The sequence below is a fragment of the Pteronotus mesoamericanus genome, unplaced genomic scaffold (genome assembly GCF_021234165.1).
Source record: "Pteronotus mesoamericanus isolate MK-2021 breed Mesoamerican mustached bat unplaced genomic scaffold, CSHL_Meso_final contig_1018, whole genome shotgun sequence".
NCBI lineage: Eukaryota > Metazoa > Chordata > Mammalia > Chiroptera > Mormoopidae > Pteronotus > Pteronotus mesoamericanus.
The window spans coordinates 4,899,142-5,041,569 of record NW_026555002.1 but is presented as its reverse complement, the minus strand read 5'-3'; the positions used below and the strand labels follow the sequence as shown (position 1 = coordinate 5,041,569).

Genomic DNA, 142,428 nt, shown 5'->3' with positions numbered 1-142,428 from the left:
GAGTCTCCCTCATCTTTTCATCTGACCATCTCCAAACAGGGAAAAATGAAGAGACCAGGCCAACAGTCACCCACGGACGCTCCATCCAGATTCCACAATGGTTAACGTTTTGCCTTGTCCTCTATCCCCCTAATGGGGGAAATCTGAAAGTGAGCCTAGACATCATGATGCATCAGGCTTCAGCTGCATCCCCCAAAAACGATCTCTTCTCCTATACACCAGCTTTAATGGGTATTTGAAGTTAACAAACAAACAAACAAAAAAGTTGTACCTAATATATTTTTCTAAATAAAGGAGCTTTGCGAGAGACGAGAAAAATAAGGGAGGGTCGAGGGTTACAGAGGGCGGCCGTACCAAACCAAGCATAGATTTGTTCTGAAAAACTTCTAAACTGGGTTCTCATCACAGAAAAACAACAGGGCTTTTCAGCTCTGCCAAACCCCTACCTGGGAAGCCTCTAGGAATTTATTAAACAACAAGTCTCCAAGTCTTGTATCTATACTTCCCAAAAACGATGTCTTGTGTAGCTGGAGCCGTTCTATAAATGTATGCTTAGCACATAGTAGGTGCTTCGTAAATCCAAGTGCAACCTGCCATGGGGCAGTAGAAAGTCCTCAGAGCCCAGGGCCTGGGCCTGCACAGGGCTCAGGGGTTAGGGCCCTCCCTTGGGAGCCCGAGAACGGCCGTTACTTAATCACCGGCGGCCCCTCTGGTCCCACCGCCACCAGCTACAGCTGTTCAGAGACCAGACCTCCTTAGCCAGCCAAGTCCTCCCAGCTTTTCTTCTTATATAAATCCCTCGTATATTTGTGGTCAGTGTCCCAGTTTGGCTCTCCATTTGTCCTCTGTCTTCTCTCCCTGGGTGAGTCTTATTTCTCAGCCAGAGCCCAAGACCCTCCCCCTCCTTACCCTGCAGCTCAGAGCCCAAGGCTGCAGGGGGTTGTTTCAGATGGGGCCAGATCCGCCGCAGATTCCCTGCCTCCGGCCTGGTGGGGAACGGAGCTAAACCCCTGCAGACTCCGTCTCACCCAACCTTCCCAAAACCCTATGGTGGGAATGCTAGTATAATCCCTGATTTATAGATAAGGGCCTTGAGGTTCGGAGAGATTAACAAAAGTAGCACAACTAATAAGTGAAGCAGAGGCAGGATCTGAAAGGGTCACTCAAGAACCAAGGCCCAGGTTTTTGACCATTAAAAGCCAAAGACGGGCAAGGGGGCTGCGTGGGGTCTCACGCACCATGGGGAGGGTGGTGGGTGGAGTCTCCGTGTCATTGAGGAGATTCCACGCCAGGGGCCAGCTTTGCATCCTCCTTCACAGGGCATCCACGGAGCGAGGGACTCACTTGTCCCCTCTAGGCTTCTCCTTGGATGTCACACAGCAGGAGCTCCAGAAATACTCAGCGAACACAGCAGGTATGAGGAGCTGTGCCTTGTTTCTCCTGTACCATCCCCCCAACCAAATGCCCAGATGGCAGCGCGCAGGGGCGGATGGAGACCCACCCACCTGTGTGCCCTTGACAACAGCAGGGAGCGGGCGCCCCGCTGTTCAGGCTGCGTCTGAGATCCCGGCATCGCCTTCCGGGGGAACGGCTTTGCACAGCAGCCGGCGGGCGGTAAATACCCCACATTCTTCTGTACTATGTAGGGCATCCGTGTGGGCTACAAGGAGGCCAGAAATGGAACGGGGGTCATGGAACTTGGGATAAGAGAACAAAGGGCTGCCCCCAACAGATTCCTCCATTGTCTGACTCATTCATTATCCAGAAATATGAAGAAGGAAACAAAGAAGAGGGCTCAGTTCTTGTTCTTCCTCAAACAGCCAAACAAAACTTTTTTTTTTTTTTAGAGCAAGAACTTTGTGCGTGAGGAATGGATGAGTAGAAAAGTGTGCAGTGAGTTTGAAAAATATTAATGAGACCTTGAGTTTCCACCTTAGTGTGCGCTCCATTTATCTGCCTGGGGACATTTTAGGATTTGTTACAGAAGTTAAATTAAGAAGGAAAAAAAAAAGCAAGGGGTTATTCAACTCGTATAGAGAGAAAAAAAATAGCCTTGCAAGTCAGGCTAGTACCTTAAAAAAGATATTCTAAATTACTCTTTCTCCCCCTTCCAAGTTAACTTTTAACAAAATGTTCTCTCCCCATCCTTTTGGAAGCAAAGGGAGAGCTGGCCCCTCCAGCCAAGGGAACAGTGAGCATAGGCGGGAGGGGGGGCAGGGGGGTGCAGCACAGGGCCACGGGGCGGGGGGTGGGGGGAATGTAAAGGTGTCCAGAGTCATCCCAATTAGTGGGGGATGGATAAGATACATGCAAGACCAGACGGAGAGTAGAGGGACCCCTTCTCCTCCTCTCCCCACCTTACCTCACCCCTACTCCCTACCCAGGCCTCTGGGGAGAGGCTCTCTGCACCTGCCTGAGCTCCTGGCACACCTGCACCAACCTGAGGGGGTATCTTGGTGAGGCAAGGCCACCCCGCATATCAGCTCTACCTGAGCCACCCTTGGTTCCTGGGATCACGGGCTGGACTTGGAAGGAACTGTGAGTCTGGATTGAGAGCTTCCCAGAAAAAGGTGGGTGGGTGTTGGGGGGAGGGGTTGTAAGGCAGACACTAAGGGTAAACCGAGTGCAGCTCCAGGCTGACCTCAGAGGGGCCTCCAGCCCGCGTGGGAGGGGGGTGGGGCAAGGCAGCAGTGTGACGCTGCATTGGTCTCCTAGGATGCAGTGGCCCCTGTGTTCAAGGTCACTGCCCTGTCCTCTGGCTCCACTGAGCTGGTCCGGGGCAGGTGGGTGCATGTGAAAAGGTTTTGTTCTGGGGTCAAGGAGCCTCCCAGAGCAAAAGCAACCCACACCCTGGCCCCAGGTCTTGCCCTTCAGCATCATAAGAGCATCTCTGATGACATGAGACTGGCCCAAATGAGGACTGGTGGCGGGAGGCCAGGAACTCACCCTTGAGAGCAGGTAGAGAGGGGACTCGGGGCCCAGGTTCAGCAGGAAGGCTCCGGGGGTGGGGCTCAGGCTGCGGACTGACCCAGCTTCTCCCAGAGCGGCTTTCAGAGGCTGCGGCTGAGCAAGACTGTAAAGTGAGCATTCAGAGCTCGGGAGGCCCAGGGCGGGGCCCCGCTGAGAACAAGGGGACCTTCTTCTGTGTGGGGCCCTTTCCCAGCAGCCATGGCAGCCAAAGCGAAGAGTCTGATGGAAGTCTCTACCCATCCACTGTGCCCCTGACACTGGGAATCCTGGGCCAGCTGGGGTGTTTGTCAGCGGGGCCTAGTCCCTTCCATCCTTCTGCTGACCAAGATCCTAAGCCTCTCACCTGTCCGAACATGTCCCCACCCACAGGGTCCAGTGCAAGTGACTGCAGAGAGGGTTGGGTGTTCCGATCCTGGGAGAGGCCATCAAATACCATGGCCCCCGGCTTGGTCCTAGTCTGCGTCCCAACACAGGGACACATGGAACTTCAGCTCTGTTTTCCCCTGCCTAGGACCTGTCTGCCTGGGCCCCACCCACAGCCACACAGCTGTACCTGCACCCAGAAGCCTTTGTGCACCGAGGGCAGCCAGGCCAAGCAGAAGACAGGCTGGTCCTTCCTCTTGAGCCTTTCCTCTTCCTACCCGGGGCCATCCGGCTGATGCTTATATAAATCCCTACTTCTAATGTGGACTAGAGACTTCTCCAGCACCCTGCACAAACTTGATCCTAGCATTTCATCCATTCCTTCAACAGACACTTAGGTACCTAGTGTGCCCCTCTTCTAGGTCCTGAGGGTGCAGCAAGGAACAAAAGAAACAAAAACAGCCTCTGCCCTTATGGAACCTGAATTCTAGACGTATGGGGGGGAGAGAGAAAATAATAAAATAAAACTACGTGGCATGTCAGGTTTGAAGTTCTACGAAGATAAACAAGGCAGCAAAGGCACAGACAAGGCATGGGGAGATCATTTACGTGCGTGTCTCTTTCGCTGCGTGCTCCCAGAAGACAGGTGTTGGGCTGTTTCTCTTTGGGCCCCAGGACTCGCTGGGTGCCCTGCTGAGGGAGCCTCTCCACCACTGCTGCCACGTGCACAGCCCCTTGTCCCTTGAGAGCCCAGAGACCCCTTGGGTGTCTGAACGCATGCCTCTCCCTCCCCAGATCACCCAACCAGTCTCCGAGGAGTGAGGGCCCAAGAAAGTCAAGGCAGGACTTCCACGGGATGCCAGGACCGCTCAAGCAGCCCTGCCCGCTTAGGCCTTCTTGAAACCGATCTGGCTGGGGATCGAGCCAATGTGGTGTCTGCGAGCCCTTAAAGATGGGGACTTGGGGCAGAGAATTAATGAACACAAGGCTGATTTTCGGTGAACCTGCGAATCCCAATGCAACACTAGCAGTCAGATGTACTGACAGACAACCCTGCCCTGCTAGCCTCGTCAGAACCGCAATCCCCTCAGAGAGGCTGGCTCTGGGCATGAGAGAGAGGCCAGCTTCAGAGCTGTTTTTCTAGAAGTTTCTTTTCATGAATTACTTTTTTAAATGCGTTATACTAGAGGTGAGTGTCATTTCCTTGCAAGCCACAGCTCAGATAGGAACCCTGTGTTTCAGGAGATCCCTCCCCTACCCCCACCCCAATTTGCTCAGGGATCATCTCTGGTCCAAAGTGGCCCAGTCACTTTCTCCTGGGGAAGTAGAATGAGTCTCAGGGTCCCAAAGGTGCTGCTTCTGCTTGAAAACTGGCTCACAAGCACAGCAGCTGGGAGACGACGAGGAGCCGGAGTCCGTGCCCCGGGCAAAGCAAGCTCCCCTGGCTGCCAAAGGAGGGTGGAGGAAGAGGGCAAAAGACAGGGGGTGGAGGCTGCAAGAGGTCGAGACAGAGAGATGGAGAGGTGGAAGTGGGGGGCAGGGGGAGGCTGGCTAGGTCTGGCCATTTGAGACAACGTGCTAAGATGCATGCGGTGGCAGAGGCATACCTGGGATGGGGACACGTGGCGCTGCCTGAGGACGAGGACAGCAGGCAGGTATAGCTTCCCAGCAAAGGGAGAAGATGCCTAAGGTGAGCACCAAAGATGAGTAAGATGAAGCTGAGAGGCAAGGAGGGGAAGGGAATTCCAGGCTGCTTGTGTCACAAGACAGAGAGGCGTGAGGCATCGTGGCATGCCCTGGGAAGCCCTGAGAGGCTGGGACGACGAGGCGGGGAGGAAGGCTGAGGGAAGAGCAGGAGCCAAGACCGGAGGGCGCATGTGTCATCCTGACGAACTTGGATTTGGTGGCTGGCCAGCGATGCGGCGATGTTCGCGAAGCAGCCAAAGATGCAATCCATTAATGATATCTTAAACCTTAGATGCAGTGTCAGGGCTGAAGGCGTATATCAGAACATTGGCAGCATGGAGGTGATAGAAATGCTGACATGGATGGCGAATGAGGCAGAGGGTGACAGAGAAGGGCTCTGTGCTGAACACTGAACCCAGGGAACAGGACCGGGACCGCAGGAGCCCGAGCCGCCCTCAAGGAATCTCGGGAGAATCGGTTGATGAGTAAAAGGCACGCCAAGGCAGGAGGCTGTCTTGGGCACCAGGGAAGTGGAAAGTCTGAAGAAAGAGAGTGTGGGCATGGGGAAAGATCAACAAAGAGCTCCAAAAAAATAAGGACTGAAGGTGTCGAGTCTACCTGGTAAGCCAAAAGTCACAGAAACTTCTTTCACAGTCACCGTGGGACAGTAGGGACAGAACGCCGTGGGGTGGGGCGCGAGTCAGTGGTGATGGGGAGAATTGCCCCGTGAAGGTGGCTGGCCCCTTTACTAAGCTCCGGACCAGGGAAAGGGAAGAGAGAGTGGCAAGGGGGGGGGGGGGGCGGGAGTACAGGGTCCAAGGATGGTGCTTTGGAGGAGGGGGAAGCTTGAGCACGTTGCTAGGAGAAGGGTAAGGGGGAGCAGCTGAAGACCTCAGAGGGAGACAGGGGTGGGTAGGTAGAGCAAGACATGGGGGCACCAGAGGGAACCTAATCGAGTGCCCTTGGGAGGGGTGCCTCGACCCCAGGGAGGGGTGCCTCACGCTGGAGAACAGAGAAGGTGGGAAGGTCTGGGTGACACACAGGACAGCAGGGTGACAGGAGCTACAGCAGTGCTCAACCCAGGATGAACAGTGGAGAGAAACACTAACAAGAGCTTCCCCGTGGATCCTGACCGTTTCCAAGGGAGCCCAGCGTGACTTTCCAGTTCTAAATGAATGGCCCTCTTTCCGTCAACCCAGGAATAAGGGAGGACCTGAGTTTGGGTCAGAAAACTAGCAGTTTTGTCAGATATTTCAGGTGTGGAATAGTTCAAGGTGGCAACAAGGTCTAAGATTGGAATGTGATATGGTGTGGAAATGGAGAAGAGGTAAGGGTCACCAGAACGGAGGAAAACAAAGAAATCTGAGGCTAGGCTCCTGGATAGCTGTATCCGGTCAGAGTGACATTCAGCTGCAAGGGAAAGAAAAAGAAAACGAACAAGAGATATACACAAAAAGAAGTCCAGAAGTAGACAGATGTTGATAATAGTTCACTAGCCTTTTAAAGACAGGATGGCCACTGTCATCTATGTCCTCGTGGTACAAAGAGCTGCCCCTGCTCCAGCCATCACATCTATACTCAAGGAGGGAAGGTGTTACCGGCCATGAATGTCCACTGATATCAGGAAAGGAAAAGATTTTCTAGAAAACGTTCTCTCACCCTCCACAGATTCTCACTTAGGTCCCCCTGAGGGCACAAAAACATGTGGCCCTTCCTGACTGCAAGAGAACTGCGGTCAAGGCTGCCATGGCAGATTTAAACCCTGTGCTCGGGCTCCCTGCTGCACGGAGCCAAGTTCAGGGAAGAAAGGGGAACTGAGCATGAATCAGGCAAAGACAAGATCTGCCGCAATGGGTCCTCTGTGCCGTGAAAGCCATCGTGTCCTGCCCCAAGGGACTGAGACTCGGGCCCCACTGGGGGATGGGGTAGTTGTTCGGTCCAGCTAAGGGCAGGATTGGGGAGGGAAACAATGGGAAGGTAGTCAGAGACCAGCGCTTAGGGGTCCTTGGACTCTAGACCTGAGCTTCCTTTGTGCTCAAACGGGAGCCATTAACAGGGTTTTGAGCAGGTTGTGTGACAGGTACAGCTGTGACAGGGAGATGGCAGGGACAGCCCTGGTCAGACAAGGTGGAGCAGGGGAGGACACCGGCACCAGTGTGAGCGGGGGCGGGGCTGCCGTGCCCCCACCCCCACCCCCGCTGGGCCTCTGGGGTGCCCTGGAAGCATGAACTGGGCAGCCCAGCCTGCTGCGTGACACAGCCTCATTCGCCAGAGGACGGCGTGGGCCGGTGGCACCTCCTGGAGGGGGGCTCCGCAGGCCTCCGCGCGCCCACCCCCGCCCTCGCCCGCCTGCTGTCCTCGCCCTGCTCCTCTCACGGCTGGTCCTCTGGCCCAGCTGCCCTCAGGCTCCTCTCACGGCGCCCTGCTTCCGTCCCCCGCGAGGCCGGTAACAGCTTCCCAGGACTCCTGCCCTGACCCCTCCCCGGGGCCCCTCGTCCTACGAGCACAATAGACAGGACAACACAGAGGAGCGGACCATGGGCAAGACACTGCCCAGGTAGCTACCAACCGGCTGTGAGGGGTCGGGGGCAGGGGCAAAGTTGACCCCATTTCGCGCCTAGGTCACCCAGCCTGCAGCCCATGGCAGCCCAGAGGACTTGGCAGCGTGTGGCCCGGACGTCAGGCTTCGTCTCAGACCAGCCAGACAGCGGGTGACTGAGCTCTGCCTGCCCTGTCCTTTGCCCATTCCACCAAACACCCTCTAACCGCAGGGCCTTTGCACAGGCTGTCGGCCTGTCTAGAATGCCCCGCCCCACACTGTTCTCCAGGTTAACTCCTGCTCTTCCTCAGAATGCCAACCTAAACACCACTTGTCTAAGGATGAGGATGCCTTTCCTGGCCCTTTGCCTGGTCATTCCTTTCCCTGTTTTCCCTCATAAGAGGCAATTCTGCATTAGCCAAGGGAATTAGCAGCAGCTACCAAGCCAAGCCTGGGGCCTCAGTGAGTAAGCATGACAGGTTTGTCTCCCCTGACTGTGAGGTTCAATGTGGGTTCAGTGGCCGCCCTTCTCATAGCTATGGCATCTGTGTGGTGCCCAAGGTCATCAAAGCAGAGCAGAGCGGGTTGAAAGAGACGCAGCAGCTCTTCAAGTCTTTCCCTGGAAGTGACCCACATCACGTCCACTCAAGGTCCTTAGCCAAAATTACTCACATGGCCCCCGCCCAAGCTGGGAGGGGGCGTGGGAAATGTAGGAAAGCACACAGAACATTTGGTGAGCGCTGCCTTGTGCTACCGCAGCTCTTCCTGAGAACTTCTTATCCCGATTGTCGTTTTATGTTTATTTACAAGCTTCTTTGATGACGTCTGTCCTTCTCCCGAGGCTCTGAACCCCAGGAGGGCAGAAACTGTGCCTGCGTTGGTTTGGCGGTCACCTTCAGAATACCTGTGTGTGGCAGGTGTTCCCTAGATGTTGACTGAATCACTGACTGAATGAACTGAGTCAGCGGGCAGGTGGGCTCAGTCACTGGAAGATCACCTCCGGAAACAGAGAACGTCAATTCAGAGAGGACAAAACTCTGAAGTCTCAGGCACAAAGCAGAGTCAGCGGTCGGAAGGGCAGCTCATTTGACAGAGAAGAGCAAGAAGATCTGCTAGGAGAGGGTGTTTAGGCAGATCTTCCCAGAAGCTTCTGGCTCCCTGAATCAGCTTTTATTTATTTTAATATTTAATTTATTTATTTTTAGAGAGAGGGCAAGGGAGGGAGAACAAGAGGGAGAGAAACCTCGAAGTGAGAGAGAAACATGTATAAGCCACCTTCTCTGGTATGCACCCTGACCAGGGACCGAACCGGCAACCCAGGGATGTGCCGTGACCAGGAGTAGAACTGGTGACCCTTCGCCCTGTGGAATGGCTCCCAACCCACTGAGCGGCTCTGGTCAGGGCTCCCCAGATCAGCTTTTATTCATTCACTTGCACGCCCTGTGGCCCTCCCTCAGCTGCTATGGTGCAGGACACAGGGAAGCAGGAGCTGCGGGAGAAGGGAAAGGAGGTACAGCCATCACCAAACACACCATCACCACCCCCCGCCCCCTCTGACCCTACCACGGCCAAAAATAATGCGGCCACAGCCGAAGGCACAGTCTCTATAATTAGGCGCCCTGGCGAGGGGGAGCAGTCTCAGACAGGCAGTTGTTTGAGCTCTGTTAGCTGACCGGGAACCGAAGGGGGAGGACCTGTTTTCCAGGACAGAGGGCTTAGAAACTGGTTCCTGAGAACAGGCAGGCAACGAAAAAGAAGCCACTCAGGACAAAACAGGCTTCAAACCTCCAGGAGGCAGGGGACTCTGGACGCCGCTGACACCCAGCTCTGCCTCTCGCTAGCCCTACAGCCTGGCCACAGCCCCTGCGTCTCTGAGCCTCAGCCTCCTCCTCTGCAAAAGTGATTCTTCATCATCAAGCCTAAGAGGCCCTTTTTTCCCCCTCACTTTTAACATCTCTGAAATGAGGATGTCATTTGTAATCCATGGCAGTACAATATAGTTAACAAGGTTTGATCGTTTTTTTTTTCTTAATGTCACAACATGTAATGTTAAGATAGAATCAAGGTATCTTACAGTCACTGAAAAACAGTGTTCTCCTTTTGTTTTAGGAGCAGCTGTTAATGGAGGAAAAGCCTCTGGCACAGGACCTGCGCTTGCAGAGTCTCAAAAAAATTGCTATTTTAAATGTATTCCTTCATGATATAAAAAACAATCTTCAAAATCTTTGTGAATTGTTTGATTCCCATCCCCAGACTCTGTGTAATTGTCATTATGGGCTTCAGGAAGGGCCCTTGCAAGACTTGCTGGGTACAGTGTGCTTATTTTGCTGGTGGGACTGGAATAAAGGCCAGGTGAGGGAGCACAGAGGGGTGGGGAGAAGAGAGAACGCAGAGAGAAGGAAGATGGAAGGCACCATATTAATCGATGACCTCACTGCAACTGCACAGTTGCAAGCGAACTGTAGGAGATGCTGGCTCTAAGCCGGAGAGAGGCAGAGCCCAAATGACTCAGCAAGGAGCAAAGAACATCCAGGAGAACAAATAATCCTTAGACTCAGAGAACCAGAGACCTGGAAGAGTTGAGAAGCCATGAACTTTGATTTTTGTATAGTTGGAATTGTAAAGTTGGAAGTTGGAAATATAAAACTTTTTTTTTCATTGGAAAGAGAGAGACCTTGGTTTAGTGCAAAGCTCCCCATTGATTGTTTAAGGAAATGAAGGAACACTGTTAGGTGCATGGGAGCAAATCTAGAAAGAATGCTGAAATATACCCCTGGTTTCATTTCTTATATTATTATTTATTTTAATTGATTTTAGAGACAGAGAGAGGGGAACACAATTTATTGTTCCACCCATTCATGCACTCATTGGTTGATTCCTGTATGTGCCCTGATCAGGGATCGAACCCACAACCTTGGTGTTTCGGGATGATGCTCTGCCAGACCAAGCTACCTGGCCAGGACGAAGTTTACCCCCCTTTTAGAATCCAGCTCCTTCCCCCTCACTGTCCACCCTCACCTCCCCCCAGCCACCACAAGTGATGTGTTCCATTTAAATTGTATCAGTTTTGTTAGAACTGTCCTGGTGCATGACCACCTCTGTAGTTATACGATACTTGAGTTTAACACTTGAAATTTTAGTTTGGTTTTGGAAAAGCTTTTTATAAAAGGATTTCATTTCTTAATGGAGTGGGGTAATGTTTAAAGTAAAATCAGGGTTTGATCTGTATTGAGCTGGCGAAGTTCTGCAAGATAGCAAGCATTTATGGCTCTGCAGGTCGCGATGATAAGAATCAGGGAAGGGCATTAAAAAGTAAGCGTCCAAAGAAACTTGGGTAAGTGACTCAGGACATTCATTACTTGCAGGGAAGGGAATTATCAATGAAATGCTTTATGGGTAGAATTGCTTATTGTTATGTTACCTCTATGGCAGAAGAGAGCAAATGGGAAAACACTCAGTGTTGTATATAATTCTGTACACGGTGGGCTAAGTGTGGCCAGTTATGCCAAGTAAAGGTCTAAAGTTGCATAGCAGACTTACTTTCAAAAACTAGAGGTCATACAAAAATGCAGAACTGAGGTGTGTTTTTTTTTTTATCATAAGATAGCTTGGCAAATAGCAACATGTTTTTAAATATTTTCCATGACGTAATTTGTCCCTTAATTTAATCAAGATGACTTCTTTAGAGATAATTTGTGTTAAAGCGGTCAGTGATGGAGCTTACATTTGAAACGCTGAGATAGAAATTGGGCTAGTTGTAATGCAATTTTAATTAAAAACATCCCATAGTGTTAGGATGAATTTGTTTGGTAGTTTTAATCGGGAACATGCCGTAATTATTGGCGAACGCATGGGATTTTGTTTTTAGAGGTACCTCACCTCCCCATAAGCTAGCCTGTGCTCTGGGGTGGTTTGAGGTGTAATGACCTAAAATAGGCTTGGGCCACTGAGCACCTGTGATCGGCTCAGATCTACAGACTATGGATGAACATTTGTAACAAAAGCATTACTTTGTTTGCATTTCATACATTTTAAAAGTAACTATGATCCCGTTTCATTTGAAACTTTGTTTACAGCATGGTCAGTGCCTATCCTTGGGCTGGTGGAGAAGCAGCTAGAAGTTTTCTTGAATGGCCCAGGAGGGGGCTAGTAGAGCGTGCTGTGGATGCAGAACCAGCGTGGCTGAAGGCACTGGGGTGTGCAGGCTCTGCCCTGAAATTGTGACAATACGCGTGGGTCTTCAGCCTGAAAGAAGTCAAGTTCCAGTTGATGGATTCGACCTGGGTCGTGTCCAGCACACTTTGTAAACCTCATGTACTATTCCTCAGACAGTGTGGCAATACAAATAAGATCTTCCCATCGATCCTAAGATACCCAGACGCACTGCAGCTCCTGCTCGGAGGCCCTGCTGGCAAGGGGCAGCCAGGTGCCAAGTCCGTCACCTACATCTGCCTGTACCAGTCCAGGCATGTGCCATGGCAGGCCGTGCCCTGGACCACGCCCGGACTCACTAGAGGCCATCTTCTGTCCCATCTAGGTCTGAACAGTCCTTTCTGGAAGCAGTGGAGGCAGCTTCCCAGGGCTCTCTTTCACTGTAGCTGATGCTGAGAAGCCTGGAGTCCAGCCAAGGCCACTGCTTGAGGGTAGTCCTGGTGCCTCATCCCATCCCCTGGATGGTCCTGACCCCGAAATTCTTCTTCTTCCAGAAGGTAAGCAAGTGCTTACCCTGCCCAAGGTCACGGGTCGCCCTTCAGTAAGAGGTCAGGTATGCCTGGATCGAAGCCCGTCCCACCTGGCAGGCTCAACCTAATTTGGGGGGTTATGGGACAGGAATGAACTGGCCAGAAGGTGCCAGATTAACAGAGCTCTGTGTCCGCTTGCCTTCCTGACCAGTCCGGCATGCACACACTCTCTGGGGTGGGGCAGGGGGCTTTCTAAATAAGTGTTATAGAAGTAGAACCTAATCAACAAAACAAACAAACAAAATATAACCGGAGACATTGAGATAAAGAACAAACGGACAGTAACCTGAAGGGAGAGGGGGGAGGGATAATGGGGGAAACAGGAGAAGGGCCGTCAAGGAACATGTATGAAGGACCCAGGGACAAAACCAAAGGGGAGAGGTTCAAGGGTGGGTGGCGGGGATGGGCTGGGGGGCGGGGAGTAGTGGGGAAGAAATGGAAACGACGGTGCTGGAACGACAATTTTAATAAATAAATAAATAAGTGTTATAGGCGGACTCCCGCTGCACCTCCCTCACTTTTACACACATTCGTGCTCACTCTCGCACACGCTCACTCACCTGTATGCAATGCGCGCGCGCGCGCACACACACACACACACACACACACACACACACACACTCCCACCCGCCGAGGGCCTAACCAAGAGAACCATGGCACATCCCGCAGCCTGATCTATGCTCCTTTCTAGCTCTTCCCTCCCAGCCCCTGAGAATAACATCACTCACCGGGAACAAGATCCAACCCTCCCCCCTAATGGCAGAAAGGATCTAGCTGCCTGTAGAATGGCAGGCGAATATGATCTTTGTCATGGCAGATTATAGGGTGGCAAAGAGCCTTCTGAGCTCTGGCCCACACCCCATATGGACAGAGAAGGGATAGCACAGAGGAAGCCCTGCTCTTGGGGGTCCCACTGCCCCAGGAGCACACCCACAAGCCCCTCGCCTGCTCTCTGCAACCCCCGCCGGGAGCCCTCTACTCCTGGCCCTGTCAAACTGCAAACCGTCGGTCCCAGACTCACTTGGATACCTGGACATAGAGCCTTATCTAATTCACCCAACAAACACTCTCGATATCGGTGTCCTCCACCAGATCATGCCAGAAGCATAGCTCGATGGGTATATGCATCTTTAGAAGCTCAGGTTTCCCGTCCAAGACAATCTAGAAGAAACTGACTCTAGGGAGTTAGCAAATTTTTGACAACACCCACCAGGACTGCTGTCCTTGTAATGCAGGAAAAGGGGGAGCTCCAGCTAAAACAGAATGTCCCAGAATCAAGACTGAGGCCACTGAGACAGGAGATGCCAGCTGGGAAGGGAAAGCCGCATCTAACTATGCTGCATATTCACACAAACCCACAGGACAGTCCTGGGTGACTTGCTGGCTGCCATCCAAGGGAGGTCCTCCCTGGAGCTGTGACAGACAAATTTCACCAGATAATTAAGGAGATGGTTTTATTCAGGCTATTACAATAAGGAGAACATCGCAAATGAGGAACATCGCAAAGAAAATGAAGGAAACCTGGGGTTTCACAGAGGCAGGTAAACAAGGGAGTCACCTTAGAGTCTTGTGGGCGCCATGAGGAAGGATGGAGAGGACACTTCTTGCGGAAACTCTGAGGACAGTGTGGTCCTTTGTGGTTGGCTGGTTTGTCGTTTTTGAAGCACAGAAGGGTGGGGAGACTTCTTAACCATCACTCTGAAGATTTCCGGGGTTCCCATCAAGTTCAACCTCGTCCGTCCGCCCGTTTGTTTAGGGCGGATATTATTTGTCACCGAACAACTCAGAGGTGAGCAGAAACCTCCCCGCAGGATGGAGCAGGGCCCAAGAAACAGTCCCTCCCGGATTCTTGCCCGTGTCGTTCCTATAAAGCTAGTTCAACCACCTGTTGAGACGGGGTGGCAAAGGTCAGCTGTTTTAGTGCTGTGGAGATGAGACATCTGAAAGAGGGATGCCTGAAATAGGGAAATAATAGTCCAAAAGTTGTATTAAAGTAAAGAGCCAGGCGTGGAACCTTGAAATTAACCAGTCCAGTGGCTACTAGAGTTGAGCAGTAGAAAACTGTGTTGCACCACTTCATGAGTTCCTTGTCTTGTGCTTGTTTCTTGTGGAATCAAGTCTTCGCAGCTCAGTGTAATTTACACTTAGAGAACTTCCGTGAGTTCCTCAAAGACGTCCGTGTTCTTGGTGATGTGGTGCATAGTCTTGGCTACCTCCCACCCAAGGGCATGCGTGACCCATCTTGTTGGACTTCCTTAGCGGCGCAGCAGCAGCTTTTCCAGGGAGATTTCCAACCCTGTGCATTGTCTGCTGCGGCGCTGGTTCCTTCAAGGGCAAGGCCAAGTCCCCAGGCTTCGGCTCACAGGGCTTCTTCGTGTTCTGGGGGGAAGGCCACCTGCAAAGCAACCCAGAGTCTGATGAGGATCTGAGCAGTCAAGTTTGAGTTTGTGGTGATGCTGAGTGAGGTGAGTGGCAGAAAAACCTGAACCATTAGATTAAAGGAGTGTGGTCAGATAGAAGAAAACTGGAAGACTTGAAAATTTGGTAAGGATCGACCATTGGACAAGGCAACAGACGCAGTCCAGTTTAAAGGTAGGTAACAAAACTGGTTTTCACACCCAGGTGGCAGAAGGAAGTCAATGAAATCTCATCAGACTGGACAGTTTGCAAAGTCATAGGTTACCTGCAATTTACAAAGAGATGCAAGAAAACTCAAAGGCAATGAACAGGACAAGAGTCTGACAACCCAGAAGGACAGGCAGCATATTGAAACACAAAATTTCTTTTTTTAATCACCCTCCATTTGACAAAGATAATCTCAAAGGAGGATTCTTCTTGATCACAGATCAAGGCTGGTCTCATTAAATTTGGCCTGTTTGCATAAATGTAGCAAGAATAACTACCACATGGGCCTTAACTCTGTTTTGCTGGGAGCTTTAATAAGGAATCTAAGATTAGACTTTTGAAAGCATCTTGAGACTAGGAAGTCAAGCCATCAAATGTACCTGCCGTAATTATAAATTTGAATAAACCCCTTTCTCCTCAAGGTCTCTCAAATACCCCAAGGCTAATAGTTCTGGCAGGAAGTGACCTTTTATTCACCTGCAAGGTTGCGAACTTTGCAAGCCTGGTACCAGGCCAGTTCTCCCAGCAGGGCTGGTACCTGTTTCCCACTGGCTCCAGAAAGTCAACCTTAGTTCCTTAAAAGAATGTGGTCATTTCTGATTAAATGAGCATCATTCCCAAATATGGTATTTCAGGCAAAGCCTTGGGTTTGTAACCAATTATGCTTTATTAACAAGGAAGACAGATTTTTGTTGAACCTATGCAAATAATTATATTGTCATGAAATTAAAAACACTCATAAGGGTTTCTGAATTTTGGAGGGATTAAGGAAGGAGACTAAGATATTCACAAGTGATTTGTTTCTGGTCTACCAAATTGTTATGAATTATAGATAGCTTAAGAGAAAAAAGAATGTGCTTTCTTGTACATTCAGAAAACAGAACAGAATTAAAACAACATTAACAACATTCCAAACAAAACTCATCATCATCCCTCATCCATTCATGACTCAGTCTACTGGTATGGTCTCAGCATTGTTTAAATGAGGCCGCGAGAAGCCTGAACCCCAAAGAACCTAACCTGCTCCTTTTCCCCAGGGCTCCGAGACAGCCTTTCTTTGTCAAAGAAAAGCGCTCTAGTCTGTAGCTGATTGCAAGGACTTTCAAGCCATCATCAGAGAAAAACAAAAAACTATCTGTAGATGACAACACAAAATGCCTGTGAATAACCTAGTCCTGACAAGCTTCCAAAGTGAAAGATCTGCTGAGGATTCATAACAATAATAGTGCAACTGACAAGGAAATAGACTTGTTTATGTGGCTTGTAAGCCAAAATAATAAAGCCACTTCAGAAAACATTTTAGGCAACTATTAACATAATGAGTAAGAGTAGGTTAAATCTGATTTATAAAAATGGAGGAACACAGTCTTCAGAGAGAAAAAGCTTCAAATATAACACAGAACCACCCTGAGATAATATTCCATGAATTTACAAAAACATAGTTATAATACACTAAAAAATATTAAGTAAAAAGACTATATAAATGTGGAATTGTTTCTAAACATTTGCATATTAATATAACTCAAGAGTTAAATGATGTGAGTTTCCAACTGAAACCAGCCATCCTAGTACATGCTAGGTTCAAATTTAAAAAGCTGCCTATGCTCTATACCTGAAACTAGTATGAAATAATAGTGAACATAAACTGTAATCGAAAAAATAAAATTTAATGTTCTTTTCAAAAAAAAAAGGGGGAGCGTTATAAAGTTGTTTTTTTAAATTTTAAAAGTTGTGATCAAGTTACCATTTTAAGAAATAGCTGGGCCCTGGTTGGATAGCTCAGTTAGTTAGAGCATCATCCTGATACGCCAAGGTTGTGAGTTCGATCCTCTGGTCCAGGCACACACAAGAAGCAACCAGTGAATGCACAAATAACTGCAACAACAAATCGATGTTTCTCTCTCTCTCTCTCTCTCTCTCACTCTACCCTTCTCCCTCCTCTGTCTCTCTAAACATCAATAAATTATAAAAATGTTAAAGAAATAGCTGACAAAACTCATAGCAACAGTGTGGTGATTACCGGAGGGAAAAGAGGGTGGCGGGATGTCCACATGGTGATGGACAGAGACTTGGCTTTGGGTGGTGAACACACAACACAATATAGAGATGATGTGTCATAGAATTGTACACCTGAAACTTATATAATTTTATTAACCAGTGTCGACCCAATAAATTCAATAAAACATTTTAAAAGAAGAAATAGTGGAAATTATGGCTGACGACACCTCCTGGGATTGTCTACTCTCAGGCGCAGCAGCGCCGAGGAACGCAGGGACCGGTCGGGCCACTCACGGAAATCTAGGCATTTCCACACGGCGAACTTCCTGAAACTGCATTCAGTCTTGTTGTATTGCACCTATTTAACCCGAGGAAAGCTAAGCAGCGTGTTGCTTTATTTAGTAACTCTTCCCTTGCAACTCTTCTATAACAATCATCCAATAAACCACATTACTTTCCGGTCTTTCTCTTTTCACAAGATGGAAGAACAAATCTTTTGCGGTGTTTCCTTTGGGAAATCTCAAAGACAGTTTAGGTGCACAAGGTATCATTTAGGATCAATTTGGGGAAAGCAAAGTATCAAAAGCTGTCAAGAGATTTGAATACCTGAATAAGGTAGGATCATGAGGCCCTGAAAAACAATACTCAGCTACTTACTTAAAGTGACGATAAAGAATTTTTAAAATAAACAAAGGCAGTAACATGGTTGTAAAGACTCTTTACTCTTTCCTAAGTGAGAAAACTTTGTTCTCTTACATAACTAAGGACCTGATAAAGTCGGCATAAACCAGAGAAGAATCCTTGTTACCGAGGCTACACAGAAGGTAAAGAGTTACCTGTTACAGCCTTGTATTCATTGCCTATTGCTATTCCAACAAATTACCACAAATTTAAGAGCTTAAAACAAATTTATTATCATCCAGCGTAGGAGAGCCAAAATCCAAGATTAGTCTCACCAGGTGCAAGTCAAGGTGTCAGCACAGAAGATGCCTTCTGCAGGCTTTGGAGGAGAAGCCAGGTCCTCATTTTTCCAGCTTTTAGAGGCTCTGTTCATTCCAGGCCTGGCCCCTTCACGGACGACAGGGAACAGATTCCCCTCTCTTTGTTTCCGTTGTCATTCTGAACCACCTGCCTCCCTATTAGAGGGACCTTTGTGATTACGTGGAGCCCAACAGAAGGTCCAGACTAATTTCCCCCATTTCAGGTCCCCAAGTTCCCTTTACCGGGTGAAGTAGCATATTCGAAGTTTCCAGGGGTTGGGCCACGCCCATTGTTAGGGGACTACTCTCTACCACACACTCTTGTGAAGGGCAGGCCCACACTTCTCTCATTTTAACAGAGAGAAAAACAAATCAAAGCCTTGCATCAGTATATTTGATACTAACGCTCTTTTTGAAAATCATATAAATGAATCCATCAAACCTTAGCCAGCTTTGACCAGGACAAACAAAATTCCCTTTTCTAGTACTTATAGCTTTTGAGCGTATGTTTATTACAGGTGGGGACAGCGAAACAAGGGAGGGTTTCGGACAGAAGAGGCAGCAGGAGAGAGCCCAGGCCAGGCCGCTTTGGTTCAGTGAGAAATCGAAGTCACAGTGAGAGGAGTGAGCCAAGGCTGGGCTGCTATTGGCTCACTGGAAAGTCAGACAAAAGGGGGCGTTGGAGACAGGTTCAGGGGGTGAATCCGGGACAAACTGTTGCTGCCCATTTCTCCCCTGGTTGCAACGCTGACGGGGACCCTTGGAGTTCAGGAACTGGGCGCCCGAGAGGGCAGAGAGGCGTGGGCGTGCTCCCGGGAGAGGGAGCAGGCCTGGGCCTCACAACGTTCTGTATCCGCTCCGGTTATGCCCTGTGCCTTCTCTTTTCTCTTGTCACTCTGTAACAAGCAGCCATTATACTTTGGGGAAAAACAGTCCTGTTTTCCTAACATTTCCTTTTTTTCCCTATATACCTCAACTCCTAGGGGGCTCCTCCCCTAGCCCCCACTTCACCCAGCCAAGCAGCTCCCTCGACATTTGTCCTCTCCTTTCTTTGCTACGACAAAGAGGGAGCCCTGTTCCTTCTCCTGTGTCCCCATGACGCCGCCTCCCTCCCTGGAGACCCCCCCGAATCTGAGATCTCTTCTCTTTCCTGTTCATTATTTCTGTTTCCATATCTCTCATTCACATCCTAAACCCACTGCCGTCCTCACGCCCCTTCACCCGCCGTTCCTCTGGGCCCGCTCTCTCCTAGGTCCCCAAGACCCTCCTGTTGCCACATCCCATCAACAACTTCCCACCTCTTATTACTTGGCCTTTACTGCAGCATGAAAATATCCATTCTCTTGAAATATGCCTGTGGGACAGATCCTGCCCCGTTTTCCTCTTACCTGCTTTCTAACTAACCTGCCCTACTCCCCAAAAGCCTGGTTTCCATCCCCTATTCCTCATTCTCCCCTACTGTCTGCCTCCGTCGGATCCCCACACGCTGCCTTCTCAATATCTTTTTTCCTAACCAATTCACTCTTGCCCACGCCCACTGCTACAGTCTAGCTTGGGCCCCATAATCTCTTGCCAGAATGACAATGCCTCCTACTGACCTCACTGCCTCTGATCTGGCCTTCTCCTCACCCACCTGTGCACACAGGATCAGAATGAAGTCTCTAAATCTAAAGTACACATCCAAGCATGTCACTCCATGGCTTAAGTTTTCAATGCCCACTTCATCCAACCTACCTCCATTGTCTTCATTGTTGAAACTCAGTCTTCTTAACATGGATAATAGGACTTTTTTTTTTTTTAATCACTGCATGGTTGTCTCTTGTATGCCCCAACCAGAGACTTGGCCCGCATACTAGGCATGTGTCCCAACTGGGAATCGAACCAGCAACCTTTCAGTTTGCAGGGTGATGCCCAGCCCACTGAGCCACACCAGCCAGGGCTGGATGATACGACTTTTCATTACTGGACCTTTGCTTAGATCTCCTGCCTTATCTATGCCAGCTCCCCTCCTCAACCCTGCTATTTGCGACAACATGGATGGACCCCAAGGGCATTCTGCTAAGTGAAATGTGTTCCACAGAGAAAGTCAAATACTGTATGTTCTCATTTATATGCAGAATCTAAAAGAGCTGAACTCATAGAAATAGAGTAGAATGGTGGTTGCCAGGGGCTACAGGTACAGAAAAATGGGGAGGTGTCTGATCAAGGGGTACCAACTCCCAGCTAGAAGATAAATAAGGTCTGGGGATCTAATGTACAGCATGATGACTATAAATTAATGCTACTGTATTTATATACTGAAAACTATTGAGAGATTTTTAATGACATCACCACACACACATATAGACAAAACTCTAATTACGTCAGGAGACGAAGGTGTTAACTAGCCTCACTGCGGTAATCATTTTGCAATATAAACATGTATCTAATCATCATATGGTACACCTTAAACTTTATATGTTATATGTCAATAATGTCTTGATAAAGCGGGGGAGGGAGAGAAATAGCAATAAAAAATTTGCCTCCTCAAGCTCAAGGTCCAGGTTCTATAGATGGAACTAACTGCTCGTGTGCACTTTCCCAAATTCACCGTGCTTTCCGGCTTTTCATGTTATTTGCATGATTTTCCTTGAGCATCTCCCCCATCCCCAACTGGCTAAACCTTACTCCTGCTCCGTGTCTCGCTCTTCCGTAATTGCATGTGGACTTGTGTGTCCCTCCTGAACTGCAAACTCCTTGAGAGCAGGGACCACACATGGCTCCCAGCCTGTGCTCAGTAGTCATGTGCTCTTGATATTTGTTGAATACACTACACTGTGGGCAGGGTGGGTGGATGGGAGGAGCAGTTAAGCAGGGGAGTTGTAAAGGTCAAGTTTCAGAGGCAGAGTAGTGGTGCCTGAGAGGCCAGGGTGGGGCAGAGCGAGTGGCTGTTGAGGTGGAGGGGAAGTGAAGGTCACAGAGAATGGGAGGGAACTGAGACCCGATATATTAGATGAGCGGCATTTCTGTTGCCCAGAAGTCAGGCAGGCGCGGGGTGGGGTGGGAAGCCAAGCAGTGAGTCAGGCTCCAAAGGCCTTTCACAGCTGGTGCAATTAAGATGGGGCGGTGCCATCCTCCCCTGCCCAAGCTGCAGTGGAGGAGAGGAAGGGAAAAGACAGTGATGGGAGACTGACAAGACCCACAGTGACTCTGGAGAATGGCGGCCGTGCCTTCCAGCCCTGAGATCTCCAGACTCGGCCGGGAGAGCGAGGTGCCTCTGCGAAGGGGGTTTCAAGATGAGAAGGTGGAGGAATTTCTCAGGAAGAGGTTGTGCCTACAAAGAAGTATATTAACAGAATGGGCTTCCCAGAGAGCCCAGGGGAAGGGTGGAGAAGGTGTAAATTCAAGTAGTCAAATAACAGGGCTCCTTCTGCTCTGGCTTCAGAATTCGTTCTTGCTCCAGAAATTTCTGCTTGTCCTGCTGGAATCCTGCTCTGACCCTCACAGCCAAAGAATCAAAACTTGCACATGGGATTATCCACCCCCGTGCCGTCTTTAATGTTGCGGGAAAATGGGTCTTGCCTTGTTTTTGTGGGATGTCAGCACAATCAAAGGCCTCCCTTTGGGACTAAAATAAAAAGAACTCTCAACTTAAAAAAAGGGGTGCGGAAGAACGAAAGCTGTGAGGGTAAAGTTCTTACTGAACAGTTTCAAAATTAGATGAAGCCGGCAATCCGCTCACCCAGGAGGGCCTGGCACCCCCTTCCACGGTTGCTAGAAGAAGCCGGAGCAGCTGCGGAGCCTGCCTGCTCAGGACTTGTCGTCAGCTGACTTCTCTCTGGCATTTCCAACAGCTGCTAATATGCTTGGCGTAAATTGTCCGTCGTTGGGATGGACTTTACCTTTAACTTGCTGCTACTTTAGTTACATTCCAAACTTTTTTTTTTTATTAAGGTTTTTCCTATATGTGCATTAGCAAGATAGTCTCTCTCTCTTTTTTTGTGTGTATGTATGTGGGGGTTGTGTTTGTTGAGGTTTTGATATCAAGACTATAACAAGATTAAGAATAATTGCTACCCTCCCACCCCCTTCCCAGACCAAATGGAGTCACTTATCTGCTTTCAACAAGATCCCCAGGTGATTCCACAGATATTAGAGCTTGAGAAGCTGCTCCAGGCCCTGTCATTTACTGAAAACTACTCCTTCCCTGATCTCTTTGTGAGCAGCCAGGCTCTCCAGCCAGCTCCCCCTTCCTCGAGCTCACTCCCCCTACTGCGCTGGTCCCAACAGTCCTTTCACCCACCGTTCCACGGGCCTTCCGACTCCTGCAGGGTGTCTCCCCCGCCACAGCCTCCCTCTGCCCCCCATTTCCTCACTGCCTCCTCCCTGGCTTGGATTCAGCGGTCCGCCATTATTATTATGACTTCCTTGGGTACACCCTGTGCTTCCTTTGCTATTTCTCTGTGCAACTCCCTAAAAAAAATAACCCTCATTAGATCCAACTTCCCATCTTCCCAGCAACAGGTGGCCGGTGAAAAACACAGAATAAACCTACCGACTGGTCCTGCTCTACTCCTCCTCTTCCCTTCACACTCAGAACTGATGACCTTGCTTCCAGTTTTCCTGGGAAAACAGAAGCCCTCAGAAGGGAATGTCCACCTATTCCAGCACCTCGTCCACCAGCTCCCTTCCCTCTGTCCCTGTGAGTGAAGGTCACTGTACTGGTGTCAAGGCCAGATCCTCCACCATGTGCACGCTTCTTGCTCACTCAAGAACAGCTCTCTAGAAAATGCTCCCTCCGTACCTCCCATCAAATTTTCCTTCACTACTGAATGATCTCCATCAGCACTGAAGCTGTCTGTAACAGCTCCCATGCTAAAAACAAAAACAAACCAAAATAGAATTTAAAAGAAATCTGTTTGACCCCACATTCTCCTCTAGCTACCACCTCATTTCTCTGCTCCTCTTACTTTATGAACAGGTTCTCTGCACTCATGTTCTCTCTTTCGAGAGCCCCATGCTTTCTAGAGCTCTTTCTAGGTCTCATTCTTTCTAGAGACCCCTCCACTGAGGATTTTCCACCCAACTCTGCTGAAGCAGCTCCTACCAAGGCCACTAGTTACTTCGAGGGGGCTGACACCAACACCAACACCAACCTTGCTTGAACTATTGGCCAATATCGGCGGCATTGATCCATCCTCTAACCCTTGGCTTCCAGCACACAAAGCTCTCCTCAGGCTTTTCCTGCCGCCCTGGCTCCTGTGCACAGAAATATTTTGCTGGTTCTTTGTTTTCTCCCTGACTGCTCAAGTGTTGGGGGCTTCCAGCCCATCCTTGCTTGGCTTTGCCCTTTATTTAACACTCATTCCCTAAGTGATCTCATTGAGTCTTAAAATTTTACTTACTCTGGGGACTCTCAAAATTCTCTCTGCAGCCCAGACCCGTCCTCCAAACCCCAGACTTCAATATTCATCCTCTGACGTAAGTGTCTAACATAGGCAGTTCAAAGTTAATGTGCCCCCACGCGCATTCCCGAGTTCCTCTCTTCGTATCTGCTTCTGTTTAAGTCTTCCCCATTTCATCAAATTGTGTTTTCCAGCTGCTTAAGGAAATAAAAACAAAAAAAACCCTTAGAAATCAGCAAAACCCTGTCAGCTTTTTTTTTTAATTTTTAAAAATCGATTTTAGAGAGAAAGGAAGGGGAGAGAGAGAGGAGGAAGGGAGGAAAAGAAGGTAGAGAAGAAGCAGGGCGAGGAGAGAGAAGACATTAATTTGCTGTTCCATTCACTTATGCATTCATTGGTTGACTCTTTTATGTGCCCTGACCAGAGAGGGAACTTGTGACCTTGGCGTGTGGGGGTGATATTCTAACCAACTGAGCTACCTGGCTAGGGCTCAACTCTACCTTTTAAACATGTCTAGAACCCAACCACCTTACTCCTCCCTGCTACCGCCCTGGACCAAGGCTGTCTTCTGTTGACTGAATTATTTCAAAAGTTTTCTAACAGGTCTCCCAGCTGAAAGCCGCATACTCTTCACTCTGGTCTTCAGAGCACAACCTGAGTGATCCTTTTAAAATGTCAGACCACATCCTTTCTCTGCTCAAAACCCTCCAAATATCTTACAACTTCATTCAGAGTGAAAACCAAAGCCTCCTTTCAGCCTACTGGGCCCTGCTCTCTGCCCGTCTCTACCCTCTTCCTTCCCTCAGTGATCTCGCCCTGCTGGGGTCCGTGGCATCCAGCCTCAGGGCCTTGGTCCCTGCTGTTCCTTGTGCCTTTCCATCCACACAGGCCACAGCATGCTCTTTCTTCATGTAGCTGCTACCTGTACAGAAGAGCTATAAATAACAATATCCTGCCTTCTCTCTCTTCCTTGGCCTATGACGGTTTTCTCCATAGCACTGAAAACTATCCAGGGTCACATATGTGCTGGTTTATTGGTTTATTATTTGTCTCAGGAGCAGGGATGGTTTTGTTGACCTCCCCACCACCCAGAACAGTGACTGGCTCACTGTAGATGCTCAAAAATCCCTGTCCAGTTACAAATAAAAAACAAAGCAACAGAAAGAAACAAAAATATACATGTAGGTATTTTTATTTTCCAGGAGGTTCTTCTGTGTGGGCTTTGCGAGGCAGTTTCTCATTCATCCTCACTAGCCTACTGCCCTGTGTTCGCGTGTGTGCAGGAACCCAGGTATAGGGGCAGGAAATAGCCCATGGAGACTAAATGGTGGAGCTGGGGTTTAATCCAGGCCTTTGAATCCTAGTGCTCTGGATCATTCCATCCCTGTCACTCCATCGCGCTCTCTCTGAAGATGCTAAAATGGGAGTGATCTGTCCCGCACAAGAATGACGGATTCCATCTACATGAAGTCGGCTCTTGGTCTTCAGCAGAAATAAAGCTTTGTTAAGAGTTGAGGAAGTGGTCCTGGAAAGTGACCGTAAGATTCCTTCAAGAAGCGTGCTTAGACAGAAGAGGAGAGGTTGAGCACCAATATTTAAGTGACGGATGAAGGAAGAGGAACTCTCCCTGCTCAGCTTCTGCTTTTCTCTGCGTCCCCTCCTTTTTCGGCCTCGGGGGGGACTCCGGCGCCGAGTCCGCCCGGTCGCCAGGAGGCGCCCGAGGCCGAAGGGGGCGTTGCGGCACCACCCGACGTCGCGCCCTCGGCGGCTGCGCAGTGCGCACGTCAAAGCCGGGCTCGGGCCGGGAACGGGGAGCGGCGCGGCCTGGGTGAGACTGAACCTCCGGGAGCCGGGCGAAGGCGAAGGCAAAGGCGGTGCCGGGCCCCGCAGCCGCAGCAGCCGCAGCAGCCGCAGCCCGGACGATCGAGCACAGCAGTACGGCGGCCGCCGCGGGAGCCCCTGGGCCGTCGTCCGCCCGCGCAGCCGCTGCCGCCGCCGCCTCCGGGGTAGCTCGTTGCCGGGAGCAGGAGCAGGCGGAAGACAACGGAGGGGCCGAGCGCCCGAGCCGCGCCGCGGGGACCGAGTGAGCAGCCCGAGGCGGCGGAGGCGGCTGAGGACGGGGACGGCGACGATTCGGAGGCGGAGAGGAAGCCGCCCGGCCCAGCCCCGTGAGTGACCCCCAGCCCTGCCCTGCTCGCGGCGCGGACGCCGGCCCGGCTTCCGCCTGCCCTGCCCCGGCCCGTCACCGGCCCCGGGGCTGCCTCCATTTTCTCGGGCGGCTGCGGCAGTCCGGCCCCCTCGCTGAACCTTCCCCTTTGGCCCTCGCCGGCGCCGCGCCCAGGGGCCTGCGGCGGGGTCGGAGCGCCCCGGGCTCGCCTGCCACCCTTCCGCGGTTCCCTGGCCGGTCTGGCGGAGTGGGGGCGTCCCCGGCCGTAGTCCGGAGGGCAGGGAAGTGCGGCCCTAGCCAGCTGTCACTCCCACCAAACACAGGCCCCCAGTAAACTTTCTGTGATCCGGGGGCAGGTAGCATCTCCGCGATGTCCCTGTCGAGAAAATGCCTAACTGCTTTCTGGTTAGGAATTGCGAGATCGGAGCGTTCCCGAGTTCTCTTGAACCAGCCTGGGAGCTGGCTTCGTGCAGGCGCCCAGGTCGTCCGCACCGGAGGGATTCAGAGGTGAACCCGGGCCCGCGGTCTCCTCCCGCGATGAGCTTGCGCGCTGGCGTGGGTGATAAGACCAGTGCACAGATAACACGATACCAGGAAGGAAGAGATAAAAGTCCTGTGAAAGAACTGCAAGGTGCTAGGAAGGAACCCAGGGAAGACCGGACCGATCCATCACTTCCGCCTGCCCGAAAATCTGGAAGACTTCCTGGGCGAGGCGGTGCCTTAGGGGGGTCTGGAAGGCCTGAAAGGATTTGGGAGTGGAGGGTTGCAGAAGAGGCAGACTGTACTTGGAGGGACAGCAAAGCTAGAGGACAAAGGTAAAAAGGCGTAGTCTAGAAGTAGTGGGCAATCCATTTTGTTCCCTAGAACCTCGGTGGGAAGTGGGGGTGGGCTAAAGAGGTGTTTGGGGGCCAGATCCCTAAATGCTGGAGAAGAGCTGTTTGAGTGGCAATCTAAAGGAAACTTAAGAGCTCATTTCTCAGTGACTCATGAGCCCGGAAATGTAAGCTAGGGGATATTACAGGCGCTTTTGTCAGAGAAAGGCGAGGAGGCCCAGTAAAGAGTTGACATTCTGTACCTTTATTATAATGCAGTTTGAGATCGATTTTGACATCTTTCCAGATATTCAAATAAAAAGGTCCAGGCTAAGCAAAGTATCTTTTGCAAAAAGCTTCATTAGATGTCAGACTCTTAAGAGATAATGGAAATATGTGTTTAAGCTCATCTCCACATAAGGTGTTTCTGTTGGTGCAGTTCACTAAAATGCGTCAGACTTCTTGCATTGTGTGTTAGGCATCTGCACTTTAGAATTACCGAGCTGAATATAATTTCTTTGAGGTGACATTTATGTAAAGCAGTCTAAATTGATTATTTAAAAAAGTCGAAATATTACCTATATTCTGGGGTAGAAAGTTGGACACAGAACCTTTTTATAGGAAGGTAAATTTTTTTTTAATTATGAAAATCTATATAGGAGAGCCAGAAGCAAAAAGCATTAGTTTTACTTTGTGTATTTTTAAAAAATTACCAGCAAGTAATTATCTGCATTTGAAGTCTAGAATCTATAGAAGCCACTTAGAGCCCGTGTTAGTTTTGAAAGCACTTATTTGTTGTTTGTTTATATGACAGGTGAATGTCAACTTTTTTTACTTTAAAAAAGTTGTAAGATGCAAGAAGTACTGGAAAATTTTTAAAAATTATTTTCTGTAATCTTACTATTTACATATGGTTACTGTTAACACTTTAGCACATGCCCTTTTCATCCTTTTATTTTTTCTTTACATAATGAAATAAACTACATATATAACACTTTTATGAAGCTTTTTTGTCATTAAGTGTCTTCATATAAAAATATTTTTACCCAAGTAAAGGACGTCTTCTTAAATGTATTTTTTTCTTCTGACAAGATTGCGTTACTTATGTCTGATAAAATGCAATCGTTATGCATTTTATTTAATAACTGCTCCTGTGGACAGAATTTTTTCCAAAGGTTTCTTGAAGTGTATTTATTAACCTCTCTGCAATTCAGATCCTATTGTTTGTGGAATAAATTTTACTTGGGTTGCATCTGTCGTCAGGTATGGAAGAGATCACACATTTCTGCAATATGAGAAGGTGTGCTTTTTTTAAAGGCATTATAAAAAGATTACTTTCATAGCTGGTATATCTCTTATATAGTGTAATGCACCTCCCATTTCTACCCCTCCCCTCCACACACAAAAATAGGATTTATACTGGGGCCATCCACATAGGCTAACTCGTTTTGATCATGACATTACAAAGGTTCAGGCCGGATGCATTTAGTTTTCTATTGGCATTTCTTTAGTAAATATAGGATTTGACAGGGAATAATTTACTGATAAAAACAAAAGGGACTTGTTTTATTTCACGGCAGACCACTTTAGTTCATTAACATTTAGACTGCAGATTCTTGTTTAAACCAGTTTTTCCCCCATGTGCTTTACATTCTAAAATGTATTACTGAGGTCCCTGTTTCTGTTTCTAAAGGTATATAAAGTGAGATGCTGAGCTAGATCATGTAAATTTTCATAAAGTCAATATAAAAGAATAGCTGAGAAAGTTCAGTTTAAATACGGGGTTTGGTTTTATAATTTGGTTTTATTTGAATCTTTATTTGGATATTGCAAATATGTATGCCACAAGGCATCCTTTATTACTTTGAATATTTACTAAAGTTTTTTTCTTTTGATCCTCTTTTGTAGATTATTGATTTCTGTTAATTACTGCCTTACTTTTCCAAGAGCCTTTTTTCCAGGAGGGGTTGATCTCTGATCATTCAGTTTCACCATCTGCCATAAATCCCCTCACCTGACCTCCACAGTATGCAAAAATAAAATTCAGTATAGGGTAAAATTTCGTTTAAGGTAGTGTGTTCTGGTTACATTTCTGGTGGTGTTTCTATTTTAAAAATCCATTTTCCTCTTTTCTGTGGTTCCTTTTAATTAGGAATTTGATTTTATGAATGTCATCTGGTGTTACAGAAATAGGAGTATGATAGGTGGATTAGCATGGATTATAGCAAAATGTTGGTAGAACTTTGTATGAAAAGGTTGTGGGAAAGACGATCAAATCTCTGAACCTCTGACTTAGATTGCTTGTGACTTGTTTTGTTAATAATGCAGGTGTAAAGATGCTGTGTTTGTGTGAATGCATATCAAGCCAGGTAGCCTGAAAATTGTGTAACAATTCACAGTTATCAGTCTGCGTTTTCGGTTTTATTGGAGAGAGGGCTGGTGTCGGACCCTTCTCTAATTAAAGAAGGAATTGAGCCGTAGGAGAGTTCTTTCTCGGGGTGTCCCACCGCTCTAATGACTGTCCCACTGGCCCCTAATCGTTGCCTCTGTCCGTGTGCAGTCTGGGGGCAGGGCAAACTGAGGGAGGAAATACCTCTACCACCATTGTTGTAGGGTATACATGTGTGTGCACCGTCCTCCAGTGTGCTGTTTCTACATCCCTGAGCCCCACTGTGCTTTTAACTTTTTTTTGCTAGAGATAGAAGAGATGTGATGAAGGCAGAATTGTGGTTTGTTGGCAACTGTGATGTTAAGCTGGCAGAGGAAGAAGGAATGGCATTCAGAGAATTGCAAGAGGTCAGTCAGGTGTGAAGTGGGCCTCAAAGAGGGAGGTAGATCCTTCCTTGGCCATTTATGTTGGCAGTGTCTAGCACATACCTGTTTGTATAATCCTTAGTACATTGTGTCCAACTTGTGTTAAGAGTCTTAAGTGCAGGTTTGTTTTTGCTTGTTTAATGTATGTATGCATTTTCATATGCATAGTTACAAAGATGAGAAAATCTAGTTATCCAATGTTTAGTGACAGTCTGGTTTTATGATAATTATTCCTTGGGAACATTACCGAGCAGATAACTTGTTGATGACCAAGGAAATAGAATGTTATATAATGTTTAACTTCACAACACTTTCTGTTGATAAAATGTTTGTCGGAGAAACAGCATATACATTTTATGGCTTGATATTATAAAAATTTATTTTTATTTTATGTGCCCCAGGCATAAAACACTGGCCAGCAACAGAGGCATGAACTGAGGACTGTATATCCGCTTTGCCCCTTACTAACATAACAGCAGGGCCACCAATCAGGTGTCTCCTCGCCCATTGCTGGGGGTGGGGGACGGGTGGTGGAGGCTTGATCTTGATTAAGTGGCTACTTTATAATTTTGTCTGATGAACGGTAGCTTGCCCTTTTCCAGGGCACTCTTAACACGTTAGTCCCTGCTCCCTCCCGCCACCTTAGAGTACATGTCAGCTGTATTTAGTCACAAGGAAGGAAGAGCATGAACAGATTTTTGTTTACGTGTCTATAGTTAAGACCCACTTTGGGATTTATAGAATTCTGAGGGTCAGTGGTAAAACACACAGGTGTGACCAGACCCCTGGATTGCGGAACCCTCAACCGTGCTTTAGGCTCTGTGACTTCAGCGAGTCCCTTCACTTCTCTCTAGCTTCGGTTCCTTGGATGGGGGTAATGTAGACCCTATCTGCGAAGATTGTAGGGGGTTTAAATGAGTTACTACATCTAAAGTAACATGTTTACTTTACAACATGTTACTTTATCTGCTTACAACAGGGCCAGGCACATACCAAGTGCAGGACATAGTAAGTTCTGTGATGGTGCTGGTGCTTGGCTGTTCAGGTGGAAGAAACCTGAGAACTTTAGAAACCCTCCAGTAGAATGGTTCTTTCTGCAGTTAGGAACACTGAGGCCTCCTGTAACTCGAGCAGCCTGCACCTTTGAGCTGTAAGTGGTGGCGCTTTCTGCGAAGTGGGATCGCTGGCTTAGGCTTGTGCAGCTTAGTAGCCACAGGACTGCTCTATACAGAGCCTCGTTCTCCTCATTCTTTAGTCCAGTGGTCTTGAAAGAAATTGTTTTATACTTTGTGCAGTGATGTCTTCTTTGAACCTTTTCACTAACATTTACAAAGATATTCACATACTAAATGTTCCTTTGTCAAGAAACTCTTATTTTAGGGTGTTGAATATACTGTCTGTAATTATGATGTAGCTGGTGTTTTGGGGGTGGTTGTATGAAGTTAAAAGTTGAAATAGATAAAAATCAAGGGAGTTGGCCAAAAATAGATTGAGGGAGAACAATTACCATTTCAGCACCATGAAATGCAGGGCACACCTCTCAGGGAGGTGGTAGTGTCTCCCAGCATCACTGCCGATGGGAGCGAACGGGAGGGCTTGTCCAGGGCCTCACGGACATTGCTCGGCTAAGCTAGGATTTGACCCCAGATCTGCCTCACTCCAAAATGTTTGTTCCCTGGGACGGGGGGTGACTCTCATATGAGTAGTTTTATTTTCCTCCATAGGTTCTTGGTTTCTTGTGGACCATTTTCTATTTAGTACTTTAGAATGAAGGTCTGTAAATATAGCCTAATGAGGATTTTAACAGGTTTCTAGACAGTAACCACACTTCATAATACAAAATAAGGTGGTCTATTCTAAATGCTCTAGTTGTATAGTTGTAATTTGATCAGTGGTTTATAGTTTTAGTTAGGCAATAGGTAGTGTTGATTTTCCATGGTTGTCTTGTGAGAAGATGGGAGGCCTTGCATTGCAGTGGGAAATGCAGAAGCCTCGGACATGGAAGACCTGGCTTGGGTCCTGAGTGGATGACTAATCAGGTCACTCTGGGCAAGTCACTCCACCTTACTGGGTGCCAGTCATCCCATTATTACACTAGAAGGACCAGACTGAAACACCTTCAAGTCTCTTACTCTTGTTTTCAGTGATTCTATATGTAGGGTTTCTGACTTGCCTTTTTACCTGTACTAGGTCCCGCTACTTTTTGACCGTGGTGTTGAAGTCAGTTTCTTTATGAGAGCTTTCTGGCATGGAGCCATGCTTTAACATTTTTTTCTTCTGGTTGGTCAGACGTCTGGTGTTATATGTCACTGTACGGTAGTTCTCTGCTTCAGGTAATGTAACATCAAAATATGTATCTTTAGATTTTTTTGCTTTTGTACTTAGGAATAAATGGTTAATGGCTAAATGTTATATAGTTGTAGAGTAAAAGTTTTTAGTAAGTCAAGTTAACAATTAACAAAATCCTCAAGCCCCACATCAAGTTTTACTGTCAACTTTTTAGTACTATGTGCTGTGAAGATCTGGGAGCTGTGTTTTGGGGAAAGGAAAAACATTAACCAGGAGAAAGGGAATGGAAAAGAAAAGACCAAAAAGGTAGAATCAGTTTTGAGGATGTGAAGAAAAACATGCACAAGATAGTACTCTTTTGGCTATAATTGGTACTAAGCCTCTACCTATATAAATGTGGTTTCCTGGCCTTGATCACAGGATTGTTTCCAGCCCAGGGTTCAATCACTGTAAGAGAAGACAGCAATGTTCCCCACCGCAGAGGATTCGTAGCTCCTTAAACCTCTATGATGAATTAATTTGTTCCACAGGCAGTTTTTATTGCCCATTCTGCCAGGTCCTGTTCTATATGCTGGTACCAAAGTGTTCATAGTCGAGCTAAACAACTGTTCCCCTCTTTGATGGCATGTTACCAGCCAGTTCATTTACTTCTGAATTCTCCGGCAGGGAGACGGAAACTAATACGATCTTTGCAGATTTTTTGGCTATTTCCAGTAGTTTTATTCTCTGTTCACCCCTTGTTCCTCTGTATGTAAGTTTCATCTCAGGAGATTTCTTATGTATGTAAATTTTGTACAATAGGTTGTAATACATTTTAATTGCAGGTTTCTTTTTTACCTTTTTTCTTTTTGCTCTCTTCACCTACTTTGTGTTTTCAGAGTATCAATATAATACATTGTTTCTTTTCATGTTAAATGATACAACTTTGTAATATTTTGATGAAATTGCTCAGCAGAAATGAACTACTTAACCAAATGACAGTTTTCTGTAAATTTTATTTATCTCTGCTATATTTGGGCTTACTTGCTATAAAAGCTGTTTAAGCTTATTAAGACCCTTTTCCCATTAATTTTACTTAAAACAGTATTTCCCAAATCGTGTTTGCAGAACACTAGTCTTGTGAGAGATAAGTAGCTGTTGGTGGGAGAGATTGAAATTTGGGTTTGGGAAAATACTTGAGTTACAAACAGTTCATCAGATTTTAATTTTGATGGTAGTTGTGTCATTGTTTTTCTTCAGAACTTGTCAGGTTTGGTTTTGTTTTGGGTTTGTTTTTTTTTTAAATCAAGTTTGCTACTTTATTTTTTTAATTCTTACCCTTAGAGAGAAGGGAAAGGAGGGAGGGGGCAGGGAGAGAAACCGATTTGAGAAAGAAGTCCCGATTGGGTTGGGACCACACCCACAACCAGGAATTGAACTCAGGACCTTTCAGTTTACAGGACAACACGCCAACCAGTGGAGCCACACTGGCCAGGACAGGGTTTTTAATAATGGGCAATGTGACCGTCCAGGAAGAATAATGTAATGTATAGCATTTCCCAGTTTGCCAAATTTATTGGTCAAAAGAACAACCCCTCCCCTGGAAAATACCCACAAACATCTTAAAGGAAGGTTTTGTTGGAACAGGATTTGAGAAACCCTCTTATTTACATACTTACTAGTATGGAATTCAAAGCATTTACTTTTTGATTAGAATGATGCCATCTACCAGGTTTGGACTCCAACTAAGGTTGGAATAATTTATTTTCAGTTTCATTAAGTAAAAGAATGAACACCTTAGGTGAGTAGCGTTTCAATTCCCCTCCCTTTATTTTTAACTTCAACCCACAGTGAGAAACTGCATTTTTGATCAGGGACCTGGCATATACATTAACACACTGTCAAAACTGAAAAAGACAGCTTCATGAAGCAATCCCGAGGCCTCGCTATGGTGAGTGAGAAAACTAAAGCTCAACCTAGGGATCCGAGGAGGGCTCTAATCTTAGAACTCCTGGATTCAGCCTCTGGTTGTGCTTTCTTGGCCTGTTGTGAAAAGCCTGGTTTGACTCCAGAGTAGAACCTGTATGTGAAGTAGTTGTGAGGATTCCGTAAGAAATGCTTTGCACAGTGTGTCTGATAGGCTTTAAGTGTCCAATACATTTTAGCTTTTATGATACCTGAAGTTTGAAAGTTCTATCTGCTGCACCATACACACAACTTTCAAAAATATTTGAAGACTTTGAGAGTGTCGAAGCAGACTTTGAGTGAGCCTGGACTCTGATTTGTGTGTAGCTGGCTGCACCGCTTGTGACACCAGCCCTCTGGAATGGCAGGTTTGGAAGCAGACAGAAGGGCCCACTTAGTGTTGACTGGCCTCGTAGTTGCAGGTGGACTCTTAGCTGCTGTACTTTATGCTGTATTATTGTATATAATATAAGCTATTCTTTTTTTAACAATACCTTAAGTTTAGAATAATCTTTCTTTATATAACATGTAATTAAATACAAATATGTACGTAACTACACCAGTGATTAATTTAGCATTCTTATAACTTTAATTCACTAAAAGAACAAGGTAAAAGTTGCTATTTCATGTTTTATATCCATTTCTGGAGTTCTTTATTTCCCTTACCCTCAATATTTTGTATTTCTGTTGGGGGTTTAATTTTGTAGAAAAGGGCCAGTTCGAGGAGATTAGCGTGGGGGGGTGCCCAATCCGGTTTGCAGACTGTTCACCGCTGCCCTGAGCAGGGCTGGCTGCCTCATGCATTTATGTCATCTACTGAGGCACTTTGTGTTGTCGAGCCCTGATTAAATGTTTCTCTCTTTGTTTCTTTTATTGTCCATTTGTCCTCAGTGTGTCCTGGCATCGCTGAATGAGAGGTTCCAGTAAGCATCGTTGAGGTGTGCCAGTTCAGTATGAAAGTAGTATAAAGATTCTCTACTTGGGTAAACAAAAGGAACGAAGTAAAAAGAATACATACAGGGTGGGACAAAAGTAGGCTTACAGCTGTGAGTATGTGAAACACAGAGTTTATTCTTGTATTATTATTTCTTTATTATTGTATTTTTAACCTACTTTGGCTGACCCCTCTAATTGCTAACATAGTACATATATGTTACCTGCTGGTATAAAGTTTAAGACTTCCTTCTATATTTACCTCACTTGATCCTATAGTAACCCTGTTTTCTTCCGTATATATTCAAGTGAGTAAACAGAAAAAGAAGCTAAATAATATCATCAGTCTGAAGACATACCTGGATAAGGGCCCGAGGTTTAAAACTCTGGTCCCGGAGCGTACAGTTTTAACCCACTGTATTCTGTTGCCTCCAGCACGTGGTAAAAGAATATGGAATCATCCTGGAACATAGGAAATTTCTATTACAGAAACAGAGGAGGTCAAGTCTTAGGTCAGAATGTGTGATATCCAAGGACACAGAGAACTTTCATGTTACTGGGTTACTGTCAGTGGTCTTTGTGGAGCCGTGAAGAGAGGGAGCTATGCAGGAAGATTAAAGAAACGAATGTACTGTTTTTCCAAAAAAGAAAAGGGTGGAATGTTCAAACCATAGAGATTGGACTTGATATTAATTACTGGACAGATTTCAGAAGGGAGTGAGTCCTTAGCAAAGTGTTGATTTCTGGAAGCTGCCATCCATTGCTAACTATTTCCTTTCCTGGTAGAATTCTGTTCAATGTCTTGGATAAGGCTGCAAGCAGGATATGAGTACCTGGAAAGATTCATAGTTTCATTCTTAGTTGAGATTATCTGAAAAATGTTAAATTGTATAATTTAATTTGAAATGTTATCCAGGACTTAAAAGTCCTGTTAATGTTTTTCGAGGCAGTTTTGCTTGTGTTCATTGTATTAGAATATGGCTACTTGAGAGACTTCTAAGCTGTGTGCGGCACAGTAGCCGCAGACCCTGGCGCACATCCCTGTCTGTGCCTTGCCTTCTCAAGAAGAAGGAAGTAGGACTGGTAACATCTTCCTGTATGTGCACACAGCAAAGAAAGTACTTCCTAGTCCAGTAGTGTTAAAAATCATTTGTTCCTGTTCTTTAAGATTGGATAGAACCCATTTATTTACTGAAGAGCTAGTCTTGCTTTGCTCCTAGGCTAGGTAATGAGGGATTGGAAGCGAAGTTAATGGGAAGGGGACTAGACAACAGGAGAGTGCTCCTTCCTTGCAGAAATTGAAAGCTTGTGGGGGAAGGGGAAATGCAGGCTTTTTCTTTTTTATCTTGTGAAGGCTTCTCCATTTCAACGATTAAATGAACTCAATAGTAAAAGGAAGGCAAGGATAAGTGTGCTTAGCTTAGGATATTATATTCAAGTGCCCCATAGGTGTTTGGAAAGAACAGAACTATCTTTTACAGAGGCTTTTCTTGGTTGAGAGGAAAAGGAATAAGAAATAAGGAGGAGAAACAAGACGTAGGAACACATATAGAAGGAAGTGACCAGACGAAACACTGGGTCTAAATTTGTATGTCCCCAACAACTTTGAAAGATTTAATGATAGAAGTGGAGAACTGGTTGCTTTTCAGAATTGTCTTCAGCACTTGAATAAATTGTCAATCATAGAATATGTTAAATATATATTAAGGGCCATGGCCTCCCAACCAAAAAAAGAGAGGGGCACCCCAGACCTAGATTCTAAAGAAATTAGTTATTTTTAAAAATTTGGGAAAAAACATCAATAAACCTTCTGACTTATTCTATATCCTAGAAAAATGCCAAAAGATACCAAATTCATGTTTTAAAACTTCCAAAACTCTTAGAAACCTAATAAAATAAAAGGAACCTCATAAGATATTACAAAGGAAAGAAAACTATGTTCCAATTTCAATTATGGAAGCAGCCATGAAAACCCTAAGTAAAACACCAGCAAGTTTAATTAAATAGGAAACTATTTTAGTTAAAGATGACAAATAACAGGCAGCACTTGGTATTTACTGTGTATCAGGCATTGTTCTAAATACATTATCTCAGTTAATTCTTACAACAACCCTAAGGAAGAGGTAATTACCCTCATTTTACAGATGAAGAAATTTAGGCCAAGACGTTAAATAACCTACCCAAGGTTAAATCGATGGTAAGAACCTGGTTGCGAACCCTTCTGGTATGTGCCAAGATGACGGCCTGAACTCAGCAGTTCTTCCCGATTCAGAACTCTGTAAAAGCTGTGGGAGATAAGAGAATGTCTGCCATAAGCCAGCAGCAAAGAGCGTACTAATGGGAAAACTGACAGAATTCCCTTGAAATCAGAAAAAAATAAGCATGCCCAAAAACACTTCTGATGTTTGATATCATCCTGGCCGATGCAAGAATAAACAGTGTAACTATTAGGAAGAATGGTGAAAAATAGCAATATTTGCAGATGTCACAGTCTTAAACTTAGGAAAACCAACAGACACCATTGAAAAGCTAAAAATAAGAGTTCAGTGAGATAGCTGTATATCACATAAAGATATTTAAAAATTGGTAGCATTTTTCTTGCTAGAAATATCCAATTATAAAAATATTGGGAAGAAAAATATCATTAAAGCAACAAAATGTGAAATGTCTAAGGTGGGGACATCTAGATAAAATGTTTGGGATCTCTATGAAGAAAATTGTCAACATAACTGAGTGAAAAAAGACTTAAGATTGGAGAGTTACCATGTTATTGAGTGTGAAAATGGAATGAAGCTAGGCATGGAAGTTTCCCAGTTGAATTATTGGCCAGGGAGTACAGTCAGATTTTTAAAAAGTCCACTTAGGCCCTGGCTGGTGTGCCTCAGTTGGTTGGAGCTTCCTCCTGTAAACCAAAGGGTCGAGGTTCAGTTCCGGGTCAGGGCACACGCCTGGCTGGTTCGGTCCCTGATCAGGGTGTGTGCAGGAGGCAGCCACGTCGTCATCTCTCCTGCACTGATGTTTCTCTCTCTCCCTCTCTTCCTCTCTTTCTAAAATCCATGTGCTTGGCCTTTGGTGAAGATAAAGGAAAAAAAATAAAAATAAAACGTCAACCTAAAGAGCTCAGTAAATTGTATATATGCCCCTACTACGTGAGCAAGATCACACATCAGTTGAGGAGGAGGAGGGATTTGTGTCTTAATTGAGGTAGCATTGGTTTATATGTTTACTGTTAGTTTTTTAATTCCACATATGCGTGAAATCATATGGTACGTGTTTTTTTTCTGTCTGTTTCCACTTAGCCTAGTAACCTCAAGGTCTACACATGCTGTTGCAAATGGTGGGATTTCATCTTTCCTGGGGCTGAGTAATAGTCCATTGTGTGATATACCACATAGTCTGTATCTGGTCATCTGTCAGTGGACATTTAGGTTGTTTTCATATCTTGGCTGTTGTAAGTAATGTTGCAGTGAACATAGATGTGCAGTTATCTTTTTGAATTAGTGTTTTTGTATTCTTTGGACAAGTACTCAGAAGTAAAATAGCTGGGTCATAATTTTTGAGGACTCTACACTGTTTTCCATAGTGACTGCATTAATTTACTTTCCCATCAGCATTATTCAGGGGCTCCCTTTTCTCTGCATCCTCTCCTGGACTTGTTTTTCTTTGTGGTGATAGTCATCGTATTGTGGTTTTGATTTGCATTCCCCTGATACCTAGTGATGTTGGACATCTTTCCATGTGCCTCTTTACCATCCGTATGCTTCCTTTGGAAGGAGGACGGGTCACGCAGCCAATGATGTTTTGACAATTGGTTTTTCTTTGGGAAAATCAATTTTGATAATTAAGCTACACTTTACGAAAATAAATATGGTGCAAGAATGAGTTAAAACAACAAAATAGAAAGAACACTTATGAATATTTCTCAGACCTTTGGATGAAAAAGCAAGTGACAGAAAGAAAAAAACCTAAGATAGGTATGTGGAAAGATTTTGCATGATGATAGACAAAGGATTAATATTAACCTCAAAGTAGTAATAGGTCACACAAATTGGTAACTGTCATTTATTAGTAAGCTTTTCTTACATTTTAAATGCCACCGTGGATGTTATTCATGTTAAAATTTTAACAGTTTTCTTGTCAGTTTATAAATAATTGAGACACAGAATGTAAACATTTCGCCCACGGGTTTTGGCACACACCTCTTCTAAGACACGGAGCTGGGGTTCAGACCTGGATCTGGTGAGAGCTTCTGCCCTTAGCCCACAAAGCCTGCTGTTTCTCAAACAAAGTGAAGGCTAAAACACTGGATAAGTAAGCAGTCAGTTCAGATCTTGGCCAAATAAAAGAAATGCAAGTAAACAGTGGGTGGAGGCTGTTAAATATTTTTTTAAGTGCTAATGCTTAGGCTAGTAGGGATGCATTGAGACATGAGATAAGGCAGTTTCATCATATACTGCCCAGTGGGCCTTTCTGGGAACTTGTTTGGTCCATTGTATATCCAGAGTCTTAAGATGTTCATTTCATGCAAGGCAGGGAAAAATAAAATAATGTCTATTTTTCATCTTTACTCTGTGAGTGATCTCCAGTGTCTCTAAAAAAAAAATCTAGCTGTTTTTTGATTATGGTGATGGCCGCACAACTTGAACACACTAAAAACTATTGAATTGTGTGCTTTAAATAGGTAAATTGAATGGTATGCAGTTATATGTAAATAAAGCTGTTACTTTAAAATACCTAGCTCTATTAGCTATTGGGAGGAGGAAGAAGAAAATTTGCCCCTTGAGTCACTGGATTGTTAAAGATGTTCAAACAAGTTAGATTTTTCCAGTCAATGCTTGCACTGCTTTGATGCCAGGCGCCCTATGTGACACCGTGTCATAAACCTGCGGAAGGTGGAGTTAGTGCCCAGGACATTCCGGTGTTCGGAGAGCAGGTAGCCCAGTGAAGTCACCTGGTAGCAGGGAGCTCGGAGTTACGTAGTTTCAGGTTTATCAAAGTCAGCCTTCAGCCCAGGTGCTTGAGTTTCAGAAGCCACCAACACCTAACTTCCATTTAAAACTCGTGCACTCTCACCATTGATTTTCTTTTCGGATCCCAGCTTGTGAACAGTATGTGCACGTTGCCCTTGCTTCCCAGGGCTGTCCACGAGAATGTGTTTTTTATCATTTTCAAATACAAGGATGCATAAGTCAGGGTTTGGGGCTGGGGGAAGCTCACATTGAGATCCTGGGCTGTTGAGGAAATTCGATCAATTAGATCAGCCTGTTCTGCTCCCTTCAGGAGTGAGCCGGATGGGGTGAATCATGATAATATTTAAGTGTGTGCCTATAGGTGAAGCAGCAACTCATTGACCCCCCGACCTGGAGCAGAGTAGTTGGTGGGAGGTTGAAGAGTTACAGTTATTCCCTGACATGGGTATAGTCCTTCATAAACCCAGTGAATTATAGGTGTTTACTGATTTGAAATATCAGATATTGCCCAGAGAGACTTAATTTTCATTTTCACTAACAAGTATTTATATGCAGGTGATCCTGCCTAGGCTCCACTCTAAGTGGAAGGTGCTTTGCCCTTGCTAGAAGGGGGGAGGCAAGTTAGCCACAGTTTAGTACGAGTGACCAAATGCCCTGGTTTGCCAGGGAAAGTCTGGGTTTATGCCCCTTGTCCCCACATAATTATTCTTTGTGCCCTCCTTTATTCTGGTTTGGGTGATAAATTAAGTTAGTTAACATTTAGCAATTGGAAGACTATTTCTTGATATTCCCTCCTCTCATTTTTTGATGCTTAGGGTACAAGGCTGTCTGGCAGAGTCTAGGTATCTCTCCCTAAAGTTGCTTGATTTTTGAGGTACTAATTATTGTAGCCAAGCAGATAGCTAGTCTTTCTTTGGAACCAAAAGGATTTTCAGTAGATTGCTTTGACTTGTCTCTCTGAGAGCTATGATGTTCTAACTGCGAAGTGTTCTGCTTTGCCTCAGTCAGACAAGGAGAGATTCTAAATGTAAACACCTCGTTTTCCCTCTTCCTCCACTCATGTGTAGCCTCTCAGAAACTGTTAAGGAAAAGTTGGGGAGTTCTAGTTTTCAGATGGTTGTTACTGGGTGCCATGTAACTCTCAGGAAGGACTGTTTAGGGAGATGATCTATGTACTTGTATTCATACACTTATATATGTTATCTCTAATTCTTTATACTTAATTGTATGATTTTCCTATTTCTCCCAAGTTATAGAGCAGCTGTATCCAACAGAAAAATCAGGAGTTTCACAAGATCATCTTGAGAGTTCCGTTTGGGATGGCTGCGGAAGAACTTTATAACTGTTTATAGGATCTTGAACTTTATTCTCAATTTAGGAGAATACACATACATGCGTTTTCACAGTTTTTCAGTGTTTGTGTTTCTCCCTCTGTCCTGTGACGGCACGTTGCACGCCTCCCGCCCCCCAGAGCGGGCGCGCGGAGCAGGTGGGAGGAGAGCAGAGGGGCCGCGCTCCCTGTCGCCGGCTGCGGGCGGGGCGCCCGGAGGGCTCCCGGGCTGGGCCTGCGCTTTCGGGGCGGCCCTCGTGGGGCCTAGGCCGTGGCCGCCCGGGTTACTGGCCACCCTCGTTCCTGTCAGAACGGCAGGGATTTAGTGCAAGTTTACCGCAGGGAAAAGGCAGAAGCACACCTGGGTCTCACCGACGGGAGGAACCAGAAACGTAGGCTCCTCTCGGACGAGCCGGGTGCTGCTGCGCCTGCTGCCCTCCGCCGCCTCCCGGGCAGACCGGCCCCCTGCGGCCGCCGGGCGCTGCGGGCCGCCGTCCACCCCTTGGGGCTGCTGCGCTGGGCCCCGCGGGGCGTGGCTCCTGCCGGGCAGTGGTGTGTGTAGGGGTGGGGGCAGTTGCCAGAGGGGGCGGTTCTGGGAGGAGTATGCAGTGACCCCAGGACCCTCCCGCACGTGAGGATTGCGGGGGTTCTCGTCCTCCTGTCTGATTTGTTCAGGCGCCCATGACACGAGTCTGGTGGACTTCTTGGTAGTTTGTCTGCTCTGGAGCCACATATTTCTTCCTATTCTTATTTTGCCCTTTAGCTCCCACTTTAGCCTGAAAAACAGGCTCCATTCTAGCTTCTCCTCAGGGCCCAGGGGGGTCTGTAGAGGACTGGGGCACAGGACCCCAAAGGAATTGCACCCCTAACTAAAAAGCCAGTACACTTAGATTTACTCAGCAGTCCTGGAAATACAGAAGGAGGGACGGAAATATTTGCTGCCCAAGGGTGGGACCTTGTTCTGCTTTGTTAATCTGCTTTCAGTCTAAATTACCAGGATTGTCGATCGGGCGGCATTTTGGTGTATCTCATTATTGCCTGTTTCCATTGTGCCCTTTGCTTGTTGCCTCCCCCCCCCCCCCCCCCGCACCCCAAGTCATATTTTTGTTTTCCCTAATTTCCTCGAAGAAATTCAGTAGCATATAGAAAATAGGTTTGAAGGTACAGCTCAGCTATTAGTTTTTGAATGGTATTTTTTATATTAGTAGAATAGGATACATTTTCTATAAGTGGTTAAAAAAATTTTTTTTCTATGAAGGCAGCCATTTGTATCTTATTGTTTGTAATGCTTCAAACATAATAAGGGCATGAATAAATTTGAAAATATTTTAATTTATCTTTACTTACCAGAAGGGAGAACTCAAGGACTACACAGGCATTTCGCACTGGAGGAGGTGCTCTTTGGGCCTCGGGAGCCGCCGCCTGACGGTGTCCTGCGCTGCAGACCGCAGGCCTGCAACTCGGCAGGGAAACGGTGGCGGCACCTGACCTTCCGCTCCACCGTACGTGTTCATTGCCCTGACACACTTTTGCCGTGGGACTTAATTTCGTAATCTCTTCCCCAGACAGGATGTCTCCTTAGCTATGTTGCCTATTTCCACCTGAGCAAGAAAATAGACACATTAGATTTTGCAGTATTTAACAAATTTATCATGGTAGTAAGGTTAAAAGCCATACTCTCACGCTAAAATTAGCTACTTATTTTTTCATGTCCTTTGCCTTCCATTTTAGGGAAATGGAAAGAATTAGGGGTATGTTTTCTTTATTCTTTCCTCCCTGTCCCATTCTCCCCCTTATCCCAAAGAATTAGAGAAGGAGCAAATTGATTTGTGGACTAACCGTGGGACAGGATCAGTACACAAATAAATGCATGTCTTCTACAGCAGCTGAGTAAGGACCACACACTTGGCTTTGAGTTTGAGTAGCCAGAACGAAGAAGAAAACAAGATCAATTCCAAGACTATGTTCATGAGATAAAGAACAAACCAGCCACTTAAAAGCCGCACACTTTTCCCAGCAGTTGGGAGCCTGTGGATCCTTTGTAACACAGGCTCCCGGCTCGTAGCACACGGGTCTCAGTCCTCTCAGGGTCTCTAAGAGTGAGGGCCCTGAGTTCAGGTTTAAGGCATTTGAGTGTGAGACATAAGGAATAATATGAGGCCAGAGTGCAATTAAATCATTGCTTTTCTGATGCTCTGTAATTATTCATACCACTGAACTTTTTATTAAAATTGGTACCAGAGAAGTCCAAGTAACCACTCTCCTTAAATAATTAGCTGAGCTGGTGGGTAGCACTATAGTATTTGCCTTTGAAATTTGGACTTCATTTTAAATCTAGTTGTTTTAAGTTGACTTGAAGGCCTGGTCAGTGTGTCCTACCAAAAATAATACTGCGTTTAACATGCAGGCATATGTAATGGACAGTGTATCATATCATAAAGTAGTAGTTTTTAAAAACTTGTTAAATGTCTGACACAGAAGCCCAAACATAAAAAATTCATAGAAGTGAAGTGTTGGGGCTGGCGAGCAGCTGGACCCTTACCTGCCCCGGACCTTAGGAGAAGGTTTAAAAGTCGCTGTCCCATTCATGGCTGATGTCATGTTACTCTGGAAAAATGTCAGAGTCGCCAGTCTCCCACTTTTAAGGAACGAGCTCAATCTGTGCACTTGGCCATTCCCAAAGGCACCTATAGAAAATCTAATTTTAATTAACTTCCTGTTTGAGCTACTAAGATTTTGACAGGTTGCTAAATGATTAGCAGTCACTTCAACATTTGGGAGATGAAGTTAAAAACCAAAAGGTAGGTTTTTGAGGCCTGCACACAAATGATGTCTGTGCTTTTTTGCAGATTACAGAACACTTTCACAAATATTTTGTGAGCATATTCACTTGAGTTAGTAGCATTCTTCCGCTAAAATAGTAAAGGGAAAATGAAATATCGTGTTCGATTTTTGTAGAAGGAAATAAGGTTTTTGGTATAAGTAAATGTATCTGTTGTAGCTCTTCCGAATGTTTTAGGGCCTCTACCTAAAACTTAACTTTTCATACTCCCTTGCCCATAAGATGTATTTGTTGTACATTTTAGATACAGCTTTCAGATTAAAAAGCAAGTTTTCCCTTGTGACTGTGTTGTGATGTCAGCACTCACCTGGAAAGCACCACTCCATAAAGTGTGGAATGTTCTGTGAGCAATAAATGAAGGCATGTGGTTATTATGTAAACAGAACTTGGGTTTATGGTGAGTTTTTCACTTTCTGCATTCCTTTTTGCTCAATACGTTATTACCCACCAGAGCTTGGTGAAATTACAAAATAATTTTTGTTTCCTTATGATTGTTTAGATTGTTGCATTAAGCTCTCTAGCCAATTGTAATACATTTTCTGACTCTTAGAAAACACAGGTTCAGAAGCATCTCCTCTGCTGAAGTTTGAGACCTTTGGTGCAGAGTCCTCGGTCCCGCCTCGGAATTGGCTGCCCAGATCACTTGTTTTGGTTCCTTTCAGGTAGCCTGGCCGCATGTGTTAGTCTGCTGTAGGTTTTGACCTTCCTGTGTGTGTGCCTTGTCTCACAGCTGTATCCTACGTCCTGGAACAACACCTGGCACGTGTGTACCACTGATGAGGCATGACCACATCTTTTGGTCTGCAAGCAAAGTTTTGGCTGTAGAATTGGGAATTTTTTTTCCTCCAAAAGCACAAGGGAGAGCTTTTCTATTTGATCATGCCGGTTATTTGACAAATAAATTTCAGTTACTTCCTCTGAAATGAAGTGTTTCATGGCCTCATTAATTTCACCTAGAATTTTTCTCTCAACCGAGGATCAAGATTCCATATGCCAGTTAGTGTGTTGACATTGAGGAGTAGAAAGGATATATTGACTGTTTGAGAGAAGTCTCAGGGAAATCATCCCTGGGTGAAATGTTCCACGTGATCCTCCACAGGGCCATGTAATTGTTTATTCTGTGACTCTAAATACTTCTGCTGGAAAAAGTCTATTTACACTAAATACCACCACAAGGTGGCCTTTGAGCAGTTTAAAAAGAAAACAAACCTTCGAATCTCCAACTATGGTGCTTTAGCTCAGGCTGGTTTTGTGGCATGTTGGTGCTTTTGTGGGCATTTGGCCAGAACAGAAATAGCAGAGCTTGGACCTTGAAGGAGAGTGAGTTTCCAGGTTTACATCTGATCCTCTAGAAGTAAGTTTTACAGTTGTAAATTTAAAAAAGAAAATTGTTTTTCAGAATACTGTATATATAGGTCTTCCTCAGAATGACTAAAAGGAAAAAATGAAAGTCATTTCACCCTTCTCAGGTGTGACTTTTAGATCCACATCATCTATCTTGTTTGACACAATAATTTTCTAAAAGGCTATTTCATATTTGAACTTTGTTTCAAATTTTTTATTTGTTTGCAATTCCAGTTTGGTCTGTGTATTTTTTTTAAGGAATTATCTTTTTTTTAAAGAGCCTAATTGGGTATTTGCTTTTCCTATTTACTGAAACGCAGGTGAGGCTATGATGTTTACCCATGGTCATATGGGCTATGTTTACACAGCTTCGTGGCAAAGCGAGTAAGAAAAAAAAATGGATTTAAAATTTTATCCTTGAAGATCAACAGCTTCGCATTTTAAAATGTGGACACTGATTAAACTCTCATAATGTTAAAATACAGAGTTAATTTGTAAAGAAATAGTTGAAGTTCACGTTTTGAAACTAATTCTAAAACTATGATAATGTATCTCTTAATTCATTAGAATATCGGAATGAATCAGTGTAGATAAAACTAAAGATGGCAGAGCCATATAAATAAAAGACCTTTAAAATACTCATGGATGCCAGTTAATTAGTTATGTCTCACAGATGTTTCTAAATACTGCTTTGTAATATGTAACTGTAATTTCAAGTCTTAAACTACTTGCTGAAATCTTTTTGCTTGGTAATATTTTGATAAGTTCAGCATTGTGAATAAGATAGCTGTCAATAATAAAAGAGCTACTCAAATTAATTTTAAATCTGTTTTATAGGCTGCAGGTTCTAGCCTATCTGTTGATTGTGGAAACAGCCTAGTGGGCTATGCCTGTCAGTTTTAAAGGGAAGGAAGGCTACAAGGGACTAGGATAGAATGGCACAGAATAGAGCGTGTCAGTGCATTTCACAGAGTAAGGACAAGTGTTGTTTGGTGATGCTTTGTGTGGGGAGGATACTTATTTTTTATGTATGAGTATATGTGTGTCATGAGGTCAGCTATCTATCTGTAAGCCATCCCTGCTAGTGGTAATGCAGTTGGGTGGCTTGGCAGCCTTGTGGTTGTTTAAATGACTGTACACACAGTAGAGAGTCTTTAACTGGACAGGCTTTAACTGGAAAGTTTCTGTATTTGTGCTTTTAACAGGGAGCAGAGGAAGGCCTATGTGAGTTGCTTAGATTTGTGCTTGACAGGCATCTGGTAGAGAAGGCTCATGCGCTGGACAGCAGGGTCAGGGTCCAAGAAAAATCCGTATCATGCTGTGTACTGAGCCTAATCCAAGAGCAGTGTAATAGAAATAGTTGTTCGGTCCTGCAGCTGTGTCCCAAAATGCACTAGGAAACAATGGGTGAAGATGTGGCTCACTATGGAACGAATATGTAGAGAAGACTAAGGTCAATTAAGTTGTGCAACAGAAAGCAGCCACATAGTGTGACTATCACAACTATTAATAAAGCTTAAGACTGCAGTTTGAAAGACAGGGGTAAGTAGTCTTGGCTGGTCCGGTCACACAGAGAGTATAGGGTCCAGTTTGAAGCGCCACACTCCTAAAACAGGACTGGAGACGAGCGGGAAGGCCCGCAGGATACCTGAGGGGCCCTGTGACGGCCACCGGCGCTAAGTGTGGTACAGATTGAGCAGGAGCATACGGCTCTTGCCCCCAGACAGCTCCCGGGCTAGTGTGGTGCTGGTAATGCATGTATTCACAAATTTGACCGGGCTGCTCGAAATGCTTTGAGTTCTTTTTAGACCGCATCACTCACTCTCAATTCACTCCAGTCCTGGTTGTCTCAGTGCTTAGGACATGAGGATACAGGTCTCCTGCAAAACACTGCTACCTGATGCCCGCTGAAGTTGCTGCCTGGGGTTGGTGGTGGATTCTCTCAGCCTCCAAACCTAGGATTTGCCTCTGCCTTGGCTTGGGCTGAGATGAAATCTAGGAGTGGGAATTTGGTCACATTACCAGTTGGAATCCATTTCTTGAAGACATGCCTACAAATTCATTTTTTAACATAATCTCAAATTATAGACCTCTAATTCTAAAAGATGTATCAAATCTTTCATATTATACTTATTTAACATGTATTTAAGTATAGTTACCACTGCCCCCACCCAATAAATTATTTGTTGGCTAAGTAGAGAAAGCTCATGATTCATATTATAGTGATTTCTTGATTGACTTTGTCATGCAACTGAGCATTGCTAGTATAAAAATGGCCATACTTTGTCAAACTGGATAATATAGTGAGGTTTGTTAAATTAGATTCTATTAGAACTTACTTCAGAAAAGGATACCATTGTTTAATTGTAAATGTCTAATACCTATAAATATGAAATCTTGCATGCATATTCAACATGCAGTTAAAGCCCAGTAGGAAATCCAGAATTCATAAAAACATTACAGTTAAAACTGTAATAAAATGAAAACTTTATACATTAAGTGACATAGCTGAAATGCAGATGGCAAGTTAGGAGAACACTTTTTTTTAATCGTTATCTGAAGATATGTTTATTGATTTTAGCAAGAGAAGGAGAGTAGGGGAGAGAAACATCAATGTGAGAAACATAATTCTGTTGCCTCTCGTAAGTGCCCCTACTACATGGGGATCAAGGCTGCTGCCTAGGCATGTGCACTGACTGGGAATCAAACCTGCCACTTTCTGGTGTGTGGGGCAGCGCTCCAACCAACTGAGCCGCCGGCCAGGGCAAGGAGAGCATGTTTGAAAAAAATAACAGCCAAAGGGATAATATTCATAATTATACAATATCCTCCATGCAAATTTATAAGATGACGACTCCAAACCTAGTAGACTAATAGACAGTACAGATATACCGATAATTTTACTAAGGAAATACAAATGGAAAATAGGCATGAAGCTATGTTTATTGTTATCAATGATCAGCAATTCAAATCAAAAGAACTGAATTGATTGGAGGGGTTGGGAAGAGATGGAGATGAAGAAATAGCATTTTTTTAATCGAACAGATAAGCAAAAATCAAAAGAAAGGATTACTCGGGCTTGTTGGTTAACTCCCAAGGAGCTGGCTGCCTGCGTGCACTGCTGGTGGCCGTGCGGAGTGGCGTGAGCCTGGGGTACGAGTTAAGAATCTTCATGTTTTGACTCTCAGACTGCTACCTTACCTGAGTCACTCAGGATCTTTCTGGCTTCTGTTGCCCTCGTATCTGGTCTACAGGACTGCGCAGAACATCATGTGGTCTTCTCTGTGGCCAGAGCAGTCCTTTGTTTAGTCATTATGTATGAAAAACTGCTTTCTAAGGTGGGTAGGTCTGGGATCATTTCTTTGGTTTTTATAAAGATGAAGAACTGACACATGTATGGTGATTGTCCTGAGTCAGATAATGGAGAGAAAGACAAGGAGTTTCTTTACCTTTACCCATTTTATATGACTTCAGGACAACTGGCCTGGTCCCTTAAGACAAAGTAAAACTGGGCAGGGACTGCATAGAAGGAAAGGGACATAAGTAACGCATTAGAAATAAGACCAGTGTGACCTGCGTATATTTGCTGAAATAGTTACAGGACGATCTGACATGATCCAGCAACCCTCTGCTGACTCTTCAGAAGAGTTGTATTGATACAATAATTTTAGCTAGGAAGAAATAAGTTTTTAAAGGTTGTTTAAGTTTGTAAGAATGAAGTCATAGAGCTCTGATACATGATACATTCTTAACTACTAAGAGTTAAACTTAGCTATATTCAGTTTGGTTAATATTTCTAATCATATCTTTAAGTAATTTCTAGAACTATTTAAGTGAATGTTTGTACTGCCCTACCTTATTCCAGAAAGGATTTAAGGCAGCTTGAAATATTCTACTGTACTTAATTAGCATAATTTTTTCTTCAACATTCATATTGTCTCCATGGTATGCTGAAATTACCACAGAAGCATTTGACAGTTTAGTATGATTTTCTCAATAAGAATTTGAGGTTTAACATTAGATTCCTGTTTGTGAAATTAACACACAGCTTTTATTTTTTACACAAGCTGATATAAATCATATAAAATGGCTTGTCTAAAAATCAGCTACTAAAGCAAAATCCTTTTTCTCCTCTAAATAGGTATCTTGCTTTGTTGCCTCAAATGATAAATTTTACCATTAGAACATATTTCATAAATATTCAAAATTTGACATTCCCATATTTAATATGAGTAAAAGAACCTTTAAAGATTAATAGAAAGCCTATTTTAGAAGAACACAAAGTGAAATTATTTCCAAACATTACTCTTACTAAGCCCATTTCATTAAGTGAAATGGAAAGTCATTGGGGGAGGGATTGGGCAGAGAAGTGAGTGACAGAGCTTTGCAAAGTCTAGCGCTGTGTGCAAGATCTTGCATTATTTTGAACACTGCTGCCATGTAGCCTGTAAAGGAGTGTCAGCATGAGTCCTGCGGAGCACCCAGTGTTGAGCATCATTGGCCTCAGAAAGTCTGGGCAAGATACGTTCATTGTACAGCACGCTCCAAAGTCTTGTGTGCTCTCAAACAAGCTTGGTTTTGACATAGGTGATAAACTGTGTGTTCGGTAGCTTTGGTAATTAACCAAAGATTCAGCTGCTTCTTAAACCTACTCATGGTTTATTTTAATGGAGCTAAGTCATTGCATCTTATTAGCCGCTCAGTAGAGGACGTATCCTAACCATCCAAAGGCATTTTATATTGTTATTCAGTCTGTGTAGATACCTTTTTTTTTTAAACCCTGATTTGGTTCTGGAAATAGTAGTCACGAATCAGATTTTAGAAGGAAAAAAACTACATAACTATCTTTACTATTATTTATTCAGATTTATTTATGCAGATGCACTATAAACATATATAATTCTTCTACTAAGCTTTAAGACAGCTTTTTTTTTTCCATTGGAGATGATGAAAGGGGCTTAGAAAAACGTAAGTCAGCTTAGGCATGGAGGAGGAGGGATCCCAGTGCAGGCAGTCCGCTGCTGTGCTTTATGTAATGGCCTTGCACTGTGTGGATGGTCTCGTGAACCTAATCCAGTATCTGGCATGTTGTAGATATTCAGCATTTATTTGAAATTGCACACACTTTCTGACTCCTTAATTAAGTACCTTAATAGTCCTTGTATGCAACAATCTTACTGTATGTGGGGTTTGTTTTTTTGTTTGGTTTTTTTGTTTTTTTTTTTACTTGTCTGCAGTTTGTGCATTTGACCACCAAGTTTGAGTCAGATTTAACACATATCAGTGTTGAGGCCTATGAACTCAGCTCTCTAGGAATGTGTTCTCATTCGGCAGCTTTTCATTATTGTCTCTGAACACTCTGAAGCGTTTCATTACTCCATACCCACTCCACACACATGGGAAGGTTGTCCCCTTTAGAGCAGGTCCTCCTCAATTCCTTGATTTGTAGCATATATTTGGGGCACAGTTGTTGTTTGAGTGAATGTCCTAATGAGTGACTTACTGACCATTTAACTACTTTTCAGTATTTGTCAATATACACATGAATAGAGTTAGAATTAGGAGCATGTTGCACAAGCCAAAAGCAATCAGATTGGCTAAGAAGGACAGTGCCTACAGTCCTGAATCTAATGGCGTTAGACTTTGATTTTCCCAGTGGGTTGTCTGAGTGTTTTGGGCACTTTCTTGGGTGAATGTTCTTGGGCACTTTCTTGGGTGAGTGTTCTTGGGCACTTTCTTGGGTGGAGCTACCTGTACTCTCAGGAGTATTAACATAACAGAGCAGCGTTTGAAATTTTTGTGCCTTCCAAGATGAAAGTGACCATTTCTAGTATCAGCTGGTTTTCACCTGTTTTGGGGAAAAGGAGTAGACTTGCAGTGCAGAAGACCACAAATATAGAGTGTAAGTAATAAAAAGGAAAACACATACCAAACCATTAATACCAGTTGTCTCCATAGGCTTTGCATGTGATTTTCACTTTCTATCTTGTGTAGATCTTTATTGTTTGAGTTTTGCACAGTAAACAACATAGTCATTTTTTAAATTGAGAAGTTTAACTCTTAGTTATGAATGTAGGTGCAAGAGTAGATAGCGTTTCATTACTCTGACCCCCAGCCCAGCCCCTCTGTCCCAAGGATATAGAAGTTAACAGAAGACTGCTTATGTGAACAACAGCAGAAAAAGCAATGGCCTTTCTTTCTTTCTTTCTTTCTTTCTTTTAAATAATGATTTCAGTGGTCAGTGAATGTGAGAATCATTGACAACCAAGTTTCCCAGGTACCGCCTAGAGATGATACTGGCCCCATTGACAACAACCACTGCCTTGTGTGAAGGTCTGCACTCTTGGTATTTGTAGGGATAGAGAGATTTAGAAAACAGAGTTGACTAAAATTGTGAACTGATTATATATGGAAGAGTTGACACATAAAGAGTCTAGTATAGTGTGACCAGTCACCCCAGCGACAGGGTGAGCACTGGATCTGCTCACTCGGGAGGGGATGCAGAACGAGAGGCAGGCCTTGGGGAGGACGGGGTTCCCTGGAGGACTCCTGTGAGGAGTGGCAGCTGGGAATGCAGGCGATTGGCTGGGACAGGAAATAGATTTCAGGTTCCCAAAACCATGGGTAGATGAGATCTCTCCAAAAATATAGGGTAAAAAGAGAGCCAAGGGTGGAACCTTGAAGGACATAAAAGATGAGTCATTGAATGAAATGCAGAAAGAAAGAGCATTTGAAGAGACAGGAAAACAATGAGAGGAGAGCAGTGCATGAAAGCTAAGAGGTGTGCAGTGCTAAATAGTCATGCAAATTCCTTCATGCAGACTTTGCGTGCTATTCCATCAATGTCTATTTTAGTATAAAAGTAGTATGTTAAATCATCTCCACCCCTGCTCGCCCCACTTACCCCTCAAATTTTCAAGTTAAATTTGCCCTGCAAGACTTCTTGTTCTTTGGGATTCAAGCATACACCACCGACACCTCGAGGAGCTTACATCCAGTTTGGGAAACGTAGGTGCAGGTCTCCAAGCCCCCTTCAGAACCCTGACCGTGGCTGGCACTCTCCCAGCAGCAGGGATAATGTTGGCTCAACCCAAGGTGTCCTGCTGAGATGAATCATGAACCATGGTGGGGGGGGGGGGGGCGGAATAGGGGAAACTAGTTGAATTTGAAAGCTAGATGAAATTTTCCTATTATAAGATGTATTTTTGTCCATTTTCTAAATGAACTCCAGTTATATCCAAAACATAATTTAGGCAGTTTTAAACAGTTATGGGAAGAAATATTTGAACATACAGAAAAGTTGAGTAAAAATTAGCTCTGTCGTTCAGTTAGTTGTCTTATGGATGATGCTTTTCATGTATTAAGGATGGATTGTTTTATATTACCCATTGATTTCTTTAAACTTAGCTTTTATGTTTGTCAAAATTATACATGTGTATCATTGAAGGAGGCAAATAGTTACAAAAAGGATGTATAAGAAAAAATACCAGTTTGTCCCTTCTTCTTTGCCCCAGAAATGTACAGCCTTTCAACTTTGGATCGATTGTTTTTGGTATCTTTCTCCGCAGCTTTAATAAGCATACTTGTATAACATCCATAATTTCACCATAACACTCATCAGATTTGCCTCAGGTTGCTTATGTTTTCTTGATTACATTTGTAAATTCAGTAACAATCATTGCTCAGGAGCTCTATGCATGTTTACAAAGAGCTTTATTTCTTAAAGCATTACGCTTACCTTTTATGTTCCAGGCACCTGTATTGTCTACCTACTTGGTCATCACTTAGAAGTCACTCATTAATTTTATACTTTTCAGTGTTGTCAGTTAATTATTTTAAAAGTTGTATCACTGAGTGGCGTAAGTTAGTAAAAGATATTTAAGCTTAATACATAGCAAACTTAGACATAAGAACCAAATTCTAAGGCAGAAATTTTAAGGGATATTATTTCCCTGTCTTTGTCCTGCAAAATCTTTGATAATTGAGTTGTGGAAGAATAGGTGAATTGAGGACTTTAAGTGAAAGAAAGTAAAGGATTTGTTTATTATAGTCATACCATAAAATAAGAACTGTATAGTTCTAATTTACAAGTTTTATAATAAAATTATTTATATTTATTCTTTTACTTAATAATCATACTTTAACTATATTTTTTAAACAGCCATAAAAGAATATATGAGGGGGCAGGGGACATGAGAGAGGGAGGGGACAGGGAGAGGGCCGCTGTGAGTGAGCTGCTGTGAACTGCCCCGCCACTGCGACTGGACCCTGCTGAGGGGAGGCCGCGTCTTGTTGCACTTGTTACGAACTCCGTTTCCTCAGAGTTCGGTCTTACCGGCTTATGGTTCTGCAGTCTTGGCTGCCCGGTGTGCTGATCACAAGGGATGGTTGTGCGGTGCCTCTCCCTCTCTGTGTTCTCTTCAGCAGCCCAACGCTTTTCTGCTGTGGCCAGTATCTGGTGTGTGGTAGGACTTTTTTAAACCCCCTTTGCCCTGGAAAGTCACTCCTTCCATGATTGAGCCAGAGCTGAAAATATCTCCATTGCATAGCACCATCGCACTTCCTGCAAAATACCAGGGCATTCCCACCCCCCGCCCAGCACGGGCTGTAGGGCTGTAGCGGCACTACCATTGGAGGCAGAGCACAGCTAGAAAAGAGGGTCGTTTTCAGAGAGCCGGGTTTGTGAATCCACTGTGTTTACGGAGAATCCACCTGCACTGCCCCTCACACACCTCAAAAACAAAGTTAAAAAGAAAGAGATAGTGGAAAACGATGATCCAGGATTTGTATCTAGCCAGGTAATCGGAGAGAGAATGTAACAGCCATGTGCGAGTAACTCGCCTGTGACTAACCCAGGCGATAAATTACTTCTTGACAAACTTCTTGTCATAGAAAAGATGTTTAGAAGTAAATTTATGCATCTTTGAATTTTGAGAACCGACGTTTGAGGACATTTCCATTTGTTTAATGAAGACGTGGTTTAATTTAAACCAAAAAAGGTTCACAAGCTGGCAGAAGGTGAGCAGTAAGTGATATTTGGGTATAGAGTGCTGAGAACAGATCACATCAAAACATGTCACGAGTTACAGAAATATATTTATTGACATAAAAAAAATAAAACGTCACAAAATAGTCCTAGTTGGTATGGCTCAGTGGATTGAGCGCTGGCTGGTGAACCAAAGGGTCGCAGGTTCGATTCCCAGTGTAGGGCACATGCACTACACTGTAGGTTGCAGGCCCGGTTGCCAGTAGGGAGTGCACAAGATGCAGCTACACACTGATGTTTCCCCCTCTTTCTCCCTCCCTTCCCCTCTCTAAAAATAAATAAATAAATAAATAAAATGTTTAAAAAGGTCATAAAATGACATAGCTGTTCATGATTTAATCGTAGGTTTAACATTAGCATTTATTGGCATGCTTCCCCCCCCCCGAATGTTTATTTGTAAACAGATATGTAGGTCCCTGTATCTCAAATTTTAGAGGAAACATTCAAATACTTTCTTCAAATGAAGTCTTAGGCAAAATTCAAAAGAAGTATTACAGTGCTATGCAATAGAGATATTTTATGTTGACGTGGGGCGGGGGGGATACAAGGTAGGGTTCCGGTAACAGATTTACCTCTCATGGGGGGGCGGTGTCAGGGGCAGCTAAATATAGGCGTTTGGAGCTCGGTTTGAAAACCACTGATCTAAGTGATCTGTAAGGTTTATCTCAAAGTGCGATCTTTTGGTGTCTTATACAAGGTTTAATGCCTATGAGTATAACTTATTTTAGTTTATTTAGTGAAAGAAATCGTAACTTCTGAAATATTCCCCAAGTTACTTATGTTGTTTGTCTTGTTAACTTTGTTATTTCATGGTGAGTTCTTGGAAGAGTTGGTTTCCTTTTGCATGATTTAATATTGTGATTTACGTGGTGGAAATTTTTTTCTGCTACCCACAAAAAATTAAAAACGTCCAGAAGTTCATTTTCTGCAGGGTATTATGCGGTGAGTTCCTTCATAGCAGACAGTCGTTACCAAGTAGAAAGAGTCCACGTTGAAACTGGCACATAAGGATTGGAGGGTCTGATGGGAGATTTGGCCAAGGCTCTACCCAAGGTTCTCCCAGCTCTGAGACCCTGTGGCTGACTGAAGAGGAAGGGGGAGCGCACCTGGAAGTGTGTGGGCCCCCCCACCCCCCCTCCCCGCCCCGGCGTGCTCAGGAGGAGCCGCAGGAACACAGCAGGGAAGAAGCCTCTGGAGAGACCCAGAGAGTGGGCCTGTTGCCAGTGCTCTTTGGCTGAGCTCCTTATCTACCTTTTGCTTCAGTTTCCTCAACTGTAAAACAGAGAGAGAGAGACCTGTTAATTGGAAGTACAGTGTATTGACTAAAGGACACTTTGGGTCCAAACCTCACGGAACTAGTGGCCTGTGAGTGACAGCTGCCGCCCCTCCATTGTCAGCACCTGTGTGTTCCTCCGCACGCAGGTGGTTAGAAGAGCAGGTGGTCAAAGGTGTTTGAAAAGTAAAAGTGTTCTACGGTTCTAAGGTCTCTCTGTGTTACTGTTTCTCGCACATACTGGTAGGTTTCCCAGTTCCTACTGATTTTGAAAGTCCCATAAAATTACTTTCTCAAACACAGGTTTTCTTCCCAAATTAGGATTTCAAAAATATGTCTTCTGTTGGCACCACTTTTTTTCTCACTCACGCCTTGTGCTGCGCCCGCAGGTAAAGCAGGCAGCGCGCAGCGAGGCGTCTGTCACGGCCGCCATGCCGTTCCCGTTCGGGAAGTCTCACAAATCTCCCGCCGACATCGTGAAGAACCTGAAGGAGAGCATGGCCGTTCTGGAAAAGCAAGACATTTCTGACAAAAAGGCAGAAAAGGTATGTGTTGGGCACTATTTTGTATTTTCAATCTTTAGATCAAGAGCAAGTGTAAGGCAAATTACGACATGATTTTTAAAAATTAATAATCCCAATTTGGGTTTTTAATAGTTCTAAAGTGGTGTTTGCGGCTGCTTAAACACTGTGTGTTCTCCTGTACTGCCGCCTACCAAACATATTTCTAACTTTTTTCTCCATTTGTCACAGTGTCTCATTAACTGCAGGAACCCCTGCTTCCTGAGGGGTTTATGGCTTGATTCTGGCCTCCATTCCTACTTAATAAAGTCCTCATGACCTCTCATTTCTAAAATATCTCCCTTGCCCTCAGCCTTCAGGCTCCTTGAGTGGCACCGGAGACCCTTTGTGACCTCATCTCTGCCTCTCAGAGTGGATTTCAGCCCCTTGTTCTTCGTCTTCTAGCATCTCGACTTGCCTCTGTTCATTGAAAGCAAAGAATCAGCACTCTTTTGGTCAGCTGCATGGTGATAAGACCTGCAGTGATGGCTGGTACAGTTTGCTGTCACTGTCTTGACTCTGGGTAAAGGGTCCCCACCATCAGTGCAAATGACACTCTAGTGGAAAGGGGCAAATAGTTTGTTACTTTGATATGAAAACACTTTTGACCCCACGGACCCTTTGAAAGGGTCTTGGGGACCCCAAGGGGTCCAGACTTTGCAGTCTACTATGAAAGTTAATGAATGCGGATGTATGGGTGGTGCTGGGGAGGGGGGTATCCTTATTTAGATGGGTTATGGGGGATCTTATGGAGGAAGGGGCATTGGAGTTGAATCCTGTAATGAGAGAAAGCAAGCTTAGTTTCTGATGGCGTTCATATCATCTACTGGACTAAAATCAGTAGTTTTCAACGAGGGGCAATTTCGCCCTCAAAAGGACATTTGAGAATGCTTGGAGACATTGTTACTTACGACATGGGAGGCTACTACTGGCATTTAGTTAGTACAAGCCAGACATGCTGCTAAACTTGGGACAGTCCACCCCCCCACCCCCATCCCCCCCCCAAGAACTATCTGACCCAAAATGTCAGGAACTCCAGCTATAAACCTAAGCACAAATATACCGCCTGCTATTAGGATAAACAAAGCAAAGGAAAATCATTGAATTTTTGAAAAATAAATTTTTTTTATTTTAAAGTTTATTTATTTTCAGCAAGTGGTGAAGGGAGGGAGAAAGAGGAACAGAAACATCACTTGCCCCCAACTGGGGACCTGGCCCACAGCCCAGGAAGTATTAACTAATTCAAATGGTAATGAGAGGGAATTGAGACCTGAAAACAATGGAAAGATAAAAATCTAATCACTAAATTAAAAACCAAGAAGAACCACTTTGACGTCATACCAAAGACTGAAAAGCTGAAGGTAGTTTCCTTAAAACCGGAGTGCTCACGCCGGCCATTGAGCCGTAAACCACCCAGTGTGTAAAGAAACAGTCTGGAGTAAAAGCTATTGCAGATAAAGAGCGGAAATTACAATGCTGGGATATTCATGTATCTTTACAAAACACAGAATCAATTCAAAAATGAGAGCTCACTAGGGCAGCTAAATCAATAGGAAATTCATAACTTTTATAAATACCAATCAAAATTATCTAGAAACTGTAATTTTTTAAAAAGTATTTCATTTACAACAGCACCAAAAAAGTATAAGCTGTCTGAGAATACTTCCATCAGGAATTATGCAAGAACCTATTGTATGTGGAAAAAAATTGTAAAACCTTATTCAGAGGCACAATAGACTGAATACCTGGTTCACATTATCAAATAGAATATAGGTAAGAGGCCATTTCTTCTCAAATCAATTTTTGTGCTAAAAGCAATTTTATTCAAATCGCAGGATCTTTTTGTAACTTGACAAAAAATGATTCTGAAGTTCTGGGAGAATAAATAAAATAGCATAAAGTTGTGGCAGAATATAAGGAATACGAATTCTTCTTTGTTTTGAAGTAAAACACATACTTTATGTATCTACTCGTCATCTGCCCCATAATGGTTAATGAAACTCCGTCCTTCTAGCTGTTCAGGTCAAAGTCTCGCGTCATCCCTGCGCCTCTTCACACTTCCCTAGGACGGCTCTGAGCAAAGCCGTCCCCTTTATGGGGGCGGGGGCGTGGAGCCAGGATCTCGCCGCGTCTCCCCATTTCCTGGTCGCCGGCCCGGCCTCGGCCGTCGTGCCCTCAGCTGGGTCGCCGCGGTGACCTTCGGGTCAGTCTGGCTCCCTTGTCCCCCTACAACCATCATGGTTCTTTTACAATACGAGTCAAATGACGTTTTCCTCAGTGTAAAAATCAAAGTCCTTACAAGGGCTCAAACTAAGTTCTACAGCCCAAATCCTGCCCATGCTTGTTTTTTAAGGCTCATGAGCTAGCAGTGGTTTTTAAATTTTTAAAGGGCTGGTTTAAAAAGCAAAGAATATGCAACCTTTTGTGGCCTGAGTAGCATGAAATAGGACTGCCTCCCCTTTTCCTGAAAAATAAATGCTGACCCCAGCCCATGGCCTCCATGGTTCCTTCTCTTAGTATTGCCCCGACATGGGGCATTTTTTATTTTTTTACACACTCCAGTCACACTCTTGTCTTTAGGTTTTTGCATTTGACAGTTCCCTTTGCCTAGAACGTCCTTCCCTCAGCTCTCTGCTTGGCTTATTCCCTTCTTGCGTTCAAATGTTTGCTCAGTGTTGTTCTTGACCCAGCAACCCCACGTTTAAAATGCAGCCCTGCCCTCTGGCATGCCTGCCGCCCCCACCCCACCACCACCACCACCTCCGTCTTGTTCTGCCATATTTTTCCGTGTGGCAGTTAGCATTTTTAATATACGTAGTGGTGTATATTTAATATTTCCTCTGCCTGTTAGAATATAAGACTTCCAAAGACAGAGCTCAATAACTGTTTGTATTTATTGAAAATGGAGTACGAAGCAGAGTTAACATGAAGCACTGTCACCCAAACTCTTAATTTATACTAAATAGGATAAAATAACGTAACAATTTATATGTTGAGTTTGTGACTAATGAGAGAGTATCATAGCCAGGTATATTCTGAATGTTATAATGGTGGCTGAGTATCGCATTCCGTTTTAGTACAACACCCACAGAAGCAGTGACATAAATGATCCTTCTCAAGAGGTCTGCTCTGTTGGTCCTAGTATCTTCTAGTACAGATATGATGAGTTACCACTACACGCCATTAAAATGGCTCAAATTAAAAATATTTGCTATACCGAATATTGGTGATGGTGCAGAGCAGTGGGAACTGCTGGTGGGACTACGAGATGATATAACTACTTTGCAAAAAGTTTGGCAGTTTCTTAAAAAAGCTAAATTTATATCTTGCCATTTCACTCCTAGGTATTTACCCAACAAAACAAGAAATGTATGTGCATACAGAGGCTTGTACATAAGTGTTCATGGCCACTTGATTTGTAATAGTCCAAAACAGGAAAGAGCCCAGGTCTGTAAATAAGCCAGTTGGAGTACAGCGATAGTTCAGAACACTACTCAGCAATAAAAAAAGAATGAACTGTTGCTCTACACAGCAGCATGAATGAATCTCAAATAATTGAATGTTGTGTGAAAGAAGCCAGACTACAAAAAGTATATAGTGTTATGATTCTGTTTATATCAAACTGCATGGAAACCACTGTAACAGAAAGCAGATGAGTAGTTGCTCTGGGTTTGGCGGGCTTGATGCGGTGAGTGGGCCGCAGAAGAATCGTGGTGGTGAGGGCTGGGTTCACGTTCTGATGGGTCATGGATGTATAAGTAAGTCCAAACTTACCAAAGCGTACTCTCTAAATACGTCTGGTTTGTTTTATGTCAGTCATTGCTCAATAAAGAGAGCTAGAAGAGACTCCCCCGGTACTGAGATAATGGTGGCTTAGAAAGCACAGGTGTTGGCCCTGAGAACAGATCCTGTCATAAAGCCCCCAGAAAGACTGTTGGAAGCCTAGGTGGATACAGTAGAAATACAGCGCTCAAATTCAAAGCGATTATCTTCTCTGTGCAGACAAGTCCATACTGGAGGGTATGGAGAAACTAGAGTGGGTTAAGAAGGACGTGACCAGGCTGGTACAGAAATTCAAAATTCTGCCATGAGAAATAATTAGAAAGTGGGGGATATGAAGTAGAGAAGAATAAAATTTGAGGCCTAGACCTCTTAGTAAAGTGTTTTAGGGAATCATCTAATAGGAGAAAAGGAAAGGTTGCAGATGGTGGTAGGAGATAGAATTAAGACCTGTGAGTGGAAGTAAAGCAGGGAGTCCAATTTCATCTGGATATTAGGAAAAATAACAGGCGGGTGTTGGCTTCCTCGGTAGATAGCAAGTTTCCTGCTTCTGGATGTGGATCAGTGTGGGCCAGGGTGCCACGCAGGTCTTGCTGAAGGAGTTCGAGCCCCCGCGGCTGACACCCTCTCATTGATACAACGCTGTGTTTTGCAGGTGCCTGCATCGTATTTTGCAGTAGAATAGTTTCCTGTTATTATTCTCCATCTGCATGAAGAAAGCTTATTTTTCCCTAGGTAACCCATCATCCCTAGAGTCAGAGATGGTATTCATTCCTAACTCTGCCAAACCCATGGTAAAAATAACAGCTATTTCTACTTTATTCATTAATTCCATTTCTCATTCATTTCCTATGATGTTATAGACAAATGATAAATAAAACAAATGAATGCTTATTCCTTTACTTGTAATATGTTGGTACTTTTATTTGTTTTATATAGTACACAGTTGCCATATTAAGAATTGTATATGATACAAATAAATTAGTCCCTTGGGAACTATGCCACACCTTTCTAAAAGAATTTGAAAACTACTTCCCTTATACCTTTAGGGAAAAAGATGGTTTATCTTAGCATTCTTATTTTTAGGTAACTGGGGCATGGGAGTGGAGTGGGGTGAGGTAGAATTTGTTCTTTCATTGCGGACAGCCACAGGTCTGGTGTACGAAGTGACTATTTATACACTCTTTGCGTGCTGCATGCTATATAAAGAAGGTATGGCTGCCTCGCTCAGCATACACTTGCTTCCCTGCATCACTGTGAATGAGTGTATTCACAGTGTTGAATAGCTGTATTCACTCATTTCAGGAGAGGAGTAAGTTTGCTGGCATAGTTAAGAGGGGAAGGGAGGAGTCTTTTCATAGCATGGCCATTTAACAGTGACTCATGGTTACTAAACTTGTTTAGAGTAATCTTTGACACCAGAAGGTTATTAATAGGTTTTTCTTAGTCCGTGATCTTTCAGCTTAGAAGAATATTCTGACATTTTCTTTAATAGTGTTGTGCATGCATGTATGTGTGTGTAGGATTTTTTTTTTGTAAGTTAAGACGGGTATTAGGGTGATAATAGAATTGCCCTCATTATCAAATATTTGGCACCAATAATAATTCTCAGATTACTGTCACATTCCATCTCACATTCTTTGTCTTAATTTACTGTAAGAACTTTTTTTCACTGAGGTCATCTCATAGCTTTTTGAGGGTGAATTAATATTTAAGGCAGTACATACAGATCAGTATATATTCAGAAGGCTCTTGTTTAAAATGAGTCTTTTGCTAAAACATAGGTATGAAGAAACTCAATAAAAGTCAAATATAAGTCAAAATAATAAATGGACTTAAACCGCCCCCCCCAATACCTGGGACCTTAGAGACATTTCACAATAATAATGTCTTACATGTAAATTATAATAAATCCAGTTATGTAAACTGATGAATAGAAACATGGAAAATTCCACTTAATAGATCATTTCAAAATTGTTTCTAAAAGGGATGACTTTATAAACAGGGATGCCTGTCTCAATCATGGGAATGTTACTATATGGAGTTTCATGTGCATAGCATGTAGCAGGACTGGTTTTTGCAGAAAATGACAATGCAGGTAATTTCACTGTCATTTTTGGAGAAGATTCTCAACTTGATTGAATCCACAGACATTTTAGTGCTATCGTATCTTTGGGCACTAAATGGGCAGATGGATTAATTTTTTTCTGTTTTTAAGGAGGTTATAATCTAGGAGATAAAATAAGTACATAAATAATGTAATATGGCATAGAGGTCCTCAGAAGTGTCAGTGAAATTCTGTGGGCCCAGAGGATGAAGCAGTTAGTGCCTCTTCAGAGAGAGCACTAGGTTTGAAGTGACATTTGAACTGGTTTTTAAGGCGTTTAGCAGGCCAAGAATGAGAGAGGATAGAATGTGACACCGCATAAATTCTGGCATGTTCAGAAAAGCAGTGACGAATTCAGAGTGGCCTTGCAGGGGTGATTAGACACAAATGAACGGTGGGAAGTGAGGCTCAAGAAGTAGGTTGTGGTGGATTGAAAGAGCCTTACGTACAACCTGACGATTTGCTTAGAGACAGCTGAGGAAATCTGTTGTTGTTTTGCTTTGCTTTAAATCTTTATTTTTAAGTAATTATTTTTTTATTTTTATTTATTTCTATTTTTTAAAATTAATTATTTTCCCAAATACATTTGTCTCCGCCTTCCCCCCACCACTTTCCCCTGCCTCCCTCTCCATTTCTCAGTAATTATTAATTCACGGGAAGGCGGACAGGAGCACACAGGGAGATCCTGTGAACCCTTTACCCAGACTCCCTCCGTGGGAACATCTCACATAACTACGTACCCCAGCAGGACCAGGAAACTGGCGTTGGTACAGCCCTCAGGCCTTGTCCACATTTCACCAGCTTTAGGGGTGTGTGTGTGTGAGTGTGTGTGTGGCTCTTCACAGTCTTGTCACATGTATGCTGTGTGGTTTCTTTGTAACCACCACCACCACAATCAAGATTGAAAACTGTTCCATCGCCACAAGCCCCTTCTTGCTGTCACTTTGTAGCCACACCTGTTTCCTCTCCCCCCCATTCCTAACCCTTGCTGGCAACCACTAATCTGTTCTCTAAATCTGTAATTTTGTTATTTCAAGAATGTTGTATAAATAGAATCACGGAGTGGATAACCTTTGAGATTGGCTTTTTTCGCTCGGCTGTTAGACCCGTGCAAGTAGTGTGAGTATCCGCAGTCCCTTTGGACGGGCAGGTAGTGTTCCGGCCTGCGGTGGTGCCACGGCGTGGTGTGTTTCGCCCCTCACCCGGTGAAGGGCATCCGCCTACTGCCAGTTTGGGGCTGTTACAGATAAAGCTGCTATGAACTTTTTGATACCAGTTTTGTGTGAACCTAAGTTTTCCTTTCTCTGGGACAAATACCAAAGAATGCTCTCTTGGGTCATACGGTAAGCAAATGTTTCATTTTATAAGAAACCACCAAACTCTCTAGAGTTGCTAAACCATTTTGTATCACCACTAGCAGGGTTTCAGCACCAGAGATGGGATGAGATTGGAAGTGTGTTTGGGAAGATGGATGTCATGATAGAAGATGAACTTAAGAGAACTCTGATGACAAGGAAAGGTCGAGGGTAAGGAGAAGGAAGATATGAGAGAGTGGATTTCTGAGGAAGAATTGAGAGGACTTGATGGCTGTCTGCATTTAACTCCCGGCTCCATACCCTTTGGCCTATTTTCTCTACCCATCAAATATTTTCCAGAGCATGAGTCAATAAGCTGTGACCCAGGTCAGCCCATTACCTGGCTTTGTAAATAAAGTTTTATTGGAACACAGCCATGCCCATTCATTGACCTGTGGTCTATGGCTGCCTTCCTGCAGCAGTGGCCGAGCTAGGTAGTTGGGACAGAGACCACATGACCCACAAAAAGCCTGCTACCTGCTTATCTGAAGAAACTTGATACCTCTGATGAGATAGATAGCAGGGATTCTTATTTTGTTTTGAAATGGGGAGGACGGGGGCAGGGAAAGTATGTGTTTTGCTTTTGAACTTAATGTTCCACTAATGTGCAAAGAGTGCTCTAGAGAAGCAGGTAGACCATGGTTTCAGGTTCTCTTCTTCCCTTCATTCACTTTTTATTTTTACTGTATTCTAATTTGCATACTAGGATTCTGTGTAAGACTTTTGCTTGTAAAAAATGGTGGCAGACAAGAGTAGGATATCAGTGGCCCCAAAAGCATTTAAAAATCGCTGATTTAGATGACCTCTGACATCTCTTTCAGCACTTAGGTTGCTGTGATTCCACACTGCGGAATCACTTCTAACTTAACATTTCAGTTCCATATTTGTTTTCTCTGCCCCAGAATTGGTCTTTCTCTTCCTGACTGACTGGTTTAAGAAATGCTGTCTTTATATCTCTGGCTCGAAACCCAAGAGTCATCAGATTCTTTCTCCCTTACTTCAGCATCTGTTTGTCAAAGTCCTGTTTATTTGAAATCACTTGGTGCGGGGAGAGGAGGCTGAAATTTGCAACTTCTCTCTCTTCCTCCTCTCATAAGGCCCTAGGTAACATGGGATGGTGGGAGGGGGGTGTATGTGTGTGCACGTGAAATCTGTGCTTCCTTCATAAGCCTAATAGTTTTAGTTGATTACTATATTTATCTAAAAATTCAACTGAGTATAAAAAAACTGAGCATAAAGAAAATATACAGTTGACCTTAATTCCACTACCATTTGAAATGCCTGCTGTTAACACAGCAGGATAGCCTTGCAGATTCTCATTCATATTCTCTCCCCCTTTCTCTCTGGGGCATAGAATTACATGAACATGGGATCATGCTATTTTATAACCCAGTTTGTTTTTAATCTTTTTTTTAAAGCTCTTATTTATGTTTAGAGGGAAGGGAGGGAGAAAGAGAAGGGGAGGAACACTAGTGTGTGACAGAAACCTGGATTGGTTGCCCCTCATACACCGTGCACCGCCCCCCTGCCCCAAGCAGGGACCTGGCCCTCAACCCCACTGAGCCCCACCAGCCAGGGCTTTTTAATTTTAAACTTAACATTTTTGCATGTCAGTGTAGATCTACTTAATTATATTTTTAAGGCTCGCCATTCTCTTCCATCCTATGGGTGCCCCTTGGTTTACCCAGGTCAGTGGGATAACTTTTTTAAAGCTCTTTTTTTTTTTTTTTTAACATTTTACCAGATTACAATAAAGTATCTGTCTATTTATTTATTTATTTATTTATTTTTGCCGCCAGTGTCTCTTTTAGATGTCTTTGTCTCTGACAGGAGGGGGGGAAATGTTCTATCATTTTAAGTTTATTATTATGAAATAACATCTTTTTTAATGTTATGTATTTGCCTTTTAAATCCTGAATTAGTGTGATCTACACTTTAACCATTTCACTCTTGTTTATCTTTAGGTGTGCTTTATATCAGTAAGGTCAGGCTTTACTAGTAATTTTGTCTGTTAAAAATTGAGGGTGAGGGAGTGGGCAGGCCCAGTCTCATGCCCCACCAGCCAGAACCCTGTACTTCCATCTGAGTAGCCACCTTGTCACGCATCACTTGCTACCACCAGGCCACATCGGGATCTACTGAGTGGTTGGGCCTTGCTGGGTCCAGAGGAGGCGTGGGGGAGAAGGGAATGAGCCCTTCAGGGGCGTGGCCTGGAAGCACTCATGGAAAAGTGAGAATCTCCTCTAGTCTTCTAAAGTTGTTGTTTTTGCATCACTACTTTGCATCTGAGCCGTTGCCACTGATAATGGTAAAATAATACAGTTATGGGTACCATAAGAACATTGGGTTTAAGATGAGAGATTTAATATGAAACCTGAATTTTTAGAAGTCTTGAAAAAGGCCATTTGTATCAGTGTTTGGCTTGCTAATTACTTATTTTTCCACCTCGTTGTGTTTTTTTAATGGGAAAGCAGGCAGTGGAAAGTCTCACAGCCTCAGTTCCAGTTGAGGAAGCTGTTCTGGACACCACCCTTAAAAACTGGAAGTGATTGCTTGTCTCCTCATCCTGGGGGTGAAAGGAGCCTAGTTCTGATACTGTTACTAATAGTACTATAAGTACTGGGTGTGGGTTTTGAAATATTGGTTACTGTTTAAGTTGATCCTGTAACTTAAATAGCTAACTTTGAAAATAGTTTTAAAATATATTAATTAAAAATAAAGTTGTTTATAATCTGTGATCTGTGGACATCAGAGAGGCTTCGTGGCGTGGGATTAGTGCGCCGGGCCCCTGGCAGCTGGAGACGACGCTCCTTGACGCGGAGCCTTGACTCAGAAGCCCTGCCAAGTCCCAGGCTCTTTTCACTGTGACTGTCCTCTACTGGATGTCCCCAAACTCCCACAGTGTCTGCCTGTTCAGCACAATCACACGGGGTTAACCACGTCTCAGAAGCCACTCACCGAGGATTCAGCAGCGAGCGACTGGGTGAAGCTTGCTGCACATCGTCCTCCAGGCGCGTGAGCAGGCTCATCTTGAGGGGCTCGGCTCCCTTGTGCTTCTCTCCACGGCCATGTGTTACAAAGCAGGTGGCTACTGTTGGTAGCCTGGACCCATGAAACCTAACACGAGGCTCCCTGGCCACGCAAGGGTAGCATCTGTGTCTCAGAACCCCCTGTGCAACTGATGAAACGTCCTAGACAGTTGAGTCAATTAACAAAATCGTGGAGTTAGACCATGTGTAAATCACCATCTCAGATACTGTCGTGAGGACAATACAAGGAAGGGTGAGCAAGTCCTTTGCAAAGCCCTTGAAAATATGTCCTGGGGAAATGAGAGGTGCAGATGAGAAGATACAAAACTACAAGGCCAGGGGCTGAAAGGGTACGCAGGTGCTCTGAGAGTGGGGGAGGGGAGGGGCGCTCGGCCTTCCAGGGTTGCTTGAGGAGAGACAGAGATGTCCAGGGCAAGAGAGTGTGAGCAGAGGACGGGCCAGAGAGAGTGGGAGAGCCTTTATTTGGAACTTGAGATCTTAAGAATGGGAATGGACGTCAGCAGCCATCTGGCCCGGCAGCCTTCCGTGAGGCCACACAGCTGATGAGATTGCGCAGGGGTTGGGGGGCACCAAGGCGAGGCCATCCTCCCTGTTGAGGGGACCTTTCTCCAGCCCACGTACATAGAGTCCCCAGCCTTGCACCTAAGGAGGGATGCTTCTTCCCTGTGAAGAAGAAGAAAAGCAAACTATGAGGATTAATGAACTTTTTTTAGACTTAGAAAGTGATTGAAAAAGGAGTACCCTGCACCCAGCTTCCCCAAATGTTACCATTTTAGATAATCACAGTAAAATGATCAAAATCAGGAAAAACATTGGCATAATACTATTAAATAACCCACAGACCTCTTTTCAGATTTCAGCAGTTTCCCTACTAATGTCCTTTTTCTGGACTAGGATCAATTCAGGACAGCACATACATTTCATTGTAACATCTCCTTAATCTCCTTTAATCTGGAACAGTTTCTCAGTCTTTTCACACCCTTAGCATATTTGGAAAGTACTGGCCGGTTATTTTGTAGAATGTCCCTTACTTTGCATTTGGCTGATGTTTCAATGCAGGTGATGCCTTTTTGGCAAGAAAACCATGGAAGCGCTGCTGTGCCCTGTCAGGAGGCATGTGAGGTCACTAGTCCGTTGCTGTTCACTTCTTAGAGTCTCCCGAGCGATTCTGGTGTGTCTCCAGGATTGAGACAGAGAGTGACAGAAACATATCAATATGGATGGAGGAAACTAGGAACGTTTTCACTAAAACGTCTATCTCAATATGGGAGGAATGAAGGTAGATGTTCCGATACAGAGCAAAGAGAGAGAGAGACAAACTAAAGTATCCTGAGGGAAGTGGAGCACCTTTGAAATATTTGCTACTAGGAGTTACTGCTTTGAAATCAACCCCTTGTGAAGGAACGTTTCTGGCTGGATCGAAGGCCTCGGACAGGAGGAGTTTCGGTGAACCAGGCGTGCCTGGGTGCAGGACTCTGCGGTGCTCAGAGCCCTGCGGGCCTAAGTAGAGAAGGCTGTCAGCGTCGACTGGGAGCAGGAGGCCTGGAGCCGCGAGCCCCGGCAGCACTGACATCTGCAGTCTTAGCAGGACAGGTAACATGGTCCTCAGAGCCTGGTGGATCAGGTGACATGATGACTTCAGCAGCCGAAAAGAGTGCAGTGTTTGGAGGAGCTGGAGGTGTGAATAGCTGACTCAGTAGGTGTGAGGGGACAGCCGGGGAGGTGACAGATGAGGAGGACACACTGACGTGATGAAGGCAGGCCAGAGGCGGGGGACTGGGCAGGGTCACTAACGTGAATGCTGGAGAAGAGAACCAAGTCAAAGCTCAACAAGGAGGTCGGGTTTATTTGTTCTGTGTGTGCCATCTTCCTTCCATGAATGCTTACTGCATCGCCTTTTCTGGTGGGATGCTCGACTTAAGCTTTTCTGATCATCTGTTAGTAATATTTGGACAGTTTTTAAAGCTTTGTTTTATCAGCTTGTAATTATTCATGTAATATGGAACAGAAATCACAGAAATTATTTTGCATTGTTTGTGGCACTCTTTTTTTAAGGAGTGGTTGGTAGGCCTGCTTCAATATATGGACATTTATTTAGTTCTCTGTGGGAAGTCTTCAGATTCGTGTGTGGGGGGAGCTGCGGTGTGGGGGTGGAACAGACGCAGAAATGAGGTTACTACAACGTAGTGAACACTTGGATCTGTTTATCTCATTCTCTTTATTATATTGCTCTTTAAAAAAGAAAAATGTGAATTGTGTAACATTCAAACATCTGAAATAGAGCAAGTGAAAATCAAAGGTAGTCTTCTTACCCTCCTCATAGACAGAAAAAGAAGTGCCTTGCTCACTACTTAACTCCTTTAGATAGAGTCCCCTAACTTTCTTGATGAGAGGTTTCAAGGTATCCTTCCTTTAGGACCCTGCATCAGCACTACAGCTGGGGCGGGTAGGGGGTTGGAATCCTTGACTTCATGGTGTCGCACCACATTTCTCTACGCCCAGTTTTCATCGGGATTTCATATCCCAGTGATCAGATATGCTTATGTTCAACCATTCCTCAAGCATGTATGGAGAACCTGCAAGCACTGGCCTCCTAACAGAATGCAGAAGGAAACAGACATTATTTGGAAATCAGAAGGTAAAGCAACATTACATACAACTGGAGAAACACTATGAAGAAATACATGGTGGTAGGAGAGTGTATGATAGCATTTACCTAGAAAGACTTCTCTGGGGAAGTGACCATTGAGCTGAGCAGTGAAGGAAGAATAGGAGTTGGTCAGGAGGTGGGGCAGGGTATGGGCACGAAGAACATTCCAAGCACAGGAAACCAAGCGTGCATGGGTTCTGACAGGAGACCCGTGTGCCCAGGGCATTAGCGTTTAGGAATGGGGGCGGAACTCGTAGTGCAGGCTAAGGTCGGGGGGTAGGGTCAGACCGCGAGTGCTTCTGTGGGCCACGTTAAGAAGGAATTCTCTCCACCCTAAGAGCGGTCAGTAAGCGAAGCATTAGAGCAGAGGGAAGGACAATCCTATTTGTGCTGTGGAAAGCTCACTGTAGGTTTGATGTGAAGAACGATTTGTAGGGGATTCCAGGAGACGTCAGTAGGCTACTTAGTAGACCAGGTAAGTAGTGGTTATGGTGACTGCATTGCTGGTGACAGTGGGGGCAGGGAGACCGACGGGTGGGGCAGGGAGCCTTGGTAATGAACGGGATATTGGGGCAGGGCGAAGAAGAGTTAAGGATAATTCCAAGGTTTCTGACGAGTATTGGTTTGGCCAAAAAGACCTTACGGTTTTTTCCTTAAAAATAGACATATTTTCATTTTCACCAGTAATTTTAATAACCTAGCTATCTTGAGTGTGTCGGCTTCTCCCGCGCAGCAGAATGCTGATTGTTCTCTGGTAATGTCTTGGCCTGGTCACTGTCAGCCGCAGCCGGCCTACCCAGCGGTGGGCATCGCCCAGTGAGAAATCTCCAGCATGAAGCTTCGCAAACCGCTTTGGACATGTTCCATCAGTCACAACACCTTCTCCATACAGTGCACAAATCTTTTTTTCTGTGTCACTTGCATTTTTACCTTTCTTGACATAATAAAGCATTATATGCTGAAAACGCATATTTCCTTCTACTTTCAGTATTAAAATGGCTACACAAAAATTCACCAGTTTTGATGTTTTTATTTTTAAAATTTTATTTACTTTTAGGAAGAGGGGCAAGGAGAGGGAGGAGAAGGAGAGAGAGACCTCAGGAATGTGCGAGAGAAGCCTGGGTTGGTTGCCTCTCACACACCCCCGACTGGGGGCCTGGGCCCTGACAAGGAATCAAACTGGCGGCTTCTCCGTTCGCAGGCCGGCAGTCAGTCCACTGGGTCACACCAGCCAGGGCGATGTTGTTTGTTTTTTGGGGTTTTTTTTAATGCACACCCATAGGACAGCTGTCACAATACAGTCTAACAAAATTGTTTTGAATGAAGTTAAAGATAATTAAGCACTGCTAGAGCCATCTTTCAGGAAAAAAAAAAAACTTTTTGGCCAGCCCAGTATATGAGCTTCAGTAGTGGTATCGCTCCCTGAAATAGGGAGCAAAGGAAGAGTACCAGGCCTTGGAGCAAGATCAGGAGTTTTAGATGTGTTAGATGTGAGGTGCCTTGAGCATCCCAGTGGAGACATTTTGAGTAGGCCGTTGAATACACTAGTGAGGGAGCTGGATTAGAGATAGGAATCTGGGAGGCATCGGCATGGAGGTGTTCATTAAAGCTGTGGGTGTGAGTGAGATCACCCAGGGAGGGGTGATAGACTGAGGAGAGGGCCTTGTGCCCTGTCCTGAGGAATTCCCAATATTTAAATGGCCTTGTCACAGAGGATAAGCCAAAAGGGAGACAGGAAGGAACAAATTAGGGTGGTGGTAACAGAGGACAAGGGAGGAGCGGTTTTAAAAGAAGCGCGCAGTTGGCAGCTCCGGTGCTGCTGAGAGCCCTGGAATGAAGGCTGAACATTGTGCCTAGCGGCAGGCAGGTCATTGGTGATGGGCCACACGCTCTCAAGTACTAGGTACAGAAGCCACATATGACTGGGCCGAAGAGGGAATAGGAAAGAAGTGGGGAGTGCAGCAAACCCAGGCAGATGTTCTGAGAGGTTTGTTTATGCTGGGCAGTTGCTTGGAGAGGGTTATGGAGTCAGGGGAGAGTTGATTTGATTTTGTTCTTGGGAGTCTTGATCATATTTAAAGCTGAGGGGTGGGGATCAAGTGAGGGGAGCTGACTATTGGAAGAAGGTGCGAGAGCAGAGAGAGTGAGTCCCTGAGGAGGCAGGGATGGCCGGAGTCCACCGGCAGGGAGGCTCCGAATGGGCAGGTAAGGGTAATAGTTAGCAGATGGGGCGAGTCCTGTCGTGTTCCCTCCCCACCCGAAGTGTAGGTGACAGTGTCATCTTCAGAGAGGGGAGAAGAGGGCTTTACATATGAGTCCAGGTGGCTTTTCATCTCAGAATCTTCATAATGAGCTTTTCATTTCCTCCTCTCTTCCCTGTTTTTTTAAACAGCTTTATTGAGACATAACTCATACAGTTAACTGACTTAAGTGTATAATTCAGTGGTTTTCTGTTTATTCAGATAATGTGCAGTCATAACCACAGTCAGTTTTAGAACATTCCATCACCTCAGAAAGAAACCCCATGCCCTTTAGCTGTCACCGTCGCCTTCCCGCCTTCTTACTCGTCTTTTGCTATCAGGAGAGAGCAGAGTGTGGTCTCAATTCAGGTTTGAAATCATGTCATGATTTCAAAGACGACTATAAACTGGGCATTGGAGGATTACTGTGAACCTCAAAACTTTGATCTAGCCAGGGCAACAAAGGGGGCCGAGGCCTACTGCTTAGGTCATGGGTGTAAAATCAACAGATAATAGACTCAGAAAACCTACCAACTATCAGATTCTTCCCTGTCAAAGAGAATCATCCTGAGGATGAAGATTAATAAAATTAAATTGATAAAGCAACCCATAGAATTAGATTTTAAGAGAACACTTACTGTTGATAAATGATTTCATCTACTGGACCAGATAAAGTGCAATCAGAGGTTCTTAAAATTTGTATATGGGATGACAAACTGTCAGAAATCTGAGTCATGAACAGAATAGGGTAGTGACAGCAGACTGGAAGAGGTAAAGATTCTGTTTAACACTGATACTGATTAAGGTTTCATAATGGGATTATTACATTAGGCGGATGATTTTTAAGCACTTAGAATAGAAGTAATAGTCAATAGAACTCAGGGTAGGCTACATAAAAAGGTCTCCCCAAATTGATTTTATTTCATTTTCTTATGCTTAGGAAAAGTATTTAACAAAAAGCCACTTGAGCCCTGGCTGGTGTGGCTCAGTGGATTGAGTGCCAGCCTGTGAACCAAAGGGTCACTGGTTCGATTCCCAGTCAGGGCACATGTCTGGGTTGTGGGTCACTTCTCCAGCAGGGGGCACAAGAAAGGCAACCACACATTGATGTTTCTCTCCCTCTCTTTCTCCCTCCCTTCCCCTCTGTCTAAAATAAATAAATAAACTCTTTTTTTTTTTTTTTAAAGCTTGAATATGATTTGGAAATAGTTGTATGTGTAAGTGGTTGAGCAGCCATGCCCAATGATTATTAGTAAGTAGATTGTTACTGAAAAGAACGTGGTGATTCAAAGGCATAATGATAGGCTTCCTTCATGGTTATTTCCTTTTTAGCATTATGGTTAATTATTGAGGCCATGGGAAACATACCGGTCATATTTTCAGATGATACAAACAGGAGAGTGATAGCCAGTACAATGGATGTCCTTCCAAGTCCAGAAATACCTGTACATTGTTGAATGATGGGCTGTTAATGAGATTAAATAAAATAGTGGGAAGAGTTAAAGCCTTCATTGCACTGTCATACAGAGATCTGGCTTTAAATGAATTTATGATATAATTGCAAAAATTCTTAAAGATCGCCTTGGGCTACGTTAACATTTGGAACATTTCGAGGAACGTGGGGTCTGATGTCTTCGGCATCATTCCATTTTGACTAGGGTTGGACCGGGAGCCCTGTCTTCCTCGGGAGGGTGGTAAAGAAGCTGAGAGGTTTCCAGGGGAAGACTACTCAGGGCAGATGAGCAGGCTGTCTTCAAAGGGGAGCCTTTCTGTGGAAGAGCCGCTAGGGCACTGCCCAGTCTGCGGCGCAGCCCCAGGGCTCGCACAGACGCTAGAGCGAGGCAGTGTTTGTCTCAAGAAATATTCTGACAGCTCCCTGGTTCTGGAATCTGCGAACACTGCAGACACTGAAACTACTTAGGGTGAAGCAGGTGATCATTTAGTAAGGATATTAGAAGGTTGTAGAAGGGAGCATCATGGGACTAGGTGATTCTTTAGCTGCCAGTAATTGCTTACACCCTGCAATCTGTGCTAACCAGTCTCCTTGAAGTAGATTTCTGTTTACAAATACCGCGGTTTATATAGCTTTGTATAGCCTTTATGTTTGCACATATCTTTAGCATCCTACTTGAATCTCCTTTGTTATTAGCTGTAAGTCTTGTTTTGTTTTTTTAGTGGTTCCTGTAGGACTTAATAGCATATAACTTTAACTTACTACAGTCTCAGAAATATTATTCTGCTGCCTATGTAAGAACCTTACTACATTCTATTACCCACCTTTGAATTGTTGTCACACATTGTTGTTCTACGTGTGTCATAAGCTCAGAATACATAATTATTTATGCTTTAAATAGCCAGATGTCTTTTAAAGACTTTTTTTAATGATAAGGGGGATGTCTTTTATATTTACCCGCATTGCTATCTTCAGTGCTCTTCATTCCTTTCTGTATGTGCAGATTTTCATCTTGAATTTTTTTCCTTCCGTCTGTAGGACTTCCTTAAACATTTGCTACAGTGCAGGTCGACGGGTGACAATCTTCCAGCTTTTCTGTCTCAACAACTCTTTAGTCAGCTTTGTTTTTGGAATGATATTTTCACTAGGTATAGAATTCTAAGAGGACAGTTTACTTTGTCTTTTTCCAGAACTTTAATGATGGTCCTCTGCTATCTTCTGACTTCATTCTATCAAGAAGTCTGTTGTAATTCTTTGATTTTTTTACCCTCTGGTTGCTTTTAAATTTTTCTCTTCACTGAATTAAAACAATTTTATTATTCCACACTTCGGTGTAGTGTTCTCTGTTTCTTGTTCTTAGTTTTTTAATTTATTGGCTCCACGGGATTATCGTTTTCACCAAATCTGATAATTTTTTAGCCATTACATCTTCATTTATTTTGTCTCTCCTCCCCCTCCTTTGGGGGCTGCGGCCACACGCGTGTGACGCTGCTGACAGTCGCCCTCCGACGTGCTGATGTGCTCTCTCCCTCACCCCACCCCTGCTCCGTGTTTCATTTTGGATTGTTTTTATTGCTTTATCTTTAAACTCATTAACGATTTCTTCTGCAATGTCTAATCTGCTGTTAATTCTATCCAGTGTAATTTTTATTTCAAACATTGTGTTTTATTTCTAGGTGTTGATTTGGGTCTTTTTTAAAAAATGTTTTTCCTACCTTTATTTAACCGGTTCGTTTTTTTCCTGAACACAGTGACTATAGTTATAGTAATTTTTAACGTCCTTGTTAATTAATTCTGTCACTTGTGTCACTTGCAGGGCTCTTTCTGTTGATTGCTTTCCCTCCTCGTTATTCACTGAGATGAAACCCTTTGAAATCTCCGCTCTCTGCCCTGTGAGCAGGAGCTTGTCCTCAGGTCGACGGGAACAGGAACCGTTTGCAGCCCTTGCGAGCCCAGCGCCCTTTCCCTGGCCTGGGACACTCCCCTCGCAGGCTCGTGCCCCTCAGGCCGGGCTCAGCTGGGGAAGCAGCGCCCCTGCAGCTCTCCCACCCCCCTCTCCCACTCGTCTCCGGGAGCCCTCTCCTCGCTGCTGCTCCGCCTGCCCGCACGGCGCAGCGCTGTTGGGCGGTTCATTTAATTCGCGTCCCTTCTCTCAGGGATCACTCTCCTGTGCTGCCTGAAGTTCAAGGCTTAGAATTTGTTGTTTCAGAATGTTCTTCTACTCTTTAGTCTTTTTTCATGGGGAAAGGTAAAATCTGGCCCCTGTTCCTCCATTTTGGGCAGAAGTGGAAGCTCTTTAGTGACCTTTTATTTATCACCGACATTTTACCTTCACAGTCAAAGCCCCGTTCAGCTTCATTCTCCGCTGTCACTCCCTTCTTTTCTCTGCACCTTTTTTTGACAGACCCTGTGCTTCACTCCCACCCCTCCATTCCTGGCTCTTGCCAATTCTTGCCGCTCAGTCCCGCTCGCCCCAGTGCTTACTTACCATTGCCTCCAGTCCGCGGGTCAGTTCCGGTGCCTCTTTCATGTTGTTTTCCTCCCATTTGGTGCAGAATTGAACCTTTCCTCCCTGTTCTGTTTCTGTCATAATATGATTTTCAGTGTTCAGGGGTACATGCTGCAAATCTGCCAAGCCTCTGTGCTGGTTTGCATGTGTGTTGGTTTCCAGGTGTGTGTACATACATGCAGTGGTAAGCTTCTGAGGGTGGCTTTGGGGTTTGCCCACTTTTGTGTCTTGACATAGGCCCGTGGGTTTATAATACATAGCAAAGGTTTATTTAACAGATGTGGGTGTTGTGCTATGTATGTGTTTGGTTTTTTTGTGTTTTTTTTTAATGAATTGTTTTTCTCCCCTCCCCCAAAATCAGGCCACAGAAGAAGTTTCCAAAAATCTGGTTGCCATGAAAGAAATTCTCTATGGCACAAATGAAAAAGAGCCACAGACGGAAGCAGTGGCACAGCTCGCTCAAGAGCTATACAATAGCGGGCTCCTGAGCACCCTGGTAGCGGACCTGCAGCTCATTGACTTTGAGGTAACAAATCGGTTTCTGAGTTTTCACCAACAGCCCCCTATTCACAGCCCTTTTCCATGTGCTCTGTCCCTTAGAGCAGCTGGAGACTCAGTTGGCTCTTGGCTCCGGGTGGCAGACCTGTAAGCATGCCCAGGCTGCCTCCTCGCTAGCAGAGCCAGGCAGGCGCTCAGCGTCCCAGACTCGGGCCAGGTCTTCTCCCCCTGTTTCACCACATCGTACAGGAGGTTTCTCAGGTATCCGTCATGCCCTTCAATGCACAGCTGCTCTTTTACATAACTCATTGCTCCTTGGTTCTCAAGGAATAAGCACTCAAAAGACGCCTGTAGAATGTTAGCATGCTAGAGGTAGGTGGTATCTCCAAGAACGTCCAGGGCTTTTTTTTGTTTGTTTGGTTTTTGTTTTTATCTGTTGAGAATTCATTACAGCAGAGATCCTATGTGTTTTGCTTGGCACTGTTTATACATGTTTAAATTAGAATGTCATTTAAGTAGTAGGATATTTTATACACAATTTTGAATTTCTGGCTTCTCCTGAAAGTTTTGACGCTGGTAACATTAGGCCTATAGTCCTACATGGTCTCTCAGCTGGAGCAGAGGAGCAAGCCCCTCCGACACAGGAGATCACACTTGGGTGTGTGGCCACAGCGCAGCCTGCTTTTCTGCCTTAGGACCCGCTTTACCCATTCGCAGCCCCTGCCTGGCACTGGGAGGCATATGAGATTGTTTCCCAAGCTTATACAGCCTCATCGTGCCATATTAAATATTTAGTTAGTGTAACAGTGAGAATAATGGTTCTTGATCCCAGTCTGAGAAATAAATACATACATGCTAGTGAGGAGCTCTAGTGTGGTTCTGATCCTCTGAGTCTTTATTGTGGGTGTGCCTCAAGGCCCGGCGTCTGTCATCCTCCGTGATGCGATGTCTGTGCGGGTACAGGAAAAACCAGGGGAGTCGGTGGCAGAATATAGCCAGATTCAGTTTTGGAGAGAGATCTGAGGATGGAGTTCATAGTTTACTCAAATGTAACATTGATAATAGAATAAAAATTTATTTCTATCCTGTAGAGCAAGTAGGGCTATTTTCCATTTATATAGCTGATTTCATCTATTTTTAATAGTGTATCAAATTTTAACAACAGTTGTTTTGGTTTTTTTTTGCCTCTGCAATGTTGGGAATGAGCTGAACATCCAGTTCCTTCTCCTTTGTCCACCCACCCCATTCCCAAGCCTGGTCAGTGAAGTTAATAACACTCATTTGGGACTCTAGAGACACAAATTTGAAAGAAGTGGGTGCCCTTGAGGCTGGTTCTTAGAGATGCTATTACAACTCCTGACCCAGCGTAGGCCACAGGGTGACCTCTGGCATTGGAAAGCTGTTGTTCACTCCGTCTCCTGCAGGTTTGTCAGCCTCTGAACAAGTAGCCATTCTGAAACATCTCTTGGCATCCAGTGCTGCATTTGTTACTTTCTTATGCAGTGTTTAAGGTTCACTTTACAGTGGTAATGTCCATCTATTTTGTTTAGTCAAATACAGTGGCGTGATTCTGACCTGAACTGCTGCATCATGTGATATTTAGCACCTTCATTGTTAATCTATGTAAAGTTTTTCCCGGGTAGGCCTAGTTTAATCAGGGCATGTATCTACTTACCATTAAAGCTCAGCTTCTTATCGAATTCTTTCATTTTTATTAGTAGTGTACAGTTTCTCCTTACATCACAATAAAAGATGAGTTTTTGTATTGTTTATAGCACAAGTATCCTGTTTAGGCTATCTGTTCCATTTGGGTGGGAATCAGATCCCTGAACATTGTAAAATATATAGCAAGATTTTGTTTTTCATATCTGAGCAATATTCTGAGAGTTGAAAATGGCTGAAATTGTATGTAGTGAGATTTCACTTTGTCAACACATTGCTCAGGTTGAAAATAGTGCACTGTTAAAACTTAGAATTTGAAATTATAAAGAAATAAAATAATAAAATTTAATGTCTGTGAATGTTTTATGGTCATATATTTGGTCATAATTATAAATATGCAATGCCTTGATTTGAGTCCAACTGGGAGGGTGGATAGGCTTTTTGATGTTTAGTCGGGTAAATGTTTTAATGATTGTATTCCTAATAGGGCAAAAAAGATGTGGCTCAAATCTTCAACAATATTCTCAGAAGACAAATTGGTACAAGGACTCCTACCGTTGAATACATCTGCACCCAACAGAATATTTTGTTCATGTTATTGAAAGGGTATGTACAATGTAATAAAATTTATATTCTCAGTTGAAAAATAAAAAGGAAAGATGGTCTTGGGCAAAAACAGGATGTTGAATATGGGAAAGCGTTCTCTATGGTTCACTCGGCTTATTTTTTAGTAGCTTTTGAACAAATTTCCCTCCTTAAAATTCAGCCTGTGAACTAAACTGAATTTGAAAATGCCCATGCAAGTGTAAAGGTAGGGGAATCGTAATAATGTAAGCTTTTAAATCATGCGTGACTGAAGGAAAAAAGTCCTCTGTGGTCTTATTTCTGTTCTCTAAGATTTAAAAAGTTCAAGGGAATGAAATGTCAGTTAAATCACATACTTGGAAGACATCTTTCAATAGACATGCACACTGTAAGGCAGTAAAAGCTGCCTAGTAAATGGAGCATGGATGTTACCGAGCTTAACTTTGGTCAGTCTACAGAGAACTTGTCCATGAAGTAGTATCCTTTGCTTTTTTCCTGTCTATCCACTCAATAACCAACTCAGTTCCTGCTGGACTAAGCAGGCATTTATGTCTGGGTAGTTTGTTAGTTTTAAAAAAAATCAAAAAAGCCTAAAAACTTAAACTTCAAAACAAAACAAATCCTCTTCCTCATCGCTGAGCCTCCCTGACTGGCAAAGCAACCCCCGTTGTTTGGCGCCGGAGCTGTCCCTCAGCCCTGGGTGCGGTGTGTGTCCGTGTGCCCCGCTTTGGCGGGGACTGTTAAATGGGCAGGCGGGCAGGCGTTGGACTGGCGTGGCTGTCGGTGTGAATCGGCTCGCTCCCCTGCCCCTAACTTCACAGCTTGCCTCGCTCTGATTCTTGTCTCTGGCTTAACGCTTCCCCCAAGTTTAGACTTGCTGAGGCAAAGCATGAGTCAGTGCATGTGCTGGATGCCAGCGTTCTGTTTCCTTTGTTCTGTTTCTAACTATCTGTTGCTTCTTCAGATACTACCATACAGTGCTTTTGGCATCTAATTTTTTTGTTGTTGTGTCAATCCCAGAGCAGTCTGAAATTTTGGTATTCTTCAGGCAGCTTCCAAGAACCTTTGTGTATTTTGAAAGCCAGTGATTTCCTTTTTCATAGAAAGCCATCATTATTAAAATCTATAAAGTAGTTATTTCTGCCTACATTTTCCACTTTAGAGTAGCTAGGGGTATGATAGGAACATTGTTAAACACCATGTAAGTTAGAATATTAAGATACAATTCAAAGAGGAAGTTGAAAGCTCTCATTCATCCATCCGTCCATCCGAGCTAGCCAGAGCCGAAAAACCTGCGCTGGCAACCAGAGGAGACACGCAGAGTCTCATGATACTGGGGCTGGGGCCCAGCAGAACCCATCCGCCCACCCTTTGTAGCCTTTACTGCGCGTAGGTCCATCAGACTGCAGAGAGTAATATAAAAAACCCTCTCCTACCCACCCAGCGTCACTGGTTATTGAACTGTGTCATTCTTGTTCCATGTGTTCCTTCCTCCTCGCACAACATCACCTCAGTTTGCTTCCATGGTGAGTAGATCATGCATCTGAGGATTTTTTTTTTTTTTTTTTACATAATCACAATGCCATTTACAAACCTAACATTATCCAGTGTTCTGTGTTTAGATTTCCCTGGTTTTTCACCAAAAAAAAAAGTCATTTTGTTGATTTGTTTAAATCAGGCTCCAAACAAAGCCCCAACACTGAATTTGGTTGATATGATGCTTTTCTTCTTCTTCTTTTTTTAAATTTATTGATTTGTGTGAGAGAGAGAGAGAGAGAGAGAGGAAGAGAGAGGAAAAAAACAAACATTGATTTGTTATTCCACTTATTTATGCATTCATTGGTTGGTTCTTATAGGTGCCCTGACCTGGGATCGGACCCACAACCTTGGCTTATTGGGTCACTGCTCTAATCAGCTGAGCTACCTGGCCAGGGGGGTTGATATGATTCTTAACTCTCTTTTCATATATAATAGTTCCAGCCCCCTTTTTAAAAATATACCATTTATTTGTTAAAGCAACTGGATTTTTTTTTTTTTTTTTTTTGCATTTGTGGGAAAAATCACGCATTTGAAATATGCATCCCTATAATTTCATTTAACCTGATCTTTATCCTCTATCCTAAATTGGTGATCAGGTCATGATGAACTCAAGGGGTTTTTTGTTTGTTTGGTTTTTTTGTTGTTGTTATTGAGTTTGTTTCACAATCATAGTTTATTTTTTTTAAATATTCAAGTCTTCTTACCAGACCCCAAAAATCTTTAAAAAGGAAGATTTCCTCGTCTATAAAAACAGACTTTTGGTCTTGGCCAGTGTGGCTCAGTGGATGGAATGTCAACCCATATGGAAGGGTCATGGGTTCGATTCCCGGTCAGGGCACATGCCTGCGTTGTGGGTTTGTTCCCCAGTCCTGGTGCATGTGATCAGGACGCAACCATTCGATGCTTCTCTCTCGCATTAGTGTTTCTCTCTCTCCCCTCCACCTTCTCTAAAAGCAATGAAAAAAATGTTCTCAAGTGAAGATTAAAAAATAAAGCAGGGAGTGAGGCTTAAAAAAAAAGGCAGGTTTATAATTATAAAAAGATACAACATTTTGGGCATATAACATTATTGCTCACTTTTCAGTCATATAGAGAAGGGGCCTGATAACTGTCCCTCTGGAGACACTAATAACAATGATGATAATGATCATTATTACAATTACAGCAATAGTAATAAAAGCTAACATTAGCCCTTACTATGAGGCAGGCTCTGCGATAAAGATAACCTCATTTCATCCTCAAAATCTAGGGATAAGTTCTGTGAATATCCCCATTCTGCAAATAAGGAACCGGGGCCCAGAAATATGAAGAAACCCAAGTTTACACAGATCATACACTTGAAGCATTTAGTTTGTAGGACAGCCATGACAAAATACCACAGACTTGGTAGCTTAAAAAACAGACATTTATTTTCTCAGTCCTGGATCACAAAGTCCAAGACCAGGTGTCGGCAGGCTTGGTCTCTTCTGAGGCCTCTCATCTTGGTTTGCAGATGGCTGCCTTCTTGCTGTGACCCCGCGTGAACTTCTCTTGTGGCCATGCATCCCTGGCACTTGTGAACTGAAGGATTGGGTTTTTTTTTTTTTTAATATATACTTAATGTGTTTCAATCCATTCCAGTTATCATGTTCAAATTTTATGTCCAAACCGCCATCTTGGGCCATTGAGAGCTCCTCCCCGTCAGGTGGGCTCCTGTGTCCTTCAAGCCAGACCCCATCAGTCTTCGATTGCTTCTGTGCTCTCTGGCACACGATGTCCCTTGCTGCTTTGGTATGGGGTCCTTCCTCGGACCTGCAGCTAGCTGTTTCTTCAAGCAGCCCTGTGAACTGCCTTCTAAGATTTGTATACTTTTGTTGACCAGTTAGTTTAGACTACTTTCATAGACGTGATCCTCCACTCAGGCTTTAACTACTTTGACGTTCATACTTGGGGAGTCGTGCTGCCACCGTTAGTTTGCATTTGAAAGTACTCCCCTTGCTGGTGCAGGGCTGAGTCTGGAGGCAGTGTGGGCTCTGGCTATTTAAATGTTAATGTGCTCTCCACTCCAGTGCTAACAGGTTGTACAGCATAACTGTTTGCCTTGTAATCATTGGTTTATGGTTTACTCGTGTAAGATAAGCTTGACTAGCCACCATCAAAACCTGTCCAACTTGTTGAACCAAACTGTCTTACCCTTGTCTTTCTAGTCTCCTTATTAAAGATCAGCAAGATAAATTGTATGATTGGCCATTTTGTGAGCATTTTAATCACCTGAGAGCCAGTAAGCATCTAGCAGCCTTATTATAAGTGATACAAAGCAATGTAGTTTTGATCTTGTTGAGGATCTGTGATGAACCTTTGTACAGCAAAAAGATACTACTACTAGATAACAATTAGTACTCTAGGATTTCAGGGGATAATAGGTGACTTTGGTCAATAAGGCAAGGGTTGGTAGATGGAACTTCAGGGTGAAGTTCCAGATGGTTTACAATTTGCACAAAGAAGAAAGTAGGTACAGGGGCAGAAATGAACGTAGTGATTGACAACAATAATGAGATGATCAGGTTGCCTTATGCAGAGTGGGAGAGGATGCTGTGCCACAGGAGTAGCTCTGATGAGGGAAAGCCTAGACATGAAGCCCAGAAACTTGCCTTTATTTGATTAGCAAGAGGAAAGCATTGTAAACTCCTAGGCTGGAAACGTTGTTATTATTACTTGTGTGTTGGGTGCATTTGTAAGGACAGAGCTTTAACATGGGTGCCGGGTAGGGACACTGCATTTCTCTAGGTGGTAGTTAACCCAGCGGTGGGAGCAGATGGCAGGAACTGAAACAGAGATACCCCAAGAAGCATTTAAAAAGGACTGGTGGCCTTGGAGATGGGAAGGCTGGGCGCAGATAAAGAAGGGGAGGTTGGAATTGTGTTGTCCAGTACAATATCTACTAACCACATGTAATTATATATAAATTTCAAATTAATTTAAATTTTATTTAAATAACTAAGGGATTAATTTAAAATTTAATCCCTTAGTTACTTTAGCCAAATTGCAAGTGCTCAGTGGCCACATGTGGCTGATAGCTACCGTAACAGACAGCAGAGATAGGAAAACAATTCCACTCTCACAGAACATTCTCTCAGACCTGTCTCAGACTCGGGTATCTGAAACAAAACAGTGATGCCAGCTTAGAGAAATGAGGGGGCAGGGGTGGCAGCCTGTTTTGTGGAGGAGGGTGAGACTTGATTTTGACATGTGCAGTTTATGGTAGACCTTTAACTGAAGTTGTCCAGAGACAACAGGAAATGCCTAGGTGTAGTTCAGGTGTAGACGTGAGCGGGGAATGTTGAGGAGTCATGGCGGAAGCCAGGAGACTGGGCATTCACTAGCAGCCAGGAGAAACTGAGGAAAGACCTCAGCCAGACAAAAAAAAAAGCAAGAACAGGCAGAAGGGTAGAGAGAAGAACTGGGGGAGCTTTCTCTTTGAGAGAGAGATGTGAAGGTCAGCACCCGCAGAATGCTAGATGGTAGGATCTGTTAGAAGAAAAGGCTGAATTGTCCAAGAGAGGTCTCAGCTAGTAGGATGTTGGGAAGTGGAATTTGATTGCAAGGGACTGGAGGAGATTGAGGGGAAAGACATTACACCCGTGCATGCAGCTTGAGAGGAAGTAGAGAAGAGCGATATGTTCACACAGCGCGGCAGAGCCAGCCCCAGGACCCGGTGCACAGCGGCAGGGAAAAGCCTGCGGGCAGGGGGGAAATGGGGTTTTCTTTCGGAGCCCAGGAAGGGGAGACACTAGAGCCGCTGAGGTGGGTGTAGAAGAGGGCCGCGGAGGGCGTCTCCCGTGCCCTGTGGGCCCGCTTGATGGAGTATCTCAGGACCAGGCTTCCTGCTCCGCGGGGTTCACATATCGCTGAGAGTCTTGAAAGGACTGCTTTGAGTATTGGATTGAAACAATGAAATGTAAATCTTATGTATGTGGTAGAGCTGTTTAGATACTATGGATTTAGGAAGCTGTTTTGTTTGTTTCATACTGTTTTTCAATTCAGCTTTTGGGTTTTCTGATGGTGTTGAGCACCACACATGTAAAACAAATCCCTCTTGGGGGCTGTGGCCCTAAATACTTCTCTTCAAATTTTTTAGCTTGAATGATGACCGTTTATTCACACAATGACTCTCGGGCCTGTGATCGTTCTTTGGGGTGAAGCAGTCGCCGCCAGCGACTTCAGGGCACAGTGTGCGTGTGTCCTGAAGAGGAACTCGCCCTAAGCACATGCTCTGCTCTGAGAGGCGCCACGCCACCCGCTCTGCCCCCTCAGTTAGGGTGCAGCCAGCACTTCCTGTTCTGAAAAGTTGAACCGTTTGGTGTTGGAGTTTTAAAAGAACAATCATGTTTGTTTTTCTTTTTGCAGGTATGAATCTCCAGAAATAGCTCTGAATTGTGGAATAATGTTACGAGAGTGCATCAGACATGAACCACTTGCAAAAATCATTCTGTGGTCAGAACAGTTTTATGATTTCTTCCGATATGTTGAAATGTCAACATTTGACATAGCTTCAGATGCATTTGCCACATTCAAGGTAACATATAAAAACCAAGGAATTTTAAATACACTTACAATTCAGATTTACAGGTGTGCCTTTCCGAAACCTCCACCCTCCTAGCCTATGCACTGCTGCCCCCTAGAGGGAAGAGAGAAGACAGTTTATATACAGCGTGGGGGGAAGTAGGTTTACCAATACAGTGAGGACACGCAACACAGTTTATTCTTGTCGTAGTATAATTGATTATTGTATTATTTTCCATATGAACAACTGTAAACCTGCTTTTTCTCACTCCTGTATACATCTGTGTGACTTAGGGGTACGAATAGAGTCGCAGCTTTAAAAGGGTGGAAAAGTTAGATTCTATCTTTTTTGTCTTTCTAAAAGACAGACAAAAGTATCCTTTTCTGTTAAATACTCACCAAGCGCAGGCTGTAGCTGTAACAGCCGGGGCTTTCTCCTGTGCTGGGCACCCTGCCGTAGCCTCTTTGGTCGAGCACCAGATGAAGTAGCTCGCTTCTCTTCGGGCCCTGGGGGACAGCGGGCTCGCGCCTCCCGCCCGAGCCCATGCCCGGGCTTGTTGAGTCAGTGCAAGGCGTGGGGTGGGCCGAAGCACCCGCACGATTCAGAGTGTCGTGTAGCCTCCCTCACCCATCCGCCTTATCTCCCTGTTGTATATTTCTCTAAATAAAATACCTGTATGATAGGATACCACTGTATAACATGCACATTTTTGTTGTGAATTGCAACATTCTGTGCTGTTTGCTTAGCTGTATAAATAAAGCAGTAATCTTTCATTAGTGGTTTTCACAATGAAAACAAGTCTTTCTGTGTTACATTTCCTTATGTAAAACACATGACCCCGTAACAGTGTTTAGACTGCTACTTTAACATAAGCAGAATTCAGCGTACTAACTTGCAGGCTGCTATGCTTAGAACGCATGAACGCTGTTACAATGAGAAGTGGCCAGTTTTCTTGTAAGGGTGGTTCTACGATTATAAAGAGCCCCTGAGGTGAGCACAGGCCTTGGTTTTTGGGTAAAATATGTCCTTCAGCGCGAAAGAACACCCTTGAAACAGGATGAGAGCCTGGCGATCTGGCCTGCAGGGCCTCCCGTTGAGGAAGAGTACGATAGTGTGAGAGGTGCCTGGGGATTTTTTCCCCTGAAACCATTAAAGGGGGATCAGAAGCTTAGGTAAGACCTCCGGTATTTATGTCAACAGACAAAGCCAGACGAAGTGAATTTAAGGTGACAGCAGCGTGGTCAACATGACGCCTTAGGTGTCACCACAGTCGGTGGAGTAGGACTCAGCTTAGGATGGAGGGTGTGCCCCATTCAGAAGCAGCAGACCCGTTATAAAGGGAGGCATAGCAGCACCCTGTGTGAAGACGAGGAGACAGTCCTGTGTGGGGAGAAGCCGTGAGCCCGAGAGCAGCAGCTCTGTGGGAGCCGGAGGCTGAGGGAGGGGCGGCGCGGGGCGGCAGAGGCCTGGGAGAATGCAGCCAGACCGCCCAGCCAAGGGGTCATGGCTGATGTGCTCCTGGTACAGGTGGCAAAAGTGACCAACAGGTGAGACAGGTGTGCTGAGTGTATGCCAGAAATGTGAGTCCCAGTATCTGACAAAGTCTTGATTGGCATTGCTGATAATGTCACCTCAGTTAGAGCTGCTTCTTTGAATTAAATTCACACCAAGGTGATGGAGTCACTGTGGGAAAAGCAACCCTGTCAGGTCATGGTAGCCACAGAAGGCAGGGTTCGGCACAAGCTGCCCGTGGTCTCCACCTGAAGAGGGGAAACTTCAGAAACCTCGTAGGAGTCCGAGGGTGAGCTTGAGACGAGAGGGCCCTGGGAAGCTGGTGGGATTCCGTATCTCAGCTGCTCCTGGTGCCGGGAAAGTGGAGAGCTAATTAAAGAGAGCCCTCCTGAAAGCAGAATAGATGAGAGGCCAAACCCAAGACAACGGAGCAGACATAGCCTAGCAAACAGACCGAAGCCTCCTCCCCACCCCAGCCCAAGGGAACTCCCAGAGAGCCGGCCCTGCGGGAAGACCCGCGGGGAGGCAGCTGCCTCTTTCCTGCTTTCCTGGTGTCCTGTCTGCCAAGACTATGTTTGTAGGGAAAGGGAGACAGGTCCATGGCTCGTGCTGTCCTTTGAGACTGTGACCAGCACAACTTCCCCAGAAAAGGCAGTCTGCACACAGGCACTTGCAGACAAATGTCACTCATCTTTATCTCTGGGTGTAAGGCCCCTGGAAGTGGGCCGCGTCTTAGAAGGAAATTAAAACTACCTGCTCTAAATGTGTCCCAGGTTTGTAGCCCGAATGAACAGTACTGAGATAGTTAAATCAGTGGCCAAATATTTGTTAGTGATTTTTTTTTTTAAGGAATTAGGAGATTGGGAGGGGCATCAGAAGGCCAACAAATATATTTCCAATTTTCCAGAGTAAAAGAAGGTAGATTCCCCAGAGAGGCTGGTGGAGCTTGGAGCTTGATGTTATGCCTGTGTAAGGTTCTAGAAAGTATTTCTAAAGAGATGATATCTGAGCATTTTGGAAAGGAAGCCGAGTACCCACAGCCAGCATGGATTCGCTAAGAGTAAGTTCAGTTGCACTCATCTCGTTGATGCCAGCAAATCAGGGGGCTTGAGGGCATGGCTGCCTGGGCTCAGTCCCTAGCTCTGCTGCTAATTTAGTCTGTGTCTTCATCTGCTGGGACATTGGCTCACTGTGGCCCCGCACAGTAGTTGTGCTATAAACAGCAGCTGTTAGTATTCCTTTATGACAATGAGGACATAATAGATGTTGAGTAATTGTGCAGGCCTATTCTCACGTAAACAGTAAAAGGATCAGGAGCTAGATGGAGTTTCAGTAGAGTGAACTGAGACTCACTGAGTTCTGTATCCATAAGATGCTGGAAAATGGATTGCCAACACGCTGGAGGGAGACTTCCGGGGCCTCTCCACCTGGCCAGGTCGATCATTATCAATGACTTTGATGGAGGGGGACGAGGCACACTTACCAGATGTGTAGGTGATGGCCGTGATGGGAAAGAGAGCAAATAGCTGTGAGCCTCAAACAAGGCTCCCTAAAGAAGCCAGAGGACAGCAGGGTACAACCAGATACATGTAACTGGGGGCTCCACTCGAGGCCCCAACTCTCTATTGAATAAATATGGAATGGGGAAATAGGCATGATAGTAACAGTTAATACGAAGGTAATAATTACTAAAGTGGAGGTAACTTACCATACTCAAACAATCCTATGAAGGAGGTACTGTTATTATCTGCTTTACAGATAAGGACACTGAAGCCTAGAAATGTTGAGTGAAGTCAGAGAATAAATGGGGAAGCCAGAATTTGAACCCAGGCAGTCTGACTGCAGAGCTCACTATGAGTAAACAAAATTCTGAATACGTCCATTAAAATTAAACAGTCTGATGGTGCTGCCCCCAAGCTACATGTGACCACACAGTGTGTGACCTAAGGAGCTGTTGATGGTCTGAGTCCACTCTGAGCTTACCAGGTAACAGCACGTAAATGTGTTCCGATCCAGGCGCTGCGCTTGAAGAGGCACACAGACAAGTAGATGACTTTCAGAAGACACTAGATGGTGAGGGGGACTCAGCACCTGTCGTGCGAGGAGTGGTTAAAGGAACTGGGCATATTTAGCGTGGAGAGGAGAAGACTCCTTAGGGACTGGGCGTGAGAGCACTGCTGTATGTGAAATGGGGGCCTTTAAAAAATGGACTAAACCTGTTTCTGGAAATAACCGGGGCATAGGCTTTGATCTAGAACAGGAAGAAAGTGCTACCTCTAAGAGCTCCAAGGGGAAGCCCACAGCTGGAAGAATTGGGTGTCATGTCCTTGGACATACACACTCAAGCATCAAGTAGGAAATTGGGCCAAGCGACTAGCTGAGGCTCTGAGAGCCAGCCCCATGGCTGCACCGCACTTCTCCCAGGATTCCAGGGCTGTCTTTATCACAGGAGGCATGGGGCCCAGATTTACATAATTTTTAGGCATCTTTTTAAATTCAAACCACCCTAAAAGTTGGCTGCTTAATCTGCTGGAGCTGGGATATGATTCCTGACTTTCATCCAAGTTATACCAGGGCCTTGAGTGCACTGGAACTTAGACCGGTGGGAAGTGAGCCATCCCGTTCTTTCCCTGCTGGCGCTGCTGGCCTAGCAGCTGGCTGGGCTGGGACCACACGCACCCTCTAAACTGTCTAAACTGGACAGGGAGCTGACCGGTCCTGACTGCATACCCACTTCCCTTCCCCTTCAGTTCTGTTGGTTTCAGTGCCCGCGCCCTGCTTCGAGCCGTCCAAAGCTCTTTGCTCCAGTCCGAGGGTGAGCTTTCTCCTCACCTCTCAGCAGACGGAGGCACGGCCCAAGTCCCATCTCCCTGTCTCCCAGCCCAGCATCAGCCCTTCTGCTCCGTGCTGCCTCTCGGCAGTTGCTCCTTTCCTGCCGATGTTAAACTGTCCCCTTCAGGCCCTGAGCTGGTGTGGCCCTCCTTTACCAAGGGCTTTCATTTGGGGCCCCGGGCTCAGCCCCTGCTTTAGGGGCTGCAGAGCACCCCTCTTCTGTGTCTCGTACCCCAGGGCCATTGGGGGTTGATTCCTAGATTGGCAGTGATCTTCCGAGTTTCATGCTCTCCTTAAACCAGATGGTAACAAGCAGGCCCCCCCTAGAAGGGGAGATATAGGTGGTCCCTCTTCCTTTGTGGCCCAAGTGTGAGCCTCTTGCTCCTACCTGAGATACGGCCGCAGAGCAGAAAGTCCCCTTTCTCCAGCCTGCTGAACAACGTGCGTAGGACCTTTGCTTTTTAAAGCAGCACCTTCTACCTACCTGTTCCTGAGAACCCAACCCCAGGTGAGGACCACTGTCTCTCAGATGCCTTCCTCTGGCCTTCTCTGCGGTCAGGTTATGACAGAACAGTGAGCCTGGGCCCCCCAGTGATCTACCACAGAAAGGAGAAGTGACACTCGGCACAGGTCCCAGCTCCCTAATCCCTTAGTTCCCTCCCTCGTTTGTCTTTTGAGTTCACTCCCCAAGTCTCCACGCCTGGAGTCTCCACGCCTGCCGCGCTGGGCTGCTCTCCAGGTGCGGGGCTGCGGGGAGCCGTAGGCAGAGCCCTGCCCAGGAGGCTCCTGCGCGTGGGAGGCCGCCGCAGACAGGCCGCAGTAGCCCGTGAGGAGGAGGAGGGAAGGGCTCTTGAAAGCTTGCTTCATATACACGCCCTTAAATTTCTCTTGTTTCTCTCTCCCTTACCTCTGGCCCCAAAATATACTGAGATAAATCAATTCCCCCGGCCCCTCCATTTCCTCTTTCTCCCCTACATGGGGTTGGATGCCTCTTTGCATTTCTTACGAGACAACTCAGGTACCCAAAATAAACTCCAGGTTTTCTAATTTGGCCTCTTTAATCCCTAAGGGGATTTGGAATAAATTGGGTACATCTTTCGTGGATGTATAATATATACCCTGTCCAGCAGTTTAAACACTTGTAAATCTTTGGAGTGGAATTAGAAGCCTTCTTAAAAGCATACTTTGAACCTTGCCATTTTCTCAAACATTCCCTGAGTTTTTCAGTTCATTCATTCATTTATTAGATATTAAGCTCTTACTATGTGCTGGGCACTGCGTAGGTGCTAGGGATTCAAAGATGAGTAAAAAGTAGGTGTGGCCCGTGGGTGTACAGAGCGCGCAGCCCAGCCTGAGATGTCACCAGGTGACCCCCAGCGTCAGCCACACCTGTGACCACGGTTCTGTCAGGGAGGGTTCCCCGTGGAAGTGGTGCCGTGCTGAGGTCTGAAGGTCGTGGGTTCCTAGAGGGGGTGCTGCACCTGCCGGGGAAGGCGCTGGCCCAGCGCGCAGCCCCCAGCCCCTGTGAACCCCCTGCCGCAGGGCCCCAAGGGCGCCCGGGCCGCGGCGCTTTTCACATCGGTGTGGCCATGGAGCGTTTCCCCTTCCTGTGGCGCTTGGACGTACTTAGGAAACCCTCGCTCAGTGTAACGGAGCGGGGGGGGGGGGGGGGGGCAGGGGGGCACTCTAGCGTAAACAGCAAAGGACACAAGTTAAGGATTAAGTTTTGAGGAAGGGGGATTATAGGCCCCCTCCTGTCCCACAGGGGCTCTGAAGGAATTTAATTCCTTAATTCACCTAATATTGACTGGCCATTCCTGCTGTCACATGGTCTCTTTTTCTCCCCACCTGGCTAGTTGTCGCCAGCTTCCAGGTCCTCGAAGGCAGGGGCCACATCTTTTTCCTTTGTGACCCTAGCACCTGGAACTTTACGTGGCACATAGTAGATATTTTCTGAATGAATGATGCTTGACTTGTTTCCAAGGAAATCCATGGGGTGAGGTATCCGCTCTGTTTCATGATAATGCAGAATTAGACCAAGGTCTTGTTAGTTTCTGATCTTACATCTCTGCAGCAGTATTCTTGCTTAGGAGCTAATGTTTACAGAATGACAGGGCTTTCAGAAACATTCTAGCTCTGCAAAACATTGCATGAGGCATGAAATTGAATGCAGTTGAATTTAGGAGGAAGGAAATGGAACCTCCAATACTTTTTCTAATTAAAGAAATTTCCTCTTTTTCCACCAGGAGCAGTATTCTATTTGACATTTTATCACAATTACTTACTTTTATTTCACTTCAATTCTTTATTCTCTTTGAGTGTATATTTTCATAGTCATGTATTTGTTTTTAAATTTTTCTTCTAAGAGCTATAGATGTGTGATTATTCATAATCGCTAAAATCACAATTTCAATTACTGATTTTATTTACTCATATCCAAAATCACTATTTCCAGTACAATTTATGCTCAGATGTTTTTAAGTATAGTAACCTTAACAGTTTTTATTAGGTAAATGGCGTGGAATGTTTTAGGATTCTCTTTTCTAAATTAACTTGAATGCAGAACAACTTTTTGACTGTCTTTTCTTTTTCTAGGATTTGCTTACAAGACATAAATTGCTCAGTGCAGAATTTTTGGAACAGCATTATGATAGAGTAAGTATATGAAATAATATTCTAAAATAGCAAATTTTAAGTTTTGTGACCAGGATTGAACGGTTTAGGTTATATTTCATACCAGAATGTTTATTTTGCGTATGTAAAGTTTTCAGATGGTGACAGTCATTTCTGTACTGAAATGGGGTAAGGAGTGTTAATTGGTCAGAAGGAGACTTTGACCTTCTTGACTGATACACTGCCCTTTGTGCCTTTTCTTGCTTTAGGAGAGGAGAATAAAATGCCTTGTGCTGAATGGCATATGATACACAGTTGAGATAAAAGGAAAATATACTGACCCCTGGCTCTCCACTGGGGCTCAGATTTGCGCTGCTGACACTTGAAGAGAAAGGGGGGCGGCAGCGGACGGGGAGCTGAGCTCCGGCCTCAGGGGAGCAGGGCCCGCTTCTGCCCTGCCCTTTGACCGTCACAGCAGCCTTCAGGCCCCTGTGCCAGGCATTCTCTTCTGCCCCATGCGGCTCTGCCCTCCGCGAGACCCGCGGGCGCCTGCTCGTGCCCTGGGGGCCGAACGGCCGCGTCCCGCCTCGTGGGCGCCCTTAGGGAAGTCGCAGTGATGGCCGTCCACACCAGGCTTGTTCGTCTCGCGACAGCGGGCTTAGGTCTCGTTCTTCCGCTAGTCATTCGAGGTTTTGAAATCCTAGGTATTGTTAATCTTCATTGTTCATTTTGTTCTTCATCTAAATTATAAGATTCTTATGAAATCTTTAAAAATCTTATGCTACTATGCTAATTCTTTCATGTTCCTTTTTCCCTCCCACTCCCAGTAACACCGTAACACAATGCACAGTACACAGGAAGTCCCTCGTGAATAGCCCCATAGACAGTGTGAACCTTACTGGACATTTATTTTTACTCCTGCCTGTGTGTATGGATGTGAATGTGTGCCTTTTTGTGTATGTGTGTGTTGGTCTAATATGGCAGCATGGTCATTTCCTCTGTGCCCTTTTACAATAGTTAGAAGCACGGGCTTTGGCACCAGACTTCCTGGAGTCGGGCCTCAAGCCCCAGCCTGCTTGTGCCCGGAGACCTGCCACGGCCTTCATTCACCCTCTCTGCCTTCAGGGTCTTCAGCCTCACAGGGGGCTCGTAATGGTGCCTGCCTGCGGGGCTGTTGTGAGGACTAAATAAGAATGTGTGTATCGAGTGCAGGACGCAGTGCTCCAACATTCTTATTACCATGTGGTCTCAAAGGGTTTTGTTTTTGTTTTGTTTTTTTTTAACATACCAGTATCTTGAAGCCTATCAAAGATAATACTAGTACTAACCAATTTCCAAGAAATTTACTACAGCAGGTGGCATCAATTTAATTTTGCAGTAAAAGATTTTCCTGCGTCCTATTCATGGAAAACATCTGTTAACAGGATTTTAGAAAAATTCAGGTGATACAGCTAACAGAAATGTATGCGGTACAGTCAGAACTCAGGGAGGGAGAAGGGAAGTAGGGAGGTGTGGGTAATTTACATTAAGCGAGAGGTGAGGTTATTAAACCAAAATACATGCTCTAAGATCCTGGGCACCTGGGCCCTGAGCTTTGTAATAACCAAAGCATAGAGGGAAATTAAGTCGGTGAAAAGACCACAGTCTGTGAAGCAAAAGAGATGCCTGTCACTCAAAAGAAACAGCCTTTTCTAGCACTGGGAGCTGAAACCCATGTCTCTCAGCAGCATGCCTAGAAGGGAATTAAATGACAGAGTCGTGTAGCGCACGCAGCCCTCGAGGTGACACCGCAGTAAAGAAGATGCTGAGCTAAAACACGGCCCTCAGAGCTGGTCTTGAGGGGCTGGAACAGCGCCTGTCCCCAGCCACCCTGGTCCCAGACGCAGCCCAGCACGTCTGGGGGAATGCACGGGAATGCTCAGTTCCTTGCAACCAAGAATCGTGTAGCAGAAATATCTGGACTTAGTTTTTCTGTCAAGAACTTGAGGTGTACATGTTACATGTTCCTAATTAAAGGCAGTTCCAGTAGTTTTGACCATCAGTTTGATGGTCACTTGAGAAGGCAGGGTTAACAGCCTTCTCTGAAAACGTGCCTGACTCGCTCACATAAGTAAGTAGGCAGCCATCCCACCTCTTCCTAGAGGTGGGCAAAAGAAATGACGCATAGGCAGCTCTAAACCAAGGCCGAAAAACCCTTTTCTGCAAAGGGACAAATAGTAAATATTTGCGGCTTCATGGGTCCTGTGGTCTCTGTCAGCGCTCCTGCCTGTTAGTCTGCAAAAGCAGAAATAAAAAAACATGAACAAGTTTGTTTACAATAAACGAATAAGCATGGCTATGCCCCAGTAAAACTTTATTTATAAAAATAGGCAGCAGATTTGGTCTATGAGCCATAGTCTGCCAATGCCTTCTCTAAACCACAGATGAACTCGGCCACTGAAGACCCAGCATAAAGCACAGGCGCAGGGAGTTTTAATGTGGGCAAGCCCCAGAGCAGCGTCCGCCGCCACCGCCACCAGCGCAGCCCCGGGACAGCACTGCTCTCCACGCCGAGCTCGTGGCTCCGCAGTGGTGGAGCTTTTAAAGTCTCCTGCAGTTAAAACGAGAGAGAGAGAGAGAGAGAGAGAGACAGACCGCGCGTGCGCGCGCACGCACTGGTCTTCTCACCTCCCTTTCTGGAAGTGCGGCTGTGGCCCAGGTGGGCCCCTCACTTCATCTCCTCCTCCCCTGCCTGCCACTGTGGTGACCTGTTGCTGTGGGTGAGCACCGTTTTCTAAACCTGTGGACACTTGTCAGCTCTTGGACCTGAAGCATTTTGCATCGTCCAGCTCTCTGCTCTTCTGGGTCCTTCCCTTTTTACCCACCAAGAATACCTTCCCTCCCCCAGCCCCACCCTCCCAGTTTTTTAATGAAATCCCTCCCATTTTCCAAGTTGGAGCCCAAGTCCTGCATTCTCTCGGTTGCCTACCGATTCAACACAACGCGGGATGTCTTCTCTCTTCTATTCTTAATTGTTTCTCTCCATGCGTGGTGCACAGAGAGAACAGTAGCTTTTTTCTTTGTGGTTGTGCTTTGGACTTGTTGAGTTCTTATCTGTAAAGAATATGAATTTTTTAATATAACACCAAGAAATGACAGCTTGACTCAACAGTGAGGAAGCAATCAGAGGGCCGGAGCTGTGTTTCATGCACGTGGAGTGGGGGACAGAAGAGGACCAGACTGAAGCTACGCACGGGCCTGTGTAGAGCTGGGAGGGGGTCGGTCCCAGAAACCCTTTTCACAGAGGCGCGCGGCAGGCACTCCCTGAGGGCGTCCTAGCAAGTTGGAAGGCTTGGAAGAGCGGGAGGGAGGCCAGCTCGGGCAGTGATGGGCCTTCGTGGGTTCGTAGTAGTTTCTGCTCAAACTTTATAGCATTATCTACTGGTCTTCAAAAAACAAATAACTGATACGTATTTTTTTGTCTTAGTTCTTCAGTGAATATGAAAAGTTACTTCATTCAGAAAATTATGTGACAAAAAGACAGTCACTTAAGGTATGACAGATTATTTATTTTATGTAGTTTATTTCTCTTCACCTTCACCTGTGTTTGAATTTTGGGGAAAGGGAAAAATGCTGACATGTGGGTCCTAGACCTTTAGGGGAAAATACATTTGTCTGTGGTCAAAATTGGTGCGGAAAGGAACAGGCTCATCAGTGGTCCTCGCGAGGCACCTTCCCACCTCCTTGTAAGTTAGAGACACTAAAGTGCAGCATACAGAGTTTTAAAGAGGACTTTATGTCTTAACAATGCAATGCATTAGATTTTGAAGCATATTTTTAAAACTTGAAATCCTATCAACTAGATAGAGACACTACTGGTGTGATCTGCCCAGGATGCTGCCCGAATGACTGGGACTTGCTGTGGCCGGGGTGCGGTCGGAGCAGTGAAACTGTGGACCAGAGACGGGTCTGTCTGCTCTGTATCAAAAGAGGTTATGAGCCCTGGCTGATGTGGCTCAGTGGATTGAGTGCTGGCCTGTGAATCAAAGAGTCACTGGTTCGATTCCCAGTCAGGCACAAGCCTGGGTTGTGGGCCAGGTCCCCAGAAGGGGGCGTGTGAGAGACAACCACTCACTGATGTTTCTTTCCCTTTCTCCCTCCCTTGCCCTCTTATTTAAAAATAAATAAGTAAAAATCTTTTTTAAAAAATAGGTTATGAATAATTCCATTGAAGTTACATAACACGTTCAAGGTCACATAGTTCACAAGGAGCAGGGAGCCAGGACTAGAACCCAGGCAGCCTGGGGCCGGGGCAGTCCCTCCACGACTATGCTTCTGCCTCTGTCCACAAGGGCCACAGCCTGGCCGCACCCCATTGGGGCCACAGCACCAAACACTAGTCCCCACTAGACCTTGGCACCGACAGCACAGAGATGTGACTGCTGGCTTCCAAAAAAGAAAAATCTAGAGTCAGCGATGACAAAAGTTACGGGCTGACAAAGTGTAACCCACTTCCATGGAAATCTGTGAGCCCTAAAGGTACAGGTTTCTTTCTAGCTTAATTGATGTTATTAATTAATTTGTTATTAGTGATGAGTCACCAAGGGGAAAAGGCAGTATCTCCAGGATACTTGGCTTAAGAAGGAACAGAAAAGTTTTTATTTTTATAAACCTTTCTGAATCAGATATGCCAGCTTTGGCATGTGTATAAATTACTGTGTGGGAAACTTTGGCCATGGCCCTTTTGTCCTGTGAAATTCAGATAAAGTTAATTTTTAGTTACACGCCGGCGGTCTTACATGCGGGGCCAGACATGCCGGGGTACGCCAGCAGCGTCAGACTCGACGCAGGTTTGGACACCCACGGGAAGGGCAGGCGCTCGGGTGGCCGGCGGGGGACGCTTCGGGGCTTTGGCGCCTCGTGCTGCTCTGTGCTTCGTGATGATGGTTATTAAATGGGTTTTGTTTAAACTTTAGTTTTTCTTTGAATCTTAATGTAGAGTAATTCTTTAACTGTCTTCTCAGCTTCTTGGTGAACTACTATTAGACCGACACAACTTCACAATTATGACAAAATATATCAGTAAACCTGAGAACCTCAAATTAATGATGAATCTTCTACGAGACAAAAGTCGTAACATCCAGTTTGAGGCCTTTCACGTTTTTAAGGTAGAGTACTAAAACTATTATTAGCCTCACTTTGATAATCTAAGTGATACAATTCAATTCTGGTAATTTTCATATTTTCTAAATATGATACAACATTTAAACAGAAAAATAGACCCAGAAATAGAGCAAACCATTTAGATTGGAGAACAAACTAAGTGTATTTACAGAGGGGTGCCATCTGTCTTTGCCAAAGAAGGTTATTAATCACAAAGTAAGGGTTAATCCATGTCGTAATGCTTCCCATGGGGGTTTTATTCTGAAAATCCATTGTGAACTTTGGTGCCCAGAAATGATTTCTGCCCATTTTATCCTAAAATTGGCGTCTACATTCAATACCAGCTACTGAGTTTCAGAGCATTAATGAATGTGCCAGTCTTTTTGGCCCTAAAACACAGAAGACTTTTTTGAATTCTCATATTGTAAAATAAGGTTTTCCGAAGCACAAGCCTCTGACCGAGTCACCTCGCTTTCACTGTGCGCCCCAGGGAGGGAAGTACCACTGCGTGTGCCCTGCGTGCTCTGTCCTGGGGCTAACAGCGATCTCTCTCTGGCAGGTGTTTGTTGCCAATCCTAACAAGACACAGCCCATCCTAGACATCCTCCTCAAGAACCAGACCAAACTCATAGAGTTCCTCAGCAAGTTTCAGAACGACAGGACCGAGGACGAGCAGTTCAACGACGAGAAGACCTATTTAGTCAAACAGATCAGGGACTTGAAGAGACCAGCTCAGCAAGAAGCCTAACTCCCCATAAACATCCACAATATTAAACCCAAACCCAGCACTTGCTGTTAGCTCTTCAGCATCAGGCACTCTTACCGATTCGTGAGGAACATTACTGCTCATCTGCTGTTAAGTGAACGGTTTTTCATTTTACCTTTTTTGTTTTATTTTGTTTTGTTTTTTTAGTCAAACCTGGAGAACGTAGCTGCTGCTTTCTTGCACACTAGAGCACACGTGGACTTTTCTTGATCTTTGTGTCATTTCAGAATTCAGAGACCCTGTTTGCTGTAGGAGTTGTGAGCACGGCTAGGTTCATGAGGGCAGAAGGAGGGGAGGCGGTGTGGCAGAGGAACGGGAGGCGTCTGTAGGGCCAGGCTGGCCTGCGGGTGTGCGTTTGTCTGTGGGAGAGCTGGGCGTGGGTTCTTGGTGAGTGGTCTGCCTTCATTCAAGGGCGGGTCATGCTGGGTTTGAAATCGGGGGAACCGTGCCCACGATGTAGGCTTTCTGGGTGGATAAAGTTGACATGCGAATAACTTGATACTGAAACTTAGCAACTTCTTAGAAGTGTGAAGCTTCATAAGGTCATAAGGAAAATGTATATATGCTTTCACAGCTTTCTAGAATTTTTTGACATTTGATTTTCTTAAGACTTGTAAACCTGGATATGTTGGAAGGTGTTTGTTAATTTCCCTTTTGGAAGGTCTTTTCAAACAGTAGAGCTAGCAACAACACCTCGCATTTCATTTCAACAATGCTTATAGGTTTCTTTTGTATATAATTCTTAGAATGCTCATTTCTTTTAAATGATTTAATTTGTACAGCAGAGGAATGTTATTGTATTAGTATGTAACTATTACCTAATATTGAGTTTTTGCAAAAAATGAATGCTCATATGTAATTGAAATACTTCAGATCACATGAAAATGCTGATTTAACATTTAAGTATCACAGCATTAAAAGGAAAAAGTAAACCAATCCTTCGTATTCAGTTATCTAATGGGGTGCCATCAATAGGGTACAATACAGACTTGGAACTCAGCTCCACTTTTCTGCATAATATTGGCCTTATTCATGTAAAATGAGTCATGAGTTTGCTAGATCTATGAATGATACCGATTATGCTAAATTAATGCTGATTCTCTGTGTGTGTGTGGGAAACCTGTAGAGCACCTTTTCTTTCTTTAGAGTAAGTAACCCAGTACCATAGTTGTGAAACTGAATAATTAAGACTTTGGCTTCTCTTAGAAAAAAAAGAGTTCCTAGTCATAGGTGTTCTATGGGGAAATTTATTTTTTTTAATGTCCTATTCCTTAATGCTGCAAATTATCAGTATTTATAAAGTAACTGATTTTGCACCACCTTTTTGTTACTGTGACCACGGCAGAACAGCGTCTCCTAGAACATATCTCTGTAAAGTTATTAGAATGGTATCTGTTCATCTTAGTGATACAAAGATCACAACTAACAACTTACAAATCAGAGTTTGCCAGTTCGAATTCAGCATGGCTGTGGCTGACTAAGAAATTTATATGATTATTCGTTGCTAGCCTCTCTTACTAATTCAATTATTTATCGGCCAGTAAAATGAGACTCCCAAGTGATGTTTCAGCAGGTTGTAAAAACACCAGTTAGGAAAACAGCTCCAGAAAATACAGATGTATTTTATTCCATTTAATTAAATGGCAGTCCACATTATAATTGGTTTTCCTGAGGCTGTCTTGACCATAGTCTGTGTAAAATCATCCACATTTTTCCGTTGGCAGTAGGGGAAGCGATCTAAGCTTATTGAAATGAAAACGTCGAGGTGTTTGGGACAGCAGACTTGGCCGGACGAAGCGTCCTGGTCCTTGTGGTCTAGAGCTGGTATCAGGATTTCACGTGAGAACGTTACACCGGGTGGAAGAAAGGGTTCCCTGCCAAGCCGGTGCTGAGAACCTGAGACAACGAAGCAGCTTCCACGCGGTAGCCACATCGCAGCGGGCAGGTGTGGCGGGCAGAGGGCCGCGGCGCGTCCGGAGCCGCCGGCGTGGTGCTGTCCCCCAAGGCCTGGAGGGAGTGATGATTTGGGGGTTCATTGGTTGCTTGGTTGGTTTTTAAACAAAAACGTGAAAACATTCAAAGTTGAAACGTTGCATCTGAAGTTATGACCATTTAATATATTCATAGTACCAAAACTATTCTACTGGAAGTGGTTCCTCTTTGTTATAAAGGTTTAATTTTACATGAGTCAGTTACTCCATGTGATTTTTAACCCTTAAAAAATAGTGGAGATGTACACAGTTGTTAGCAATGCCGTGAGAGCATTCCTTTCTCCTGAGGAAAAGTAACTTTCTTATCAGACTATCTGGCTGGCCCTGTAATTTAAATTCAAATAAAATTTTTGAGAAACAGCACTACTCGTGTGGACGGTGTCTTACAGATCCTTGCATTTGTGCCCCTGTGAACAGCCCATCACGAGACACGATGACAGCTTTTGTCACAGGCTGCACCCGCCACCGCCCGCGCGCGCGCGCTCACCTCTCGGAGTCTTTCTCCCGCTCAGGGCCTGTCCCTGGCGTCGGGCGTGCCTCAGCTGCACTGCCAGGCTGGCTGCCGCCTCTGGGTGTGGACATGGGCGTCCTCCCTCAGACAGGAAGCGGCCATGCCGGGAGCTGGATTCCTGCTTCACACCAGTTCTTCCTGCCAGTCACCAGTCAGGTGTCTTCTCCTGCTGCCCTCCCGCCCCCCAAAAAAAGGAAACTGAGCCTCAGGCTGCTCCAAGAAGCTTGGTTATTGCCCTGCCTTTCTTACGGATAAGGTTCAAGCGAGGCGGTGACTCTGAGGGCCGTCTGAGGCTGCTGTGCCCCATGGCTGTGCATTCGGGGGGCCAGAGCCCGCCCAGGTAAGGAGCAGTCCCACCTGAGAACTCGCAGCAGTGCCCCTCGGAGGACAGAGAACGGTGGCCCGGATACACTGCCCCTTCGCTCCTTCTGGATGTGTAGGGGCCGTTCTCCCCAGCCACTTCTGTGTCCTTAACCACGTCTTCCAGAGTCTGGTGGCCCCTCTCTGACCATCCGGTTCCAGAAGGTGTGAAGGACAAGGTGAGATGCCCCCGCACCACAATCCAAAAGTGACCTTGGCTGGCTCCCGAAACCAGCCCCCAGGGAGGCCTCCCTGAGGAGCGGTCTGAGCACCGCACCTCAGCTCTCGCTAGGGAGGGACCGTGGGCTTCTGCGGGCTGCACTTCGTTCCCAGTCAGACACAGGAACCAGGGGCACGGGCTCGCGAACCTCCTCGTGGGAGCCTCCCCCTGACGGAGTCACCAGGGACCACACAACGGCAATGGCTGCGCAAGCCTGTGGCGCCCCACAGCGTGCCTGAGGCTCCCACGGGGCGTGTGCTGGAAGTGATCTTGGTGATGTTTGGTTCCCTGTGGGGTCTCGGGCTCAGGGATCTAGGTCTCCCAAGCGCAGCGACCACGGGCCTCTGCGGGTGAGAATGTCCCCTGCGGGGTGGGAAGCACTTTGTCTCGGCGGCGTTCCAGGGAGACCGCAGAGGCATGGGGGGGGGAGACACATTTTTTCAACATACTCCACAAAGTGAGTGTCGGCTCATCAGAACTGTTCTTGGTAACACGTTTTATCCCCTAAATACTTGGTGATCCAAGAAAATAACACGGCCCGGCCCTCGTGTACAGCAGCTGGGCCTTCGTTTGGTGGAGACCGAGCCACAGCGGTGGCAGACAGTGCCGGCGGCGACCCCAGGGAAGCTGCGGACGGGGCTGCTCCCCAGCTGGCGCCCTCCCTCCCACACACTACCCTCCACACGCCAAACACCCCTGCCTTAGAAAGCACCCCCACCCCGTGTGCAGGCGGCAAGGGGCCCCACTCCTGACCCGCACTGCATACCCCGTGCCCGACCGAGTCGCCATGTGGTCCTGCCCTCTCCCCACGCAGGACCTCCCTCTGTGGGGGATGAGGTGGGTGGAGCAGGGCTGGGTGCTGAGCCCCATCCTGTGAACCCACTCAGGGGACCTGGCAGTGCCCCGCCCCGCCCCATGGGCGCCCACTCTGAAAGCTGCGGACTGTGGCCCAGGACACCAGCAGTGTAGCCCCTGTCCCCAGAAGCAACCCGAGCCCCAGTGCCCGGGGCCCCCGCTGGAATAAGTGCTCCCCAGCAGGACCGAGCTCCAAGGCCACCACGGTAATGGTTTCACGACACAGCTTTTATCTGGTTCTTACCCACCCCACCCCACCCACTCCCCGACCCCCCACCGCTCGCCCATACCCGCTGCACGGAAATTGCTCTTCGAGGTCATCAGAAGTGGAAAACATCCAATCCCCTCATGCCCCCCTCCTTCCACAAGCCTTGTTTGAGTAGTGTAGTTTAACCGCACAGCATGATTGCACGGTTGGGAACAGGAGCAGAGATAGGAAAAGTCCAGAATTGGAACAGGGATCCGTGGAGAAGGGGCTGCTCCCTGCCGGAGGGGTGCCGTGCACAGTGACGTTTTACTCGAAAATGCCCACTGGGTGGCAGTAGAGCTCCTTGTCTCCAGCAGCTCTGAGCTTGGGGGCCAAGGCATTCGTACTGAGACCAGGGGACAAATGTGACAGGACCTGAGATCCTGTGGGCCAGGCTGCCAGGCTTCCTGAGAATCATTCTGAGCAAAAGGAGTGGAGAGTCGAGAGGTTGGTTTTTTCCTTTTATTTTTTAGAACAGTTGTAGGTTTATAGGAAAATTGCAAAGATAGCAGAGAGTTCCCATAAATCACACCTGTTTCTCCTATTACTGACACCTGAAGTCAGTTTGGTACAGGGTCATAATCCAGAGACCCCTATTGGTGAGTTATGATTATTAAAGTCTATTCGGATTTCCTTGGTTTTCCCCTAATGTCCTTTTCTGTGCAAGGATCCCTGCCGTGGTGATTAGGTGCCGTCCCTCCCACCGGACCCCCAGTCACCACGCCTCCCTCGGCCCCTCTGGCTGTGCAGTCGCTGACTGTCCTTGCCTTCGACGTCAGTTTGAGGCGCACTGGTCAGGCTGGGATTTGGTGTTTTTCTCCCAATGAGGACGAGACTGTGGATTCTGAGCCCACGGGTCAAGTGCCTCTGTCATCCCATCCCATCGAGGGTGCTGAGGGCCACACCGCTGGGGTGCTGGCCGTAGTGCCCTGGCTGAGGCAGGTGTTGCAATGGGCGCCCACACTCCAGGAGCAGGGGGAGGGGGAGGGAGGGGGTGTTCGACCCCGCTTCCTTGAGCGTGAGTATCTACAGCAATTACTTGGACTCTTCTGCAGGGGAGGTGTGTCTCTCCTTCCCCATCAGGTCATTTTCCTCTGTAAAATTCAAGTTTCTGTATGCTTGAAGTGTTTTATGATAAAACGGTGAAAACAAAATCAGTCGTCAAAAGGAATGGCAGCGGGGACAGGGAGCGGGAGGGTATGCACCCAGCGTGTGCCCCCGCACACAGGCGGGAGGCTGTCAGGGCGGGAGGGGGCGAGCGGCCGGGCCCTTCCCTTCTCCAGGTTCGCTCCCTGACTGGCCAGGGACCCCTCCGCGGGGGTGGCCCGTAGCCCCAGAAGTCGTAGATCCAAACAGGGACTCACACAGGCCCGCCCGCCAGGCGCCCCCAGCTCAGGGCTCCCGTTTCTTACATCAGTGATCGTCCCCGACTCCTTGCCCTGGCGCTCGCCGCCGCCTCCCATCCAGCTCACAGCAACTCCGGTTCGTTCTGCCTCAAAACCCTTTAGTCTCAAGGTTGCGGGTCAGATTTCCTTGGAATGGTTACAACAAGCCTTCTAAAATTATAAGAAAGCTCTTTTCCCTTCTTAGGAAACAATTAGACATTCAATCGTATGATGATGCGGTACAGAGTAAGGATCGATTACATTTATATTTTGTGGCAACTGGTAGGGAAATGTTTGCCAACCTTCTCCGTCCACGTCTACCGGAAACGCCATGTCAGGGGACTCTCACTCTTCCAAGGCCCTCCCTCAACTGCCAGTGACCCTCACGAATGCGGGCTCAGGGATTACCAAGCGCTTTATGAGAGCGGGCTCAGGCCTCACGAGGCTGACACGCGCAGGTCCTGGAGTGCTCTGGTTTCACTGGAGCGGACACACAGGCACAGAGGTGCCGAGCCACTCGGCAAGGCCGCCCAGCAGTAGGAAGCAGAGCCAGAGGCTCCACGCCCTCTTCCAAGTGCCTGCCTGCCTCCAAAATTGCCAAGAGCCGAGACCCGAGGCTCAGTGAGCAGTGGCAAAGGGGGTCTCAGAGTCCTACCCGCTACGACCAACATTCACCTTAAACACCCCAGAGAAGAGGCGAGTTGTCTTGGCGCCAGACAAATCTGGAACCGGAGTGTTTTACCGTCCTAGGCGGCGGGGTGGAGGCCCATCACAAGCCTGCAACTTTGGGTCTGGCCGGTGACAGCTTCAGTGGCTGACATGGTGGCATAATCTTGTGTCCTACACTTAAGGCAGGCAATATATATGACATTGCAGTGTCATGCTTATAACCGGATAGGTAGATACCCATACAGAATAGACAGGATGGATGGGTCATTGATAGTTATATAGATAGACAAATGATGGATATATCGATTGACTACCTATGACAATAATAACTCAGAAAAGAGGGAGATAGAAGTGAACTATAGTGAAGTAAAATTTCTGGGGCTTACCAGAATTGAGTTAGTATCAATCCAAAGGAAACTGCTATAAGAGGCATATTGAAATGCCTAAAGCTACCTCTAAGGAAAAAATTAAATCTGAAAAGAAAAAAACGAAACTAGAGACCATTAATAAAGAGCTGGAAACCACCAACTCTTTCCTCGGGCTTAAAATAGAGGCTTTTAGAAAAGGATGCTTCAAAAAGAAATCTAAACATTCAGGACAAGTTGTGCTGATGGCCAGCTTTACAAGAAACATCCCGTTTTTAGAAAATGCATCAAAACACATTGCGTATCTACCTGCAGCTGGAACAGCCTTCAAAATACCTCGGGGTCGGGGGTGAGGGCGGGAGACACTTCAGACAGGACCAGAAGATGCTTTGGATGAAAACAGTGATCTTCGGGGATGCACGAAGCGGCTTCCACAAGAAGCCTAAGGAGGGAAACCCTGACGAAAATCAGCTTAAGCCTCTAGGTAGCCACTTGCTGAAGAGGAGGCGCGGGGGGCCTTCCTGGGCGAAGACCCACACAGCATGATGGGAGCTCGGCGTTGGGTGTAACGAATGCACCAGAAGACAGACTTCCTAGAAGATCAGTCAGAAGGACTTTTGAAGAAACTGATGTCACTCAATTAAAGGGTTCTTTTAAAACACCTTAAGAGAAATAGAGTGTACATTGAATTAGCTGAGGAAGACGAAGTGATCAGTACGCTCGTATTTGAAGTCTTCAGACTGAGAAAACTGCACTGAAGTTAGAAAAAAACACACCAAGGGAGAGGCCACCGCACCAGCGTGGTCGCAAGTCCTTCTGGAATAACGGCAGGAAGAATAAATGAGTGTTCGCCGGGTGTCCGATCTGGAGAGGATGTGCCCTTTACTGTGAGGGGAGACTCCTCCCAAAGCAGATGGCGGGACCAGCAGGGCAGGGCACCTGCAGAGCACAAGCCAAAATTCCGTCAGGGAAATGCAAAAGAACCGTGAGCTCGGACGGACGCCAGCTCCCCTCTCCCATGAGGGGCAGCTCGTGACAGCAGGCTGGGAGCTCTGCGGGCTGAGCGCGACCTTGAGAGCTCGAGAACATTCCTACAGCAGACAAAAATTACTGAGGAAGGATTTGAAGGCCGCGGAGATGGATTGTGCATCCCAGGTGATCCGAGCGGACATCTGCGGAGGCCAAGAGGACCACTGGGGGCAGGGGCGGGCTGCCAGGTAAAATCCAGAATGCCCAGGTCACCTGATGCGCGTTGTCTCAGCCAGGTCATCAAGGTCACCACCAACAGGGACAAGGCACGCTGACAATATCCAATAGCAGATGGGACTTTGCCTCTGGGGCCCGCGTGGCTGTGCTGCCTCCTTCCTGGCAACACGCCCTTTTCCCGCAGCGGGGGCAGCGGGGCTGGTCCGGCCCCAGCTTCCTGGGGTCTCGCCACATTCCCGTCCCAGGGCCTGGCGCCAGCAGGGTGCTCCTCAGCCTTCTGAACCCGCATTTACAGATGCTTCTCACCCTCAGTCATTCGATCCACCCATGATACTTCCATCTTTTGAATTTTGCTCTAAAGAGGGCATTCCTCTAAGCGTGTTAGTTGCTAGGGCTGCCGTGACAAGTGTCACAGGCAAGCTTTCTTGAACAGAAATGTATTTTCTCACCATTCTGGAGGCTGGAAGTCCGAGAGCAAGTCCGCGATGCTGCCCTCTCCTAGGGCCCGGGCCCGAGGATGGCCTCTTCCCCTGTGTGCTCACAGGGCCTCCTCTCTGTACGCGTCTGTGTCTTAGTCCCCTTCTCTTATGAAAGGACACCAGTCCTAGTGGGTTAGGGCCCCCCTTGTGACTTCATTTTAACTTAATTACCCCTTTAAAGACCCGGTCTCCACCAATAGCCAAACTCTGCAGTACTAAGGGCTCTAACGTCAACATCTGAACGGGGCTGGGGCACAGTTTAGCCCCCAGCACGAGGTGTTATTCATTCCTAGACTGGCTCTCCTGCATTGACAATAGTTACAGCAGGGCGGGCGTGGGGGGCGGGGGGACGTCCTTAAGCACCGCCTGAGAGACGGCTCAAGGTCTGTGAGAAATGCCTCCCACACAAGCCGAAGCCGCCGACACCCACGTTCCCTAAGCAAGTACCACGGGCTGGGCCTGCAGTGCCCACTTCTGCCTGCGGGCAAACGGGAACCTCAGCCTGGTCGTGTGGGTGAAAGAGCTACATTGACAAACAGGAACATGAAAGAACAGACAAGCAACACGGGCACATAGAGTCCATTTTTCTTCCTGATTGAATTTCTACTTCTACAAAAAATAAAGACGCTGGATTTCACAAGGGGGGCAATCTCTAGCACGCCCACCTTCACACACTGAATCCTGCTCTCTCTGCCCCCCACTTCAGTGGCACCTCCGCCAGCAGCCCCCCCAGCACGCCTGGCCAGTGCCGGCCACCCCGCCCCTCTCTAGCCCTGTGCTGTTTTCTTCAAAGCACTCAGCACTTCTAGAAATCATCACATTTATTTACTTGATTGGTTTTGTCTCCTATCACTGGAGCATAAGATGCAAGCGCCTGGCAGAGCTCTGACTTGGTTCGCCTCTGAATCCTCACAGCCTTGCTGGTAACGCACCCTCCATCAGGAGGTGTTGAGCGGATGAGTAAGTAGCTGCTACCTTTTAAAGAGTCGAGTTCATATGCATCTTCCAGCAAATTGTATTTTGTTGAATCTGAAGTGTTGAAATTTTTTTGCCTGCCTTCAACCGGAGGCGGTGTCTCCAACAGATTGCAAGGATGGAAAATCCGAGGAGGTGATAAAGTGATATTGATGCGCCCGCCAGGGGGCGCCCCCGAGTCTCCCGGAGCGTAGCCACCGCGAGGCTCCCCCGGGCAGGAGGGGCCTCTCGAGGCCGGCCGCCACCTCCAAGCTCTCCATCCCCAAGCAAGCCTCTCCCTCTTTCCAGGTACCCTGGCCGCAGGAGGAGGGGCTTGGCCTGCGATGGTGTCCCCAGGAAGAAATATGGAATTCCTAGGAACCGATTTATGACCCATGTAAAGAAAGACACAAAACTCTACCGGGGGCCATAAAGCTGAAAGTAACTGGAGAGACAACCCATATTCCTGGACAGGAAGGCCGACTCTCCCCTACAGTAAAGCAAGTCCAATAAAAAATCCCAATAGATTTTTGCAAACAAATGGAAAAATCATTCTAAAAGTTATCTTGAGGAGGTAATGCATTACAATTGCCAAAAACTTTAAAACTAGCGACTAACGATCTCTCTGCACATAGCAATGCTGGGAGAAAATACTGGTGAGTATGTAAGTTTAAGGAAGAGAGAGTCATTCTAAGTGTACAGGCACGGAAGAAATTATAGTGGAAAATTTTAGGGATTTATTTATGAAAATAGTCCATGAATGCAATTTAAAAAAAAAAAGGCAGGTAACAAAATGGAAAAATACCGGTGAGTTCTGATGGACGAAGCTAATATGCTTAATGTACACAGTCTTCTCTATTTTTATGAAGATGGACACACGAAAAAGAAACACTGGGAGAGGATACAGGCAGGCCTGGTTGGGGAGGACCTGGAGGCCCCTGGCCAGGGCTTATTTTGCGTGAACTTTGGGGTTTATGCGGGGCTTACTCTGAATGAACGGGGAAACCAGCAGGTTTTAGGCAGAGGCGGGGCACGGTCTGATTGACGTTTACAGTGCGCCCTCTGGCGACTGCAGAGAGCACAGACTTTGCGGGGGCTGGGGAGCCCACCATGCAAAGGTCCAAGTGGAAGACCAACTGAGATGGCCCAGGTGAGAGGACGGCTTGGACCGGAAAGGAGAAAGCGGTGCAGTCTGGGTAGACGCCGGAGACACAGCCCAGGAAACTTGCTGGTGGATTCAGTGCGGGGTGTGAGACACAGAGAGGTGACAAGGACACTCAGGAATATGAGGGAATTTTTAATTATGCCAGATGTATTCGCTTTATATTGCTGCTGTAACATATTTAAGTTTAGTGGCAACACGAGTTCCTTATCTCCGAGTCCTGTAAGTCAGCTGCACAGGTGGGTCCTGCTGTGTTCCTCTGCTCCCGGTCTCACAAGGTGAAAAACAAGATGCCTGCCAGCCTGAGCTCCTTATCTAGAGGCTGGTGGGGACGGGAGGTGGAGAGGGCGTGAGAGGGGATGCACTTCCAGACTCAGGTTTTTGGCAGAATTTAGTTGTGTGTGTGGTAGGACTGAGCTCTTTGTTTTCTGGGCGTCAGTTTGGAGCCTCTCTCAGCGCTTAAAGGGCACGGGGGTGCCCTGTCACATTGCCCATCCCCCATCCACGCACCAGCAACACTAGATGGCTCTGAATTCTCCTCCTCTGCAACATCTCTCTCACTGGAGCCAGAGAAAGTTCTCTGCTTTTAAGGGATCATGTGATCACTCAGACAATCCATAATAATCTCCCTATGTTAAGGTCCATAAACTTAATAATTTCGGTAAAGTTCCTTTCACCGAACTTTCATACATGGTTCCAAGTTCACAGGTTCCAAAGATTAAGGCATGGATATTGGGGGGGGGGGGGGGGGGGACGGTGGATGGGGGAGGCGTTCTGCCTGCCTAGCACATGAGAAAATGCTGAAATTAAAGAGGAAAAAAGCAGGCTATTAATCAGGGTTTTTCCACCTTGTCACAACTGACATTTTAGGCTGGATAATTCTTTGTCATGGGGACTGTCCTATGCACTGTACGGTGTTCAGCAGCCACTCTGGCCTCCAACCACTAGAGGCCAGTGGCACCTACCAGCCCCCACCCGCCAAGACCAAGTTGTGGCAAACATGCAAAATGTTGCCTGAAGGTCAAAATCTCCCCTAGATCAGGCTACACGCACTGTTGTCCCAGGTTATTTGGGGGGGGGGGGGGGGGGGGAGGGAACACAACACACACATATTCATATACACAGTAAAAAATCTTTGGAGAAAATACAACAAAGTATTAACACTGGTTTTTGTGGGTGTTGTCATAATATTTGTTTTATTTGCTCCATTCTTTTCAAGTTTGAATAGCTATTACTTTTAAGCATTATTTTACCAAGGAATTTCCTCCCCAATAGATTTTCAAATCTGAAATCTGTGTCTTTATTCTTAGAGGTTCTACCTGTTGGCACTTTGCTGTTCTTCTGATGTACCATTGAATTTTTGTATTTCTATTCATAACTGACATTGTTTCTCTCTTTTATTTGTCAGATTTTTGTGTTGGAATATATAATCTATGCCTAACACTAACTGAAGCATCCATGGAACCAGCTGTCCCTTTAGTTTGAAAGAACTATTCAGAGCCATTTTTTGAGATAATTGCTTGAGAAGTCTTTTCGGTAATTTCCTTGATTATAGGGCATTTTGATTTTCCACTCCTTCTTGAGTCCGTTTTGGCCATTTATACTTTTCCATAAAAATCATCCACTTTGGAATATTCATATTTATTATATATGACTGTATATAATACATTATAATTTGTAATATCTACCTTCTCTATATCTTTTCTCATATTAATGTTTTCTCTCTTAGTTGTTAGATTTTTCCAGAGATTTGTCTATTCTACTGATTTTTTTTAGAGGAACTCTCTCTTCAATGTATTTCTCAGGTACAGCCATTATGGGAAACAGTATGGGAGTTCCTCAAAAATTTAAAAATAAAGCTACCATCGGACCCAGCAATTCCACTACTGGGTATACTACATGTAAAGTAAATAAAATCTATATCTTGAAAAGGCACGTGCAGTCCCAAGATCATTGCGGCATTGTTCACAGCAGCCAAGGCATGGAACAGCCTGTGTCCCCTGGCAGATGATTGGATAAAGAAAACGTGGAGTTGTGTGTACACAGCGGGGTACTTATTCCACCATAAGAAAGAAGAAAATCCTTCCGTTTGTGACAACATGGATGCACCTGAAGGATAGCATATTAAGTGGGATTACCCAGGCAAAGAAAGACAGATGCTGTATTATCTCATTTATATGTGGGATCCAAAGCAGTTGAACTCACGGAAAGAGAGTGTAGAATGGTGGTTGCCACAGGCTGGTGGAACGAGGAGATGAGATGTCGGTCGGAGGGTACAAACTTGAAGTTACAAGATGAACTAAGCGCTGGGGAGCGGACAAAACTCTGAGGGCGGTGGCTCTGCCCTGGCCTGAGATCCCTGCATTTCCCTCAGGCCAGCCAACTGACCACCCACGGCTTAATCACAACCTCAAGTCTCAAACAACCAGCGCTTTACATTGCAATAAACCAGCTATCCTTTAAGAACAGCACTCAACTACTCGGTTTGGAAAGAGGTAAACCCATGTAAAAGTTCACATTTGGGGTTTGGGTTTTAAAATGAATGGTCACAGGAGCTGATTCCAGGAGACCTTCCCCCGGGGTCCAACCCTCCTCCTCGACTTGGTTGATGGGGGAGGGGAAGAGCCACAGGCGAGGGCGTGGCCCCGCAGCCCTTCGACATCCCGAGGGAGAGGAGGACTAAGAACCTGGTGGAGCTGTGAGGACAGAAGCCAGATCCAGCTGGGATGAATGTGGGTAGGAATGAGAAAATGGAGACAGAATTTTCTAGAACTTTGCCCAAGAAGAAAATGAGAAAAATAGGGTGGGTAACAAATGCAGGGGACAAGGGGTCAAAGGAAGTGTTTTATTTTCTTCCCAGGTTAATGCAAGCATGTTTCAGAGCTGATAGGAAGGAAGGGAGGCCTGGGGCCGGAGGAGAGGGCCCTGCTGGCTTGGGGATGGGCGATGACTGAGGCCTCAAGGTATCTGCACTGATGGGAGGGGTGGAGTCTTCACCCAGAAGGTGGAATGGGTCTGGGAGGGGAGCAAAGGCCGACAGATGCCTCCTCCAACCTGAGGGGCCAGGAGGAACCACAGTAGCCACGGGGCAGCTGCTGGTGGGGGAGGATCTGCCCCCGGCCTGAGGGGGTTCTCACAGGACCGCTTCCTCTCTGAAGAAAGCCGAGCTCAGCTGCTGAGGGGCCGGCGGTCTGGAGAGGCCAGGAAGGTCGTGGGTGCGTGGACGGAGCTGAGGAGCGCCGTAGTCCTTGAGCGCACGGAACCCCTGAGGACTTGTTAAAACACAGAGCATTCCCCGAGTTCATGCATAAGGTCGTCTGTCTTTCTAACGAGTTCCCAGGTGCTGCCGGTGCTGCTGGGCAGGGTCCTCCCCTTGAGGGTGACTTTGAGAATGAGGCCACACTCACTGGCTGCTTAGCTCTGAGGGCCACCATTCACAGGGGCTGCCCAGAAGAGGAGGTGGCCCGGTGGGTCCAAAGAGCAAGATGGTGTCACCTTCCCCAGCAGCACCTGAGCAGGCCCTGGGACCAGGGAGGTGGAAGGAGGCGCTGGTCGCTTGGGTAAAAGGACAGAGGACAAGGACTGGCTGTGGCTGAAATGCTGGGCAAGGGCACCCAGCCCAGCATGCTCTTCCCCCGCCCGGGATGCCTCTCGCGTCCCTGCCACCCACCCGCACCCCGTCTACCTTTCCAGCTCCCCCCTCCGTCTGGCATCTTCCAGGGGGCCTTGGCTGCTCCCCCCAACCCCCAAGTTCACTCTGCTATTCTTCTTACCTGAACCCACAAAACTCAGTGTGTGGTGTTAACCTCATGCTGCCTCCAGCACCCCCGTGGGTTATTGACTGGGGATACCGCGTTCCATCGGCTCGAGGACTGTGTATTGTAAGACACATGGTTGCTTTAGGTCTCAGGGAAAAAATCACTGCTAATTTAATTGTAAAAAAAGTCTTGATTTCAGAGCTGTTAACATATGAAAAACTGTGTATCTCGGAACCCGCGGCCTCTGGAGTCCTGAGCATTGCCCAGAGCAGCAGTTCCCTGTGATCCAGAAGCCCCGCTCGTCCTCAGGACCCGCCTCAGAGTCTGCAAGGTCAAAACTACTTTTGCACTAATACTAAGATATCATTTTCCTTTTCAACCTTTTTCTCTTTCTAGAAAATCAGTGGAATTTTCTAGAAGCTACGCAGCCTTTGGTGGCATTCCTTTGACAGCTAATGAAATAGGTGTATTCTTGCGTTTTAAATTTTTCTTCTGCGTTTTATTCCTAATTAGTAAACGTTGATAGACATAACCCACGTAAATCAAAGCTCTTTAAGGTCCCGAGACTAGAAAGTTTAGGAATCACTGCAGTAGGTCGTGGGCGGGGCACTTGGCGGGTACGGGGCCCAAGGTCAAGGATAAGGAAAGGTACACACGGTGCTGGGGGCACACGAGGCAGAGGGACTTAACCCAGGCCAGAGAACTCAGAGAAGGCCTTCCGGAGGAGGCAGGTTCACGTGTGCCAAGCTTAGGAGCAGGGATGCTGCAGCCAGATGGCCCTGCCTTGCTCACCAGAGAGCTGCCCCCTGCTGGCTCCGTGACCCTGCGTTTAGTCCCCCTCGTTTCTGCCACCGACAGGGGGGCCTGGAAGGTCTCAGGGGCTCAGGGGCTGGGATGAAAATGAGAGGGGAACGTGCGCAGGAAAGAACCTGGTAGATGGACAGATAAACGCAATCAGGCCCTTGGGTGCTGGGTGGGGTCTTGGGTCTTTCTGCCACAAGACTTAACACATGCTTGGCACGGAGGGTCACTTGGAAAACATGCTCTGAGTAGAGGAAGAAATGTTGGGGGCACAGGGTGGGGATCTAACCGAGGGTTGGGAGCTTAGCTCCTCCACAACTAAGGTTCACCTCAGAGGCCAAGAGCACCTCCTCCCTGGTCCTCACCCAGGCCACATTCCCCTTGGCCACCTCCAAACCTTCTTCCGTCTCCCATCCCCCCCCCACCCCCAGCCAGTGGCCTTCCCATCAGTTAGACCTTCTTCCTTCTGGATTTGTCCCTTCTCAAGGCTACTAGGTTCATCCAAGACCTGAGCTAGGATGTTGGATCTGGGACATAGGAACCCAGGGCTCAAGGCCACCAGCCAAGACACAGCCAGCAGGAGGTGTCAGTGGAATACTAGACTGTCCTCAAAAAGCGCTCAGGCCCCTCTGCCTTTCCAACTGCACAACCAAAGTTGTCAGCCCAAGGTTGTGTGTGGTTTGCTGGGCCTTGTCCCCAGCCCAGCCTGGGAGGAACCAGGGGATTTGACTCCAGGCTTTGGTGCCAAGAGCTACCTAAGAAGACACTGCTGCTGCTCCTCCCTAATATCCCTGGATGTTTTGCAGGAGCAGAGCCTCAGTTGGAAACCAAGCCTAAGGACAACTGGCCTGTGGCCCTTCCCACCACACTTTGCAGGCTGCCTTCACTCCTCTCCTCCCAGCATCCTTGGCGTGTGCCCCACAGACCCTCATCAGGGTTCTGCAGACGTGAAGGATGAAAAGGGTGGGAGGTGTGGATGAATGCAAGATGCAGGACGCAGGCAAGCAGGTGGGTGCCTGGCCCCAAAGCCTCCTCCCAGGGCCCAGGACAGGGGAGAAGCTGGAGCAGGGAGCTGGGAGCAGGTACAGTGAAGGCCCCCAGTTTGCAAAGAGGAGGGTATGAAGTGCCACAGCGGGCAGTGAGTCTGGGAACTTGTCTCAAAGCTACATTGCCCGGCAAACACAGTTTTAACAGACTGTGTGTTCTGGGGACTCGGTCTTGGAGAGGGAGCTGTAAGGGATAAGGCTTGGGAGGGGGCTGAGTCCATGCATGATTGGATGGAGGGAGGGAGGGAGGGAGGGAGGGAGGGTGGGAGAGATGGAAGGAAGGAAGGAAGGAAGGAAGGGAGGGAAGGAAGGAAGGAGGGAAGGAGGGAAGGAAGATGGAAGAATGGAGTGAGTGAGTGAGTGAGTGAGTGAGTGAACGAATGAACCTCAGTCCTCTCCGGGTCGGAGCTCGACGCCCGGCAGGGGTCACTGCGCACCCAGCGGGCGGGAAGGGGGCGCAGGCGCAGCGGGTGCCAAAGCATCCCCTGTTGGGGGCGGTAGCGTGGGGGCTGGAGGTGGGGTTAGAGAAAGGGACGCGAGCGAGATCCAAACTTCCGGTGCCTGCAGAGAGCGGAGCGCGGCTGCACAGAGAGGCTGCACCGGCAGAGGCTGCAGGGTGGACCCGCGGCCCGGCGCAGCCATGGTGAAGATCAGCTTCCAGCCGGCCGTGGCCGGCATCAAGGGCGACAAGGCCGACAAGGCTTCGGCTTCGGCCTCGGCCTCGGCCTCGGCCCCGGCGCCTGGCCCGGCCGCTGAGATCCTGCTGACGCCGGCTCGGGTGAGAGGGGCTGGGGGCTCAGGAGGGGGACCACGGCAGACGCATCGGGGCCCCGGAGCCGTTAGCGGAGCCGGGGTGGGAGTCAGGCATGGGTCATGCATCGCAAAGTGGGGAGGGGGCTTGGGTCCTAAAGCGGCAGCCGAACCCCAAAGTCCGATATGTGGGAGGTGGAGGGCGCGAGTCCTCAGGTGGGGAAGTGCTCGAGGGCTCTCCCAAAAGTGTAGCGGCCCTAGGAGCCTAGCCCCAAAATAAAGGGAGGGGGCTGGGCCGAAGAAGTTCGAGGAACGTTGATGGTGGGGGTTTGCGTCTGGTTCCAATCAAGGGGGAGGGGCCGAGAGGCGAGTCCTCAGGTGGGGGATGGGAGGAAGGTTGAACGTAGTTTCTCTAAAGTAGGGCGGTGGGTCGTGACGGGAGGTGGGGGGGGAGGGCGGGGAAAGGGGAGGTCTGGTGCCAACGTTGGGAGAGGGACGGTTGATTTCGTCCCAAACGGGGGCTGCCTGGGGCGGACGACTTGCTGCTGCTCTACACCTGAACTGGTGGAACAGGAAGTGTTGAAAGATGAAGTGGAAATAAACCAGAACCCGCCGAGCCTCACGTCTGGGTTTCGAGGTTTGGGGTTCCGAGGCTGGGCGCCCGGATCCCACCCACTCCGTGTCCCCTCTTCGTTTTTCACCTGGCTTTCGCTCGCGCTGCCCCCCTCCACCCGCGGGGAGGCTCCGGCAGGGCGCGGGTGTCCTCCCGCATCCCGGGCTCGCTTTGTAGGGGCGGGCCTCGGTGCACCCCGCCCCTCGGGCGCCCTCCTCCGCCTCCCGCTGCCAGGGGCCTGGGGAGAGAAGGCATTTCCGCGGTGGAAAACTGAGCAGCGAGAAGTCTGACCGGGGAAGGGCCCGGAGGGGACAGGACGCGTGGCGCGGGCCGGGAGGCGATGGGGGCAGAGCTGCCAGCCGGCTTTTTAGTGTCCCGTCAAAGGTGTTTACGCAGTGTCGCCCACGACAATCTTGGGGAGCACCAAGGTCCCCCAGCCTCCATCGAGACAGGACTTCGAAGAAAAGCCTTTGTCCACTCCCTCCCTCTCCCTGAGGCTGGCTTCTGAGGAGTCTCCCTCAGCGCCAAGGCCCTCCCCAAGTTTATGGCTCAGATACACCTCCCCCGCTGCCGGCGGCGGGCATGAGGGAAGCTGCAAGGGAACACCAGTGCCTTGCAAGAGGGGACTCTGGAGAGGGGCCTCAGACTTGGGTGTCACACCCAGAGTGCGGCCTGCGAGGAGTGTGGATGAGCTCCTCTGCCCTGCTGTGGTCCCGGCAGCACCAGCCCAGCCCAGCGACTGCCTGGGGCTCGGTTGGGGGCTTGCTGTGAGCCCCTCTCCCAGAGCAACTCCATCTTCATCTGATGCTTGGATGGGGAGCAGCACTCCATAGTTGAAGAGTGGTCTGCAGCTTTAAAAGTGTGCAAGGGGTGCTTCTCAAGTCTCCTTCCCGACTCTGCTCAAGCTGGGAGGGGGCAGGGAGGAGGGGCCCAAGGCAGCCTTCTTGCCCCTTCTCCCAGCTGCCTGGCCTGGAAAACAGGCCCTGCCTCGGAGCCGTGGGATTCGGGCAGGAGGGAGGGCCAGCCAGACGACGGGAGGATGTAATCAAACTCCATCAGCAGGCCCCGCGAAATCTGCAGAAGCGGCACATCCCCCCGGAGCAGCCTGCCGGTGGTGTCAGGCAGGCCTGTGGCAGTGCCAGCATCGCCTTGGCAGGAACTGACACCCAGCCTCTGGCTCCAAACGGGAGCGCCCTCTCTTCCTTCGCACCCAGTGTGAAATGGAAATACCCACATCTTCCTGGTGCCGTTTTTTAGTGGCCTTGAGCCCGCTGAGCAAGCCTCCTCCCCTCCCCCCACCTCGCTGGGCAGGGTCCCCTCAGGGGCCCAGGAGGAGGATTAACCCCGACACCTTGAGCGCAGATGTGCTAGGTCTTAGTGAACTTTCATGGCTGCGGAGGCCCGGGGGCTTGGGTGTCCCACCTTGGCTGTGCTGGAGTGGGGTCCTGGGAGAAGTTCACTTCTGCGAGCCTCTTGCGGCCTCGCCTGGCCAGTGGGCACGGTGCCCACGTCCAGTGCCCTGGCAGTGAGCACAGCAGGCACCAACACTCACAGATGTAGCCGAGGACACAGCATCGGCCATTTATTAGGGCCCTGAAGGAGAGGCCGGTAGGACAGGCAGGCCAGCGAGGAGGCCCTGGGAGCTGCTTCATCGTGGTGGGTCATCTGGACTTTGGGCCACTCGGGTGGGGGTGCAGAGGAAAGCCTATCAGAAGGTCTCTTCTGGCTGGGGGCGACTCTAGACCCATTCTTGGTTGCCGAGCTGGACTCAACAATAAGGTTCAGAGCCGAGGAAGCTCCCCAGGATGGACAGATAGGAGTTGTGAATGCCTCTCAGCAGCTGGCCACGCTCTGGCTGCTGCGACAAGACAAAACGGACAAACTTTCGACCAGTGCGCAGGCCTGGGGGCCTGGGGCTGGGGGCCAGGGAAGGCGGCGGCAGCACCCTCGGAGCCAGCTCTCCCTGGCTCTGAGCAAACACTGAAACACTAGGAGGATTTTGTCCCCAGACCTGCCACTGGAAGGAAGTGCCTCAGTGGTCCGGGGACAGGTCGGGGCGGGGCCCAGCGGGGCTGCCCACGGCCCACTCGCCCCACTCGCCCCACGTGGGTGGTGTTTGCCTCTGAGCTAATGAGCGGCCTGGCTGGTGGGCGGCTGGCCGGGAAGCTCGCCCTCCTGGCACCTTCTGGCCACATTGTTCTTAACTGGTAAGAGGGAGCAATGGGGGCCCAGGAGGGGGTCCGTGTCTGGCACCTTCAGGATAGATGTGTGTGTTAGTGAACTTGGCCAGCCCTGCACCTCCCCGCCCCCGCCCCTCTCCACAGCCGCCCTGTGTCCGCCCGTAGGCACGCGCAGGTGTGGGCACGCTTGGGGGCTGCAAGAGGAAAGCAGCACGTTCAGTACAGTCATCTTCTCAGCGCTGTAATTTTCTCTTTGGCTTTTGCCTTTGATTAATGGCCCCTGTGTCGCTCCCTCCCCAGCCTGCATACCTGAGAATCAGATTTCACCTTCTGCGCCCTGGCCTCAGGCCCTTGGCAGGGGGGAGCTGGGACTCCCCCGAGGTTGGGGGAGGGTCCCTGCCAGCCAGCCAGGCGGTGGGTCGGCCAGACTTGGCGCTCTCCTGCCACGCCCTGCTCCGGGCTCCAATACCCACAGGCCCCGAGAGCTGGGATGAAAGGACTTTGACACGGCAGACCTACTCCAGGGCCTGCCCCCTGGCAGGGTGGGGACTCAGGGCTGTCTTATTCCAGGCCTGCCCAGGGCCTTCCCAGAGGGGCTTTGTCAGCCACCACGCTTCTGCTTTCTTTTCCATCCCTTCCGGCCTGGCCTTGCATGTTCAAGGCTGTCTGCAGATTGCCTGGGAGAACGAGTCTTTCTTAGTGACAAAAAAAAAAGAAAGAAAAGAAAAAGAAAAATGTTTATGGTAGAATCACAGCAGCGCACAGCATCTGCAACCTCTCTCCCCAGGGAGCGCTCCCCCAGCAGCCAGCTTTTCTCTCGCCCTCACGTCCTCCCCTCAACTGTCAGGCCTGGAGCCGGAGGGAAGGGAGAATCCGCCTAGCCCGGCCCAGAGAGCACAGGGCTGTGTGGGAGTGTCCTCGCGGCATCACACCCCCCACCCCCACCCTTTTCCTCCCCGCCTGCACCTGGGCGCCCCTGGGGCGCGTGACAGGAATGGGGTTTCAGTGCTGGCAAAGCCGTGAGCCCCTGTGGACGTGTACCCAGCTGGTGTCTGTACGTGTGAACAGAGCTCTGCGTGCTCGGTTGGGCCACGTGCATTTGCCCATTCTCCCCCCCGCCCTGCCAGGCCTTCTCACACACACTCCCACACGTGCGTGCACATGCATGGGCACACACACCGGTGCCCTTGACTCTGGGATGATCTGCAGTCTGGGAAGGGAAGGTGCGGAACGGGGGGCGGCCCTCCCGCCAGCCGCGGGTCCTGGCCTGCAGGGAGTGAGGTCTGGGTCCCTGATAGCCGCCTCCTACAGCCTGCAACTGTAGCTGAAGCCTCTTGCTGTTAATTTGGACATCGTCGTCGAGGGAAGGTAACTGGGAGACCGCGAGGGTCTGCTGCGTTACTGCTCCACTTGGTCGGGCTCCCCCTGACTGTTTTGGCCCTGGCTGTGCTTGGCCATTGAATGAGGCCACTGTGGGGCTGAGTGCAGCCAGCAGGCAGAGGCCCAGGCCCCTCTAGGGTCCCCGCAGGTCTGGCTCACGTGCCCCACAAGAGTACACAGCCAGGCATTTGGCTCAGAAGGCCCAGTTGCCATGGAAACAGTATGCAATATTTTCCTACGTTCCAAATGGAAGCCCCCAAGTGCCCGGCTGTGGGTAACTGCTCCATGTGGGGGCTGCGTTTTCCTGGGTCTCCAGCGTGACAGATGAAGCAGCTCGGGGGCTTCCAGGAGCAGGCCCTGGGCCACTTTCCCGAGTGAGCTGGGCAGCAGGGGATCCCCAGGGTGGGGCCCAGGCCAACAGCGCTCCCCGGGGACTTCTGCCCGGCTGCTAGCGCCCAGTGCCCAATGCCGGGGGCCTGCAAAGAACAGGCCGGGGTTTTAGAATTCGAGCCTTGGTCTTGCATCTTGTTGAGACTGGGGAGCAATGTCAGTGTGGGGCACGGTTCGGGGCCCTCCCTCCTGTGTGGGCCCTTTTCATCTGGAATCGGAGGCAGCGGCAGTTTCCCATCTGCCTTGTGACAGCCTCTGGTTCTGCTTTTTCTTCCAACTGCTGCTCGGCCATGGTGCTTCTGAGGCTTTGGCCCCCAGAGGCTGGAGAAGCGCGGGGTGGGGGCGGGGGAGCAAGGGGTGAGCCCCGGGTGTGCACTGGCAGGTGTCAGCAGAGTCAGGACGGGGAGCCGTTTGTCCACTGCATACCTGGGAAAGGTGGGGGGGCGCAACCTTCACAGTGACCCCCACAGAGGCACATGAGACAGGGCAGCGTCGGGGTGCTGGCTAGAGGTGCTGTCCTCAGCCACTTCAGCCACCACTCACGGTCCGCAGGGCCATGTAAGCCCCACCTCCTCCCTCCTCTGTCCTCTGACCACCTCTCCCTCCTCCTCTCCCCTTGGAAACACCTGACGCAGCCAGAAGCAGAAAGGCAGCTCTGTTAGGCCTCACCTTGACCGTGTACTTTGTGGGGCAGGCCCTTGTAGCCCACGGACTGTGTTGTTTTTCTAAGCAGTTCTCACAAGCTGACCTCTCTGGTTTTCCTGAAGGAAGGCACGTGAGCCTGACACTCCCCACCTTCCACCCCACCCCCACCCCCATAGCCCCAACAGCTGCCCTGTGGTTGGTGGCCGTAAAAAGGAAAAGTTTGGCTGATAAAGATCTGCTATTTTTATCTAGCACTTTATCCTTTACCAAGGGCTTTCAGGTTCTTTGTCTCCTTTAATCCCTATAAAAACCCCCTCAGGACAAAGCTCTGTGAGGAGGCTGCCTAGGCTGACCTGTTCACTTTCACTGGAGAAAGTGCCTGCCTGCCTGCAGGGTGGGGGAGGGGCAGCTGCAGCCCGTGCTGCGCCCAGCTCCTGGGGGGCCTCGGGGCCCCTCTCACCACTGAGTGCCATGGGCCCGGCTGGCCATCTGGGTCTGTTGCCGTCCCTGAGGACTTGCTCCGGCGGCTCAGGCCCCTGGGTGGCTTGTTCCCTGTGAGAGGTGGCAGAGCTTGGCTCGGGGGCCGCCCTGGCCCGCGCTGCTCCTGGGAACTCTCTGGGAAGTGGGAGCCGTGGGCACCGCCAAGTGTGCTGTGACCTGGGTCAGTACCTGCAGGGAACCCCAGGGTGGCAGGAGATGCCAGCGGGGCACGGGGTGTCACAAACTGCCTTCTCTGGTCTTAGTCCCAGGACCCCCAGCCACAGGGCGGGGACATGGCCCCAGGCCCGCGTGAGCTTGACCTGGGCTCCGACCAGGTGAGCTCCTTGGAGCGCTGACTGGGGTGGTGGGCAGCAGGAGGGCAGCGGTGCCCTGGCCCGCGGCGGCAGAGGCTGCGGGCCGGCCGGACTGCCTGGGGATGTGCCCGGGGAGCGGCAGGTCCTCCAGCCTTCTCTGCCCTCCCCAGGCAGGGCGGCGTCGGCCCCCTGACGGGACTCCCCTCGGAAGCCCGGGCCCCACATCCCCGTGGGGGGAAGGCCTGAGGGACGCAACAGGCTGTGAGCCCCATCCCTCCCGGGCCAGGCCTCCTGTGCTGAGATGGGTGTGTCCTGGGTCACTTGGACCTAAACCGTGTCCCCAGCCTTCTGCCACCTGCACAGGATGAAGGGAGAGAGGAAACGGGGTACGATGAGGGCTAGGTGGGCAGGTAGAGGCAGAGGCTGGGCTCTGGGCTGGGGCCCCCGCCCCTCCCCCACACCAGCCCAGCATCACAGGGTGCATGAGGGCCTGGGTCCAGGCAGGGTGCTCGGGAGGACAGGCGTAAAGATGGGAGGTGACAGAGGCCACACAGCTGGCTGAGACTGAGTCGCGGGCTGCGCAGTCCCAGTAAAGCCGTGTGACGGTGGTGTATACACATAGTACCCTCGCCCCGCCAGGCGCCGGTGGCCTGGAGGCCACCTTGCCTCTTCTTGGCAGCCCTGCAACTGCGGCCCTGAGCCCAGCTCTGGCTCCCAGAGCAGGTTTTCACCAGGAGCCTCCTGCCTGGCCTCCCTGGCGACAGCCGCTGCCACCACAGCCACGCTTCCCTCTGGGCACAAGTGCCCTGGCTTCCGGGAGCCTCAGGACCTCACCCTGCTGGCTCCGCTCCAGACAACGTGCCCTATGCTCCCAGCCAGGGCCTGTGTGAGGCTGTCGCCACCCCGAGGGGCAGAGCGCCGCCCCGAGGGGCTGGGCTCTGCCGGCCTGCATCTCGGACCCCATGCTGCCTGGAGGGACTGAGACGGGCAGCCGTGCCCAGGCCTGTGGGCCCCTTGGGGCCCCTGTCCCCTCAGGCAGTGACCACTCCCTGCCACAGCCCCTTCCCACTGCCCCCATTCCAGCGTGCCCTGTGGACTCCAGACTTCAGGGGAATCTTGTCACTCCCACCTCAAAAGCCCAGAGCACCCCAATTCTTATAGGTGATTAGGCCTGGCTCAATCACTCAGGCCATGTGTGTGCCCCTCCCCCTTTGTTTGAAAGAATACACCGTGGTCACAGCGGCCCTCCTGAAGGGGCCTCCAGGCTGGGGTGGTTCCAGACACACCTGCTGAGCCCCCGTGGGCCATCTTACGAGGCTTGGCCCACATAGCTCTCTGTGTACCCAGGAGCTGAGGAGAGCCTGCCGCGTTCTTCCGTCCGGATAATGCTCCCCGTACCCGAGCGCCGCCCTTCCCTCCCTGCCCCCAGGGCTCCCTCCCAGCCAGCGGGGTGAGGTCTCGCTTCGGAGAGGAGGGTGGGAGGCTTCCAGGGTGCAGGACCCTGCACTGACCCCGCACTGCTGTCCACAGGAGGAGCGGCCCCCCCACCACCGCCACAAGAAGGGGGGCTCTGTTGGCAGCGTGTGCTACCTGTCGATGGGCATGGTGGTGCTGCTCATGGGGCTCGTGTTCGCCTCCGTCTACATCTACAGATACTTCTTCCTCGCCCAGGTGAGGCCGGGCCAAGGGGGGGAGGCAGCGTCTCAGAGAAAGGGGAGCATTGGAAGAGGAACAGAGGGAAGCGTCGAGTCTGCAGAGGGTGTAGGAGCTGGCGGGAGGGGCAGCAGGAGCCGCTGAGATCCAGGGGCTTGTGAGGAGGGGCAGGAGAAAGCCCTGGCTGTGCCACCCCCCGTGGGGGAGTACCCAGGCCAGCCCAGAACACCCGCATCCCCCCTCCTCCCTGGGCCTCCTTGGGCCCAGGCCAGCCCACCCCCAGCCACTTGTCTGAGGAGCCCCGCCCTGGCTCTGGTCCAGAAGCCAGGATGGGGGGAGGGGCGTCCCTAACACCCACGGACCCTGGATGAGGGTTCTCCGCGTTTCCTCAGACACACCTGAGGTCATCAGGGAACCCTCCCAGGGGCACAGTCACGGCAGGGGAGCAAGGGTTGGAATCGGGGCCTGTGTGGCTCGCAGCCCCTTCCCACAGCGTCACCCTGGGCCGCTATCACCAGGAACCCAGACACAGCGGAAATCTGAGCTCTGCGATCCCTTCCGAGTCCGAACCTCGTGCCTGTGGGTCATGCTCTGAGGAATCCCATTTCGTGTTTGGTTGTGGGGATATAAAACAAGACAGGCAGGCAGAGCGTGGGTTTATGGACACTCACCCTGGCCTCCTGGGAAGGAGGCCCCGGCTGCGGTCGTGCCCCCAGCCGCCGCTCCCGCAGCCCGTCCGGCAGGAAGCCAGGCCCAGAGGACCATCCGTGGCCCCCGCAGTCTTGTGATCAACCCAGACCTGGGAGGGAGGCAGTGCCTCCACGTTCTCAGAACTGAAAGTAGTTAAATTAAAGGTAGCTCAGAAGAAGAACCCTCCATGCAACGGGGAATCTCGGAGGGACCGGAAGGCTGTGAATTGCCAGTCATTTACGACCCAAGGGGCCTCTTCCACTGTCACGCTTCGGGCTTTGGCCTTGTCATCCCACCCCACCCCCCACGGTGGAAATCACGGAAGAGTTTACAGTCCCTGGAACTTCCCCCTGGGAGCCTGCTGGCTTTCCTTGGTCCTCCCTTCCCTCCCCACCCGTGGCCTGCTCCCCACTTGTTGCAGGTTTTCACTTTCCTATGGCCACAGCCCTTCCCTCATCCTACTGTGGCTTCCGGTCCCCTCTGTTCCCAGCCCCCACTCACACCCCGGGGTTCCTCACCCACCACGATTCCTGGGGACGGGGCGCCCCGAGCAGCCTCTGGGCCTGGGCCCGTGGGATGACTCACGCTGGGAGCCTGCACAGAGACAAAGCGGGGTCCTGCCCCGTTCAGGCCCGCGGTGTGGGCACAGGTGGAGGACCCCCCCGAGGAGTACGAGTGGGCCCACTGGCCCACCGGTTGCTCCCTTGGTCTCCGTCCACTCACACTGCTTCCCTTCCCTTCCTGACGGAGAGATCAGGCTGGCAACCCAGACAGGGGGCACAGCGTTTGCAAGGTTTCCCGTGATGCCTCGGGTCCAGGGAAGGCGGCGGGGTGGTCTGCCTGAGGTTGGGCACCAGCTGGAATCGCAAGGGCTGCCTCTCAGTTCTTCCCCCACCCCCTTTTCCCCAAGGTCTGCAGGGCCCCACAATGGGGGGCAGAAAAGAGGGGTAAGCACCTTGTGGTGGGGGGGGGGCGCCAACCACGTCCAGGCCCCAGCTTGTCCTGTCCAAGCTCCTGTGTTGTCCCCTGAGGACCCTCCCACCCACCCAGGGCCCTTTCTTGGGTGTCTGTCCCTCTAGATCCTCCACCTGCTGGTCCCCCATTTCCCAAGCGCAGACTTATGGACTGGGAGGTCAGAAGAAGCCTGAGGGAGCACCTCATTTACAGATGGGGAGACAGAGGCCCAGCGAGGTCGTCTGCCCAGGCAGTGGCGGTGCCGGCTCACCCCCTTGACCCCCCACGGTGCTCAGTTTCTCCAAACGTGAAGTGGGTCTCAGCCCCACGCTTCCTGCGTGCCCAGGCCTTGGGAGCGGGACGTGGCTGGGCAGGCAGCAGTGGCTGTGCCCAGGGCACCGTGTGACCAGCCTGTCTCTCTCACCGCCTTGCGCAGCTCGCCCGAGACAACTTCTTCCACTGCGGCGTCTTCTACGAGGACTCCCTGTCCTCCCAGGCCCACACCCGGATGGAGCTGGAGGAGGACGTGAAGATTTACCTCGAAGACAACTACGAGCGCATCAACGTGCCTGTGCCCCAGTTCGGGGGCGGTGACCCTGCAGACATCATCCATGACTTCCAGCGGGTGAGGCCGGCCGCGGCCGGGTCGGGGCGGGGAGAGGGCGGGCCAGGGCCCGCAGCTGCCCTTCCACCAGGAGTCAAGAGAAGGAACAGGCGTGAAAGGAGAATGTTGATGTCCTTTGTACATCCTGTCACGATACCTAGAGTTATATCAACTGCATGCAGGACATGGCTAGGGTTTAGCTTGGTTGAGGGTTTTGAAGACATTGATTTCGTCATACAGGGTAAGGGAAGAGTAAGTTTACTGTTGTGAGTACGCGAAGGACAGCTGCAGACGCTGGCTGTCCTGGGTCAAGCCGGTGTCCCTTTCTCTCACAGTATTGCTGTGTCGACGTTTTATCGAGGTGTACGTAGCACAGAGAGGGCCTGGCTTGGGGCGCTTCTCGCTGACGGTCCACAGAGAGGGACCTCCTGGCTTTGATGAAAGGCACAGTGGGGACATTACTGTTTTCCCCAAACCTCACCCCTGTAGCCCCATGAGAAGGACTCTTGTTGACACCCAAGGCATAGCTGGTGTCTTTCCATCTAGTCCATGGAATCTTCTAAAAACCCAGGCCCCGAGAGGAGCAGAAGAAGGGAGGGCCGCCTGGGTGTTCAGGGCGGTGGGGTGCACCGTCGTGGCCGCCAGGGGCCCCTGCCTCGGGCGGAAGGCCTCTCACAGCCCTGCCTGGGCCATACCCTCGCCCACAGGGTCTGACATGACCCCCTCCTTCCCAGGGTCTGACCGCCTACCACGACATCTCCCTGGACAAGTGCTACGTCATCGAGCTCAACACCACCATCGTACTGCCTCCTCGCAACTTCTGGGAGCTCCTCATGAACGTGAAGGTACGCGGTGGTCTTGGCAGCATCTTGTCCACTGCCGGGCCCATGCCCCGGTCCACAGTGCAGGGAGTGACAGAGGCCCTACCCTAAGGGTGGGAGACCAGGCTCCCCACACACAGGATGCAGGGTTCAGGGCAGTGCAGGTGTCACTCTGGCACGGCAGGAAGTGCCTGGGGACATCAGGAGGCCAGGCTCTGGGGACTCTGCAGGAGGAGGGGGCATGTGTGCATTTCAGCGTTGGGGGGACACAGCTCGAGTGAGCAGAAGGATGGGGACGAGGGGGTGGGCAGTGAGCTAGTGGAGACCATGGGAGGGGAGGCCCAGGCCCTGACCAGCACCGTGGCCACCCCGTTGCAGAGAGGAACCTACCTGCCGCAGACGTATATCATCCAGGAGGAGATGGTGGTCACAGAGCACGTCAACGACAAGGAGGCCCTGGGCTCCTTCATCTACCACCTGTGCAATGGGAAGGACACCTACCGGCTGCGGCGCCGGGCGGCTCGGAGGCGTGAGTGGCCCCCGCCCCACCCTCCAGACCACAGCAGCGCCCAGCTGTGCCTGGCCCCAGAGCTGGAGACCTGGCCCTGAGGGCTCCGAAAGCAGCAGCAATAACAGCTGATGTTAATTGAGCACTTAACGACATGCCACGCACCCTTTTACTCTCTTTACGTCCTTAAAAATTTTAAGTTATCATCATCGTCGTTATTGCTGCCCTTTTTAAAGGTGAGGAAGCTGAGGCACAGAGACATTAATTAGCACCTCTAAAGTCACACAGCAGAGGGAGGCGGAGCCAGGCCTTCTGACGCCAGCTCCTGAGCTCTCAGCCTTTCACTGCACTGACCCTGGTAGAATCTGGGTTTGTTTTCCTGGGCGTCCTCCCTGCCCCCGGCTCTGAGGCTGGTGGCCGTTGTGGCCCCGCCAGTTCTGGGCCAGGACACAGGCCTCACTGGGATCTCTCTGTCCCCTCCAGGGATCAACAAGCGTGGGGCCCAGAACTGCAACGCCATCCGCCACTTCGAGAACACCTTCGTGGTGGAGACGCTCATCTGCAGGGCCGCGTGAGGCCTCCGCGGCGCCTGGCCCCACCCCGCCTCCCCTCTTTTCTCTTCCTGCCACTCTCTGCCCTGCCTCCTTCCCCTCATGTAGCTTGTACTTCGGATGCCATTCCATAGATGTGACATGTCTCCCGTCCCTCTCCAGCCCTGCCCACCTCCCTGTACCAGAGCCGAGGCCTCTGGAGGCCCCGCCGCTGCTGACAACGGGCCTGGGGACAGAGAGGGCGCCCCAGGGTGGTTTCTGTGGCCACCGCCTGGAAGTTCGCTCCGCTGTGGACCGGCCCACAGCTGTGCCGGCAACCCACGGGAAGTGCCGGACTAAGGGGCTGGGCACATGGGAGTCCTGGGCTAGGAGACGGGGTGGGGGGAAGGGTGTAGAGGGGATTCGGAACTGTCCGCACCGTTGGGAAAGTCCCATAGGCTTTTTGCAGGGGATGGCACACTTCCTCTCATGTCCCCATTCCCCGGTGCGGCTGAGGATGGGGTCTGTGCCCAGGGGTGGACCCACCCAGAGCACAAGGCAAGGTGGCTGTCGGGGGGGAAAGGGGGGGTCTCCCAGGACTCCCGGCAGTGCCTTCCGCCCACAGAGGGAGCCTGGAGCTTGGGGGGTGGGGATGAGTTCGTCAAGCACAATCGCTTTCTGAGTGGAACCAAAGAGGGAGGAGCCCGGGCCCCCAGCCTGGCCCCCAGGAGCACACGCGGAGCCTGGCAGCCACAGCCTCCTGGAAGAGGGCCAGGAGGACTGGCCCCCGTCCCTGCCGGGCTGAGCACAGCACTGCCCAGACCTGGGCTGGGGTCCTGCTGAGCGGGCGGGGGCTCCTTGCTTCCTCCGAGCTTAGAGCCGGTTTAGAGAGGATACGGAGGGGAGAGCCGCCTGGTACTTGCACACCCTGCCTCCTCTTTGTTCTGAACCTCCATCCCCCTCTGCTGTGGGGGAACGCACCATTTTTCCTTTCCCCACTCACTTTTGCATGTTTTTACTGCTCCTTCAATATGCTAACCGTCCTGAGCCCTGAGCCTTGAAGAGGAAGGCTTCGACACCTCCAGCTAGGCCCAGGTGCTCCTGGAGACGAAACTCTTAAACGCTTTGTATATTTTTCTCAATTAGATCTCTTTTCAGAAGTGTCTGTAGAATAATAAAAATCTTTGACTTCTGACTTTGACTGGAAAGTGGCAGGTGGGGGCGGAAGCAGGGCAGCGGCGCTGCATCTTGTGTGCCTGAGCCGAGTGGGAGGGGGTGCGGGGAGCGGGGAGCAGGCAGGGGGGGGCGGGGGGGGAGCCAGCAGGCCTCGCTGCAGCAGGGGGCGGGGGCGGGGGGCCTGATCCCTGGGCCAGTCGAGGACCGAGGCCCCGTCAGGAGCCAGGTAGACTCGCATTTTACAGGAGAGGGAGAAGGGAAGGGCCCCGACTTGTCCAAGGTCTTGCTGCTTTCAGGTGCCTACAAACCACCCCTGTGCGTAATATACAGGAGATGACATCACTGCTGCTTGTCCTTAAGCACGAGGACGGCATTGTGTTCTCCACAGTTTCTGGGCATTAAGTAGCCATGTTGAGGGATCAGAGCTGAGGCCTGGCACAAATCAGGGCCACGTTCTGCAGAAGGAAGAGAGAGCCACCCTCGGCCCCCTGGGTCCCGCCCCAGGGATGAGGACAGGTGCCTGGGCCTTCAGTCCTGGTCACAGGAATCCCAGTAATCCTGTGAGGGAGGGGAAAGGCTCAGTGCAGACACACCCTGTTCTCAATCTTGCAAAAACGTCCATCTAAATGCAGTGCAGTCGCTATTAAAATGGCCAGCAGCATTTGCTCTTTGAACTTGACACGTTCAGTTCTTTTAGGAACGTGCACGTGGGGAATCGCCGCCAGGTGTTAACCATTATAAACTTCCATAATTAGAGTCGGGGGGTAGCAAAGGGGATGGTCAGCGGGATGGGATGGGGGCCCAGCAGTTGACTTAAGGAAATTTAGTGGGGGACGGGCGGGTTCTCTTTAATGGAACAACTGGGTAAAATATTTGATAAATATTAACCTGGATCCTGCGTCCTTGTAACAAAACCCTAAATGGATCAGATCAAAGGTTTTAAGTATGAAATGAAATCATGAGAGGATTTAAAAGATAAGCTTAGACGCAGAAAGACCATTCTAAGCGTGGCATCCACCAGTAACTTTGACTATGAAAAATTCTAATTTATATACAGTAAAATTCCAAGTCAAAAGATTTATAAGCTACAAACTGGGGAAGATGTTTTTGAAACAGGACATAACATGCAAAGTTCTTAATATGAAAAATGAACAACCCAATAAAGAGGCAAAGAATGTAAACAGGCAGTTCACAGAGAAATACAAATGGATCATTGCTAAACTAGTTCCACAGAAAATGCAAAACAAAACTGAGGAGATGCATTTTTGCAGGGAGGGTTTGTGCATTTTAAAGTATACAACATATCACATGTAAATCAGTCGTATGTGAGTTATGAAGTACAAGGTGCATCTGGAAACCCACCTGCTAACTCAGGAAGCAAAAGGCAGCCACTACCACTGAATTCCTTGCACGCATCTCGCCCTTTGTTGCTGGGTAACAAGCCACCCCAGAACTTAATGGCCCAACAGCAGTTTCTTCTTATTCCTGATTCTGCAGGATGAGTGTGTTCTGGGCGTGACGGATGATTCTAGCACTTGCGGGCTGGCTGCTCCCTCCTGCTTTGCATTCAGCTGGGAGAGGACTGGGCGGGCGCTCCAGGCGGCCCCGCCCCTCTCCACCTACACCCGTAACTCAGCCCGGACTTCCTGACGGCTCCGCAACCGACCTCCGAGGGGGGAAGCCCAGACTGCCCGTCCTCTGAAGGCTCGAAATCAACGTTCCAGAACGTTACTTCATTGCATTCCTGATCAAAGCAAGTCACAAAAACAGCCCTGATTTAAGTGAAAGGGAAGGAGACTCTCTCTAGATGTGGGGAGAAGCATGCAATGCTCAAGGGTGTGAGAAATGTTGGCTCCCATGTTCAGAAACCCCCACATCCCTCCAGCCCCTCCCTTCCATCCCCCCACATCTATACCCTAGAGGGACATTAAAGAAGCATCTCTTCTTAGATCCAATCGAGATCATGAAAATATGTCGGCTTCCCATATATTAGCCAATCTCCTTAGATTATCCAGTCCAGGCTAATTATAACTCCTACCCTGACTTTCTCTGGTACGCTTTCTAATTCCTCCATGTATCCATGAATCCCTAGTGTAGTTTTGCTTGGCTTTGAATATTATAAAAATAGGAATAAAATACATGTAGCATTCTCTAACTTTCCCCCTCAATCGTATATTTCTAAGATTCATGTTTGTTGCCTATAATATTACTTAATTCGTTTGTGCTACTGTGTAGATCAGTCAGTTACGTGAATATACAACTGAACTACCTAGCTTCCTGACAATGAATATTTGGGTTCTTTCTGAATTTTAGCTCTCACAATGCTTTAGTTAGCATTTCTTTTACGAGGCTCCTGGTGCACCTGCATGAGGGTTTCTCACCTGCGTGAGGGTTTCTCTTGTACATACGCCTAGAAATGGAGTCATTGGGTCACATAGAATGCAAATGTTCAACTTACCAAATTCTACCAGATTGTTGCCTATAAGGAGTTGGACCAATAGGCACTCCCACCTGGGTTGCCTAGGCATTCTTGCTCTACATCCTTGCCAGCACTGAATATTAACAATCCTTTGGATTATTATTATTAATTTTTTTTTTGCCAAAGGATTGAGAGTAAAATGGTGTTTTGTTATGGGTCTAATTTGCATTTTCCTGAGGAAAGTAGGGCAAGTTTCCTATGTGTATTACCTCAAATTTCCTTTTCTATAAAACTCTTATTTGTGCTCCTTGACCTATTTTTCCATTGGATGCTTCATTTTCTTATTATTGACTGGTCGTTCTTTGTATATTTATATATTTATATATTTTATATAATCTTTATATATTTTGTCAGTGATGTATGGAAATATCTTACCCACATTTGTGACTTGTCTTCTCTCTTTCTTTGTGATTTCCTTGGTGAGAAGAAATTATTTATTTTAATGTAGTCAAATTTATCCATCTCATTTTTCTTTACGGTTAGAGCTTTTTGCATCTTGTTTCAGAAATCTTTCTTATTCCAAGGTTAAAGAGACATTTCCATATATTCTAATCTTTTTAAAGTTTTGTATGTTACATTTAAAAATCCCTTGGAATTTGCTCTCTGGTGTGGTGTGAGGTAGGGACAACCACCTGCTTTGGTTTTGGTTTACTTTTTTTCTTTCCCCAGCGAGCTGCAGTGTACCTGTTTCCATGTGCGTTGAATGGAATATGCACGTTTCCATAGGTGGAAAGTCTCTTTCTGGGCTTTCTATTCTGTCCTAATGGGTTTATCCTTTGAGTCATAAGCACACTTAAATGAGTCTTGACATCTGGTAGTACAAGTCTGCTGCTTTGATTTTCCCCAGCAGTGCCATGCTTATTCTTGGAACTTAGTTTTCATATGCATTTCAGAAACAATTTACCAAGTGTTATGAAAATCTCTGTTGAGGTTTTTATTGGCCTTGTATTAAATCTGTAGATCCACTTGGGGAGAATTGAAACTGTTATGATATTCAGTGTCCTGATCCATGAACATATTTTATTTGGATCATTAATGTCTTCCAATACAGTTTTATTCTTTAGTCTATAGAGGTTTTGCAGATCTTTCATTATATTATGCTTAAGTCTCTTACGCTTGTTATTATAATTAATACTTATAACTCTTTGTTGTATGTATAAATGTAATTTATTTTTGAATATTGATCCAGCAAACTTACGAAGCTGCCTTTCTTATTCTAAGAGGTGATCTGAGGACTTTTTGGAGTTTTTCTACCTAAGCAATTATATTGATTATGAATAGGTTTTATTTCTTCCATTCAAATAACTAAACCTTTTTTTCTTCCTTATCCTACTGCACTGACTAGAAGCTCTGGTACCATGGTGATAAGCACAAATCTTGGCTTATTCTTGGTTTTAAAGGTAATTCACCTTGAGTATAATTTTAGCTATAGATATTGGAAAAATACTCTTTTTCAGGTTAAAGAAGATGTCTTCTATTTCTAGTTTTCATTTTTAATCAGGGATAAATGTTTATTTTTTTTATCAACTGTTTCTTCTTTATTGATATGATCACATGTTTCCCCCCCAATAATTTGTAAATGGGATGGATAACATTAATAACCCATTTGGTCATGCTGTATTGCCTTGTTTCTACACTATTGGCTTCGGATTGCTAATATTTTCTTTAGGAGTTTTAGGTATATGTTTATTAGTAAGGCTGTCCTGTAATTTTCTTTTCTCATACTCTCATTTTCAGGCTTTGTGTCACTTTCACTGGTCTCATAGAATAAGTTGGGGAGATTGGTTGTGTGGTTTTGTTTTGTTTAATAATATCCAGTCTTCCCAAGTTTGTTCGAGCCCCCTCATACCAATGATGGCAGTAAGTTGGTTTGGCAAGAATCAAATTTTAAAATGCCATGAGTTTGCCCAAGCAGTTCCTCTGCTAGGAATGTATCCTATGGATACACGCAAACAAGTATACAAAAATACGTGGACAAAGATATTTATCGTTGTGATAGCAAGAAACTGAAAACGAAACTCCCTCAACTGGGTAGTTATTTATTTTAAGCGCAAGATTTTGTTGCCATTCCAAAGAATGAGGTAGCTCTAATTTGTGCTGCTGTGTCAAGTTCTCCAAGATCTATAATTAGGCTAACGCGGTTGGGGGAGCAAGACTACGCATCCCATTCGTGAACTGTCTAAAAGGGGGCTGGCTCTGTGGCTGAGCACACTCCACTTCTGGAAGCATCCCCCAAGCCATGGACCATGGTCATCTTAGGAGGGCAAGGAGCCGGAGGGCTGCATCCCCTCACGCTGTGAAGATGCACCCTGCTCACGGTGTAATTGTGTGCATGTCTCCCTATACAGACGTCCTGCCGCCAGGATGGAGAAGGGACTGCTGGCTGAGTAAACGTCCTGTCAGCTAACGGCAGTGCCACCCAGGTCCCCTCCAGCCCTTGCGGTCTGTCTCCCGTCCTAGACAGGAAGCCCTGCATTAGGCCCAGGTTGGCCTGAAGAATAGAGCAATTGCAAATGTTAAGTTGACATAAATAGGAAGCTCCGTAGCCTCCTGCAAGTGTTGCTATGGAAACCAGAGCCTAGCCGGTCTCCATGGAAACTGTTCTTTACCCTCTGCCTGAAGGAGTTACCACCCACGGGTGCTGGAGCCTTATCAGGGGCCTCAGAGCTTCAGTGAACGCTTAGGGAAGGAACGGCGGGATGACGTCCGCCCACCCAGGGATGCCTGGCGCGCTGGGCCCCCGCTCCTGCTGGAGAAGGAGGAAGAGCCCCTCATTCCCACGGGACATGCCCTTGCGGGGAAGCAGTGGGTTCAGTGTCCGCGGAGGGAGGAGGGCCCTGGTCTGGAGGCCCAGGGGACGCGGGTCTGCCACAGGCCGCCGGTGTGCTGTGGAGCGCGGGTGGACCAACGCTGTGTGCGGGCTCTGACCGCCCGCTGTACAATGCAGCGTGGGGGCGCGTCCTTCTCAAGGTCTTTCCCAGCTCTGAGAGCATGGGGTGTGCACGTGGCCTGACTGCGTGGAGCCCCGAGGAGGGGACTTACCTGAACTTCAAAGGCTGGTGAGGAGCAATGGCAGCGGGTGGGGAAGCGCAGAGGGAAAGGGCAGCGCGCCCTGGGCGGGCCAGAGCCCGCGGGGGCAGGGGCTGGGTGGGGGGCAGCGTGAGAGCCCGTGGCCATCCGGGCGGTGTCCCGGAGCGGGACTTGGGGCCGGAGAGCAGGCTTGGAGTCCGAGGCTGGGGGCTGCGAGGATGCAGGGTGCTCTCCCGAGGCCGCGGGTGCAGGGCTCAGCGACACCCTGACCCGGCGGGCATTTCCTTGCCCACGCGGCGCGCATCTCACACGCTGCAGCCGCCAGGGCGCAGGGCAGGAGGGGTGAGAGCAGGCGGAGGCCGCGGGGCCAGCCTCGCACCTGTGATCCGAGGAGCCTCGTCTCGGGACGCTCACGTATCCTGCGGGCCGCGGAAGCGAGGGCTCTGTGCACCGGACCGAGACGGATGAGAGCAGGTGGCAGCGCACTGGGGGGCGGGGGCGGGGAGCGGGGGTGATGACTTTGACCAGGGCCCTTGTCCAACACTGACTGGGGGAAGGGAGGGGAGGCACTCTTTTCAAGCATTTGCCAGGAGATTTTACTGATTTATTTTGTTCACTTTTTCCACTCTCTTTGGGGTAAGTATGAATTTCATAGACACCTGCAAAAGGTGTCTCCCCCGCCCCCACCGCCGCTCCAATAATCTATTTTGTATAACAACCTAGTTTTCAAACCCCCAGTCAGCCTCGTGGCAGAAAACGTAATCTTGGCCATGTTCAGGTAAACCACAGTTTTAAGGTCGGCCAATGAAGGCTTCGCCCTTTTAGGAAATGTGAATTTTTGCTGTTAATTTTTGCCCCAGGGTGCGGCATTCAGTCACGTTCCTGTGGGTGGGGTCTTCCCTACCCACAGGGCTTTGACGGGAGACAGCGGCTGCCTCGGATTATAATTTCTAGGACTACACAGAGTGGGGGTCAGTGAAGACCGAGGTACCCAGCATCCTGGGGGCACAAGGGGGCGGTGGTATCGTCTCTGTCTCTGCGGTTCTGTCTCCTACCCTGGACCGCAGTTCCCCGTCGGGCCTCCAGCTGCCGAGGCCTTTTCTCTGAGCTACCCCGTGTCCTGTCAAAAAATTCCCTTCCGCCTAGATCAGCCATTATGCTTCCTGTTACTTGAGTTTCCTGACCTACAGAACCTTGTAATCAGAAAACAACCTAATTCTTTCTTCCCATTTCCTTGTCAAACCTGCTCAATGGGGTTGCTTCTCGCCCAACCTTGAATGAAATCTAAGGGAGATGTTTTGGGGGGACGTGGGGGGGGTTCCATCCACGATCATAAAAATGCCTGGGGTCACTTTCAGGCACAAAAGTCCAATGTCAGTAATTACAAAGTCTGGTTATGACAAGTCGCTGAGACTCCAAGGTTCTCTTGAAGCCGACGCCGCCCCCCTCCACCCTCTGAAACCCGCCCAACATGGGGAGCCTGGGGCCAGCAAAGGAGAGAGGGACCAGCTTGTTTGCTCCAGGACCCCCCTTCCCCAGGCTACCCCAGCACCACAGGGTGGGGGGACCCTGCCAGGAGGGGCCGGAGGGGCTGCTGGTGGCGTCTGGCACTGTTGCCCTCGCTGGGGCGGGAGCTCACTGGGAGTGTTTGATCCCCTCCCCCCATCCTCACCTGCCGCTGCCCCTCAGCACAGGTGAACGCTCTGCCGGCTCCAGTCTTCTCGGCCGGATCTCAGTGCTTCTGAGACTCTGCCGCGGGCCCTGACGCTAGGCTACACCTGCGCGGGCCCACCCGGCGCCGCCGCCTCTCCTTTCTCTGTGCTCCACGCAGGCAGCCCCAGCACAGGGCTCACCGCGCAGCGTTGGTTCTCAGGAGCTCGTCAGCCCCGGGGTCCTGGGCACCCCCTCCCAACAGCAGGGGACACACGACAAGCTCTCCACAGTCTCATGGATGCCCCTGTCACTAAGCCAAAGGCAGAGACACACGCAGCACGTGGGACGCTGATTATTCTCAGAAATGTTCTGTGCAGGTAGGGAGCCTAAAGTGGGGGATGGGTACGAGTTGCAGGCTTGGTTTGGGGGTCACTCCTTTGCAAGCCCTTTATTTTGGAATGTCTGGTCCTCGTGGGCACATTCCCTGTCTTTTCTCAGATCCTTGGAGGTGATGGGGGCAGGGGTGGGGTGGGGGGAGGGCAGGGCGACCCAGACCCGCCCACTTCAGCCTGGCCTCTCCTGAGTCCTGTCCCTCCCAGCACGTGGGACTTCTGTCCACACTTGGAGGGGAGCTGTGGGGAGAACGGCTAGGGGTTCATGGCTCTGCGTGAGGAGGCAAGTTCTGATGCTCGGGGTTCCTGGGAACTGAGAGCCCACCCTGCATCTTGGACATGAAAGGAAGCTGGCCCAGACTCATCTCAGGGAGAAGAGTCCGAATTCAGATCCTGCCCTGCACATCAGTGGTAGCTGTCAGCCCTAGGGGGCGGTGGTAAGAGGGGGCACGCTGGACTACTGTACTTGGGTTCGAATCCCATTTCCACCACTTCCTGGCTGTGTGGTTGTTTGGATTATCTACTGCCGCATAATAAACCCTGTCAAATCTGTGGCTTAAAATTGCCGTGTCTGCACAAGATTTTAACAGTCCTGGACCTGGACCGGGCTCAGCGGTATGTGCCACCGCTCCTCTTGACCCCTTGGGCTTCCCCACACTACGAGGTCTGAGTTCCAAAAGGGAGGAAGCCCAAGCTGCCAAGCCTTCCTAATGCCGGAGCCTGGAGGTCCCATAACATCATTTCTTCTCCATTCTATTGATCAAAGCCGTTCTGGGCTCAACCCAGACTCGAGGAGGGGACATAAAAGCCACCTCTTGTGGAGAGAGGTGTTGTGTGTACAGGGAGGGGCGAGATTGTTTGGGGCCATTGGATACAAGCTACCCCAGTGACTTTGAGCAAGATGTTTAATCTCTCCAAGTCTCACTTCCCCGTTCTGAAAACTGGGGATGTCATCTTTCTCACTTGGTTGTGATGGGATTCAGTAAGCTCTCAGCTGAGCTCACAGCAGCTGGGAGAATGCGTAAGCACAGCCCGCGGCTCCAAGGAGTCCGATATCAATCAGTAGGAGACGATTCCGAGGACACACGCGGCGCCCAGGCAACGGTGGCCTGCTCCTCCCACCGTGTGTCCTCTCCGCGCCCGCCTCTGATGCCACCTCCCCCTCTGGTCTTGCTTCCTTCCTCTGCTGTCCTCACGGAGACCTCGCCTCTCCTGGAGAGGCAGCCAAGTGCCCAGCGTCTGGACTTGGCTCCAAGAGGGCCTTCCCCAGGCACCCCCAGAGGGGTGTGGACGCCATGGTGTGGGACACAGCCCCCATCCTGCAGGCCAGGGCTGGCATTGCGCACCGCTCCCCCACTGAAGCCCCGCCCGACTGGGTCCCCTTAACTGGCGGCTGCATAGGTAGAGGAAGGGGGGTGTGGGAGAAGAGAAAGAAGTGGGGCGTTCAGGCTCCGAGGAGGAGACCAGCCCTGCCCCCACCCGTGCCCGGGTGCTGTCGCAGGCCTGGGGCCCGTCCCGCGGGGACCCTGGCCGTAGGATTTCCGTAGGAAGCAGAGGCGCGGCGGCCGGTCCTGGGTTTCCTCTCTGCGTTCAGGAGGTTCAGTGTGGTCCGCAGCGATCTGATGGAGCACCATGGAATTTGGGGAATGAGGCAGCTCTAAACCAGTCTGGGGAGCCAAAGTCCTTCCTTTTCATTTCAAAAGAGGTGGGAAAACTTGAGTCTCTAACGTTGAGAAATGCCTGGTTTGTGAGGTGCAGGCCTGGGCTGTGGTGACTGGGGGCTATGCAACTTGGGGCGCCAGGGGCGAGGTGCGGCTCGTTTCAGGAGCGCCCTCCTCCCTCGGGCCTCGCGGAGGAGAACTCCTACCCCGGCCACCCCAGGGGCACCCACCTCCCAGGCCTGCAGTGCGGGTGGAGCCCCAGCGCCCACCCGGTTGGCTCTCCCCTGGGGGACCCCCCTCCCAGCAGAGCTGCCCAGCTGGCCGCCGAGACCCCCGGCAGGGCCTGAGCTCCCATTCTGGCCCGCTGTTACCCAGGAGACCATTGTCGCCAAGGCTGCCCGGGCCAGACGTGGCTGAGAAGAGACTGTGCCCCCAAGACGAGGAAAGGTTCCAGCTGGATCTCCTCCGACTCTGTCTTTGTGTTGTTGATGCTGTTGCTGGTAATAAAACTCGCGTTTGCCAGAACTGGGACAAACCCGGGGGGCAAAGCACAGTATTTCGGTGACACGCGCCAAGTCCCGGGGCCTCAGTGGCCCCACTCCAAGGTTGGCCCCTAGTGCGGGGATTTAGATGCCTGGGCTCAGGAGAGATGGCTTCCGCCAGTTTCGCTGCACAACCCCATGGCCGCCCCTCCTTGGGGCAAGTGGGCCCGCGCAGCCGACGAAAATGCCCCACACCTGTGTCCTGGGCGGCCAGGAGGAGACCCCACCGCCTCCTCCCTCCCATCTCAGCCAGAGGGGGGCCGTCTGTTTTCCAAGCTGTTAAGAGACGGTCCTTTGCACATCCTCTGGCTCACCCCAGCCGCAGGCTGGGATGGAACCAAAAAGGAAGTGAGTGAGGAGGTAGTATCATTCATTCAGCAGCCGGGCCCTGTTCCGGGAATGGGGACAGAGATGAGCAGGACAGGGCCCTGTTCTCTAGGAGCTCACAGACCCACCCACTTTCTGGACACGAAACCCAGGTTGTTGGAACACGGCTGAGTGCCTGCAGCGTGGCGTGGATCGGCAAGCAAGAAAGGGACGCTCCCTCCCCGGGCACAGCCCAGCGGGCCAGGAGGAGCAGGAAGCTGCCAGTGTGTTCTGTGTTGCGATGGGGAGCCTGGGGCACCGTGTGGGAATGGGCGTCTGGACCAGACAAGCCAGGCAGGGGACCTATGTGTCAGAGTCGTATTAAATGCCTCCCTGTGTCGCCAAGGCCAAAAGTTTCATAGTTTGGTGATGCCCCGTGTCAGTTTTCACTTTCCTTTCTGACCTTGGCCAAGCTCCTATCAGACTACAGAAGCCTCAATCGTTCCCGCACAGGTAGGTGGCTACCGAGGCCAACGGACAGACTCCAGCTCCTTGGGCTCCGTGACCTTGGCGCCCCTGCAGCGGCGGAGGGCTGGGGTGTGGCCCCGGCAGAGCGAGGTGGGCAGGCTCCCGCACGGGGGACAGGACCCAGCACCCTTCCCCCTCTCTGGCCCTGCGCCGGGGCGGGTGGACCCTGGCTCTTTCAGGATGTCCTACCCACCATCCGCTTGCCACCCCTTCAGATCATTAGGCAAAATTTCACACTTAGCTGTTTCCCTTTTGATTCCCCCGCGTCCTCTGTTTCCGAACTTCTGTGCTAGGGACACGCAAGAAAACACGGGTCCTGAGAATTTACGACTTCTTTCAGTTTAATGAAACGCTTGCTGAGCCACCTGCGTAAGACCTTTCTGGATTCCACAGAGAGGAGCTCATTCTGCCTTTTATTTTCTGGTGGGGGGGCCGGGGTGGGGTCTAAGGACTATCCCTTGGTCCCCACTAGAGACAGCTGACCTTCCCCGAACCCAGAGTTTGCTCCAGCCTGGCCATCTCTTTGTGCCAACACCGGTCAGCCCTGGTTTCAGCTTCAGGATGAGGCAGGAGACCAGATGGCCTGGAGGAGGACCACGGTCCTGCTGGTTTTATCTCACCCCTCACTCTCAAGTTGCCTCTGTATCAGACACCTCTATGTGCCACTTTGGACCCTCTCACTTACCTGTGGGCCACTGGCCACCAGCCCAGCCACCGCTGAGACCGCCACCTCTGTGTGGACTCGGGCCAGCTTCACCCCCGCACAGCCCCGCAGCCCCTGGCCCCAGGCTGTACACCTCTTGCCTTTGGGGCTTCCCTGGGCCTTAGGCTGCGAGACACTGCGTCCACCCACAGGCAACCAGGAAGTCCTGTCGATTAACACCCTAGAAGGGAACCGATGGGGGAGGTTTGCCATGCCTCTCCCTTTCTCCTCTGAGTGACGGAGCTGAGAAGTAGTTATTTGTACAGCTTCGCAGAGGACGATGCTGTGGGACTGAGCAACCGGTTACGTTCGCTACCAAGCTGTGGCCAGCTGGCTCCCCCTCCTGCCCAGCCGACAGCTCCCCTCCTTCCCTCCCTCCCGCTCCCTGTGCTCCCTACTCCCTAATGAAGGGGCAACAGCTGAGCCTTCGCTTCCTGCTCTGCTTTCCGAGGAACCCAAACCAGGCTGTCTCCTCTTGCATTCCAGGGACGCACTTGGCACCAGTCAGCAGCGCACCCTGCCACCCCCCTGTGTCACGAGGTGTGCCCAGGCACATGACCCAGGCTGGCTAGCTGGTCAGTGCCTCAGTCCCCTGGCCACAAAAACTGGCTAAGAAACGGCCATGCGACCATCTATGTTGTCCCTGGAAATCGACGAATGAACCCTGGGGACATGATGCACCGGTGAAGTCGCTGCCTGCCTTCTCTGAACAGCAGCGGATTCCTCCTCATTCGGTTCAGACCCAGCTGGGCTCCAGCTCCCCAGGAAGCCTCACTTTATTCCCTCTCCCCGCCCAACAAGATCTCAGCGGCTTTGCTCTGCAGCATCCTGAATCCCCATGGCAACCGCCTCTCCAGGCCCCTGGCTGCCCATGGGCACAGCCTTGCTCTTTTACGCAGTTGCGTGACTCTGTGCCTGTTATGGAGCCGCTTACGTGTGCCCACTTCTGCTGGGCACGCAGTTCTACCCAGCAACCCATGGGGGACTCATTGGCCCAAATAGGCAGGTGCTGCTGCTTAGAAAGAGGCCAGGCTGTTCAGTGTCATGTGATCAAATTGTCTGGGTTCACCCGAGACTTTCCCAGCTTTTGCACTGATTGTCCAGCGTCCCAGGAAACCTGCAGTCCTGGGCAAGATGACGCTTGGTCACCCTCTCCAATGGGCAGGAGCGCGAGGCGGGTGCTGACCAGGTGAAGCCTCGGGCTAAAGCAATGGGCACAGACCGCACGGGTTCAGCCCACATGCCACTTGCATATTCATTTAACACAATTGATGGAGCCGGTACTATGTGTCAGGCACAATGCTAAGTTTTAGGGATCCAGGGATGAACAAAACCAAGTTCCTGACCTGAAGAGCTTAGAGCCCAGAGCAAAGGTCAGGAAACTTATTCTGCAAGCAGCCAGATGGAGACGTGGCGGCTCTGTGGACCCTGCAGTCTCCGCCGTAACTACCAGCCCTCCCAGGCCCTGAGACACAGTCCAGGTGCCGTGGCTGGCGTCGGCCTGTCCGTGGGCCTGGGCAGCCTAGCAGGGGAGCTGAGAGTCCCGCTGTCCCCCTTTCCATGGGTGCCAAGGAGAGAGGGCTGTGGGCACTCTGACCCCAGACTCCCCAGCCTTGGGCTCTGGGGCCACTGGGCCGTGGCCGGGAGCTCGGCGTCTGCCCAGGCATTGCCTCTGCGGAAACGCCCCCGGACCCACTTCCGTGTCCCATTAGAAGTGCCCTGTTGGCTTCCTCACCCAGGAAGAGAAAGAGCCAGGGTCCCCACAGCCTACTGCCACTGTTGCTCTTTGCTGTCACAAGGTGTCAGTGTTGCGGCCTGCTCTCTCCTGGGCGCTGGTGCTCGGGGGCAGTCTAGGTGCAGGCTTAACAGCCGTTTTAGTCCTCTTCCCCACACCCAGAGGTTGTCTCCCAAAGAGCAGGGTGGCCGGTGGGACGGAGCTCTGGCGTCAGCCCCGCCCCCGCCAGCCTCGGCCCGCCCCTGCTTCTGCCCCTCGGATGTCCCGGGCACACCGGGCCAGGGAGGCCTGACGTGGCATCTCTGAGATCAGTGCTGGGATATGGATGCCTTCGCATCCAGAGAGCCCCTGAGAGCCCTGCCCTCCGTGCTGGGCCCCGCAGGGGCCGGCCAGCGTCTTCGAGGGCCCAGAGCACACCCAGCCCTGGGAAGAGCCTGCGCCCCGGGGGCCCACATGTGCAGCACCAGGAAGACGCTTAAAGAAAAAGATCCTCCTTTTGGGGAAGCACGTTTGTTCCGCGTGTGTTGATGTCGCTGCCTAAACCAGGAGCTCCTAACCTGGGGGTCAGGAGCAGAACTCAGGGGGGTCATGAACTGGCTGGGGAAAAAAACATTACACACTTATCATCACTAATCACTGATTGAAACTAGCACTTCCTGGCCTGTGTGCGCAGGTATCGCACAGCAGCCGTGCGGGTGGTGCCGGGGGTCTGTCGCCAACAGGGAATACGGCCATTTCCAGATCGCACTACAGATGCTGCAGATGTTTTAAAATACTGTGTCAGCTCAGCTCATCACTAATTCAAAACACGAGAGCCATTAAACTTGTCACTAGACCTTACCAAGGCCTAAATCTTTCAAGAAGCACATATATTTTCAGATCACAATTTTTTAAATTTTGATGATTGTCTTTTAATATACTGGGCTTCCTTTGGCACCCTATGCATTTTATTTAAGCATTTAAAACTGTTATCCTGGGGAAAATCCACAAGTCTCTCCAGGCTGCCGGAGGAATCGACCACGAAAATGATTAAGACCCGTGGCCTAAAAAAGAGTAACTGGCTGATTCTTTTGTTGTTGTTTTTTTTTTTAAAGAAAAAAAAAAAACTTTTTAAAGGACGTTCACCACAATTCCAAGAACTAACATTCATCAAGCCCTTCCCACGTGCCAGGCGTTTCCTCCCTGCCACTGCATCCCAGGTCGAGCCGCCATCCCCGGGGAAGCCAAGGCGTGGCACGCGGAGTGGGGCACCAGGCCCATCCGTGCACAGCGGGCCAGGGTTGGGAACTGGAGTCAGCCTTGACCTTTTGACCCAGTGCCCGAGCTCGCACCATCCTCAGGCAGCCTGCCTCTGAGGCCCTGGAAGTCTGACTTGAGGGCAGCTCAGCCCGGGACGGGAGGTTCACAGGCCATCTCAAGCCAGAGAAGGGCGACGGTCTCAGAGAGTCCAGCATTCAGCCCACTGGGGGTGGCGGTGGTCCGCGCTGGTCCACAGACACCAAGGAGCCATCAGCTCCCCAAGGCCACCCTGGCTCCCTGCCCCTTGTAGGCTTAGATAAGCCTGGCCAGAACCCCAATGTCACAGTCTTGAGGGGGAACAGAGCCCTCCCCATGACAACCATGTTTCCTGGGCTGACATCTTTCTGCGCCTCTCTTTTCTGGTGCTGCCTCAGCCCTGGGCCTCCCCTGCAACCTTTGCTCATGCCGGGTGCCACACGGCTTGCCATCCTCTACTAGAGGTTTTCCAGGTCTCCTGTGCCCTCTGCCACCTCTCTGTTTCTTCCCAGCGCCCCGGACTTCTCCGCACCCCTTCCTCCTGCCTCCCTTCCTGGGGCAACCACCAGGCCCTTTGCTCTGGGAGCAGCTCCTCCCACTTTCACCTCCGAGGACTTTCCGAAGCACTTCTCTTTCTGCAGGGGAATTTTGGTAAATAGCGTTTTCTCAGTCTCGCCAACACCTAATTGCTAAATTGGGTCCTCTCTTAAACCACAAACAGCTTACTTCTCACAGTTCTGAAGGCCAGAACTCTGAGATAAGGGGTGAGAGCGCAGTCGGGCTCTGAGGAGGACCCTTCTTCCTGCTTGAGATTGCAGGCTCCTCACTGTGTCCCCACAGGGCGGTAGGAGCAAGAGGGCTCTCTGGGGTCCCTCTTACGAGGGCACGAATCCCCTCCACCGGGGCCCCACCCTCAGGACCTAATCACCTCCCAAAGGCCTCACCTCCTAACACTACCAAATTGGGATTGGGATTTCAACATACAAATTTTGGGGGATGCAAACTTTTAATCCGTAACAGGCCTCTCCGCTAAGAGAAGGAGCCCTGGGTACGACGGTGCGCACACTTGGGCCTTGGAGTCGGACAGCCCTCATTCACGTCATCGGCATGTGGCTTTCTCAGCTGGTCCTCTGAGCATCCAGCTGCAAAGGGCTGCAGAGCATCAGCTGAGCACTGAGAAAGCCTCCCCCCCGGCCCACCCCGCCCCCATCGACCTACCCACTCAAAGGAGGGCTCAGCCATGAACACATTCCATGTCCATGGAGCGCCTCAAAGGCACTTCGAGACAAAGATGCTGGGTCTAGCTTCTGTAAAAGCCCCACGCAGGGCACCAATGTCTCCAGCTGCCTCTGTTCCCGGGACCACCCCTGTTCATCGGCCCATCGTGCATTCCTTCCCAGAGCAAGGGGCGCTGCTCTGCCCTCTGTGGCTTTGCACCCACCTGCAGCCTTGACCTTTCGACTCGAGCTTTCACCGCCCTCAGGCAGGCTGCCACATGTGCACACCCCCACCGCTCGGGGCCAAGCTGGCCCCAGCGCAGATCCAACCAAGCGGCCTGCTCACCTCTGCGTGGACCCTCGGCCCGGGACCCCTCCAGCGGCTCCCTGGTCCTCGGCCCAGGCAGTTGCCTGTCCAAGGTCACAGTCCTTCCCCGGCTCACGCCCGCTATCGGGCCGCTTGGGGCCTACTGGCCGGAGGTCTCGTTCCCCCTCAGGAGGACTCCTAGCTGCAGGGGTCTCGCCAGCTGGGCGGAGGCTGTCCTGGGGCCTGCATCGTAGTTCGCCTTCTCCGCCTGCCCTCACTGCTCCTGCTCCCTCCCTCCTTGGGGGCTGGTCCCCAAGGTGCTCCTTAATAACCCTGCCACATGCTAAGCTCCACTTCAGATTCAGCTTTTCAAGAAACCCAGCTCACAGGGTGCTCTGTGGCCCCAGCCAGGCGAGAATTCTCGGGAGGAGAGAACGGGGCTGAGAGGAGGTGTGG

The 142,428-nt window shown here is 48.5% G+C and overlaps 2 protein-coding genes across 2 annotated transcripts; both read left to right on the top strand.

Annotated features, from left to right (window-relative positions):
- Positions 1-25,063: 25,063 nt before the first annotated feature.
- On the top strand, positions 25,064-98,091 carry CAB39 (calcium binding protein 39). Its single transcript, XM_054571648.1, has 9 exons — positions 25,064-25,455; positions 55,441-55,596; positions 75,117-75,281; positions 77,403-77,521; positions 83,426-83,594; positions 90,522-90,581; positions 94,006-94,071; positions 95,543-95,686; positions 96,241-98,091. Exons 2-9 carry the CDS (start codon positions 55,483-55,485, stop codon positions 96,427-96,429), a joined length of 1,026 nt encoding a protein of 341 aa, XP_054427623.1. The 5' UTR covers positions 25,064-25,455; positions 55,441-55,482; the 3' UTR covers positions 96,430-98,091.
- A 14,750-nt stretch (positions 98,092-112,841) lies between these two features.
- On the top strand, positions 112,842-126,129 carry ITM2C (integral membrane protein 2C). Its single transcript, XM_054570696.1, has 6 exons — positions 112,842-113,234; positions 120,739-120,879; positions 122,942-123,130; positions 123,844-123,954; positions 124,309-124,459; positions 124,922-126,129. The coding sequence occupies exons 1-6, from the start codon at positions 113,097-113,099 to the stop codon at positions 125,011-125,013; spliced, it is 822 nt and encodes a 273-aa protein (XP_054426671.1). The 5' UTR covers positions 112,842-113,096; the 3' UTR covers positions 125,014-126,129.
- The last annotated feature ends 16,299 nt before the right edge of the window (positions 126,130-142,428 follow it).

Bases quoted from the DNA above. Each gene is read 5' to 3' on its own strand.
- CAB39 (XM_054571648.1), top strand. From the start codon at position 55,483: ATGCCGTTCCCGTTCGGGAAGTCTCACAAATCTCCCGCCGACATCGTG. The intron at 75,282-77,402 runs GTAACAAATCGG...TATTCCTAATAG, and splicing joins TGCAGCTCATTGACTTTGAG to GGCAAAAAAGATGTGGCTCA. The intron at 77,522-83,425 runs GTATGTACAATG...TTCTTTTTGCAG, and splicing joins TTGTTCATGTTATTGAAAGG to GTATGAATCTCCAGAAATAG.
- ITM2C (XM_054570696.1), top strand. From the start codon at position 113,097: ATGGTGAAGATCAGCTTCCAGCCGGCCGTGGCCGGCATCAAGGGCGAC. The intron at 123,955-124,308 runs GTACGCGGTGGT...ACCCCGTTGCAG, and splicing joins AGCTCCTCATGAACGTGAAG to AGAGGAACCTACCTGCCGCA. The intron at 124,460-124,921 runs GTGAGTGGCCCC...TGTCCCCTCCAG, and splicing joins GCGCCGGGCGGCTCGGAGGC to GGATCAACAAGCGTGGGGCC.